This window comes from Manis pentadactyla, chromosome 17, assembly GCF_030020395.1.
Source record: "Manis pentadactyla isolate mManPen7 chromosome 17, mManPen7.hap1, whole genome shotgun sequence".
In the NCBI taxonomy this organism is placed as follows: domain Eukaryota; kingdom Metazoa; phylum Chordata; class Mammalia; order Pholidota; family Manidae; genus Manis; species Manis pentadactyla.
In genome coordinates this window covers 44,508,314-44,652,492 of record NC_080035.1, presented here as the reverse complement: position 1 = coordinate 44,652,492, position 144,179 = coordinate 44,508,314, and the positions used below count along the sequence as shown (strand labels likewise).

General features: G+C 34.3%; 1 long non-coding RNA gene and 1 pseudogene across 1 annotated transcript; one reads left to right on the top strand and one right to left on the bottom strand.

The window, feature by feature from the left end:
• The first annotated feature begins 28,619 nt into the window (after positions 1 to 28,619).
• On the top strand, positions 28,620 to 100,735 carry LOC130681401 (uncharacterized). Its single transcript, XR_008994527.1, has 3 exons — positions 28,620 to 28,834; positions 94,677 to 94,805; positions 99,469 to 100,735. It is a non-coding gene; the product is annotated as an uncharacterized LOC130681401 (long non-coding RNA).
• Positions 100,736 to 118,821: 18,086 nt separating this feature from the next.
• LOC118916687 (la-related protein 4-like) lies at positions 118,822 to 119,929 on the bottom strand (annotated as a pseudogene).
• Between the last annotated feature and the right edge of the window lie 24,250 nt (positions 119,930 to 144,179).

The window sequence follows — 144,179 nt, the reverse complement described above, 5'->3', positions numbered from 1 at the left end:
TTTCAAATCCAGGTGGGATGGAATATTGTGTGAAGTGAATATAACTTCACATCATGTTAGAATAACCACAGACTGAGAGGTAATACACTGTTAAATGTGGGTTTCTTGCAAGAGGGCCAGTGGGTAACTAGTCAGAGGTATTTGACTGAATAATGAATTCAGGAAATCCGCAATAGGAAGAAATACAAAAAGACTGATTAAGAAGGGAGTGATATCAACTTAATAAAATACTGTTAAAACTTACTAAAATAACATAATGAGATCTGTGAATTGTCTCCAAAAAGGGAAATAATAATTATTTTGTTTATATTCCTTTTTTTGCTTTATCAATAGAAATTCCTTTCTCTCTTTCTCTACTTCTCCCTGTCTTTCTCTTTGTAAATATATAGCTCACTATACCTCTATATCTAGTGAACAGGATAATGGTATACAACCATCACAATTTTAAAGCTTATGAATCTAGGCATTTAAATATAAGTGTCTTTGTTAGATTATCTACTTGTATGGAATTGTTTAAATATATCACAAGTAGAAGTTATACTAGACTTCTGTGTCTGTATCAATTTTTTCTTATTAGAAAAAAACATTAGTTTTTATTATTATTTCTTATTAGACTCAAAACAGAAAAAATGTGTTAGTTTACTCTGACTGAAAATAGATTCTATAATAAAATGTGGCCCATTTATTTTCAATATTCGGATTTTAGGAAATATTAGAGCTTTTAACTAAATTATGCCTTTTCCATTTTCATATCTGTTATTGAATCCATCTCTGCAATTCATGTCAAACTTTCTCTTCTCAAAATTTTAATAGCTCTTATAATCTGTGCCCATTTAACCCAGCTGTGGATTCTACACTGCATTGTACTGTCCTTTCTTCAGAATCAGAATTACAGCATTAATTATATTTCAGAATAACTGATATCCTCAGTGTGATAATTGGGGAAATTGAGTCTCAGACATTTTAATTGCCTTGCACAGGATCACATGGCTAATTGGCAATAGAGTTGATATAAGTCACAATAAAAGAGTCAAATTTAGTTTCCTCCCGTTTACTCTGCTTCCCTTATTTTACATATGCCAATCTTCTTTTCCAAGGAAAGTCTAAGCCCTTGAGAAGTAGCAATGGTATTAACAAAGTGTTGATCCCACAGTAGCTATTGAATGTGTGTAGATTTGTTGGCTCTGGGTTGTAATTTAGCTCTTTTGAAAAATTAAGCAGAGGAAAGCTGGTTCAGTTCCATGGGAAAATAACATTAAGCTATTTAAAAATAAAACTCTTAGAGACTCCAATATATTTTATTACAATGTAGTGCTGGATCTAAGAAAACATTTCTTTTAATGTAATAGCATAAATTTAGTTATTGATTTTCCCAAGACAGAAAAGGACTTTGAATTTTATGTTGAACATTTTCTTGTAGACAAAAGCTATCATTGTATCCCCAAATGAAACACACACACACATACACACACACACACACACACACACACACAAAAAGTGAAATACATGTTCTGTAATACATAAATACAGAGCTATACATGTGTAAACGTACATATGATTAGCTATCCAAGAATGGAGATGGACAGTTGGATGATGGGTGAGATGGTAAGATAGAGACTTTATCAGTAGTTAATTATATTCTCTAGTTTTCAAAGACATCAGGTTAGGCAATTTGGGGTGAAGGTAGTCACATTTTACTAACACCAAAAATCAGCACACTCCTGGACAACCCAGAACTACAGAATTGAGGATGCACATTTGTTTGGAAGCTTGCTTAATTGTAGAAGAGTCATTTTCCAAATGAAATTTCAAAACTTTCCCCTTTCACATATTAAAATGAATTACTGTTCATTTAATACTATCTTTGTTTCAAACATAATTTATCAGATTAAATTATTACTAACATTTCCAAAGAGAAAGAAGTGATATTTTATTTTTAGCTATTTAGTCATTACACACATTATTTTTTGTAACTCCTAGTTTCTATTAGGTTTATGATTTTATCTAGCTTGAATCATATGTCATATTATTTCTAGCCACGCATATCATCATAAAATGAAAGTTCAGTAAATCTACTGTGCCTGTTTCATATGGCAGGTCCTTAAAATCATATTATTATTATTGTTATTGTTATTGTCATCATCATCTGTGGATGATCTATAGGATGATTCTAAGGTATTGGCATGAGGAGGAAGAGGGAGACCCACAGATTCATCTGTCACTGACTGAGTACATGAGATGAGTGATGGGCATAGTGACACCTGGCAAGAGCAGTGAGTGAGAAATAACATGCAGATGGAGATGAACCCCACAGTACATGTTTCCAAGCTTCTCTAACTCAGAATGGAAGGTGGAAGTGAAGTGGCTCTGAGGCTAGACAGAATTTAGGAATGAATCTGTAGGACCTTTAGAGCCTTGACAACTCAGAGGGGAAAGGAAAACCAGGGTGGCTAAACCTAGGGCATGGAGAGCAAATAGGCTGAGGATCCCGAAATTTTGTTACTGTAAATGCTAAACAGGTCTCCTTTTGCTTGCCAAAAACAATCACTGATCTTCAGCTTTCATTGTGGGATATTGTAACTGAGTTTAGTAAGAGTTATAAGCTTACAAGTGTCTCCTGGAAAGTTAAATATGAAACTACTTTCCAGTAGTTGTATCTTCCCTGGAAAAAGCTGTGTGTCATTCAGAGAAATTATTTTTGTAATAGCACTACCAAAAGCTCAGGGGAAAATACTACAGATGATGGAGTTTAGAACCATTTCTACTCCCACAGCCTTTATATCAGATTGATATCTAAAAACATGTCACTTTGTCATTGTTAATTTTTTCATTATTCTTTCTAGTCTTGTGTTTTATATGTTTTATTTCAGCACTAAACTCTCTCCCTAAAATATTATGAGAATATGTGATGTAAATAAGTGGTTTCTTAAAGCGATTTAAACTTTCTACTCTTAATCAAGTAACTTTATGAAAGCTAAAATGACCTATAACAAATATAAATCCTACTCTGATATTGAAAAATAGCCTAGAAAAGACTGATAGTCACTGGTCTATTAGTGAGAAAAAAAAATGTCCAGGAGTAAATTTGGGACCAACTCTGTTTTGATTAAAAAATGTGTTTATCAAATAGTTAATAAGAGAACTTGCATATTTATTGAAATTGCAAACATAGTAACTCCAAGGCTTGGATAATTGAGTTAAATTTTATTTTTTTCACAAACTGCCTAGTGGGTTGGCAAAAAACTCTTTCATGGATCTCAAAGTTCAATAAAAAATATTTTGACTCCAGAGCCAAAAAATGAAAAAACAATTGAAAAATATGTGGTTCTCTTCCATTACATTTCTAAAAACTCAAATTTACAACTGTAACTTATTTTCTTGTAGAGATTGGACTGGAAATGGGACAACTCATAATTTCCATTTTCTGATATCTGAAATGACCTAAAAAAACAAGGTCTCAATGCTTGTCATTGTGAAGACACAGCAGCAATGGACCAAACTATAATAAATTTTTAAACTCCCTTTAAAAAAAATACTCAGCAATAAATGTATCTGTTTTGAATCTTATACAATAAAAAAGGAGTAACTTCATAAAGTAACATAAAATATAATTTCTTTTGTGTTTTTTTTTTCCTTTTTCTAGATTCTACTTCATTTGAAAAATTCAGAAACTAATAAGCAATTCACATACCCCTACCTCAACTCTGAAGAAGGCAGTTCCCCAGAGACAAAACGTCTCTGGCTTAGGGATCATACACCACCTCTAAGTTTTATACTCAGGCAGTTATAATATATGGTTTAACTGATTATCTGAAAAAAAATGTTTATTATAACAGAAATTCATAAGTAAACAGTACTTCTATTTGAGTATCTATTTTATGTTACTCATCTCCAACTTAATAATGAACAGTAAGATTATGATTCAGTACACACTTGTTCTTCTCTTTCGAGTTGCTAGAGTGTTTCATAAATTTCTTTAAACCATATCGAAAAGACAAGCTTTTGCCTTTCATGCACATTCTTTAGTAAATCATAACATGTGGGTGTCTTCAGCTGTCAGTCTGTCTCATGGCCCTTTATTTCCCACTTTCTTTTGTCAAGTTTTTCAGCAAGAAATTTTTGAAAAACTGTTACTGTGCCTTTCAATTGGCAGTTTAAGGAGTGGCATTTAAAAATTTATCTCTGACTCAAGGAATCAAAAGTTTTGTATAGCAAGTTGAATCCTTGGGCTATGAGGTAATACCAGGGTATATGGAAATCCAGATCATTGTAAAAAAATTTAATTTTTAATAAATTTATCAACTGCTGACTGGGTGATATAGTCACTGTATTGTACACCAGAGAGACTGTATACATACCAGATAGATGAGATCCCTGTCTTCAACAGATCTTATAATTTATATGAAAAAGGTTTAAAAATATTATAATAATGATTTAATAAATTATACTAAATTAACTAGAGTGATATTAGAAAACATGCATTATTTTAAGTGATTTTCTTTGTGTTAAACTTAGTGCTATTGATTGAACAACTTTTTCAAGTTAAATGAACTACTACAGCGTATAAATCTTTCTCAGACCTAGAAGTAAGGATATCTCAGCAATTAATGTGAAGTGATGATTAGGAATTTAAAAATTCCTAAATAATGCAAAAGAATAGAGAGCTTGAGCAAATGAAAGTATATGCTATACATAAAAAAGGAGGTTTTACCTGTCTGTTTGGAAGTGGGATGTGTCCCTGACTAAATATTAAAGTTGGTAATTGTGAGGATGAGCAAAATTTAGCTACTTTAATACAGAAATAAAAGTATTCAGAACAACAGAACCACAAATCAGAAGGCTAAATGTGGGAGAAATTGTAGCTGAAATTAAGCCAACACAAATGAAGTGATTCTATACAGAGAAAACCAGTTGTTTTGTTTTGTTTTACTTTTTTCTGAGTAAGTGCTACTGTCATTGTGTTTGGCATTTTTGTTTGTTTTTTTCTTTATGAAAGCATAAAAGTATATTAGGCATTCTGGCTCCCTCTTATTTATTTCCCTATCCAGTTTATATTTCATGGTCCACAATTTTTGCTTGATTTCTTGCAAATATTTTCAATTCCTTGTACCATTATTCTTCTGTTGTACACTCATGGAAAAACTCATCTAGAATCAGTTTGAATATTTGCCTCTTTAACTCATTCACCTAATTACTAAGAATTATATGATAAAACACTATAGTTCTGTCTTTCAGTGACACCATCAATTCTTGTTTTGAAGCCTTCTGTCAGTCTTCAATATGCCAATAGTCAGCCCATTCTGCTTCCTACACAGTGGCTATTTAAAGCCTTCCCAGTTTATTTTTAAACTTCCTAGAGGATTATCCACTTTTAATCATAATGTCCTTTTGTACTTCACAGAGAACACGAAAATGAATAGAACTTAATTGCCTGACATTTTGACCTCTAAAACCACCACATCTTTTTCAGTATATGTAAATCATTTTCTTATTTATACCCTCTACACAATAGGAGTGTGTTCTTGGATGGTAAAACCAATTGCTGACATGATTAGTATCCATTTCTCAAAAATATTCAATTTCTTCCCCCAAAATCAACGATTTATAACTCATATCCTATAACTAATGTCCTTCTACTGCCTTCTTTCGTGCAGCATTTTAACTGTGCTCAAGTCTCCCCACAGTGGAACAAAACAAGGAAGAATCTCTCTGGAACCACGTATCCGTCCAGATCCATGCCACTTACATCTTTCCAGTTCAGAAGTGGCTCTTAAGCAAAATTTACTGTAATTCCTCCACCCAAAGCACTCCTCAACATACAAAATCACCTTAATTGCTCTAAGAAACATTAGAAAACTTTACTAAAATTTCTCCAACAACCATGAAGAAAAATAACACAGCAGTATTATTTTGCTACTTTGTAATGCACTTTAATTCACTACATTTTTGTGTCTCATCTGACAGTACTGACTACTGTCCCTTCCTCAAAGACCATCCTCAGGAGGCTTCCACTCCCTTGAGCTCCTCTGCAACTTCTTGTTTTTCTGTCCTCATAAAAAAAAATTTTTTTCTCATTTTATCTCATTTATTTTACAATTGATGCTCACCCTGGGCCCTTTTTTCATACCTTAATTAAGTAATCTCATCTGTTCCACTGATTCATTTTCCATTTATAAAATATTTTGACAATCTTCTCTTTTAGTTATTTGTGAATAAATTTAATTATCTTTTTATATTTATAAATGCCCCTGGAACCCACTGATATGTACTTAGAAATAAAGGGGAAATAAATATTAATGGAAGGGAAGATGGAGAATTTGCTTAGAATCCATAAACAAATTAATATGCACATAGAATCAGCATTATTCTAGTTTTCCAATGTCTGTGTTGTGGGAAAAAAGAAAAACATAAAATTTACATAATGTCCTTAACCATTCCTACAGTATAGCTACATCTTGGTTCCTGGTAAATATGATATATTTTTTCATATTGGTAAATATGATATGGTAAATATGTACACAATCTCTATTAGCATCATAGTAAACACCCTTTTTTCACTCATGCTTAGCCACCGATTAGATGTGTGACTTCGATTGAGCCATTTATCTTTGCTGAATGCTGCTCTGAAAGGACTTAGGGACAGATGCTCCCTGAGGTAGTTTCAAGATTGTAAATATTTTAACACACTGATCCTTACCAATTGTACATGTGTTTTTTAAGCAGAAGAGCTATTGTTTACTTTATGGCTCTTCATATTTATATCATCGCTGCAGGGGTGCCGAAGAGCTTCTAAGGTCTGGCAGAGAAACATGTGGATTCAGCTCCCAGAGTCCATTAACCTCAGCTGAGCAGGTTTATTCTTAGCTGTAAGCTGTGACAGGACATTTCATTATCTCGTCCTTTACTATAGGCTGCCAGGATGCTTCGGTGGTCATTTACATAATGTAAACTGCTGTCACTGACAGTCTAAATGTTGCTTTACTATATCTTTTGACTCTAATGTATAAATAGGTATAACTTGGAAGATTAGACCCAAATTAACTATAGTCTAATTATATCATAGTCAACAAATTGTTGGCATTGCCTCTAATTCATTAGTTCTGAGAAAAATAAAAGAATGAAGAAAACTGAACTGCTTGAAAACAAATGCCCCAGCCTGTCTTGAAATATATAGGCAATATTGCTTTAATGATTACATTTCTTTCTCACAAACTTCTCCACCTCAGATATAACAATAATTCCAGTGGTGTGTTCCTGGTTTGTTTGGTCATCTTTAAAGTATACTTTAAAATAACCTTTAAGATGCAAAGGTATTAAGAAGGAGCACGTATCAAAGGAACATTTGTGCTATGTGCTGGAGTAATTTACCTGTATCCAGGCCACCGTGCCCCAAAAGGCAGGATGAATAACCCGCTCACCTACATTAATTCTTGTTCTTCTCAGTCCCACTTATTTCTTTTCCTTCTATAGCCTGACTCCATTTCTGGAATCCATTAAGCATTTTATATCCCATTTGCTAGTACCTGCTTCTTCTCATATAATCTAAATTAACCCAACTGCACTTGAAAATTGAGCTTCTAAGAAAAAGCTCATTTCATCATTATAAAGTTGCCCCAAAGGAATGGGTAAAAAGGTTTTTATATAATAAAATGCTGAGCCCTGGCAATCACAACTTTTATTAACTGGCATACCCTAAAGAGCCTAAGCAAATACATTTGAGGAATTGATTTCCTTGGGTAATATTTCTAGACGTCCTAAGTAAAATCCTTTGCTGAATTCTTAAGTTGGATAAGACAGAAATAAAATCAACTTTTGATGTTACTACCATCTTCTTTTTTTGCTTTAAAAATTATGTAGGAGCCAAGAAGATAACTTTGCATGAAAATATAGAATGGTTTGCACATAAATTTCAGTTTGGCTATGTCTAGATTTTAAAAAGTTTGTGAGGTTTGTATAGTTTGTTTACCCCATTTTAATTTTTCCAATCAAAGTTGAGACTGCAGAGCCTTGTTATGTGTTTTTATTTTACTTGGGCTTAACTGTATGGAAGGAATCATTGTATGGTATGATGATAATACTGTTCATTTGTAATTCTTGGGGGAACGAATTCAGTTGTGATAGTTTTTAAGTTCTTAACATCCTGTTTGACACTTAGTTTATTTTGGGACTGAGAAAGAAAAAAGGAAAAGAGATTTGTAATTTTTTCTTAGAATGTAACTATTTGCTTACATTTTACAATTTACTAAACAGTTTTGGGTACATTATTCTAACTATGTGGTCAGGAAATCATGACACTTTGGAATTTGAAAAAAAAAAGATGGAAGAAACAAGGAAATACAGGAAATCTGAAGCCCAAGTAGTACAAGGTATAAGTGCCTATGTAGTCATACAAGAATTTTGCAGGAAATTTCAATAGGTAAGCGAATATTAATTTTTCATTTACCAAGAGATTCCTCAAGCATTTGAAGAAAAGAAAGAAGTAAACACCAAGTTAAGTTAGTCAGGCATTGAATGTATTCAATTTCTAGATTCTTCATACATTTGCTACTGAGGAAATAATGAAATTATTTTTAATCAAAGAAAGTAGCATTCATAAAAAAGTCATAAATTAAAAAGAGGAATAAGAATCCATCTGTGAGTTTTGTTTCCTTTGTTCTCTAAACTTTTTTTGTTAGAGAGTTTAAGATAAGCTTGATGAGGGCCTTACAGATGATAATTAAGCAAATTTGTCCTAATCTTATTGCTTGTGTAGTTTAAAAGGTCTTGTCACTTCCAGTTGTCTTTGGAAGATAGATTGTAAGTAGTTTAATTTACACAAATGTCTAAATTTGTATTTTTTAGTAATAGAGCAAATTAAAATTAATTGCTCTAAATATAGTTAAAAAGTCTCTTGGCCCGTTAGAGACCCCTTTTTTTCCTTTGTTCTGCTGGTCAGAACAGAGGGGTCCCTCTCAGGTTTAGCCATAAATCTGCTTGGACTGTTGAGTTTGCATCCCCTCTTTTCTTTTCATCAATCCCCTCTTTTTTCTTTCAGTAACTCTTCAAGTTTTGGGGGTGGTAGTAACTGTAGCCACTGAAAACAACTGGAGTTTGATGAGATGGCTACTAGGTCCATAGCTTCATTATGAACTATAATAAAAGCTATTCTCAGAGCAAATTCTAGTACAACATGGACATTTATTCAATGAATATTTATTAGCATACAAATAAAAACATTTACTATCTTGTCTGCAGACTTGAGTCTTTCCATGTCTCTTGTCACTCTACCTTTCATGGAAAGTTTTATCAAGGCCACAGTATCCAAGAGACCAGAGGTTAGACTCCGTAACCATACAGCCAGCATGAGACAACCAAAAGCTTTAAGTATGTGATGGTCAAGGAACACTCAGGGATTCTAGCCTGGGTTGGTCATCCCTAAGGGGTGGCCTGGGTAGAATCTTCAAAATATATTAGACAGTCCACACCTTTGGATGCTTTAATGTTCTCAATAATATCCATACATTATATTCATCATACCAGATAAAGGCTAATTTCCACTATAATAACATTTATTCACATTACATGACTTAATAAACAAATGTTGACAGAGATGCTAGAATCAGAGCCTCTTGTAGTGCTGCCTCTGGAGTGTGAGCAAGCTAACACAATGCCAGCAGTCCACTGACTGCCTCCTATTTTAGACTATCATCTGCATCTAGTTTATAGTTTAACCTGAAAAGCACAAACATAATTAAACATTATACGTGCTGGAATATTTTAAAACTAAATAATAGTATAAGAACTAGGAGAAGATATATTAAAGATAGGATTGAATAAATTATGATCCTATGGAAAATAGGATAGCTCAAGAGTGAGGACTGTTTTTCTCTCATACATTCCTCTGTAAGTATAAAACACATCTTCCTGACCCGTTCAGTCTGTTTATTGACTAAGGTAATAGGTCAACACACAGCCAAGAATAAGGAGCAATTACAAATAGGAACTTTCAGGACCTGTCAGACCCAGGCTCTAATTCTCTGTTCTGCCACTCACTTGCTTATCCTTAGGAGAATTAACCTCATTCTACAGCACAATTTCCTCATCTGTACAATGGTTGCTACAATTGTGATCATCTCAAAAAAATGTTCATTTATTCAGTCAGTATTATTTAGGAATGTCTGGTATGTTCTTAAGTTTTTTTCTTTGTTAGGGATTAGAAAAGAATGTCTCATCTTTCTTGGTGCTTCCATTCAAGTGAGTGAAATTATGAGACAGATAATGAATTTAAAAGCATATATACCATATTAAATGCATTTCAATACTAGGCTGAAACAGAAAGTGAGATAACAGGGGAGGAAGCACATACAGTTGTAGGGGGCACCATTTTATACAGTGATATCTGGATGGAAATCTGATATAAGAACATTAGGATAGAGAGAATAGAAGTGCCAAGGCCATAAGGAGGCCGTATATTCTAAGACTCACAAGTCCCATGTGCGGACTAGAAATAAATGAGGTGATAAGCTGAAGGAGATGGAGCCAAAGAAGTAAAGAAATGATGGGTCAGTTAGGTTGTTGTGAAAATTAAATGAGGTGGCAGCATAGTACTTAGCAGATGGCATAGCTCTTAGCATATAGCTAAGTATTAGACGTTTATTCTTAGTTAATTCCATTGAGGGAGAGATTGTTACCTCAGATATGCAGGCATGGGAAAGCAAAAGGAGTTGATTATTAGCAGTTTATGGAAAAAGAAGTACCTTAAAAATTGAATGGCCCGGGCAAACATTGTCTAATCCAGGTGTTTGCCAAGGACAGATTCCTTTGTGGATGTTTAACTATTTATTTCTAAGAATTTCAATGATAAGTGCAGTCAGTCAAAGACATCAGGAAAGGTCTTGCTCACTAATGCCAATCACTGCTATTAAATATTAAACACCACATAGACTGAGTTGGTTCCATGTGCTATAATTGGTATAACACTAGAGGCTGACCATTTTTCTGTCTCCTTTCCATATGTTTCCATTGGATAAATAAAAAGTTACAGCTGATTAACAAGAGCAAAATAATCAGCAGACTACTAAAAAGGGAGAGAAAAATTTAAGTAAAAGAAACATCAGTGTGTTCTTGATCATAGCTTTTTTTATGAAGACATATGTATAATTTTTGAGTGAGCTAACAGATGTCAATAGAAATATACGAACATTCAATACCTTATTAGCACCTCTTGTGCAACAGCTGTCTCTTTATAGGATTTATTCCTTATTGACTCATTAGAAATAATTTCTGAACAATGAATCAGATTATTTAAATGCTAATAAAAGTAATATATGCATTAAAATTTATGAGGAAAATGTGCAGTAAAAATTGTTTTCGATTGTAAAAATAAATAGCAGCTGCAGGTACAAAAGAATACACTGTTAAGGCATTCCATCTCAATATCTCTGAATCTCCCTGTGGCATATAAATAAAAGATAAGAGTGTGATCACTGGATAGACTATATTTCAAAGATATATACAGGTGGTCCCATTCTCATGTAAGACTGAGAGAAGTAAAGTAATTTTCCATTAATACTGGGCATGGTAGGTTTTCCTAATTCATTAAGTTTGCAAAGTTTGTTACTTCATTTAATAGTACTACTGGTTCATACATAATCCTCAAATGGTTACCTGCCAAGTAAGCTCTTCACTCATTTTCAAACTGATTGACATGATTTATGATAAAAGACTCTCTGCCAAAGTAATGCCTAGATGATATTATGATACTGACTGATTTTCAGTCTTTCGGTTTATTTGCTCACAACAGGCTCAGGAGTTTAATTTAATAATGTCATAATTAAAATAACATTTCTTCAAAGAAAAATTAAAAAGAAGCACATTGAAGAATTTAGTGAATTGAAAGCTTTAGTTATAAAGAAGGAAAATGTTCTTAAACATTTTATGCAAGAGAGGTTAAAACTTACAACTTAAAACATAAATTGATAAAATTAGTATATAGCTTGCTGTGTTTATTAGAAGTCACAATTGAGGGGGGAGGCAGACTAACAAAAAACAAATAAATTAAACTTGATCTTTTAATCCCAGAATGAAAAGGACTCTATGATTGATATACTTATACTCTGTATATACTGCATAAAAATAAAAACATAATTGTTGTATGTTAGTGTTATTAAATATTTAACTTCTTCTCTGGCCCAGATATAACCAATCTTCCTTCTTCCCTCCCTTCCCATCTCCTTTGCTCTCCCTCCCCTCTAGTTCCCTCCGTCCTTCCATTCTTCTCTCTCCCTCCCTTCCTTCCTTCCTTCCTTCCTTCCTTCTTTCCTTCCTTCCTTCCTTCCTTCCTTCCTTCCTTCCTTCCTTCCTTCCTTCCTTCCTTCCTTCCTTCCTTCCTTCCTTCCTTCCTTCTTTCCTTCCTTCCTTCCTTCCTTCCTTCCTTCCTTCCTTCCTTCCTTCCTTCCTTCCTTCCTTCTTTACTTTCTTAACTTGATTAATATCAAAACAAACCATTTGTGACCAAACCCACTTCCAGGTTTCTGTTTTCTTTATTAGATTCTTTAAGAAGAAAACAGGGCTCTATCTCGCTTAGACAGAAGGCTAGAGAATAATGGGTAGAAGAACTCTTAATTTCTTTAAACATGCATCAAAGGAAATCTTCTGTTTCTTTCAATGACATGGTTCCTTTCAAGGAATAAAAGATGGACTACTTCAATTCTAATTGTTAGTCTGCTACTACATTACTTGGGGTTCTTTGTAAAGATGTTGGATAACTCAAAGAATAAAGTTGCACATAGCCAAGAAACTCTAGAAAAACTAAAATCAGAATATTTCATGTCCTTAAAAATAGCTAGATCCTCTCTCCTTCTCATTTCACTCTGTCTAACTTGATTCATTTTACATTTTCTCTCCAAGAAGAAAATATAGTCACTGTCAACAATCAAATTTTATATGTTAAAGCTTTAAATAAGAGAAAGATTCTTATTCAGTCATTGAGATTCCAAACCATAAATGTAGAAGAGGCTTAAATGGTCTAGTTTTGGCCTGATGTTTACATCTAAACTAATTAATTGTAGCTTGACAGTCAAATTCATGCCATAGTGATGGCTTCTACTGTGTTATATGTTTGGGTAGAGTGTCTCCAAACTCAGGTTAGTGGGGGTGTGTTAAGCATATACCACGAATATCTTCTACAAAGTATTTTGATACCTCTAACAGCCAATAACCTCTTGAAGTTGCATGTATAAAGTAATTTATCTTACTTATTTAATTACAGAATTTTTGGAAAATAACCTCTCTCTGTCACTTTAAGTTCATGAAGACCTGGGAGACTTAGGAACTACTGTTTTTGTGAGGCTAAGTTAAGATCCTGCCATGTTAATTTTATGAGTATAGCTAAGAATAGACACTAGAAAATAGAATTATAGATACGTTTTTAAAATTTTGGTACCATTAACGTACAAATACATGAACAACATTATGGTTGCTAGAGTCCCCGTATCATCATGTCCCCACCACATACATTACAGTCACTGTCCATCAGCATAGTAAGATGCTATAGAATCACTACTAGTCTTCTCTGTGCTATACTCCCTTTCCCGTGACCGCCCCCCTCCACATTATACATACTAATTGTAATGCCCCTTCTTCCCCCTTATACCTCCCTTCCCTCCCATCCTCCCCTATCCCTTTCCCTTTGGTAACTGTTAGTCCATTCTTGGGTTCTGTGAGTCTGCTTCTGATTTGTTCCTTCAGTGTTTTCTTTGTTCTTACACTCCACAGATGAGTGAAATAGGCATTTGGTACTTGTCTTTCTCCGCCTGGCTTATTTCACTGAGCATAATATCCTCTAGCTCCATCCATGTTGTTGCGAATGGTAGGATCTGTTTTTTTCTTATGGCTGAGTAATATTCCATTGTGTATATGTACCACATCTTCTTTATCCATTCATCTACTGATGAACATTTAGGTTGCTTCCATATCTTGGCTATTGTAAATAGTGCAGCGATAAACATAGGGGTGCATATGTCTTTCTGAAACTGGGCTCTTGTATTCTTAGGGTAAATTCCTAGGAGTGAAATTCCTGGGTCAAATGGTATTTCTATTTTTTGTTTTTTTGAGGAACCTCCATAATCATCAGAGAATTTACAGATACTTTTAAGAGCAGTTTCAGGTTCTAGTCTGATAAAAGAGAGAGAAAGAGTGATTCAAGAGAAATTTTCTCTTTTAGGGAAAACTTATGGAGAGTATCTAAGAACTTACATTCTGGGGTGAAACATCTTTAATTGTTGTGAGTCTGGGCAAGTAATAGAATCATTCTAAGCCTCAGTTACCATATCTGAAAAATAGGCATAATAACAAAATGTATATAGCAGGATTACTGTTAATTATAAATGGGCTGTTTCATGAGAAAAATTTAGAATGGTGCCAGGTATATAGTATGGACCTTATACATGCTAGTTATTATTATTTTTTTTTTGCTGTGAAAGGAAAGTTGACTGAAACCAATGCAAATGTTTCTGAAACTATATTTTAGTATAGATATTGACAAATACAAATGATTAAAAAACATGATAGCAAGTATCCCTTTCATTGAATGGAGTTTAAAGTAAGTACTGATGGATTAACTCAATTTTACATTCTGTAATCTTATTTATAATTATTTCTAATATAATTGATAATTTATAAGTTAAAAACTTTTAATATTTATAATTAGTCATGATTCATAATTTTATTTATAATTTATAATTGTATGATGTTTTTAAATATCCTTTTCTGGAATTTGAATATTTTTACTTTACCTGCCTTTTCCCTGTAAGTGTATGTTTTTTTGTGTAATTAAAAAAAAGACGTAATTTTATAAAGTCTGTGGCTGAAACTTTGAGTTATGTATAAAATTTGCTATTGTGCTTTTTTGCATTTACAGATATAATTTCCATTTACATGTGCAACCATTGTTCCTCATACAATAAAATTTAGATATAGAGAATAAAAGCTAGCGTTAAATAATAAAGTTTTTATGTCATATGAATGAGATAAGTAAACACGGATTGTAACACATTTTTCTAGAATGCTTTTAAAAAGTCATAGGGACAGGAACAGTTCCTTAAATGGGGGTCAATGGGTAAATATTCTGAAATGTGATCTATGTCATAGATCAAATTCAGCATTCATTGTGAATTCATTCACCACTCATTTGTGAATTCATCCATTCATATCTGTTACTTCCTACTCATCATTCAACAGCAACTTAGTGTTTGCAAAACACTGTGATAAGTAACTTGGCATGCAAAATAAAAAGAAAGGGCCAAACTAATTTTATTATAATAATTACTTAGAAGGATCTTTCCTAGATGTACAGATTCTTGGGTCTTGCTCTAGACTAGGCATCAGCAAACATTTTTTGTAAAGTGCCAGATAATACATATTTTTACATTGTGGGCCATATGATCTCTTTCATAAATATACTGCCATTATAACAGGAAAACAGCTATAGACAATAGAGAATTTAGATGTGGATGTGTTTCAGTAAAACTTTTCCTGTAAAATCAGGTTGTGGTCTGGATTTATCTGGAGAGCTGTGATTTGCCAAACCTGTTCTAGACCGTTTGAATCAGTCGAGAGAACCTTTGAGTAAAGATTTTTAATAAGCAATACAGGTGCTTCTCATAATTAGACATACTGGGGTACAGCAGGCTAAAATATATACACTGCATATGCCATTCATTTTTAAATAGGCCTCAGTTTAGGGACAGGAATTACTCAAATATACTTCTAAATATTAACAGTAAGAAGATACTACATTTGTGAGATTGGCAGTTAGAAATTCTCCACAAATCTAAGTGAAATAGGTGAGAGAGTTCTGTACTATACTAGAACATGCAAATCTTTATTTATTTATTTAAATAGAATATAAAGCATTTAAGCTCACCAAAAAGACCATAATGGAGAGAAAGGAGTACCCAAAACACCACATATCTTATTTCATGTGAGTGAGTTCCTTTGACAGTATTGAGTATATAATCATGCTTGAAGGTCACTCTAGATTTATGGTTTCCCTTGAAAAACACGAACTATTTGGCATCCCCTATGTTCCATTCTCAAAATGCAAAACTCACCTGGAGCTGAATATACATCTCCCTTTAAGCAAAGACATGATTTTTCTGATTCAATCCCCATCTGCATACTTAATTCACTTAGATCACCTGAATGCCGTAGTAGGTATTTAATTTTAGACACTTCTTTTATAGTTACTGTACATACATTTCATTCATAAGGAAGAGAACAGAACATCCAAGAGGGAATTTCTTTTAGAGAAATGTAAATTGCCTGCTAATAGTAGAAAGATTTAAAGGTTACCAAATCTATAATCCATTTCCAGAAAGTACCTATTTATCTATTCAGACTGATTATATATCAGCATGATTTGAGCCCTTTAATATATGCATTCTTAGTATTAAATTTTCCTATTTCACATATTTAGAGTAATTTTATAAAAACTAAAATAAAACAAAACTGAGCCAAAGACTTTCTCAGGGCAGGTAAAACAAATCCTGCATTAAACTTATGTAAACTTAAAAATTTGTATGTCCTTTAGACATGTAATGTTTCTTACTAAAGCTAATAAATAATATTAACTTTGAAGGTATTTTCAAATGTTATATTTCTAAGGTAAAAGGAGGATGTAGAAGCTTTAAGGATCCAAGGCCATGACACACAAACCTCAACAATATGAAAAAAATGGATTTTATGGGTAATAAATGATTTTAAAATGTCAACACTTGAAAATAACCTTCCTATATTTCATTTGATGGGCTTAAATTTTTTCCTGCCAATTTTGAATTGTGATGTTTTAAGTTCTGTGCTTCAGGATTATTGGAAATGTCTTTCATCTCTTCATATCTACTTAGGTTATTAGTAATGCCCTTTTTAAATGGAAGAAATTTTTAAGACAATGTTAATATATTTATTTATTAATATGATCTCTCAACATCAGGCAAATGTATTTTTAGGCAGAATTTTTTCTAAGGTATAATTACGGACACTGTGAAAGAGGAGGTGAAAAATATGATGGAGTAGGAGGCAAGGCAGAAATCACCTCCCACCCACACAGCAAGGGAGCAACTACATGAAAAACAACTAAGCCTGAAAATGACCTGAAGACTGCAGAAGAGACAACCTATACCTGGTGAAAAAGAGAAGACCACACAGAGAAGGGTAAAGTGCAGAGACATGATCAAGTGGGACCCAAGTCCTTCCTTCATCTTGGGAGGGATGAGGAACAAAGCAGGAAGGGTATAAGCACTCAGGAACTCTGCCCACCTGGCCCTAGAGGACTGCTCTGGGAACCTGAGTCCATATGGCAGTGGCCTTCGGTGATTAATGGGGCTGGACACCAGGGAGAGTTGGAGCACTCTGGGAGGTTGAGATTCCTGCCCCTTGTTGAGGGCAATCATGTCCCATTGGTCCCACTGAGACTCAACACAGGGGCAGCAGTGTGAAATATTTACCAGAAGCAGGAAGGGCTCCAGAAGGGCAAAAGTTGGACTGAGCTCTCTCCAGAGGAGAAAAGGCAGGTGGATGACACTTCCTCAACCCTCCCTCAGCCCAAATGGTTGGGCACATGAAAGATAAACCCCAATACACTCTATTCCCTGGTTGGCAGCTCAGCCCCCAGGTGCTTTCCTGTGCACCCACCTGCCTGACTAGCCTGCTCAGTCCAGGAGCAGTCAAAGAAGTCAGACTTTGTTGCCTGGCAGGTGGAGGGAGGTTTTCACACCTTTCTTGGCCATATCCCAGTCCACATGGGGAGGCATCTGGGGGAGCCAGCTTCAAATGTTCCCTCCTCACTGGTATCCAAGTTCCAACCCCCATCTCCCTCTCACATACACCCACCCAGCCCACCCCTTGGGCCCAGCATCACTGCCATTGCTGCAGGACAGGCAGAGTGGCCCCATGCAGAACAATCCAGCAGAAGCACCAGGTGCACTGCTTAAAAAGGGCCTCTACTGATGGAAGCTAGCACTGCTGGCAGACAGGCAGAAAGGCAGCCCATCAACAGCAACTGGGGATCCAACCCAAAGGAGAACCAGGCACTGATAAGTAAAGAATTTTGAGCTTCTGGGCACCATAGGATGCCTTCTTCATTAAGCCTTTACTCTCTAGACCAGGAATCATAGAAGATCTATCTAATACAAGGGACAGAACACAAAAAAACATACAAAATGAGGAGGCAGAGGAATATGTTCCAAACAAACCTACAGGATAAGATACCAGAAAGAGGTCTAAATGAAATGGAGATCACCAATCTTCTTGATAAAAATTTTAATGCAGCAGTCATAAATATGTTCACCGATCTGTGGAAAAGTATTGATAATGTCAGGGGGAACTTTGACAAAGAGAAGACTTGAAAAAGAGCCACTCTGAGCATAAGAATAGAGTAACTAAAATAAAACTACAATGGAGGGAATGAATAATAGACTGTTATAAGTAGAGTAAGATTGTCTTGATCAATTACATTCAAATTAGAACAGGAATACAAGAAGCTGAGGAACAGAGAGAAAAAAGAATCTCTAGAAATGAGAGGACGCTAAGAGAGCTGCGTGACAACTCCAAATGAAACAATACTTGAATAATAGGGATACCCAAAGAAGAAGAGAGAGACAAAGGAGTAGAAAGTACCTTTGAAGAAATAATGGCAGAAAACTTCCCCAAACTGGGGCAGGAAATAGACACTCATGTCCTGGGAGCACAGAGAGACCCTAATGAAAAGAACCCCAGGAAAATGACATCAAAACATATAATTACTAAAATGACAAAGATTAAAGATAAAGAGAGGGTACTGAAAGTGGCTAGAGAGAGGCAGAAAATTACTTATAAGGGAAAGTCCGTCAGGTTGTCAGCAGATTTCTCAGTAGAAACTTTATAGGCCAGAGGAAATGACATGAAATATTTAATGAATTGAAACAGAAGGACCTTGAACCAAGAATCCTCTACCCATCAGCTTACCATTCAGATTTGATGAAGAGATAAAAGTTTCCCAGATAAATGAAAGCAAAAGGAATTCACATTACTAAAACAGCGTTACAGGTTAGGTTAAAAGGACTTTTGTAGATGGAGATGTTTCTAAGCCTAAATAGTTTTCATCAGTGAAAATAAACCCACAGAAATGGTAGTAGATGAATTACTTATCAACTATGTAGTTAAAAACAAAAGTAATAAAACCAACTGTACATGAAGTTAGTAAAACCAGCTGCACACAAAAAATGAAGATTATGACATGTAATATGTAAAGTATGGAGGAAGAAGAAGAATAAAAAGATGTATTTTAAAATTGTGTTTGAAATAGAGTGACTACCAAATTAATATAGACTTATATATATTTAGGAAACCATCCTTGAACTTTATGGTAACCACAAACCTAAAGCCTATAATAGAAACACGAAAACTTATTTTAAAAAATGAAATCCAATCACAACACTAAATAAAACCATCAAATAACAAGAGAAAAGTAAGAAAGGAAGAAGGAACAAATGGCAACTACAAAAACAACCAGAAAACAACTAACAAATGGCAGTAAATACAACCCTATCAATAATTACCTTAACTGAAAATGGGGCTGAATCTACAAATCAAAAAATATAGGGTGAAAAAATGGATAAAGAAACAGACACATCGATATGCTGCCTACAAAAGACTCATTGTAGATCTAAAGACATACACAAACTGAAAGTGAAGGGGTAGAAAAAGATACTTCATGCAAATAATAGGGAGAGGAGGGCAGGACTAGCAGTACTTGTATCAGACAAAACATTTCAAAAAAAAAGTAATGAGATATAGAAGAACATTGATGAAGAGATTAAAGTTTCTCAGATAAATGAAAGCAAAAGGAATTCACATTACTAAAACAGCGTTACAGGTTAGGTTAAAAGGACTTTTGTAGATGGAGATGTTTCTAAGCCTAAATAGTTTTCATGATAAAAAGATCAGTCTAGCAAGAGGATATAACAATATAAATACCTATGCACCCAACATAGGAGCACCCAAATATGTAAAACAAATATTAAAAAAACTAAAGAGAGAAATATACCACATCTCAATCATATTAGGGGACTTTATCACACCACTTACATCAACGGACATATCAGCCAGAAAACAAATAAATAAGGAAAGAGAAGTACTAAATAACACTAGATAAAATAGATTTAACAGATCTATACAGAACATTACACCCAAAAGCAGCAAGATACACATTTTTCTCAAGTATACGTGGAACATTCTCCAGAATAAACCACATGCAAGGCCACAAAAAGAGCCTCAATAAATTTAAAAAAGATGGAAATTGTACCAAGCAACTTTTCAGACCACAATTATAAAACAGAAAATAAATTACATGAAGAAAACAAAAACCCCACAAATACATGGAGGTTAAACAACATGCTCCTAAATAATCAATGAACAAGTTTTAAAAAAATCAAGCAATACATGGAGACAAATGAAAACAAAAATGCAACAGTCCAAAATTGGTGGTATACCCCAAAAGCATTCCTAAGAGGGAAGTACATAGTAATACAGGACTACCTCAAGAAACAACAACGCCAAATAAACAGTGTAAACTTACAATTAAAGAAACTAGAAAAAGGAGAACAAATCAAATCCAAAGTTAGTAGAAGGAGAATCATAATAAAAATCAGAGCAGAAAAAACAAAATAGATAGGAATGAAACAATAGAAAAAAAATCAATGAAACCAGGATCTGGTTCTTTGAGAAGATAAAATAAATAAACCCCTAGCCAGACTTGTGAAGAAAAACAGAGGACACAAATAAAATCAGAAACAAAAAAGGTAGAGTTACAACAGACACCACAGAGATCCAATGAATTATTACAGAATTCTATGAAAAAATATGTGCTAATAAACTGGACAACCTGGAAGAAATGAACAAATCCTAGAAATGTACAACCTTCCAACATTGACCTAGGAAGAAGCAGAAAATCTGTACAGACAAATTACCAGTAACAAAATGAATTGGTAGTCAAAAAACTCTCAACAAATGGTAACCATGTCCAGATGGCTTCACAGCTGAATTCTACCAAACATTTAAAGAAGAGCTAATACCCATCCTTCTTAAAGTATTCCAAAATTTGAAGATGAGAGAATACTTTCAAACTCATTCTATGAGGCTAGCATCATTCTAAAACCAAAACTAAAGATACTACAAATATATATATATATATATATATATATCCCAATATCTTTGATGAACATAGATATAAATATCCTCAACAAAATATTAGCAAACAAAATTTAAAAATACATCAAAATAATCATCACCTTAATTGGCCAAGTGGGATTTACAGGGAGGCAAAGTTGGTAAAATATTCAAAAATCAATCAATATGATATATAACAGTAAGAAAAAGAAGGACAGAAACCATATGATCATCCCAATAGATGCTGAAAAAGCAACAAACATAATTCAACATCCAGTCATGATAAAAACTCTCAACAAAATGGTATGCAGGGTATGTACCTCAACATAATAAAGGCCATATACAACAAACTGACAGTTAACACCATACTCATTGTTACACTGAAAGCTTTTCCTCCAAGATAAGGAAAAAGACAAGGATATCTGATATTACCACTTTTATTCAACATAGTACTAGAGGTCCTAACCAAGGCAATCAAACAAGATGCAGAGATGAAAAGCATCTAAATTGGTAATAAGAAGTTAAACTGTCACTATTTGCAGATGACATGATAGTATATATAGAAAACCCTAAAGATTCCACCAAAAAACTATTATAAGTAATAAGTAATAATTGAGAAAAGTGGCAGGATACAAAATTAATACACAGAAATCTGTTTCATTCCTATATACTAACAATGAACTAGCAGAAAGAGAAATCAGGAAAACAATTCCATTTACAATTGCAGCAAAGAGAATAAAATACCTAGGAATAAACCTAACCAAGCACATGAAACACTTGTACTCTGAAAACTGTAAGACACTCATGAGATAAATTAAAGAATACAAATAAATGGAAATCTATCCCATGCTCATGGATAGGAAGAATTAATATTGTCAAAGTGGCTATCCTGCCTAAAGCAATCTACAGATTCAATGCAATCCCTATCAAAATACCAAGAGCAGTTTTCAACAAAGTAGAGCAAATAAACCTAAAATTCATATGGAACCACAAAAGACCCTGAACAGCCAAAGCTACCCTGAGAAAGAAGAACAAAGCTGGGGGTTTTAAGCTCCCTAACTTCCAACTATACTATAAAGCTACAATAACCAAAACAGTAAGGTACTGGCACAAGAACCATCCCATAGATCAATGGAACAGAACAGAGAGCTCAGATATAAAACCATGTATGCATGATTAATTAATATGTGATAAAGGAACCATTAATATATAATGGGGAAAAGACTGTCTCTTTAATAATTGGTGTTGTGAAAACTGGACAGCTACATGCAAAAGAATGAAACTGGATTACTGTATAACTCCATATACAAAAGTAAGGTTGAAATGAATTAAAGATCTCAATGTCTGACGTGAAACCATAAAACTCTTAGAAGAAAACATAGGCAAAAATTTTGTACATGGACATGAGTAATTTCTTTCTGGACATATCTCTCTAGGCAAGGGAAACAAAATCAAAAGTGAACAAGTAGAACTATCTCAAACTGAAAAGCTTCTGTACAGCAAAGGACCAACAACAGAACTAAAAGGCAACCTACTATGTGGGAAAAAACACTCATAAATGATTTATCTGATAAGGGGTTAACTTCCAAAATATCAACAAATCATATGAATCAAAGCCTAAAAATCCGAAATGACCTAATTAAAAAGTAGGTGGAGGACTCACTAGATATTTTTCCAAAGATGAAATATAGATGGCCAACAGACACATGAAAATATGTTCCACATTGCTATTCATCAGGGAAATGCAAATCAAAACCACAATGAGATACCTCCTAATAATAGTGTGAATGGTCACTATCTAAAAGACAAGAAATAACATGAAAAAAAAAGGGAATTCTTCTACACTGTTGGTGGGAATGCCAATTCATGTAGCCACTGTGGAAAGGTGTATGGAGGTTCCTCAAAAACTAAAAATAGAAATACCATTTAACCCAGTAATTCTATTCTAGGAATTAACCCAAAGAAAACAAAAATCCCTGATTCTTAAAGATATATACACCTCTATGTTTATTGCTGAACTATTTACAGTAGCCAAGATAGGGGAGCAACCAAAGTGCCCATCAGTAGATGAATGGAATAAGGAGAGGTGGTACATATACAGAATGGAATACTATTCAGCCATAAAAAGAAAGAAATCTTTCCTTTATGACAATATGGGTGGATCTAGAGGTTTTATGCTAAGTGAAATAAGCCAGGCAGAGAAAGACAAATACTATATGATTTCACTTATGTGTGAAATCTAAGAACAAAATTAAACAAAATGAACAAAATAGCAGTAGACTCATAGACACTGAGATGTGACTTATGGTTAACATGGGGGAGGTGTTGGAGTATGTGGGTGGGGAGGATGATGGGGATAAAGAGGCACAAAAATTCTCAATCATAGTATAAATTGGTCATAAATATGGTAGCATAGCATGAAGAATATAGCCCATGATTCTGTAACATCTTCCTGTGTTGACAGATTGTAACTGCACTTGTCGGGGTGAGGATTTAATAATGTGGGTAACTGTTGAATCACAGTTATGTACTTGGATATCAACTATAAATGAATAATCAATAATAAAAATCAATAATCAATAATAAATAAAGATACTCTAGTCTGTATTTGATAGAGGTCAGTGCTTTGGAATTTTTTATATTTAACAATCTTATTCAACATAAGTTCACAGGAACACATATTAGTCAATATTTATTAAAAAATTTAGTTTCTGCCCAGAATGAGGTCCTCTTCAGTACAGATAGACCAAATCCACCTCCATAATTTGGCTTTATGTGGAACTACATTAGGAAGCTGCTTCTGCGGTTTAGTTTGCCTTATGTTATTCATGATGTTTCCCTGTCCAAATTAAGATTCTATTACACATTCATTCATTTGAGGTTAAAACTACTGCTATGTTTTAAAGTTTTCTTATTTCCATGCAACTATACTTGAAAGGGTAATTATCATAATCTTTCTCAACTTGTAATAATTTAGTAGAGCCTGGAAACTTCTTGCAAATTGCTACAATTAGCCAAACTCAATGTCTTTAGTACATTTCAGTGGGGGAAAGATGGGGTAGACCCAGAAAGTTTACCCTTTCTTTGGAGACACAAATGGATGAGACAGAGCAATGAAGAGTGAAAGGAAACCTGGGACAAAGATGACTAAATTGGATGATAAGAAACTAGGATGTGAAATGATGTTTGCAGTAATTAGAGCTGTATCTAGTTACCCCAGAGTTGAAGCAAAGGCTCTCTTGTTTCCTTTTTCCCCTTTCCCTCCTTATATCTGGCTCTTTTTTCTCTCACCTTCCCTCCCCACATGGCTTACAAGGAAAACATATATATATATACATATATATATGTCTAACATATATTTATTTATTTATTTTACATACATATTCTCTAAGCCTTTGCTTTTCTCTTAATTCTTCTAGCTCTTAGAGCTTGCATTAGATAATCCTTCACTTGTGTTTTACTTTGTAGTTACTGTAGTTCCCTGAGTATCAGTTGTGTTTTTCTGACATTTTAATCTTCCTAGAGACAAAGTGAAGTTTTAACTTTGTTTGTATTTCCTTCTAAGATTCACCACATTAATTTTTTTCAATAAAAGAAAAATATAGGTAAATAAATATTCAGAAAATGAAACAACTACAAAAGTTAGATCCCGTTAACCATAACCTTTTGGCAGCCTCCAGGGGAGCACTGTCATGGGCCACGCAGACACACCCAAGACTCTTGTTTGAATCGCAGAGTGTTGCTGTACAAATAGTTTGGAAAAATTACAAACTGACAATGTCCAATGAAACTAGAGTACCAGTTAAAGTGGTATTAATTAAAATCTGATGACTAAAGACTTTGGCAGGAACCTACTATAGAAAGGATTCCTTAAAAAAAAATGGCAAAAGGGGAAAACAGAATAGTAGTACCTGGGATAAAAATAGAAAGAAAAAAGGAGGACATCCAGAAAGATGTGGAAGGAAATATGGAAAGACCCAGAAATGAGCTATTTACCACTCATCTTAATCTTATCTCTAGGGTAACTGAAAACAAACCATATTTTAACAATGTGAATAACCTTAGAGAAACAAAGGAAACAGGCGGTTAATTTGTTTGGCCTGGGAATTCTCACAGTGTAGCCCTGAAAGAGGAGTTTTATTGAGTGAGACTGCATGGATTTTCTGCTGGGTTCCTATCACTGCTGTGTGCTGAAAATAAGGTCAAGCTTTGGAATGAAAAACTAACTCTGAAAACGATGCTTTTATATAAGCTCTGGACATTATGGAAGTGGGTGAAATTCCAAGATATATAGAGGATAGGCTTATCTAGAATGACTTATATTAAAACTTTATTTTATTAAACAAACTAACAAAATACAAGCAATCAATTAATAAAATTTTATTTAAATCTTATTTTTTATTTTACTAAAAGGAAAACTGGCTATTGTAAGTCTGTCCTACTTTGTATAGTATATAACTGATTTAATACTCTGATAACTCTGTAAAGTAGGTATTTATTTATTTTGTTCCTTTTTCAGACAAAGGGACTGAACTGTAGAAATACTCATTTTTTTTAAGTCACCTATTAGAAATTGCAAGGATCCCATGATCCCATGATAATCTTTTGTGATACATTGCTTCCAAAGACAGGAATATAAGGGCAGTGAATGAGGTAGTTACGCTTTACAGATCAAAGTCCAACATAGGAGGATTTGCTGCTATTGGACCCTGCATGACCCTCATAACCTCTGATTTTTGAAGTGTGAGGAAGTGGTATCTAGAGTCTCTGGCTCATGAGAAGAGCTAGCTAACTATGACAACAGATAATAGAAGATAGGAAGAGCTTGTAAAAAACTGAGGTCCCTGAATGTGTCTTCAAGTTGCTGGATTAACCTGTTGGCCTATTTCAAATCTTGTTATATGAGACTACAAATACTCATAGAACTTAAGTCACTAACAATTGTGTTCTGTGTTATTCACTACACAAACACACTAAATATAAGGGAAATATGAAATTCAGTGCTATCCTATGCAAAAACTGAAACTGAACACAGGTATACTATCAAATAATTAAGAACAATAAAATCTTAGACTTGTAAGTTACTTTAAAAACCAAATGGTTTAACACTGTTCTAAATTCAGTTATCATTTCTTCAGTAGATGAGGGAGTTTAGAGCCAAACCTGAATTTCAAAATAGTTCCAAGTTTTCATGATTTTTGAGTAACCTTACTATTTAAGATATACAAATATGAGGCATAGACTTTTTATTTATTGTCTATCTATTTGAAAAAAAAACAGTGAAAATATGATTCCAAACAAATGAAGTTTTAGAACTACTCTTTTATATAATATTCACCGGCCTTTGTGGGGTCCAAATTCCACAAGAGCCTACATTAGAATGATTAATTTATTAATATTTATTAGACCAATCACACATGTCTAACCTGTAAGATATTTTTAACACTGTTGTAGTGTCAGTTCAACCATATCCATTAGTCAATAAGAGAGTAAGCTTAAGAGCTTCTTGTTCATGACTCTCTGGAGGTATGAGACAAAAGAGTAAGACTGTCAGGAAGGGGAAGAATAGCTGAATTCTCTATTTCTATCAGCATGAATGAAAACTGAACATCTTCAATATTCTGAACAAGTGATTAATTCATTAATTCCAAAGTATTTTACTGTTTAATTATTGTTTAAAGATAAATATGCTTTTAAGACTATCTTGCCAAAGATGTTTCTGCTATTTGATAGAAGACTATAAGCAAACAAATATTAACAGAGAATTAAATATTCTGTCATTTGCAATAGCCCAATTTTGGTATTTAGATCAATGTGTGTGCACAAGTTTTTAATGTGCATATACAAGTATTTTAGAATGTGTGACTTTTTTCCTCTTTTGTATGTGTGTTTGCATGTGGTGTGAATTGAAGGGCTTATTTCATTTTTTTAAATGCCCTATAATTGGCTGACAGAGATGTTTTCTCTGGTAATTCTCTGCTGCATAGATTCACTCTGAAGCCAATCCAAACATTTTTTCAGTTTCTTAGAGATTTTAATTGGGTCTGTTTTATAATTAACATATAGTACCCTTGATATTTTACTTCTCATCTCTACTGGCTTCTACACAAAGCAGAATTTAAAGTCCTTTAAAAAGAAACCTAAAAACACATCTCCTTATCTTCCATCAGTACCAGGTTCCTCCCAAATAAATCCTAAAGCCTTCATTTTAAAAAAGTAAACCCAGCCAGTCAATTTTCAGTTTTTGACCATAGTGGGGAGAATTATTTCCTCCTTCCCACTGGATGTGGGGTCCCAGACTGACATGATTCTTATTGGAGATTCTTGACTATGTGGGTAATTGAACTGGGGATATTCCCAGACAAACTCTCTTCTATGAAACAGGATAGAATTACAGTCTGGGGAAATGTAAATGCAGATCATCATTCCAGAGAGATTTCCCTTGGCTGAAAGTGTAGATGTGATTAGACATTCAACAGTTTCTTTTCTTAAAACTAATACTGTTTACCTCCATGTGGGTGGGCTTACAACCAAATCTAAAACTTGAAATTGTTTTGTCATTAAATGTTGACTGTCAGAGGCTCTGTCTACATGAAGCCAAAACAGCCAGATGGAAAATGAAAAGGAACATCCATCATTTAAACATTTCTTTCCCAGTGCCAAGCATGTAGATACTTGGAAACAACGTCATGGTTGACCGAATGTTTTACTTTTAATCTAGATATTTTGGCATTGTGTACCTCAGCATGCAATTTCCCTTCTTATATAAAATTTCCATGACTGAACAATGGTAAATACAGTTTAAAAAAATAATTCACTAAATGTAATATATGTATGTGTGTGTATTAAATTATTCACAAATATAAATCATTATGTTTAGTACTACAGAGGATATCATGTTGAATGACCATACTTGAAAACAAAAAGTAATCACACACATGCACAAGTAACTACAATTATTGGCCTACTGTGACTTTGAATGTATATACATATTTACATAGGGCAACTGTAGAGGAGAACAGCTGATATGTTAGAGCAGAGACAGAGCAGAGCCCTGGAGAGACCTCATAGAGAAGTAAATTATTTTTAGAAATTAAAAGCTACCAGGACATCTAAATAAGAATATATAAAGATGAATGGCATTGAAGGTATGAAATGTATGAACAGGGGTTAGCAAATACTGCCATTGACCAAACCTGGACTGCTGTATATTCTGTAAACACAGTATTTGGGAACACAGCCACACTCATTTGCTTACTTATTGTTCACTTATTGCCTATGGTTACCTTAGCACTACCTCACGGACCTTAAAGTCACAAGTGTTTACTATATGGTCCTTTAAAAACAAGAGCTTGCCACCCCTCACCCCCACTGGTACATAATCTATTTAGAGAAGTAGGGCAGAACACAGTGTGATGATCGCATAACATGCATGCTGCTGCTGGTGCTTTTAAGTACAAAGCATTTATTGAATAAATACGACTGGAAAGGCATTTCCAATCAGATTGTTCAGGACGAAGACGTCAGAATAAAGAGTAAATATTACCTACTACAAAGAGAATAGTAGCAAGATTAGGCATCCACTTTGGACACAAAATCAGTTTCAAAATATGGAATTGTTAGAAGACTAAAAGACAGTGGAGGTATTTTGGTAAGTGTTTCAGTATCTCATTAGCTTAACTTTAACCCTATTTAATCAAAATTTGATACCAATGACTTTAAAATTCAAAGTAATTATGATATAAATGACTCCTTAATTTATTCATTTTGCAAAACCAAATGCTAATGCTTTAGATGTTAATATAACTTATTGTCTAAGAATGATGGTCCTAGGGTCTGACTGCCTGAGATTTAAATTACTATTTAACTGAGACATAAATGTGTTTTACTTCAAAATAGATTTCAAGTAAATATTTTCCCATTTACCAATTCAGTTCAACAATGCTTTGGGGGCTAAAGAACTGCTTGTTCTGCAGAGAGTATATGGAGTTCTATATCTCTAAGGCCTATATATTTTATCCAGCACGAAATTTAAAGGAAAACCAAGGGAACAAAGTGGTGCCTGAAAATAGACATGGTACATTTTCTTCTGCCTGTTCACACCATCCTCTTAGCACAAGCTATGTCTTTCTCATATGTGACCTTCACAAAATATGAAACAGGATAAACTTAAAGTGGTAGGGAAAGATATATAAGATATAAATAAAATTTTGTTATTCATACTAAGGCATAGTACAGCTTAAGACCTGATGTTTTATTATGTAATGTTGTTCTTTTTACCTACTTTAAAAATGTATACATACACACACAAAAAACACAGATTTAGACTATAATGGTAAGTAAGCCAAAACATAAACTCCAGAATTTTAGCTATTGTGGGAAATACTTTTGTATTCCATGCTGAAAAAAACACAATATAACACATTCATAATACTAGTTAGTTATATCACATGGTATCTACTCACTAACCAAAGTTGCATTTAAGAAGAACGGACATACTTATAGAAAATTATGTTGCAATCCTAAAATTTACCTCAAAACATGTATTCAGATTACTCTGATGCTCTTTTAATAGAACAACTTGCAATAGTGAGATTATCACAATTCTGTAATATTGGAATATAAGGATAAATGCACTTATAAGTATAATATATTGATATAAGTGCTTGCATAATATTTTCAGAATAACAATTGTAAGCTTGTACACTAATTTGGTATTTGTTCTTATTGTATTGCTTTGTTGTTGTCTGGCTGCTAAAACAATGAGTTAAACAAGTTCTTTTCTGTCTCTCATAATGTTCTGAGTCTTCACAGTGCAATTCTGTTATGGTAGAATATAGATGGGTGAGAACAGAACTCCTTTGTCTTGCTGCTGATTTCCTAGGCTCCACACACTACTCATCAATTTTCAGTTGCATTCTATGGTAATTGATTAGGGTCTGAGGTTTTTAGAATATAGGTTTGTTTCCTGGAAAGATAGCAAATACAAACATAGGACTTGAAGTGTATGGTGGAAGTTAGTCTTTTCCCCAAATAGCTGGTCTACCTCATTTAGTCCACAAAGTGGGAAGAAAACTGGCTCCAGAGAGGAAGAAAGGAAAGAGAACTGAGATGCTATTATCCAAGGCTGGGCCTCAAAATGAGGATGTCCACCCCTTTGATAAACAGTACATTTTTAAGAGATGATTGAGAATATGAGGATTGGTGTCCCATGTGTTTCTCATGGGAGTACATTTGTAAATAAGTCCATTTGAATGAATTACATAGATCCTACAATTTTTGTCTGTTTTGTTCATAACTCTATCACCTCTACTTGGAACAGTCCCTGACATATAGTAGATACTGAATATGAATACCTTTAAGACTGATTTCTACCTTTTAATTTAACATGGATTCCCCCATGACATCTGTGTTCTAATTAAAGGAAAATAGAAGGTCTATTTGCTTCCAAGATAAGAATCTCCAGTCTCTACACTTCTGGTCATTTTTCTTGGTCATAACTTAGTCACATAGTTATTTTCCTAGAAAAGTGTACAATGCATTATTTATTCTGTATACCATGAGATAAACTAAAACTTGAAGGTTGTAATATTAATGAAAAAAAGGAAAATCCACATGGGGGAGCAATTAATCTCTGCCGCAACGATTTTGTATTGAAAAATTCAGCTGTAAAACCAGTACTAATCCTATTTTTCTTATGGAGTGGTCACTATGAGATTATGGACATGGTTCTTTCATGTGTTATGTGTTTGATGAAACAATGTTATTTCTATTTAATGATAAAATATTCAAATAAGTAAATGTAATTTTTTGTGAGTGCTATTTTTCATTCTTTTGTACATCATTCAGAGATACAATACTCTTCTAAGAAAGATTTTATATTACTTAAACACAAAACAATAATCGTGTCTTTTTTGATTATTGTACTGTGTCATCATAACATTTATATTTGTGGAAATGAGTGTCTTTGACATAATATATTTTAAACAGTAGAATCTTAAATTACCCTAGTTTTTCCTTAAATAAACCTCTCATATAATTCACATTTTGAAGGAAATTGATCAAATTCCATATAATATAAATGATTAAAAGGGAGAGAATAGTGAATATAAAATGTTTCATTTAAGAATTAAGGAATACCTGATTATATATAAAAGTGTAAAGAAGATAGTCTGAAAGGAAGGTAAGGGCTGTTTGTCAGAGCTTTTCTGCAGTGTAGAAAAACATGCTTTTGTAGAAACTTTTAATTATGTACACATATAAAAATCATTTTCTTTTCTTATAAAGATTCATTTTTCCTGTAATTAAAAGAACTAAAAAGAAGTATTTCTATGTAATCAATTTAACCACTGAGTCTAGTAACTTTAAATGGAGTCAACTCAAATACTCATACAAAATACCTAATAACTAACTAATTCTGCGGCTGTGAGAAGATCAAATAGCAATTAGAATTTAATGCAACCAATTTCATGAACAACACTTTAAAGTCTCACAATTTGAGTTTTACTATGCTAAACTTTAATATATTCCATTAACAAAAGGTGATAAAATATAATGCTGATTTGTGGGATTCTGGCAGTTTTATAGAATTTAGAGCAAAATACACTGGGGATACAAATGGGAACAGAAAAGGGAATTTGAAGAACACAGCTGAGCAGGCAGTGAAAAATATGTAAGAAAGGAAACCACCTAGTTAAATAATAGTGAATAATGGGACTGTCAATACTGTCTAGTTTTTTTTACAAATTCCTCTCTACATTAGGTTTTTTACTCCAGAATTTTAATTGATCTATATTTTTACAATAATTGAAGACATTTTTAAAAGATCGCACTACTCATATTTTAAAATCACATTCAAATCGGTCTCCTGCCTGAGTCCAGTTTACCGAAAAATGGAATTTTCTAAGTTATTGTTTTTTACACATGTGTGAAAAAATACCTTTGCAAAGAAAAAAAGAAAAAGTATTACTATATTAAGAAGGGACTGTGTTCTCAACATCACCAAGACAGTTCACATGAGGAAAGTGGACACTATTAAAATTTTTCTGAAATAGCCAGTGCCAACTGTGTTTAATACAAAAGTAACTTATGAGTCTTGAAACTTGGTTTTCTGCTTAGCAAACACCTTAGCTTAATCTTGGGGAAACACATAACTGCATTTTCATTATAATGAAATAACTTGTCCCTCAAGAAGAGTTAAATTAACTTCAATTGTTCCTTTTAATGGAAGGCTGAGCACTAATATAGATCATTGTAGTCTGTAGATTTATAGAGAAAAATAATTTCCTTCTTAAGAAATTTAGAATAGAGATTGAAATCAAACAGACTTGGGAAGAGATGAGGATGAGGAAACAACCACTCACCACCATCATGACAGGACATAGCTTTTGTACAGTGCCAAAGAGCTGCGAAATATATTCACCTTCACTCTCTCATTTGGGAAGTTAATAGGAGTTTTTGTTTGTTTTGCTTTGTTTTTCCTATTTTGATTCATTCAAGGCCTCATAGTGTGTAAGAGGCAAACAGGGACTACAACACAGGTCTCTGGGCTGCACTATTCTTCCTCCTTTTCTTTCCCCACAAATAATATATCTCTTTCACAAAAATTATTGATTTCCTATTATACACACTGGCATATATAATGAGACTTCAGTAAGCCCCCAACCTGATATGGGAGACTGCTATGTAAATGGACGGTTGGAGTACCCAGTGATAAGCACTCTGGTGGAAAACATGCTGAGCCAAGTGCTGTGGGAGCACTGAGGAGGGGGTCCTGAAATTGGCCGGGAAAGTCAGGACAGGCTTTATGGTGTGGGTAGATCTGACCTATGTCCTGAAAGAGACTTTAAATATTTTTTTTAATTTTTATTACTGAGCATCAATGGATTGCTCAGAAAGCACCCATATAGTTGACATTATGAGAAATAACTGTTTCTGTAAAGTGCAATAAGGAGATGGCAACATTCTTCCACTTCTTTCCATTGATATTTTATTGCTGCTTCCTTCCCCATTTGTGTTTCAGATTTCCCAGATTTCTTTCCTTGATTATGTTCTATGAGTTCATGAAGACCATGGCTGTCTTTTATACTAGGTTACTAGTTTCTTAATTTACTTTTTTCAAAAATGTTGCTGGTTTCTATGATCATGGAATACAGGGGTGAATATGACCAGGTCACTGTTCTAAGGGAGTGAATTGCTCCTGAAATGTAGACTGTGCTCCGCTGAACACTTCCTCTCTGCTCCAGGAGATGTGTACTGGCACGCTCGTTTACATACTCTTGAATTTGCGGTCACCCCAGTGAGATGAAATGTCTAAAATGGTAGCACTTACCTTAACAACCAGTGTCTCCACTGGGATGTCTGAAAACAGTGGAGCTAGACTGTGCTTCTCTCTCTAGATAATTATTTCTTCTTTCAGAGCCTCTAAATCTGCTTCATCTTTCATCCTTGAAGAGGCTTCCTTTCACTGCCTGCCATAGTAGCAAGAAAAGACAGATATCCTTTTGAACTAAACAAATTCAGTAATTCAATTCCAAGCTCTTTATCCTGAAGAAAAATTAAAGTTTAAACTACAGTATATCTTTACTATGAAAAACAAAATGTGTGCTAATAACATAAGATATGGTAAAAAATGAACCAAGTCAAGAAAGAATTGGGATATAAAAGTCGGCTCTATATCAATTCAATTTTGCACATTTGCAAATACAGGATTCAGCTTGCTGAACTCAATGGAAAGAAGAGAGTAAAAGATGATTAAAAGACTGAGCAGTTCTCAAAATAATTTTAAATAGAATTAATTATGAGTAAAAAAAGCATTTATCATATCTTCTGAACTCAAATACACTCAATAAATTGAAGACTTGAAGATTATTCTAAATCTTTACCATGATTGAATGAGGCTGCAGAGAAGGAATGAGTGGCGGTAGGATTGGAAACAAAATCCAGTGGGGAGGGCAGTGCGATAGTAACACACCATTTTCTAAACTGTTAAGGTGGAGGACATTGTTAATGACTATTAATATATAAATATTAATTCTATAATTAAGAACTCTGTATTCAAACATACACACTCTTATTAGAGAACCTTACTTTAAATTTTATCAGCTAACAGTTTAGTGGTATTTTTAACTAAGTACTTCCTAGAATAGAACAAAGGAAGAGGGTGTAAGAATTGGAAATAAAGCATATCTGGGTATCAGTGTTCTCCAGAAAAGACCACCAAGAATACACTTGTAGTTGAACAACTTGTGTTGATTACCAATTGCAAGGAGGGAGGACACACACCATGTGTAAGTAACCAGGGATGTCTTAGCAAGAGGGTGTAAGGAGAGACTTATTATTGGATATGAGCTGAGTACAGTGCTTTGGGGGAGGGTCTAGGAAAGGGGAGGCTTTTTCCTTGATTAGATATTGTTTTAGTCTATTTGGGCTGCTATAACAAATTTCTATAAACTGTGTGGCTTATAAACAATAGGAATTTATTTCTCACAGTTCTGGAAACTAGAAGTCTGAGATTAGGGTGCCAGCAGGTCAGGGTCTGGTGTGGACCCTCTCCCTGGTAACTGACAGCCGTTTTCTCAATGTGTTCTCACATTGCAGAAAAAGTCATAGAACTTTCTGTGGTCCCTTTTGTAAGGGTACCAATCCAGTCATGAAGGATCCACCTTCATGTTTTAATCACCTCCCAAACGCTCCTCCTTCTATAACCATCACATTGAGAGTTAATGGTTCAATTTATGAATTCTGGAGGATGCAAACATTCAGTCCATTCCATGCTATTCCCTTGATACACAGAGCTATTTTTTCTTTCCTCAAGGTTATATTAAACTATGTCTTGGAGCAAACTCTCATATAGAGGCATTTATTAATCAGATGTTCTTTAGCTAGAAACACAAAAACAGTGAAGCAATCTATTCCAGAGTTGCTGTGAAGTACCAACTCTTTGTTCTTTAGAGGTTCTCATCACATTTTATGAAAAACCCACATCTGACTGACATAACAATGACCCAGAGCCTCTCCCCCATATATTCAGCATCAGAAATCAGAAATGCTACTAAATAACTAGTTCATTAAAGGCCTATTTGAAAACCATGACTTCAGAGTCACCCCTTACAAGAATGGGTGCAGGCCTTTCTGGGCTTTAAAGCCATATGCATAAATCATGGACAGTATCTCTATGTATTTTATCTACATTATTTTCTTGATACCTTTACTTTCTCTGAAGAGCATATTCATTCTACTAAATAGCAAAGTTGCTAATTTTATCAATAAAACCATTTTTTTCATTGCATGCTAAATAATAAAACCTTATTTGTTTATTGAGATATAAATAAATGAAGGGCTTGTAGTATTGTTTCTAGGGTGCTCTGCCTTTATGATCTATTACCAGCTGTTGACCTGAAGTGCTGATTCTCAATTAGGGCAATTGATTGCTTCTTGTCTAAATACTGCATACATAGTTCCTAAAGAATGAGCTTTTAGATTGATAATAAAATGAATTTAAAAAAAAAGAATGAACTTTAGCTCACAAGCCTAAAGTATTTTAAAGTAAATTATAGGCATTTAACAACACCAACATCTCCTCATTATTCTGTTACATGCCAACCAACTATTAATATTCTTTGTGGGAATATTTTCCTCTGTCTACTATTGACCAAGTAGTGTTGACTCACTGGCTAAGATCTGCTTGGAAAGAACAGGAAGAATGTAGCTTCAGAACAAAATCTGAGATGGATGCTGATGACACTAACCAATGGGTGATGACAGCTACACTTCTTACAGCTGATTGGCTAATTATTTTTTGAAAAGTGATCAGAGCAGTGCCTCTCCACTGCTCTTCTAACCAACTAGAGTGAAAGTATTCAATAACATAAATTTATCTTCACTCTTAATTACTCCTTGAAGAACATATAATTGAAGGTTAATAGGATTACATTTCTAGTTGATTAATTTTCTTCAAGTATTAATATATTTGGTATTATATCATGAATATATCAATGAGCAAGCTACAGTTTTATTAAACTTATTATCACTTAAAAATTCTATGGTTAAAATGTGTATTCACACATAATATGCATATGAATCTCTAAAACTCCATATATCTGCTGTAATCCCTGGTAATTCAATGTTGCATATTCAGCCTCACAGGAATAGCAATGTTTTGAAATATGCAGATTAAAAAAAAATTCTCTGAGAATTTCACAATGTTTCTTTTCTGATCCAGATAGATATTTTGCAAATGGATATTCTCTCATTACCAGATTGCAATTTCCAAAATGACTTATAGATCATTAACTCTAAAAAGGATGATCATAATCATGGTCTTACAATTTTCAGCTATATTGTAAAGCATGCATCCTGAAGTCTTTTGAAATGCTGGTTATTCTATAAGAAATAAAGAGAAGGCCAAGGCCAGAATTATGCACAGAATTCCCATTCTGATGGCCCTAGTCTTTTAAAATTCTCTTTACATTGTTCCAGAGAAAAGAGGAAAATGTCAATTATTGCTGGCATTCTAAATTTCTGAGGTCTGAACACTTCCTTATAGTTTTTCATGGAAGTGTATGTGTTGTTGGAGATAACATGCTAATAATAAAACACAGACGTTTGTAATGATTTGCTTTGAGAACAGTAGAGTAGTGGCTCTGTAATACTATCCTTCTGACATTGTTAATTCAGTTATTCCTTTAGGAGCTGGAGAATATAAAATAGAGGAGTTAAGGAAGCTCCTCTAGATATTATTGCTTTGTTTTTGGGTTGTTCTATGCAAGATGTGGGTAAGAGTCCCTGTGTTGTTTACTTGTTTTAGTGTCACTATCTGGATTCTCTGAGTGGGAGGTTTTAGTGATTTTTCTCAAATATTTCTAACAGCCTAAGCTGACTAGTGAATAATTGTGTTCAAGAAGACAAAAAGTATGATAACTTTTTGAAAACTCAGAGATTACTAAGCATCAGTGAAAGGGGAGTGTATATATCACTATCTCCTTTCCTATAGAAAACATAATCATGTAATGCCATGTGTTATTTATGATCTAGGGAATGAGATATAAGAAGACAGTAGTCACCCTCATGACACTAAGGCTATATTGTACAGTAGTTGTTATTTTAACCTTTTCATTATTGATTTGATTGACTTTTCAATGCCTGGTGTTCCTTTTTATATGTAAGTAATCCAGAGAAAAGTAAATTTAGAATGTGAAAAGGTCAATATCATACTGCACTTATTTTTGCTATATTGCCCATTTAAAGGTACAATTTTAACCTGAAAACTGAAATGTTATTAAACTATTTCTATAACAAAGAAAGCAAAAAAAAGGAAAAATGTTATACAATGATTCCACTTCTTTGACTATGCAGAAATAGAATTTTGTAACTCCCTCAAAAAGATTTAAGTAAAAAACACAAATAGCATCAATGGACACTCCTAAAGACTACCTATGCATCATAATCAAAAAAGGAAAGAAAAAAAATTATATATAGTCAAATTAAGTTTTGAATTCTTTGGGTACTTTTTGATGAAATGAGTTCATTTTAATCCATCATATTAATATGCATTAAATACTAATTTTAATATTTTTCCATAAGTGAAAAGTTATTTTTCATTTTGATTTATATTTAATAAATTAAATTCAGTCTTAGCTGAGATATATATAATTAACATCACCAAGAATAAATTATTTATTTCTATTCACTTCGTTTTTTTAACATATGCAGGAATGGAAGAAATCAAACAATGGAATTTGATAATATGCTCATTACTTAATTTCTGCTCAGATCAGTCCATTTTCCCAATCGTCACCTCAGTCCCAGAGCTTTTACTTTACATCAACCAAGAGTTTTGCATAGTGCACTAAACTGTAATTATTTGTGGATTCTGCAATTGTGAATTCTATTTGCTAAATTCCCCTATTTGGTTATTTGTAAACCAGTCAATGCTTGTGGTACTTTCATGTCATTCATAGACATGCATAGAATGGTGAAAACTTCCAGTTACCCTGCCACACGTCCCCAGCTGAGGTCAAACATGACAAGGCTATGCCTTCTTGTTTCATATCTCAAAAATGTCTCCTTCAAGATCTATTCAGCACCATATTTTTTGGCATTTTTGTGTGCTTTGTGTGTGTGTTTGCGGTTTTGCTAATACCAATGGCTTTCAAGTGTAGTAGTAAAGTGCCGCTCATTGTTCCTAAGCCCAAGAAGGCTGTGCAGTGCCTTATGAAAATACGTGTGTTGGATAAGCTTCTATCAGGCATGAGTTACAGTGCTGGTGGCCATAGGACCAGTGTTTGAATCAACTGTATATATTAAATAAATTCTATATTTAAACAGAAACTAATATAAAATAAGGTTATGTACTGATCAGTTGATGAAAATATTATAAGGGTATGTACTGATAAATTGATGAAAATATTGTGACCAGAGCTCTCAGTAACCTAACCCTGTATTTCCCCTAGGAGAAATGATTCAGCATTAGCTAATTTATTACTTATGTGAATTAATAGAACTACAATGAACAACATGAATTAGCTATACTTACTGACTTTCAACGAATCCTTACTTAAGTTTTTCTGTAGATGACATTCAGTGGATATTTCTACCATTAGTTTCATGAAAAAAAGTGGCAATTAAGGAAGCAGATCTTTGAGAGTTTTAATTATATTTCTAAGGTTGAATCAATGGTAAAGTTGTAAGTTAAACCTGCCATATTCTCAATTAGTTGATTTTAACCTTTGAGTCATTTCTAATTTCTTCCTCTATTTCATCTTACACATTCTGGTAGTCATAAAGTCCTGGTGTTTTATGGCTTTACTACATTCAATTTCACCCTTTAATTTCAATCTTTTCAATCATTTCTCACTTGAATTATTACAACTATATACTAACAAGTTTCCAAATGTATAGCCTGTTGAAATCATTAAGTCAGGAAGCCATTGGACTGAAGTGGCTCTGACGCCTTGACAGACCACAGCAAACCAAATTCTAAGCCAGAGTCAATGCACTCAAATCTAAGAAAATGAAATTTAGGAACAACTAATGACAAATAGCCAACTAAGCTTTCCCAAATATGGAAACTGCTTAAGCTACAGACAATTGAATATTTTTCTTGTTTTGTTTCCATGTCTTCTTTATACAAACCTCTTCCCTGGCTCCTGTCTTTGGAGGGCTACTAACCACCTTTAGTTTGGTGCTGTCTGATTCAAATCGATCTATGCTCAATAAACTCTGAAATTTTTTATTTTCTTCAGCTTAGCTTTCAACAACTCCTTTCCATTTAAATCCTTTCCTTACAGAGCCTGCAGAAGAATCTATCTTGAATACACATCTGACAATTTCACTCTTGCTAGAATTCCAACTTCCTCTAGGTAAATTCAAGGGCTATAACAGTTGTTTTCTTCTTGATCTTGTTTGCTTGCTTCTCTCTTTATCACTTACATCAAATTTATGATTCAATAATATAATATTGTTTTAAATTTCCCACACACACCTTTTTGACTCTTATGTTAATACTTTGCTTTGTCCTGTTCACCTTCTTTCATGATTTTCCTATTCTGCCTCCACTTTATACGGTCATCAGTTCTTCCAGGAAGTTTTCCTTAGATGTATTTCTTGGTGCCTCCAGATACAATACAAATTGTGTTAGAAACATTTCATTCATATTTTTGTTTTCAAATTTCTATCACTGCATCTGTTTATATAAGACAATGTGAGTTTGCTTCTTCACTGGGTGTCTTACTTATTTTTTTGTCCTCAGAACCTCCTGTGTGCAACATGTATATTCTCAGTATTATGTCAGTGATTCTTAAACGATTACTAAACTTAACAAGGGTCAAATACAGCTGAAGAATTTATTTTGAGAAATCTATATTCATTAAGATCTACCTCCAAAGTTGCTAATTAGTCTTGCCTGTGTAGGCCTTTTCTCAATTATTCCAAGTCATTTTGATGAAGATAGCTCATGGACCCCACCATCCTTCTAATAAGTAACCTGATCTGAAGATAAATTCATATAGTAATAACTGTATCAAATTATATTCTGGATATTTAGTATCATATATAAATGTTGTAATAATAATAATGAGGTCACATACTTTTGTACAGCATTGAGAAAGTTAAAGGTTTAGGTTGAGTATGCAATGGCACTATAGTTTTTTGTTATTGTTCTAGATTATTACTCTAGGTAGAAAGTAGTACTACAGTGGCCTACTTTGTATATCTTTATTTGGCCCCAAACAATAGCAAAGATGGGAAGAGCTTGTAAAAATGTACCTTTGTTAATAGACTTGAAGCATTTATTTTAAAGAAAGAAAAAATTTTATGAAACACATGTGTGAAATCACATGCAGCAGAAATCTTAACTTAGAATATCTTTAAAGACAGTTTAACAGTTTAACAGTTTTCCTGGAGACTACATTATTTTAACAGGTGTCAGGAAATTAAACCTCATTTTTAACATACACTTATCACATTGAAACTGCCTTTTTTTATTTCCATGGTTTTATGACCAGAGAAGATAGAAACCTGCTGTTACTGTGAGTATATGCTAAACCCCCACTTCAGAAAAGGACTATTATACTGTTACTCATATTATTAATCTCCAAACGAAATTAAATAAACTTTATAATCAAAATCATTTTGACATTCTCCTGGTAATCTATCCACAAAATAATTTATACTGCCTTGTTAGTTTGCAAATATGGATGCTTTTTACTTTACAGATTATTTCTCTCTAGAAAAGAAGAACCTGTAACCTGGGAACTGGTAAATTTTGCTAGTTATTTGCAAGGCTGAGTCGAGGCTATTATCATTCTCTGAGATTAATTTGTCTAAACAACAGCTTGCCTTTAGTTCCAGTTATGCATGATCGTCATAGCAGTTGCTGACCTCTAAAAAGTGGAAAATAAATAACAGAGTGGAAGACAAAAGATATATTTTAGGCTACCATTATCTCATCTTAGCAAAGCAGATAGGCTGTCAAATGGATAATTCACGGTGCTTTCATAGATTAGAAGCAAAGCACGCAGATTGCCAAAACAAAGGTAACAGCTGAACAATGGATCTCGTTAGCCCGTTGCATTTTCACCGAGAAATAACCTTACTGAGAATGTATATTTCTTAGTTCAGAAACAACAGCTATCATTTTGGTTTAATAAATTAACTGAGAACCCAAAGGACTCGAACTAATCCTCTGGAGCTATATGAAAGAACAGTATATATACAAAAACATGTTTTCTTCTATAGCTGATTGAAATGATATTTTCTTAATAGTGTTAAATGAAATGCTCCATTTAGTACCAGTAAGGTACTAAAGAAAGATCCACTGATGTGTATTAGGAACATATACAAACATTGCTGTTTAAAGACTATAAATAATTCAAACTGGGCCAACTTCAGGATGTTTAAAGAGACAGTTTATGATATTAAGATTTTAGACATAGACGAAAATACCAAATTCTACTGTTCAATAAGTATTATACTTACCTGAATAATTAATTATCTTTTGGAAATGTTCAACAATTCCTAATAAATCGCACCGAAGAACTGTGTGTCTGAGTGTGTGTGTGTGTGTGTGTGTGTGTGTGTGTGTGTGTGTGTGTGTGTTTGCAGGTTTAAAGAAAACTCAGTAGAGAAAAAGAATGAGTTAAAATTGTGTTAATACCTAGCAGATTTCTATTGGGTTGACTGAAAGTCTCCGGCAGCTGCTGCAGAGGTGACTTCCTAAGCTTTTGTCAGGTTCCCTCAACTTGTCCTGGGTGTGTATGATTTTAGAAACAATAGTCTCCATAATTTAAAGTAAAATACAGAAAATAGGGAAAATATATTATTTTCCTAGTATTCTTCTTTTTAGATATGTTTATTTCACAATTTCAATACCATTATGATTTTACTTCTGAACATTTCACAACATTTATTATTTCCATTTCTATTCAGAGTAAAATATTTTAAAGGTTTTCTTGGGTCAAAATATTGATGGCTGTTGTACTAGAAGAGTAACAATAATTGTCACGAGAAGCTGACTTGTCATACAGGGTGTCAAAATCCCCAGATGCTCTGTTTCAAATTGCACATATGGATCACTCTTCTTCTCCCTTCTTTTTGGAGGGAGGAAAAATAATGCCATCTCTCATTTCTAATAGAAGTGTAATGAGAAATGTTACTGATGGAAGTGGGCTGTGTATAAAAAGGGTGCAGAGAACGCATTGAGAACCATGGATTTTGGCAATGACGGAGAGAACATTCTCCCAGTTACATACCTCAGTGCAGGGCAATAGCAGGCTACAAACCTGTAGCAGATGGCCCCTGTGACTGGCAAGCACAGTAGACAAGGCCTGGTGAGGAACTGATAGCTCTATAGGAGGATCTCATCTATCTGCGCCTGAAGTTACAGGAGTAATCTCCATCTCAACAACACTGCTTTAATTTAGCTGTGTGTAACCGTAAAACTTGGTGTGGTTTCTTAGATACAGCATTAGTTAATAAACTCATTTCCAGGAAATACATAGTTTATTCAGTAACTCACAATCTCTTACTACCATATAGCAGCAAGCAAGCTTGTATAGGGAAAATAGATCCCAGAAGAATGGATTGTATATGATATTAGTGTGTAACGGATAAAAGTGAGTCCAAGGAAAGATCCCTAAACTACTAACTTAGTGATCACTAAGAGAAATAAAGGTTTCTGTGTGAGGGATAGAGGAAACTTCATACTAACACACTTTTCTCTGATGTTGTTATTACAGAGTATCTGCCTTTATTTCTGTAACAGTTGCTGAAGAACAGAAACTTTTGGATTTTGTCCAATCAAGGACAATTTAAATTTTAGCTACATTTTAACTGGAAAATATAGTTTAAATTATACCACAGAAAAACTATACTCTGAATTTATGCATGATCATGGACTAAAGTAATTCAGTTGTTCTTTTCATGTAGTTTATTCTTCCAGTGCTTCTGAAATCAGTTTACAAGCCACATGAGCAACATAGAACATATGATGCTGAAACACCAAGAAATGTATAAGTTTAAAAAGAAAACTGTTTCATAAGGAATTTTCACACTGTGAGTTCACTGCTGAGTTCCAGCCCAATTTTTTAGCAGAGTTTTCAGTACTCTAAGTGATATGATTGTGTACTGACTGTGACATCATTTTATCTTAGCTCTTTTTCCCCAGGCTTTAAGATGGCACCTTTGCATCCAAGTCAGAATTTTCCAGCTCTAGTCACCTCCTGCTCCCACCTTACTCATTCTTCTTTCCCTAACAGAGGAAAACAATTATAAATATAAATTTAAAATAATTGAGTAAATCTCATCTACAGTGTAAACTTATATTACTAGTTGCTATAATACTAAATAGATTTACTTTTACTATAATTGATAAAATAATACCATGTGTCTAACACTGTAGTAAGTCCTTAATACACCGTGTTCCCTTTAATGATTAAAAACAACATTTTAAGGCAGGTACAGAAAAAAAATCCACTTATTTATTAGGTGCTTCCAGAAGCTAAGGGTAATTGCTCAGATTCACACAGGGCAAAGAAGTCTGAATTAAATATCCATACCTGGACATACACTCAGGATGCCCTATAGTCATCATCATCACCATTTAGTATAATTTCCGCTTGTACAATTGTATTTTTCCCATTGAATTTAATTGTATTCTGATATTTTAAAAATGTGAACTGCAATGAATAAAGCTGAATTTAGCATGTGTGTTACCATGCTGTGTTGCTTTAACATCTTTAGACACAGTTTCAGGGACCCTTGAGGCAGAATTTAATGAACTGTATTTGCTGCCTGAAGTCTAAGGTAATATCCAGGGTTCCATCCGTTCATCTAGTAGGATCCTCAACCTATGCATGATTTCTTTCTTGGGGAGCTTAATGTGGTCTGAAATATATTTAAGTAGATGTGGAAAACATGCCATTTTCTGACATGTCAGGAAACCACCCAGTGCTTTCAGGATGAAATTCAAATATTCTTATCCAAGCACACAAGAACCTTCACCGCTGAGTTCCAGTCCAATTTTTTAGCCTTATTAACACAGCACCACCATCCCCATTCTATCATAAATTCATGTGTGTCTACTTGTTATTTCTCAATATACAGTTTTCATCTGTACCTTTCCATGTTTTCCTCAGTGTGAAATGTTCTTTAATGGCTTTGTGCAGTCCTCATTTACGATCTGCTATCTAAAGGCACTTATTCTGTAGAATGTTTTGAGACCTATTAGCGAGAATTTATTTTACCTTTTCCTTCTTTTCTGCTACACATTATTAGAAGCAATAGTGTTGTCATTATTACATTGCAATTTGTTTGTTTGCTTCTTTTCCCATATGCATTTCTTCTCATTAGGTTGTGGTTTTCTTTGAGTAAAAATAAATCCAGATATTTGATATTCAATAATGCTTACTTAGTTGAATGTGAAACCAGTCATTTCCTTATAATCTCTCACCTACCAATTTTAAAATCAATGTGCAAAAATTGTTTCCCATTCATTTGTAAATGACACCTTTAAACATCTTCATCTTAAGGTTTGACTTACTTGTGGTAATTAATTTCATGAATTGTAATGTCTTTATTTAATAGTTATAATAGCCATGATTTAGTGATTAAAAAGGGATTATTAAGGGCTCAGAATTTGTCATTTATTGTCTATGTGTCTCAGTTTTTTAATCTTTAAAATAGGGATAATAATTATTAATTGTTACATCTCTTTCATAGGTTTATCTGGGAGGTTAAATAATATATGTAAAGAACTTGTCATAGTATCTGTTATGTCTTAAGCACTACAAAATAGCAGGCAATGTAAACCCTGGGAGTACAGGAATTTTTCACGGTTGCAACCTCAATGCCCTATTATGGTTCCAGTCATAGAGTTATGGTCCAATATATATACTTTATTGAAAGAATGGATTAATTTCAAATATATTATTCCTCCCTAATGTTGTTATGAAAAAAAATCACATTGAACTTCATTTTTTCAAATTGAAGTATTGTTGATATACAATCTTATATTGATTTCAAGTATACAACACAGTAGTTACTCATATTATTAAATCCTCACCCCCAGTGGTTCAGTCAGTATCTGACATTGAAATTCATTTTAAATGTTAAGTAGGAATTACCCACTTAGGAAAAGGAGAAGGAGCAAAGTGAATTCCAATAAAAGAAATATGATTTCAAATAGAACTTATGAAAGGTTCATATTATACAAAGGTCAGATTCACAATTGTGAATGCTTATAATCATCAGTAGCAGTTATAATCAGTAATATCAGGTATCAAATTAATGGGATGAAGAAGCAAGGATATAATATTTAAAGTTGTAAAAAGTATGTGTATATATATATGTGTGTGTGTGTGTATATTATATATATATATATATATATATATATATAAAACGTTATTTAGGAGCCATAGTGTAGAGCTCTATATATGATACAATCATCATTTTTAGTGATCCATTGATTATTAATGGATGTGAAAGTCCAACAAGAGGCAGATTTAGGAGTGAACTCTGTGCATATATTTACCAAAGTAGGTAATACTGGGGAAGAGTCAATTTGTATGATAAATAATGATCACAGATTTATACAGTGAGTTAGAGACCTCTGTATAAGGCAATCAAGTAAATATCTCCAACAATCAATTGTAGATATCATTCTTGAGATCGGGAAGAGGTTCAGTCTGAAGAAGTGGATTAGAAATTCATCACATATAGATGCAAAATTAAGTCATGAAAGTTAATTCCAAGAAAATGAACAGAATGAGAAGAAAGGAAATAATAAAAAAAATAACAAAAATGTATACTTTAAAGTGTGAGATCAAAAGGTAGAGTGTGTTGTCTCAAGAGCAATGGGAAGTAAGAGATTGATCAATATAAGCCAAAGTCACAAGGGAATAAAAATGACTGTGTTTTTTGACAATATTGTAAATATATTTTTAAAATACATTGGAGTAGGAAATGTAAAATCTCAGTTACATTGGGTTAAGTGAATTGGAGGTAGTAAAATAGAAATAATAATAAGATAGAAATTTCCTGAGGGAAATTACCTCATATAGCTTGTTTCTTTGTGATGTAGGATATGTTAATCTGCTTATTCTCCATTACATAAAAGAGAAAAAACTGAGCATCAAGACTATTTGATAATGGAAAGTGTTCATACTACACTTTTTGAACTGATAGTAGAAATTAAAAGCTGTATTCTCATGTTATATACCATAAACAAAGTGCCTGGTTAATGATTCTGAAGTATAGACATTTCATCAACATGTCATTAGAAACAGAGATAAAATGGATATTTGGGTACTACCTTCATTCTTTATTTACTACCTTTATTTAGAGTTACCAGAAAGAGAACATGTATTTCTAATTTTCACCAAAAAAAAAAACCCCACACACTGTAATGAAGAAGATGGCTGTTGTTGTTTTTCACAGGTTTAACTGAATCAGAAAAAGAATTTATATTTTCTATTAAAAGCCCTTTTTACTAACTTTTCTTAATCTCATTAAAAAACAATTTTTTTGTTCAATAATGATATTAAGTTACCTTTGCTAGTACAGCAGGACAACAGACTGATTTAATCATAACACAGTTCAAGTAAAAAAATTCTCTTCAAATTCTATCATAGATCTAAATTATCAGGTGGGAAGGCAGAACACTATGAATCAACACTCATTTTAGATTTTTTTTTGATTAGCAATTTATTTTCAAATGAATCAGTTTTTCTTGAATTAATGGTCAGTTTTTCAGATGTCCTTCACTGTCATCTTGTCCACCATGTTACAGATTGTCTAATGAGACCTGGAGGAAATGGGGAAGACTCACTTGGATAATGCGTGTTACAGGTTCTTATGCTATTCTTGAGTTCTTCTGCTAGGTGACCTGGTCTGATCTGGGCTTTTGCACAGGTGCATAGCTGATCCGACTGAGCTACTGAATGTATTGTGCTGGATAAGTAGGTGGATCCTAGTATTTTATTTTCTTCTTAAAATTCTTGAATTACGGAAAGGGGCAGAAGATGGCGGCGTGAGTAGAGCAGCTGAAATCTCCTCCCAAAACAACATATATCTATGAAAATATAACAAAGACAACCCTTCCTAGAATAAAGACCAGAGGACACAGGACAATATCCAGACCACATCCGCACCTGAGAGAACCCAGCGCCTCGCGAAGGGGGTAAGATACAAGCCCCGGACCCGCGGGAGCCGAGCGCCCCTCCCCCCAGCTCCCGGCGGGAGAAGAGCAGGCAAAGCGGGAGGGAGACGGAGCCCAGGACTGCCGAACACCCAGGCCCCGCCATCCGGGCCAGAGTGCAGGGCGCTCGATACTAGGGAAACAGGGCAGCAAGAACAGTGAGCAGGCACTGGAGGCTGGGCGACAGAGGGCATAAGAAAAGCGCGCGACCATTTTTTTTTGCTTTTTTGCTGTTTTGTTTTGGCGAGCGCATTTTGGAAGTCTTAAAGGGATAGGGACCCCAATACTAGGGAAACAGGGCAGAAAGACCGGTGAGCAGAGGCCTGAGGCTGGCATCGCAGAATAAAGAAAAACGAACGACCACCTTTTTTTTTTTTTTTTTTAATTAAAAAAATTTTTTTTTCTTTTTTTTTTTTTTTGGTGGGTGTTGTTTTGTTTTGGCGGGTGCTTTTTGGAAGTCTTAAAGGGGCAGGGCGGGTCACTTAATCCAGAGGTACGGAATCCGGGATCTCTGGGCACCCTAACCCCTGGGCTGCAGGGAGCAGGGAGGCCCCTTACGGAGATAATTAGCCTCCCAGCCGCTCCTGCTCCAACGCGACTCCACCATTTTGGAGTAGATGCCCGAGCCAGGCCACGCCCACAGCAACAGCGGAGATTAACTCCATAGCAACCGGGCAGGAAGCAGAAACCGTGTCTGCGCGCAGCTGCGCAGCACAAGCCACTAGAGGCCGCTGTTCTCCCAGGAGAGGAGGGCCACAAACCAACAAGAAAGGAAGTCCTTCCAGCCGTCACTCATTCCAGTTCTGCAGACTATTCCTATCACCATGAAAAGGCAAAGCTACAGGCAGACAAAGATCACAGAGACAACACCAGAGAAAGAGACAGACCTAAACAGTCTCCCTGAAAAAGAATTCAAAATAAGAATCATAAACATGCTGACAGAGATGCAGAGAAATATGCAAGAGAAATGGGATGAAGTCTGGAAGGAGATCACAGATGCCAGAAAGGAGATCGCAGAAATGAAACAAACTCTGGAAGGGTTTATAAGCAGAATGAATAGAATGCAAGAGGCCATTGATGGAATTGAAATCAGAGAACAGGAACGCATAGAAGCTGACATAGAGAGAGACAAAAGGATCTCCAGGAATGAAACAATATTAAGAGAACTGTGTGACCAATCCAAAAGGAACAATATCCATATTATAGGGGTCCCAGAAGAAGAAGAGAGAGGAAAAGAGATGGAAAGTATCTTTGAAGAAATAATTGCTGAAAACTTCCCCACAATGGGGGAGGAAGTAATCAAACAGACCACGGAAATACACAGAACCCCCAACAGAAAGGATCCAAGAAGGGCAACACCAAGACACATAATAATTAAAATGGCAAAGATCAAGGACAAGGAAAGAGTGTTAAAGGCAGCTAGAGAGAAAAAGGTCACCTATAAAGGGAAACCCATCAGGCTAACGTCAGATTTCTCAACAGAAACCCTACAGGCCAGAAGAGAATGGCATGATATATTTAATACAATGAAACAGAAGGGCCTTGAACGAAGGATACTGTATCCAGCACGACTATCATTCAAATATGACGGTGGGATTAAACAATTCCCAGACAAACAAAAGCTGAGGGAATTTGCTTTCCATAAACAACCTCTACAGAACATCTTACTGGGACTGCTCTAGATGGGAGCACTCCTAGAAAGAGCACAGCACAAAACACCCAACATATGAAGAATCAAGGAGGAGGAACAAGAAGGGAGAGAAGAAAAGAATCTCCAGATAGTGTATATAACAGTTCAATAAGCGAGCTAAGTTAGGCAGTAAGATACTAAAGAGGCTAACCTTGAACCTTTGGTGACCACGAATTTAAAGCCTGCAATGGCAATAAGTACATATCTTTCAATAGTCACCCTAAATGTTAATGGGTTGAATGCACCAATCAAAAGACACAGAGTAACAGAATGGATAAAAAAGCAAGACCCATCTATATGCTGCTTACAAGAAACTCACCTCAAACCCAAAGACATGTACAGACTAAAAGTCAAGGGATGGAAAAACATATTTCAAGCAAACAACAGTGAGAAGAAAGCAGGGGTTGCAGTACTAATATCAGACAAAATAGACTTCAAAACAAAGAAAGTAACAAGAGATAAAGAAGGACACTACATAATGATAAAGGGCTCAGTCAAACGAGAGGATATAACCATTCTAAATATATATGCACCCAACACAGGAGCACCAGCATATGTGAAACAAATACTAACAGAACTAAAGGGGGATATAGACTGCAATGCATTCATTCTAGGAGACTTCAACACACCACTCACCCCAAAGGATAGATCCACTGGGCAGAAAATAGGTAAGGACACGGAAGCACTGAAAACACAGTAGAGCAGATGGACCTAATAGACATCTATAGAACTCTACATCCAAAAGCAGCGGGATATACATTCTTCTCAAGTGCACATGGAACATTCTCCAGAATAGACCACATACTAGGCCACAAAAAGAGCCTCAGAAAATTCCAAAAGATTGAAATCCTACCAACCAACTTTTCAGACCACAAAGGCATAAAACTAGAAATAAACTGTACAAAGAAAGCAAAGAGGCTCACAAACACATGGAGGCTTAACAACACGCTCCTAAATAATCAATGGATCAATGACCAAATCAAAATGGAGATCCAGCAATATATGGAAACAAATGACAACAACAACACTAAGCCCCAACTTCTGTGGGACACAGAAAAAGCAGTCTTAAGAGGAAAGTATATAGCAATCCAAGCATATTTAAAAAAGGAAGAGCAATCCCAAATGAATGGTCTAATGTCACAATTATCGAAATTGGAAAAAGAAGAACAGATGAGGCCTAAGGTCAGCAGAAGGAGGGACATAATAAAGATCAGAGAAGAAATAAATAAAATTGAGAAGAATAAAACAATAGCAAAAATCAATGAAACCAAGAGCTGGTTCTTCGAGAAAATAAACAAAATAGATAAGCCTCTAGCCAGAATTATTAAGAAGAAAAGAGAGTCAACACAAATCAACAGTATCAGAAACGAGAAAGGAAAAATCACGACGGACCCCACGGAAATGCAAAGAATTATTGGAGAATACTATGAAAACCTATATGCTAACAAGCTGGGAAACCTAGGAGAAATGGACAACTTCCTAGAAAAATATAACCTTCCAAGATTGACCCAGGAAGAAACAGAAAATCTAAACAGACCAATTACCAGCAACGAAATTGAAACGGTAATCAAAAAACTACCAAAGAACAAAACCCCCGGGCCAGATGGATTTACCTCGGAATTTTATCAGACATACAGAGAAGACATAATACCCATTCTCCTTAAAGTTTTCCAAAAAATAGAGGAGGAGGGGATACTCCCAAACTCATTCTATGAAGCTAACATCACCCTAATACCAAAACCAGGCAAAGACCCCACCAAAAAAGAAAACTACAGACCAATATCCCTGATGAATGTAGATGCAAAAATACTCAACAAAATATTAGCAAACCGAATTCAAAAATACATCAAAAGGATCATACACCATGAACAAGTGGGATTCATCCCAGGGATGCAAGGATGGTACAACATTCGAAAGTCCATCAACATCATCCACCACATCAACAAAAAGAAAGACAAAAACCACATGATCATCTCCATAGATGCTGAAAAAGCATTTGACAAAGTTCAACATCCATTCATGTTAAAAACTCTCAGCAAAATGGGAATAGAGGGCAAGTACCTCAACATAATAAAGGCCATCTATGATAAACCCACAGCCAACATTATATTGAACAGCGAGAAGCTGAAAGCATTTCCTCTGAGATCGGGAACTAGACAGGGATGCCCACTCTCTCCACTGTTATTTAACATAGTACTGGAGGTCCTAGCCACGGCAATCAGACAAAATAAAGAAATACAAGGAATCCAGATTGGTAAAGAAGAAGTAAAACTGTCACTATTTGCAGATGACATGATACTGTACATAAAAAACCCTAAAGACTCCACCCCAAAACTACTAGAACTGATATCGGAATACAGCAAAGTTGCAGGATCCAAAATCAACACACAGAAATCTGTGGCTTTCCTATATACTAACAATGAACCAACAGAAAGAGAAATCAGGAAAACAACTCCATTCACAATTGCATCAAAAAAAAATAAAATACCTAGGAATAAACCTAACCAAAGAAGTGAAAGACTTATACTCTGAAAACTACAAGTCACTCTTAAGAGAAATCAAAGGGGACACTAACAGATGGAAACTCATCCCATGCTCGTGGCTAGGAAGAATTAATATTGTTAAAATGGCCATCCTGCCCAAAGCAATATACAGATTTGATGCAATCCCTATGAAACTACCAGCAACATTCTTCAATGAACTGGAACAAATAATTCAAAAATTCATATGGAAACACCCAAAGACCCCGAATAGCCAAAGCAATCCTGAGAAAGAAGAATAAAGTAGGGGGGATCTCACTCCCCAACTTCAAGCTCTACTATAAAGCCATAGTAATCAAGACAATTTGGTACTGGCATAAGAGCAGAGCCACAGACCAATGGAACAGACTAGAGAATCCAGACATTAACCCAGACATATATGGTCAATTAATATTTGATAAAGGAGCCATGGACATAAAATGGCGAAATGACAGTCTCTTCAACAGGTGGTGCTGGCAAAACTGGACAGCTACATGTAGGAGAATGAAACTGGACCATTGTCTAACCCCATATACAAAAGTAAACTCAAAATGAATCAAAGACCTGAATGTAAGGCATGAAACCATTAAACTCTTGGAAGAAAACATAGGCGAAAACCTCTTAGACATAAATATGAGTGACCTCTTCTTGAACATATCTCCCCGGGCAAGGAAAACAACAGCAAAAATGAGTAAGTGGGACTATATTAAGCTGAAAAGCTTCTGTACAGCAAAAGACACCATCAATAGAACAAGAAGGATCCCTACAGTATGGGAGAATATATTTGAAAATGACACATCCGATAAAGGCTTGACATCCAGAATATATAAGGAGCTCACACGCCTCAACAAACAAAAAACAAATAACCCAATTAAAAAATGGGCAGAGGAACTGAACAGACAGTTCTCCAAAAAAGAAATACAGATGGCCAACAGACACATGAAAAGATGCTCCACATCGCTAATTATCAGAGAAATGCAAATTAAAACTACAATGAGGTATCACCTCACACCAGTAAGGATGGCTGCCATCCAAAAGACAAACAACAACAAATGTTGGCGAGGCTGTGGAGAAAGGGGAACCCTCCTACACTGCTGGTGGGAATGTAAACTAGTTCAACCATTGTGGAAAGCAGTATGGAGGTATATCAAAATGCTCAAAACAGACTTACCATTTGTCCCAGGAATTGCACTCCTACGAATTTACCCTAAGAACGCAGCAATCAAGTTTGAGAAAGACAGATGCACCCCTATGTTTATTGCAGCACTATTTACAATAGCCAAGAATTGGAAGCAACCTAAATGTCCATCAATAGATGAATGGATAAAGAAGATGTGGTACATATACACAATGGAATACTACTCAGCCATAAGAAAAGGGCGAATCCAATCATTTGCAGCAACATGGATGGAGCTGGAGGGTATTATGCTCAGTGAAACAAGCCAAGCGGAGAAAGAGAAATACCAAATGATTTCACTTATCTGTGGAGTATAAGAACAAAGGAAAAACTGAAGGAACAAAACAGCAGCAGAATCACAGAACTCAAGAATGGACTAACAGGTACCAAAGGGAAAGGGACTGGGGAGGATGGGTGGGTAGGGAGGTATAAGGGGGGGAGAAGTAGGGGGGTATTAAGATTAACATACATGGGGGAGTAGGAGAAAAGGGAGGGCTGTACAACACAGAGAAGGCAAGTAGTGATTCTACAACATTTTGCTATGCTGATGGACAGTGACTGTAAAGGGGTTTATAGGGGAGACCTGGTTTAGGGGAGAGCCTAGTAAACATAATATTCGTCATGTAAGTGTAGATTAGTGATACCAAAAACAAAGCAAAAAAAAAAAAAAAGGGCAGTTCCTGTGTGGTAACCTCCAACGAGTTCTACACAAGGGTATAAAGGGCATATAAAAGTGTAGGCAAAGGGTCTGTTTGTGTTTATACAGAGGATCAAAGCCTAATTGGGCTACCCCGAAAATGAACTAAGATACGATATGAAAAAGAACTTCCAACATCTGCACTCTCTGGAAGACTCATGCCAGAAGATGATCATCAAAAAACCCCAACAAAGATCCACGCACTGCTGTAGATGCACTCATCCCACCAGTTCCTGGACTTGCCATGGGAATGAGGAAGGAGATATCTAAGCTGACCTGTGCATACAGTAAAACAACAAATTGGACTGGATCTATACTGTTGGAACTCAACCAAGAATTTGGACAAGTGCAAATTGTAGCGCTCCAAACTCTTACAACTACAGACTATTTACTGTTAAAAGAACATATGGCATGTGAACAGTCCCCAGGAATGGGTTGTTTTAATTTGTCTGATTTCTCTCAGACTGTTCAAGTTCAGTTGGACAATAACCACCATATCATAGATAAGTTTTCACAAATGCCTAAGGTACCTTAATGGTTTACTTGGTTTCACTGGAGATGGCTGGTAATTACAGATATGCTTTGGTTATGTAACTATACTCCTATTATGTTAATGTGTGTGCGCAATTTAAGTAGTAGCTTAAAACCTATATATGCTGAAGTTACTCTACAAGAAGATATGTCAAAGAAATAATCAATCTTCCCATGTTTTCTTCCATCTGCTACTTCTATAGCTTTTCTTCTTCCTTCCTAATTACAACCCTTAAATAGAATTCGTGCCTCATATCAAATTTACCGAGTATCATAACTCCTCCAAGGGGTAAAGATACCTCAAGACAAATGCTGGGCATAGAAGCCACAGGGCATAAATATGCAAAGAAGTAAAAAGCTAACCTTTTCAAACAATAAGGCTTCCTTCTCACTTACCAACTTCACATTTCCCTGTATGGCCCCGGAAGATGACTGGTTAGCCAGAGACGGGTAAGATTCCTCAAGGGAGGAACAACCTAAGACAGGCACAGTCGCAGGTGGGCCATCAGGTGAGAAATTGGGGATCAACAGAGGTGAGGCTTAGAACCTCACCCCCCCTGTTCTGAGAGAAATCTTCTGCATACGTGGATGTTTTATTGCCCTGGTCTAGCTTGGATTAACACATAGTCTACAGGCACACACCTGATCATCTACATTTGCTCTCTTACAACACTAAACTATGTTTTCTACCTTTATCTTGTATCTACCTACCACTTCAGCATTTTATTAAAAATAATAATAATAAAGAGAGAAATGTGGTATCCACATATAAATCAAGCATAAAAACCAAATGAGTATTCATATTTGAACTGACTGTTTAGAGTTCATAATGCATGAGCAAAACCGAAAGTTTCTGCGATGACTGCCCTTGTACTGTTCACTATGTAACTTATTCATTATGTAAGAATTTGTTCTCCATGTAAGAACTTGTTTGTTATGCCTCAGAAGATTGGAGACTGACGAAAATTAGGCTTGGGGTGGATTAGTGATTGTGCATTGAGCATTGACTCCCCTATACAGAATTTTATTGTCGTTAACAACCATTTGATCAATAAATATGAGAGATGCCCTCACAAAAAAAAAAAAAAAAAAAAAAGGACAGACTTCCAATGGTAAAATAAATAAGTAACCGGGATGTAATGTATAGCATAAGGAATATAGTCAAGATATTGTAACAGCTTGGTAGGGTGATAGCTGGAACCTAGAATTATGTATATAAATGTTCTACCACTGTGTTGTACACTTGAAACTAATTTAATGTAATACTGTGCGTCAACTACCCTTCAATAAAAAATAATTATTTAAAAAAAAAAAATTCTTGAATTACTTAATGTTTGTGTTCCACCCTCTGACCTCTGTTCATCAACCACTTTGCAGGAGCCATTGTCTTAACTTTGGGGCCTGAGTAAATTTCTGAACCACTCTCTAGTATGGCTGGACTATGGGGACTCAGGAGAGTACCTCAGAGGATTTGGTATTGACAACGCCATGCATTTTCTGCTATGACAGATTGTAGAATGCAGCACAGAAATATATGCAGAGCTTTGCCTAGAGCCTTGCAGCATCGCCTTGCTCTGTGTCTAGCATCGATGCTTGCTATGTTCTGGGACAGGGAGATGTTAAAAAATTTAACAAAGATTATAATCTCACGAAAATTACCATTTTAAAAAGTAGAAAAAAATTCCATCGGTATAAACAATTAGGGAAAAAATAGAAATGGACATGTCCCTCAGGAAGAATGCAAATACAGTGCTATGGATATTCTAGGAGAAGAGATTAGTACAAATGTCATGAAACAACTAGCTCTTGAGCTGGGCCTCAATGTCTAAAGTAAGTATTGACTATGAAAATAATTTGGTAGGCAGCTGAGGGACTTAGGTTATTCTGGGAAAAATAAACAATTTAGGCAAGGCACAGTGAGAAAAGGGTCGTGCTTGTATGAAAGAAGAGTTTAACTGGCTGAAGGGAGTGATTGTGAAGGGGACAAGTGGAGTATAGCACAGTGTATGTGGAAGAAAACCAGGTTAGGAAAGGTCTTCCTTGCCAGAAAGGAGTTTGGTCATTTCTCCACATGCATATTAGTAACAGGGAAGTTATTGATTGGAGCTGGGACCTGATCAAAATATGGTCTCAAGTGGTTCTGTCCACTTGAGAGATGTAGGAACTATTTAAAAGAACAGAAATGATGGGAACCCATTGTCTTTTACGTAGTTTACTTTTCAAAAACTAATTATTAAGTCTGCCTTTGTAAAGCATTAATCTGTCTCACACAGCTAATCACAGACATATAAACACTGAGAACCAAGTATTAGGACTTAGAATACTTTTGACTATTGCTTTCCGTTTAATATTCTCACTGCTCAATCTTGCCCAGTGGTTTCAAATATCAAGATTACTGTTCTATTATTTTCAGCTACTGAAAATTTCCTGTTACATTTTTTTTCTATGATCAATTTCATAACAGACATGCATACTAACTTATCTCTGTCGTTTTTATAAGGATGGTTTTAATGATAACAATTTTATGATCAGCAGGAGCAAAATATCTGGGAAAAGAAGTCAACAGCTGATAGAACATAGTTAGACATTTGATCTGCCTTCATGCTCAGCCTATGTGCTTTATTTACTTAGAAATTAACTTAGAGGACTAATTCCAAATTTTAATTCCTGCTGATTAATCTGACATATATATCATATAATGGATACATATATTTTATTTGATCAGATTTTCTTAATTCATGAATTAATCTTTGTAAGACATACACACACATTGATTTAAAGGTTTGTTGTCCACAATAAATATCTGACTTCAAATTACTGTTGGAGATAAAAGGATTTATGAGACTGTGTCTACTCTTAAGAATGGCATTTACAATACTAGGCATTGTAATTACATATCTCATTTGAAATTATTGCAAAGAAAAAAGTATATTGATTGATAAAAGTGACAGAATGCTTTACTTTCAAATATAATTCTCAGCAATGAATCACTATATATTTTTTCCTTTTAGAATCAGAGGAACCATCATTAAAGTTTTATTAAGTTCAATAACACTTTATCAGATTCTGTTAGTTACTTTTTTGACTCCTGCTTTCTTCCTTCCTTTCCATTTTCCTGCTCCACACTAATCAATCACTTAAACTGTCTAAGAGTGAAGAAAACAAGGAGGTGCTTTTAGCAGCAACTTCATTAGGCATGAACAGTACTATTCAATTTTACATATTGAAAAATTATGTTCATCAGTTTAATAGTATTGCTTAATTAATTCAATTAATGCTCTTTATTAAACTACTCTTTGAAACATGAGTACTAGGCTTAAAATTACAAGAAAATTATTAGAATATAGTATGATGGTCATATTTCTAGAATGGCTACATGTATGAAATGTGAGCAAATTTTCTTGTAATTTCTAGTATATAAAATAATATATATATATAGAAATAAACTAGATGTATATAATTAAAAACAAACTATTATAAAATATGAAGTAAAGAGTAGAACACAGTGATAAAAAGTGGAATCAATATATCTGTAAATGTGTCAATACAGCACTCAGGATTTCCATAAAAATATGAGAAAAGCAACAAAAGAGCAAAAGAAATTTAATACCAAACATCAGACCCTACATATGTTTGCTTACCTATATCTCAGTTGATGTAGATTTTCTTAGATAAATTTTTGAGAATCAGGGAGAATGGATCATTTTCCCTGAACATAATGGTAAGTAATCAATTTTAAAGGTTATTTTATTATGATATATCTTTTATATAAAAGGTAATATATAGCCTATGTACACACAATTTTTTTTAAAGTGTGATGAATTCTTCTATATCCACAACACAATTTAAGAAGAAGGAAAAAAAAATAAGATCAAGATCCATACATTATTCTTTTTGAATAAAATTCTCTCTTCAGTGTGGGAAAACACTCTTCTGATTCTTGTGTTAAACAATAGTTAGTTTTCAGTGGAATTATACATATATATATAATTATATATTTAATATATAATTATAATTTGTATGTCATATATGAATGTATGAATAAATGACAATGTGATTTTTAGTTTGGGCTTTAATACTTACATAAAAAGTACCTATGATGAGCAATGTTCTAGAATCTAGCTCTTTTTGTGTTTGTGAAATCATCCATGCTAATTTCTTTAGCAATAATTCATTCATTCGACTGTTGTGTAGAAATGTATTCTATAATATATACTTATCCCTTTTCACTTTATGTACATTTGAATTGTATTAGACGTTCACTTTTATATATGCTGTTATATATGGGTGTTTTGGTATACTTCTCCTTTTGTGTATGTGAAAGAAATTACTGATATATATGTATATTAAGGAGTGGAATTGCTGGGCCATGGGGTATGTGAATCTTGTTTTTTATCAGAAGTTGCCAAGTTGTTTCCTAACTTTCTGAACCAATTTACAATGTAATTTACAGTCCAACCAACAGCATATCCTTTGTTGGCATTTGTATTCCATTTAAACTTCTGACCACAATATATAAAATATTTTCTTGCTTTAAGTTGGTTTTGTGGATCCTTAAATATCGATGGTGTTGAACTTTTTCCATGAATTTATTCAAAGGTCTACTGCATTTCTTTGAAATGTGTGTATGGACTTCTTTTTATTGAAGTATACTTGATGTATAATCTTAGATTGGTTTCAGGTATACAACACAGTGGTTCAACGGTTACCCATTTTATTAAATCCTTATCCCCACTAAGATGGTTATAGTCTGTCAGCACAGGAAGATGTTACAGAATCACTGGCTATATTCTCCATGCTATACTACCATCTCTGTGACCAACTTATATTATGATTGAGAAATTTTGTGCCCGTTTATTCCTAACACTCTCCCCACCCACACATCCTTAATTCCTCTCCATGTTAACCACCAATTACTTCTCAGTGTCTGAGTCTACTGCTATTTTATTCATTTTGGGTTCAGATTCCACAAATAACATAAATCATATATTATTTGTCTTTCTCTGCCTCCTTATTTCACTTAACATAATACCCTCTAGGTCCATCCATGTTGTCATAAATGAAAGGATTTCTTTCTTTTTTTCACAACTATTACTCCATTGTGTATATGTACCACCTCTTCTTTATCAATTCATCTATTGATGGGCACTTTGGTTACTTCCATATCTTGACTACTGTAGATAATGCAGCAATAAACATAGAGGGGCCTGTATCTTTTCAAACCAAGGATTTTGTTTTTTTGGGTAAATTCTGATAAGTGGTATTACCTGGTCAATTTTTTTATTAAGGTATTATTGATATACACTATTATTCTGGTGCACATTTTGTATGGATTTTCCAACCAGTTTTTTTATTTTTTATTTAACTTTTTATTTTTTTATGGAAGTATCTATTAGCTGTTTATTTATTAATTTTTATTAAGGTATTATTGATATACACTATTATGAAGTTTTCACATGAAAAAACAATGTGGTTACTACATTAACCTACATTATCAAGTCCCCACCCATACCCCAATGCAGTCACTGTCCATCAGTGTAGTAAGATGCCACAGATTCACTGTTTGCCTTCTCTGTGCTACACTGTTTACCCCATGACTCCCCACACCATGTATACTAAACATAATACCCTTCAATTCCCATCTTCCTCTATTCCGACCCACCCTCCCACACCCCTCCCCTTTGGTAGCCACTAGTCCCTTCTTGGAGTCTGTGAGTCTGCTGCTATTTTGTTTCTTCAGTTCTGTTTCGTTGTTATACTGCACAGATGAGGAAATCATTTGGCACTTGTCTTTCTCCACCTGGCTTATTTCACTGAGCATAATATCCACCATATCCATCCATGTTGTTGCAAATGGTAGGATTTGTTTTTTCTATGGCTGAATAGTATTCCATTGTGTATATGTACCACCACTTTTTTATCCATTCATCTACTGATGGACACTTAGGTTGCTTTCATATCTTGGCTATTGTAAATAGTGTGCTGCAATAAACATAGGTGTGCATATGTCTTTTTGAGTCTGAGAAGTTGCATTCTTTGGGTAAATTCCAAAGAGTGGAATTCCCAGGTCAAATGGTGTTTCTATTTTTAGTTTTCTGAAGAACCTCCAGATTGCTTTCCACAATGGTTAAACTAACTTACTAGCTTACATTCCCACCAGAAGTGTAGGAGTGTTCCCCTTTCTCTGCATCCTCATCAGCATTTGTTGTTCTTAGTCCTTTCGATGCTGGCCATCCTTACTGGTGTGAGGTGATATCTCATTGTGGTTTTAATTTGCATTTCCCTGATGATGTGGAGCATTTTTTCATGTGTCTGTTGGCCATCTGAATTTCTTCTTTGGAAAATTGTCTCTTCATATGGTCTGCCCATTTCTCAATTGAGTTCTTTGATTTTTGGGTGTTGAGGTGTTTGAGTACCTTATTTATTTTCGATGTTAACCCCTTGTTGGATATGTCATTTACAAATATATTCTCCCATAGTGTAGGATGCCTTTTTCTTCTGTTGATGGTATCCTTTGCCATATAGAAACTTTTTAGTTTGATGGAGTCCCATGTGTTCATTTTTGCTTTTGTTTCCCTTGCTTGAGGAGATGGGTTCAGGAAGAAGTTACTCATGCATATATTCAGGAGATTTTTGCCTATGTTGTCTTCTAAGGGTTTTATGGTTTCAAGACTTACATTAAGGTCTTTGGTCAATTTACAGTTTACTTTTGTGTATGGAGTTAAACAACAATTCAGTTTCATTCTCTTGCATGTAGCTGTCGTTTTGCAAACACCAGTTGTTGAAGAGGCTTTCATTTCCTTAGTGAATATCCATGGCTCCAAAGGTATCATATATTAATTGGCCATATATGGTTGGGTTTATATCTGAGCTCTCTAGTCTGTTCCATTGGTCTATGGGTCTGTTCCTGTGTCAGTACCAAATTATCTTGTTTACTGTGGCTTTGTAGTAGAGCTTGAAGATGGGAGCATAATCCCCTCAGGTTTATTCTTCCTTCTTAGGATTGCTTTGGCTATTCAGGGTCTTTTGTGGTTCCATATGAATTTTAGAACAATTTTCTCTAGTTTACTGAAGAATGCTGTTGGTATTTTGATAGGGATTGCATTGAATCTATAGATTGCTTTAGGCAGGATGGCCATTTTGACAAGATTAATTCTTCCTATCCATGAGCACAGGATGTGTTTCCATTTATTAGTATCTTCTTCAATTTCTCACATGAGTGTCTTTTAGTTTTGAGTGTATAGGTCTTTCACTTCCTTAGTTAGGTTTATTCCTAGCTATTTTATTCTTTTTAATGTAACTGTGATTGGAATTATTTTCCTGATTTCTCTTTCTACTAGTTCATCATTAGTGTATAGAAAGGCAACAGATTTCTGTGTATTAATTTTGTATCCCACAACTTTGCTGAATTCAGATATTAGATCTAATAGTTTTGGAGTGGATTCTTTAAGGTTTTTTATGTACAATATCATCCCACCTGCAAACAGGGGTAGTTTAACTTCTTCCTCACCAACCTGGATGCCTTTTATTTTTTTGTGTTGTCTGATTGCTGTGGCTAGGACCTCCAATACTATGTTGAATAACAGTGGGGAGAGTGGGCATCCTTGTCTTGTTCCCATTCTTAAAGGAAAAGCTTTCAGCTTCTTGCTGTTAAGTATAATGTTGGTTGTGGGTTTGTCATATATGGCCTTTATTATGTTGAGGTACTTGCCCTCTATATCCATTTTGTTGAGAGCTTTTATGACGAATGTATTTTGAATTTTGTCCATCTATGGACATGCTTTTTGTTCATCTATGGAGATGATTGTGTGGTTTTTGTGCTTCTTTTGTTGATGTGATGGATTATGTTCATGGATTTTCTAATGTTGTACCATCCTTGCATCCCTGGAGTAAATCCTACTTGATAATGATGGATGATCTTTTTAATGTATTTTTGAATTTGGTTTGCTAATATTTTGTTGAGTACTTTTGCATCTATGTTCATCAGGGATATTGGTCTATAATTTTCTGTGTTTTTATGCTATCTTTGCCTGGTTTTGGTATTAGAGTGATGCTGGCCTCATAGAATGAGTTTGGGAGTATTCCCTCCTCCTCTTCTACTCTTTGGAAAACTTTAAGGCAGATGGGTATTAGATCTTCACTAAATATTTGATAAAGTTCAGTGGGGAAGCCATCTGGTCTAGGGGTTTTGTTCTTAGGTAGTTTTTTTGATGACCAATTCAATTTTGTTGTTGGTAATTCATCTGTTCAGATTTTCTGTTTCTTTCTGGGTCAGCCTTGGAAGGTTGTATATGTCTATAAAGTTGTCCATTTCTTCTATGTTATCCAGTTTGTTGGCATATAATTTTTCATGGTATTCTCTAATAATTCTCTGTATTTCTGTGGTGTCCATAGTGATTTTTCCTTTCTCCTTTCTTATTCTGTTTATGTGTGTAGATATATCTTTTTTTCTTGATAAGTCGGGCTAGGGGTTTATCTATTTTGTTTATTTTCTCAAAGAACCAGCTCTTGCTTTCATTGATTCTTTCTATTGCTTAATTCTTCTTGATTTTACCTCTTTCTTCTCTAATCTTTATTATGTCCCTCCTTCTGCTGACTTTGGGCCTCATTTGTTCTTTTTCTAGTTTCATTAGTTGTGAGTTTAGAGTGTTCATATGGGATTGTTCTTCTTTCCTGAGGTAGGCCTGTATTGCAATATACTTTCCTCTTAGCACAGCCTTGGCTGTGTCCCACAGATTTTGCAGTGTTGAATTATTGTTGTCATTTGTCTCCATATATTGCTAGATCTCTGTTTTTATTTGGTCACTGAACAATTGGTTATTTAGGAGCATGTTGTGAAACCTCCATGTGTTTGTGGGATTTTTCATTATTCTTGTGTAATTTATTTCTAGTTTCATACCTTTGTGGTCTGAGAATCTGGTTGGTACAATTTCAATCCTTTTGAGTTTACTGAGGCTCTTTTTGCGGCCTAGTATATGATCTATTCTTGAAAATGTTCCATGTGCACTTGAGAAGAATGTGTATTCTGCTGCTTTTGGATATAGAGTTCTGTACATGTCTGTTAGTTCCATTTGTTCTAATGTGTTGTTCAGTGCCTCTGTCTCTACTTATTTTCTGTCTGGTTGATCTGTCCTTCACGGTGAGTGAAGTGTTCAAGTCTCCTAGAATGAATGCATTGCATTCTATTTCCCCTTTTTATTTTGTTAGTATTTGTTTCACATATGTAGGTTGCCTGTGTTGGGCACATAGACATTTATAATGGTTATATCTTCTTATTGGATTGACCCCTTAATCATTATGAAATATCCTACTTTGTCACTTATGACTTTCTTTGTTTTGAAGTCTATTTTGTCTGATACAAGCACTGCAACTCCTGCTTTTTTCTCCTTAATAGTTGCATGAAATGTCTCTTTCCTTCCCTTCACTTTTAGTCTGTGTATGTCTTTCAGTTTCAAGTGAGTCTCTTGTAGGCAGCATATAGATGGGTCTTATTTTTTATCCATTCAGTGACTCTATGTCTTTTGATTCATGCATTCATACCATTTACATTTAGCGTGATTATCGATAGGTATGTACTTATTGCCATTGCAGGCTTTAGATTCATGGTTACCAAAGGTTCAAGGTTAACTTCCTTACTATCTAAGAGTCTAACTTAACTCACTTAATGTGCTATTACAAACACAATCTAAATGTTCTTTTTTAATCCTCCTTTTTCTTCTTCCTCCATTCTTTATATATTAGGTATCATGTTCTGTACTCTTTGTATCCCTTGATTGATTTTGGAGATAGTTGATTTAATTTTGCATTTGCTTAGTAATTAACTGTTCTACTTTCTTTACTGTGGTTTTATTACCTCTGGTGACAGCTATTCAACCTTAGGAACTCTTCCATCTATAGTAGTCCCTCCAAAATACACTTTGGAGACTGTATGTGGGAAGTAAGTTCTCTCAGATTTTGCTTATCTGGAAATTGTTTAATCCTTCCTTCAAATTTAAATGATAATCTTGCTGGATAAAGTATTCTTGGTTCAAGGACCTTCTGCTTCATTGCATTAACTACATCGTGCCACTCCCTTCTGGCCTGTAAGTTTCTGCTGAGAAGTCTGATGATAGCCTGATGGGCTTTTCTTTGTATGTAATCTTATTTCTCTCTCTGGCTGCTTTTAATATTCTGTCCTTATCTTTGATCTTTGCCATTTTAATTACTATATGTCTTGGTGTTGTCTGCCTTGGGTCCCTTGTGTTGGGAGATCTGTGCACCTTCATGGCCTGAGAAACTATCTCCTTCTCCAGATTGGGGAAGTTTTCAGCAGTTACTTCCTCAAAGACACTTTTTGTCCCTTTTCCTCTTCTTCTTCTGGTACTCCTATAATGCAAATAGTGTTCCATTTGGATTGGTCAAATAGTTCTCTCAAAATTCTTTCATTCTTTGAGATCCTTTTTTCTCTCTGTGACTCAGCTTCTTTATATTCCTCTTCTCTAAATTCTGTTTCATTTATTATCCCCTCCACAGTATCTAATCTGCTTTAAATACCCTCCATTGTGCTCTTCAATGATCATATCTCCGACCAGAATTCATTCCTGAGTTCTTGAATATTTTTCTGTACCCCCATGAGCATGTTAATGATTTTTATTTTCAAATCCCTCTTCAGGAAAATTCAAGAGGTCAATTTCATTTGAATCTTTCTCAGCTGTTGTATCATAATTTTACTTTGAACCAGGTTTCTTTGGTGTTTCATATTTGTATATGGTGCCCTGTAGTCTACTCTCTGGAGCTGCTCAGCCCCTGAAGCAATGTTGGGGGTTGCAGCGGAGCAGTGTTCATGCCTTGGGGGATGAAAGAACTGTTTCCTGCTTCCCAGCTGTTATGCCTGCTTCCACTGCCAGAAGCAGTGGTCCAAGCACACAGATATAAGCCTCTATGCTTTGCATTTGTAGTTACTGTAGAAGGGGCTTCCCTCTGGTTGGCCTAATTCCAGGGTATGGTTTGCCAGTTTGTGAGACAGGTGGGGCTGGCTGGGAGAAAGGTGCAGTAGGCTGCGTATCATGGAGGTGCTCCTTTGAGCTGTGTAGCCAGCCAGGGAGATGGAGCACCTGAAGATCGAGAAGTTCCCAACCTGATGGGCTGAATGTACCCAGACAATTTTATCCACCTGTCCTTTCACCTGAGCAGTAAGCTCTGTGCAATCCTTGCTCCTTTAGCAGCCCTGTTAGAAAGTCTCTCAGACTGCCCACCTTTCTTTTGTCCCAGAGCAGCCAGTTATGGATCCCTGCTTTCCACAAGCAGCTGGAATCTCAGTCTCTCTAGGTATTCTGCCTGTTTTAGCTTTCCAACCCCATACTCATGACAGTACCATGAAATCACCATGAAATGTAGGTTTGTGCTCCCAGAGCTGATCTCTAGAGTTAGGTATTCAGGAGTTCCAGTCCTCCACTCCCTCCCTGCTCCATTTTTCTTCCTCCCACTGGTGAGCTGGGGTGGGGGAAAAGCTTGGGTCCAGCCAGGCCATGGCTTTGGTATGTTACCCTCTTCCGTGGGGCTTATTCTACTCTCCAGGTACATGTGGTTTGTCACAGCCTTCTTTCCTGTTGCTCTTTCAGGATTAGTCATATTAATTATATTTTTGTATTATATTTGGTTTTAGGAGGAAGCCTCTGTCTCTCCTCTCACACTGTCATCTTTCTGTATTTGTTTTTTCTTTCTGGTCATTCTAGGTTTTGCTTCTCAGACTCTCTTGCAAGTAATGATATCAGCTTGATGAGTTCTAGTTAAAGAAATATGAATGGAAATGGTGTGTGCCACTTCCAGGACAGATGCATAAAACCTTTCAGTATTCACTCACCGAAGAGCTTTCCCTTGCAGAAACCTGGAGATGACCTGAGTACATCCCTAGTAAAAATGGTTTAAAGATTCTTCCCTGAATCATCGTGTGAAACAAAGTCTCTCCTGACATTCACCTATTCTTAGCATCCCTAGCATTGTTTACTAGAGCATGCATTAGTGTGTTTGCACACACACAGACACTGCTACCACATACAAAGACCATTCTACTTGCATAGGAACAGATGTAAATTACAACTTTCAGTGCATTAAGTTTCTGAATGTTACAGTGATCTGTCTTCACTTTGTGGTCTCACTTTCACAATTTGTATGTAGTAGAATACAATAATTTGTTCACAATGTTCATTTCATATATGTTTTTCCAGATGTTGGTGTCTTTGGTTAAAATAAAACTTATTTTTAGTATAATTGAATTAATCATGCTTTTCCTTTAAGGCATAGCTCGTTGTTTGTTTGGTTTTTGTTTTTGTTTTTGGCTTAAAACAGTGTATTTAACAAGGTAATAAATTTATTGACTTATATTTCCTTCCAAAAATGTTAGTGATTTGTTTACTATGTGAGACTCTTAAATATGATGTAAAAATGAGAAGCACATGTTTTCATATAGATAAATTGTCAGAACGTAAATTTTCAACTAAGCTATCTGTTCCTCAGTGATATTCTCTTGTAATATATCAAGCTTTAATATACATGCAGGTCAGTTTCTAGGTTTCTCTCTAGCACTGCTATCACATTATCTTAATTCCTTTGCTTCAGAGTGTTTATGTATCTAATAAGGACATTTTTTACAGAGCTTTTCTTTGTCGGTTATCTTGCCTTGTTTCCATATACATTTAAAAATATTAGTCAAATTTCTATACTAGAAATGGAATTGCTTTTTGTAAGATATGAATGAATTTAGCTTCAATAAATGATAACATACAGAAACAGATCTCTAAAGTGTTTTCATCAGGAAAAAAAAGCCACAGTGAAATAAGTGAGGAAATATTAACAAAAGATATAAGGTTAGAGATGGTGGAATGAAACTATATTTTTCGCAAATGGCATATCAGAATTTTTTTAGGATTTGTAGACAATCCACAAGTATTCAGTTACAGAACATTAGAATGAACAAATGCTTTTAATAATTTCACTTGATGAGAGATAAACAAAATGTATTTTACTTTTATAAACACCAAAGATAAATAAAGTGCCATTTATTATAAGGCATTATAAATACTACTCAATGTTTGTCAAATATTACTTGACACTTCAAAGTCTAGGAATATGGTGGATGAGATATTCTTAAAGATCCTCTTGGTGTATCAATGATATGTTTTATAAATCACAAATATAATTTATATGCACAGTTAAATATTTATGAGGAAAAATATCTTTAAGAGTACTCTCTAACTGCAAATAAAGAAGGGAAACAAGAAATTGAAGCCATAATAAAATGGTGAGGAAAGAGAGAATTCACAGCAGCATTATATTTTGGGGCAAAATGAGGAAAGGAGGTTTACTTAGCTTTGAAATCCAGGTAGATGTTCTATTTGGTTCTTTTTAAAAATGTCTCTTCTAGCTATTTTTAGTTCTTTCTTCTCTATTGCTAATTTTAGTCCACTTTTAAAATTTCTTAGTTTATTTTTTATCCTATATTTTATAATTTCAATCTACAAAATCCCTGAGAACTAAAGCTTTTTTTTCATTTTTATTTCTGTAGTCTCTTGTTCATTTATTCTACATATATATATATTTTAAATTTATACCTAATAATTGGTTGAATGTTAGCTGTGGAAATCTTTAACAGCCTGAATAGAACATGGTGTCTCTAGATAAATTTTATATTCTCTTTCCCTGGATATCAGGGACACTCTCAAACTATGACCACTTTAAATCATTTCCCACATTGAGATTTTCCTAACCATCCATGTAGTAGAAATTCAAACCTCAAGATCACTTAAAAACAAAGCATACTTTTGCTACTAGTATTATTAGTTTGTTATAATTAATAATTCTTTATTGAGGTTATGGTAGAAGCAGACACTTTTCTTTATAGGCTCCTTTCCTTGGCAAGTTGGATTTTGTTCTAGTTTACTTTTTCACTCATTGAGAATGCAGGCTTGCAGTGGGCTCAAATTTGTTGTTACTCCACCTACACGGACCCAAACCAAGCTATTTTTCCTTTGTGACCAGAGTGCTACACTCCTCTAGATCCTATGTTGCTTAGTATTCTCCTCTGGCATCAGTTTCCTCTTATTCACCTTCATTCAGGGCTGTAGGGGCATTTGGACTTTGCTCATACTCTTACAAGATGTAATAATTATAAACATAATTATGTTTATTGTGATTTATCCTTCATGTATGAGAGACAGCAGAGGGATTTTTCAAAGTGTCTTAACTACCAGCTTCCTGGATGTGGAAATCTCTAGTAATGTTTTGTCAAATATTGAATAATTATTACTTTAAGACTGATCATAGTCAATGCCTGGAAAGCAATTATTTTATATTGAAAGTTGAATAAAAAAAACATATGGATTAGTGATCCAGCTAAGAACAGAGTTAACATCATTTTTATTAGTGGGGAGCCTAAGTAGAAAATCGACCGAGCATATGTCTTTTCCACTTAGGTCTCAGTTGAACTATATATACTGAATATATCAGAATATATTCCTTAGAGAATTATTATGCATGAAATTCAGATCACAGAAAGAATATCAAGCAATACCCTGCAATTTTAATTTTTCAATTTTACTCCCATCCCCCAAATGATTATGACATGAGGATTCAAATATATGTGGTCTGTTCAAGATAGTCTCAATAAGCATGAAACAAAATGATTCAGTATAGGTAATGCTGCTGTCTGGTGAACCCCAAAGATAAATAGTCTGAAAAAGATTACAAAGTATATACTAACATTTGAAAATATGGTTAACAGTATTACTGTTTCCAGAAGTGCAAATTCATACCACAATAATGTATTATTTTACACCGACTAAAATACTTATTTAAAAAATGACAGATATCAGCAAATGTTGATGAGGATATGGAAAAATGGTAGCCCTCATTGTTTTATGGTGAGAATATACAATGATGAAACCAATGAAGGAAAACATTTTAAAAATCTTAAACATAAATCTACCATATGACACAAAAATTCCATTCCTAGGTATATACACCCAAAATTGAAACATATATTTACACAAAGATAGTACACTGATGTTTTTAGCAGCATTATTTATAAGAGCTATGAATTAACCCCCAAACATTATGAAAATCAAAGAAGTCAAGTACAAGAGACCATTATTATATGATACCTATAAGATATTGTGAAAATTCAAATCTATACAAACAGAAAGGTTAGTGGTTGGGGAAGCTGGGAAAGTTTATATAAACCATAAAAAAGTATGAAGGATCTTATTAGGGTTATAGAAATGTTCTAAAACTGATTTATCATCATGCTTGCACAACTTGATAAATTTACTATAAAAAATCATTGACATAAACTTAAGCTGGGTTAATTGTATATTAGCTATATAAAACAATGGGATATTTTATATGAATATCATTTAGAAATTATTTTCAAGTTGCAACATGTCTATCCAAAATAATTTTATTTCTAGAATAATTAATTTTAGATAATTTCTTTACAGCGATTATAGCAGCAGCATTACCCTGTTCTCATTTAAAATGCACAAAAATCTATTTTTTTTTAATGGTGGCTATTTCTATGCCAATGATCTAACTATGGTGTCAGCTAATAAATAAGTGAAAAAGAATGTGTGACTAAAGGAAATCCTATATTGACCCAAAGAAGCCTTTTGAAGCATCTTTGATTATTCTTACCAGCTTTGTTTTGCATATGAGTATTAAGGCACAGACATTGAATGGCTATAGATAATTGGGTCTTTTTTTTTCTTATCTCATAAAGCTTGACTTTTAACTGATTCTTGCCCCTGAAAATTCCAAGAGAGTAAATAAAAATGTAAAACAATCTAATAAAATTACTTTTATTATATGACATGTGTGTCTAAAGTCTACCCTTTCCCAATTAAAACCATTAGTTGGATAGTATAGGCTTGCAATTTGTGAAACACATATGCATTATAAAATATGGATGAAATATCTCTCAAATAGGAGCCTTCAATGTTTGTAATGATGATCATTTTATTAAAAACTGCTGAATACAATAACTTTGATAAGAAGTAAATATTCAAGATACAATCATCTAGATCTATTGTACATATAAAACCTTATATACTTTAAAAAAAATTGCACACAGTTTGATCCTTAACAATTCAGGAGGCATTTTAGTTACAGAGTGAAATGCTCTAGGGAATCTACCAAATGTTTAAATATACATCAATTAATATTTCTGAATGTCCTCACCCCAAATACAGAATGTGGTTTCTGGTGTTAAGATATGCCATGTACTTCAGTGGTTAAGCTCATTAAGGGCCATATTAGAGCACAGGTAACTAGATAGATAATTCTCTTTCAAAGATAGGCTAGCTCATGAATTATTCAAAAAAGGATTCTCAGTAACTATTGACAAAGATTCTATGTTTGACTGAACTTAGTCAAACTCTAGAAACTTCTTCTATGCCCATGTGTGTACTTTCTTGTAAAAGCTACTTTTAGCAAGAACCCTGCTAATTCAATTTAGCTAGAATTCCCATCCTCCACATCTGATCAGATTCCTAACCTCCATCATCTCCCAAGAGATGTCTGATTACCCTGACCTATCTTCAGCAAGAATCTTGTTTTGTTGGTTTAGCCAGAACCCTCTTTACCCCTGATGTTTCCTTTTTACCCATTGATCTCCAGCCTGTTCTTCAGCTATAAATTTTCATAACCATCAGGACTTAGAGCCATCATTTTGGGAGCAAGTAATTAATGTTAAAATCTAGATTGAATGATCTTGAGGAAATTTGGAATGCAATGATTTTGTATGATTAATTGTTAAAGAACAATAAATATTGAAATACACTCACTCTGTTGAAATCTAAATAAGCTTTCCCAAATAGAGATTTTCCTGTACTTCATAATAAGTCTATAGGAAGAGTCATCAATTTTTTCAGAGAACGTGGCTTTGCACATTTTAAATTCCCTTAGCAAATGATTCATCGATGTCCCAGTGCTTTCTGTTATACAGTAGACAGAGAGCTGGAAATAATCAGTTAGCTGTCTTAACTGTGAAACAGATTTACTGTGGCTACTGAAAAATGTTTAATAGCAACTCCATATATCCAGCAAGATAAGTTAATGACAACATGAAGAGATCGATGAATAAACTTTTCAGATGAGTTTACATTTTATTTCTCACTGGAGTGTTGGTAAATGCCATCCAAATATAACCATTTAAATTTTGTTGGATTGCTCTTCTTTCTAATATCAAATAACTTTTTAAAAGATCAGATATTTTTAATTGTCCTTTGATTTGGTAGCCACCATGGTAGTTAGTCTATAAGATGATCCTTCAAACCCAATGAACCACTTTTCCTGGTATTCATGTCCTTGTAAAGTCCCTTCACTCTAAATCTGGGCTGGCCTTGTGCAAACAATGTAGTACAGCAAAAGTGGCTTTAATCTTTCTGGTTATAAGAAACCTTTGCTGTTTTTGTCTTAGTTTCTTGGAACCTTTAATTTGGGGAAAGCAGGCCACAGTGTAAAAAGTCTAACTGCCTTGAGATTGCTCTTAAAAGGAAGCCCATGTGAGTGTCAGCAAGAAGAAAGCAATGTTTCATCAGCACCTTAGAAGACATACAAGCTGTCCTTTCATGAAGTTGAATATATTCCTACTTGATGTGTAGGAAAATTCACAGGTATATCAGAAATTTACTAATATTTTAATTGACTTAAATGTTTTATATAAGAAAGGTACTATGTATGTGCATATATATAAATATATAGTATTCATAAATATATACATTCTTGTGTATATGAATTATGTACAAGAAGATGAATTAGATCTTTCAGAATTAAATAAGAATGATAAAAAAACAAAAGTAAATGTAAAAAATTTTGTTTAAATATACACATTCCAAAAAATGACATATACATGTCAATGGATACATTATACATTTATAAAATATATTGGAAATAATCATAAAATGCTGTAACTTTGTGAAAGAAATGCATACATAGAAAATAAAATTTAGCCTGTTGGGCATTCTCATTTTTCTGTTTATTTCCAGCTTAGATATGAGCTTTCTGGCACGCAACAGAAACAACAGGAGACTGGGTAAAGATTAGGTCATTCCTAGCCATCATGTTCTGAATCCCTTTTTTGTTTCAGTGCCATCACTGCCTTCTTTTTGATTTCTGCTATTATTCTAAATTGCCTCAGCATTTCTACTGAGTGGATTTTCCATTCTGCATTACCAATTTAATAAGCAAAAAAGAATTACAGACCCAGTTCATATAAATATATCCTGAAAATCCTCTCAAATAAATTATTTTGAAAATCTTTTACTTGGATTTAAAAAAAAATAAGCATCTCATAAAACTGTATACTATAATGACCCATTTTTTGTGTGTGTTCATGTAAATACTAGGAAACAAAACAAAAATAGCAATTTAGTACAATAACAATAAATTCATAAAAATGAAGTTGACAGAACTGAAAGTTCTGGTCATTGCTAAACTTTTGCATCAGCCTCTCTGAAGCATTATCAATAGATGATTTTAAAGGGAAATTTTGGATATTTACAGTGTCTCACCATTATCCAACATTTTTGTTACATAATTTTATGTAATAATTTTAATAATAATTGTCACATAATTTTTACATGAATAATGCATTGCAGTGAAGGTGGTATGGTTTATTCCTATACTAAATAAAAATCATTTCATGAAAAACAAATTTAGTATCCTTTCTTTTCATAAAGAGAAAGTGATGTTTTTTCAAAATTCACATTACTTAAAAAGAGAAAAGGTTCCTTAGACATCTTTTTGATTACATAAAAGTGTTTTAATATACAGTAAGAATTCTGAGTGATGTTATTTAGCCAAAGAAAGGCAAAGAACAGCAAAGTTATCCAATAGCATTTTTCTCATGATTCAGATTTGTTGGGTATATTGATTTTTATTGTTGCTAAAAGTGGTTTATAAGAAGGTTTTAATGAAGCAGTCACACACCCTGCTCTACTTCCAGTCAGAAATATGTGGTCTCATTTAGAACATCTTTCTTTTCCCCCTTAGTTAATTTGGCAGACCTCAAGTATTTGATTGCTTTTAAGCAAAAAATTGAGGCACATTTTCTAAGTCTTCTGATTAATCAGATTTTGACAAATATCCATAAGCAGTTAAGATTTTTAATTTTTCAGCCTATGTTAGCTGAACTTGGGATATCAAAAGAAAAAAAAAGTTTTATAAAATCCAGCTTATTTTATGGAAGAAAACAAGGATGACATAAAATCATCAGAAAAACAATTCAGAAAGGCAAGAGGAAGTAAGATAACAATGACTCTAACAAATTTATTATATGAAACTCTTCTGGATTGGGATAAAAATAATACTCTTAAAAGTATGCATTTGTGTATACATATGTTTTTCTATTCAGCGAGGTTACATAACACAATACAATTTTGACAAAACTAAATGACAAAGTTATAAAATAAATTGCTTATTTCTTTTAAGGAGCATAATCTAAAATATTTGGAAGAGAAAGAATGAACATTTTAAAAGTAATAGAAATAATCACCTTATAGATTTGCTTTCAAATTAGGGAAAATAAGATTATACATATATTATGATAAACATAATCATAATATCATAATATATATAATATGTATATGTGTATATTATATATACATAAATATATACACTAGGAAACTAATTTTCATATAATTTCAATATTGTGGGGATATAGATTCTTTAATATTCAAAGGCACAATCAAACATTTCTTAGGTTTTTAGGAAGGCTTGTTTGATATTTCATAATTAAACATATTTGCAGAAAATATATACAAACAGATTTGAATAAATGGAAGACCTATGTAAAACTGTTTTCTGAAATTATGGTAACTTATTTAAATATACATCACACAGTATATGTATGTATGTATATGCATATGCTGTGGTTATATATATGTATATATTGTATGTACTATAAATACGTATGACATACCACACACAGTATATAATATAAAACTAAACATAGGACAAGATTGATAGAAAACAGCCAAAAGGCTACAAGGTACCTGGATACATATTTTCATATTTAGACCTAAGCATTTAAAAAAGCAAAGACTAATCCATTCCCCATTTTGTATTCACTGTCATAAAGTTTATTGAGTGGACCAGCACAGTGCTACAACAAATGACGTCATCATGAGAACTTCGGTTACTACTAAGGAACTTAATTTTCTTGTATTCAAAGAACTTAAAATCCAGTAGGAGAAAACAGTTATATAAGTGAGGAAGTACAAAAAATTTGGTGGCTTTTATGACAGAATAATAAATAAAAAGATGGTGAAGTGGAAGGTGCATGGTCCATACTGTCACATATACTGTAATTGATTTTGAGCCACAGACCCTGTAATGTCTGATTTTAACCTCTCTGAACTACATTTTCAAAGGTGTAATAATACAATTGATTCAAAAGTTGTTGGGAGGACTGGAATTAACATACTTAAAGTATTCAGCACAATATATATGAAACACATAAAAGTTTAATAAGTTAATCTGTATGTATTGCTATTATTATCATTATCATTATTATCATTGCCTTTCCTCTTTGTTGATTCTAACTCAATTAAAACTTCCAATAAGCCATGGTATTTATGTGCAAGGAGGGTGGGAGTTGTGAACTGTACATTAAACTGGGGTAGTATATCCCTTTGAAGTTTCCATTTAGCAATAAAAAAATTAGCTAAGAGTTAGTTGAGTGGTTATCTGTTGGTAAAGTGCAAAGCCTCAAAATTTGGTCTTTCCTGCAACTTTTCAAGAATAACAAGAATACCTTTGTAGTTGAAGTTTATAAGCATGGGTACAAATAGTAAGGGATGAGGTTAGGGAAAGAAGAGGAGGCCAGATTATTGCAGGATTTTCAAGACTATACATCCTCTGGCTTTAATTATGAGTAAAAGAGGAAAAATTTTTACTGTTTTGAGCTGACAAATTAAAATGATTGCTCTATCTACTCTATTAAAAATACACTGCATGTATTAAGGTGGAAGCAAGGGAGTGCTGGTAGTAAGAGTTTAGAATTATAAAACCATTAATTGGAGTTGTTGAGAAGAGGTTATGTGCTTGATATATTTTGAGGGTAGAGAAAGCATGACTAGCTGACTTGATATTAGTGAATTAGTAAACAACACTGTTGACAACAAATTGACAAGAACAACTGGAAGGATAGAATTGCCATTAATTTAGGAATGCAGATTAAGTAGGTCTGGAATAAATCAGAATTCAATTTTATCCATGTTAAGTTTGCGTTATCTATTAAAAATATATGTGGCCATGGGAATAGACAGTTGATAAATTTGAAGTTGTCATCACATAAGTAGTATTTACATGATGACATGCAAGTGGATGAATATCCTGAGTTCCTGTCCCTAAAGGCGTTCAGATAGAGGGGAGGTGAACGACAGTTTTGTAGGTAATATTGTTACCTGGATTGTGATCCTGAATTGGTTTGGAACAGATTAACTCTGTGATTCCTGAGACTGATTCTACACAATATAATACAGGAATGTGAAAACATTTATAGATCAAGTCACCACAAGCATTACAATACAAGTTTATGGATAAACAGAGCCCAAAGGACTTAAGAGTCTATCAGTTAACTTGTTAGTGGTTTTTACGGAGGTTAAACCTAGGCATTTGTATTCTAGTGTGTGCCTTTTCCATCGCACCATGCAGCATTACATTATACCACATTATCTCCCATTACAACCTATAACAATCTATCCCCCATGGGACATTTTGGGCTGATTTCAAATTTCCATTACAGTAATGAAATTTAACCTGTTTTCTTCATAGTACATAGATGTTAATTAAGCTGTTAGTTAAGATGTTAGAAATTTCTACTCTATTTTTGTGCATTGATATGCTGTTTATTAACTTGCATTTAGAAAGCTAAACTATTCAGTTCCAATAGAACAGGAATTGGGCAGGGAGAAGGAAACATCTGATAAGTAATATCTTGACTATAAGAGATAATTATACATAATTCACATATCTCTACACTGTTATGTATGATTCAGTTACATTATCTTTGATTCCCCAAATTACCAATCTGAATGTGACTAGTATTTGTCTTTTAAATTTAAGCTTGGGAGAAAATAGTATTTTTTCTATAACAGAAAAAATTATATAAAATTTTTGAAAAATTAAGTACTTAGCTATAAAACCACTTGGACATAATATTAAAACTTTTAAGAACCATCACAGCAGTGATAAGTACTATACATTCTTGATATAATGTGTGGAAAACTGTACTTCACCTCTGTGGTTTTCCTCCCCAAAACATGTAACACCATCTATTTGTGAGAAAAATATCATACAAATCTCAGCTAAAGGATATTATGCAACATAATTGCCAAGTACTCTTTGAAGCTGTGAAGATCATCAAAAACAAGGAAAGTCTAAGATACCTTCACAGCCAAGAGCTGTCTGAGTCATGACAATTAAATGCAATGTGTTATCCTATTAAGCTTGATACTAAAAAAGGACATCAGGTAAAAACTGAAATGATCTGAGTAAAATGTAGGCTTTATTTACTGACAATGTATCAACATTTATTCATGTATCATGACAAATGTACCTTACTGATATAAACAGCTAATATTAGAGAAAAGTAGGTGTTCATATATGAGAAGTCTTTATACTGTCTGCTCAATTTTTCTGTAAATCTAAAAATGTTCAAAAGTAAAAGGTTATTTTAAAAACAGACAACATGTAAAAACATTGTTACTCAAAATCTATCATAATTTCTCTTTTTTTGTCTATTTTTACTATCTGAAAGCCACTGTGGCATGTACACCACCTTGGAGTGCATGAGGATAATAAAAATCAGCCCCTCCACAGCAGACATACAGAGAGGAAATAGGAACATGAAAAGAGGCTCGACAGCATTAGACATTAGGGAAAAATGCAAGTGAAAACCACAATGAGATATCACTACATCCCCACTAAAATGGCTAAGATCATAGTATTTTTATCTGTTAGGCCAATATTCTGGAAACAACATAAATGTCTACTGACAGATAAATATATAAATAAGTCATATTATAGCCATACAATGGAGTATTATTCAGTGACAAAATACATGGAACATGACTGATATAAAATTCTAGAAAGTTTAAGCTAATCTGTAGTGACAGAGCATATCGAAGTTTGTCTAGAAATGAGGTTTGTATTTAGGAATGAGATGGAGGGATTACAAAAGTGCAGAAGCAAAATTTTATAGTGGTGAATGTGTTCATGATCTTGACTGTGGTGATGGTTTCATGTGTTGTGCATATCCAGGTATGTCAAACTGTACAATTATTATATGTCAATTATACCTCAATAGACCTGCTTTTTAAAAACTGCTTTTTGGCCTAATAACCTAAAGTAAAATATAAAGAAATAAATGTAAAAAACAAACTTGCCCTTAAAAATCTTATATCTATGGAAATCTGGTTGCTGCAATAATACCTTTTCTCTGTATTTGTATTTTACTTCAGATTTTTAAACTAGGATTCTGTTTCTCAATTTCAGTCACTTTAATCAAGGTCACATAGTTAGAATGTGACATAGGCAGTACTAAAACTCACACTGACTCTCAGAATAGTGTTCATTCAACTAAACCTGATGGTTCAAGTTGAAGGGTGATGGCATAGTTATTGTTCATCTCAAGGTTTGCAGACATGAACACAACCTTGAAAAGAATGAATAGAAAATAGCGAATGATGAATACCTACATGAGGCTGAACCATAATATATCATCATTTACATGACACTGATTTTGCATTCAAATAACTTTATCTTTCTATTTCATATGATCAAGAAAAACACAATTTTTATTCTGTTTATAAGAATAGTGATGTCTTTAAAATACAGCAACATTATTACCCTCCTCTCCAGTGTCTCAGACTAGAAGCCTGAGTTCACAGTTTTATGTTCCTTTATTACCAAATAAGTCTATGTAAATTAGTTAGAAAAATTAAAAGAAAATCAAGAAGAGCTTTATGTACTATTTCCTTATGCAAGTTCTAGTCTTTTTATCAGTTCCCTGGGCTCATCACAATAAGATACATTACATATTTTTCCTAAATTAAATCTTCAGAGAACAATTCTTTATCTTTGTGATGGATGGTTTCCTTCAAAACTGATAGTAGTTTGGAGGGAAATATAATTTAAAATTCTGACTTTATTATTCTTAGACTTTTAATCAGGTTAGCATATATCCCAATAGCATTGAACATTGTTTTCTATCACTAACACTCAGTAAATCATATTTTTTCCAGTAAATACAAGGATGTTCTTAAAGGAGGTATAGCTGACATAGTCATTCAGTCCATTATGTCTACTATTTCTTAGCTGATGCAACAAAAATGCTGGTGTTGATGTTAATTGAATTCATTTTTTTCTCAGATATAGCAGTTCTAAAACTTTTGACATAAAGTTTTCCCCTTTTCCACAGTTAAAATTTTCAGGAAAAAAAATCCATTTCTCCTGTAATTCAGTCCCTATTTGGAAAGGAGGAAGCTTAAAAAATAAGTCATAAAATCAAATTATATAAAAATTAATATACAAATATTTTATATTTTGTAAATTTGCCTATGGTGTTACAAAAATTTTCTGCTCAACAAATGTAAGCTTAAACCATAAATGTTTTCTAACAGGAGCAGAATTAATGAAACATTTTAAATGATTGTTTTGAAATCCAAGCCCACATTATGAATGCCATAATATGGTATATCTGCCTTGAGAACTAAAAAAATACTTTAATGAAAACTCATATTCTCTTGGAGAACTAGAGATAAGTTTAAAAACCTCTTGGCAATTTCAGTCACTTTCTCAGAATTATATAGGTAGAATGTGGCATAGGCAGTAGTAAAATGCACATATTCTTCACTGTTAGGATTTGCTAAGAATCCTGGAGAAATAAATGAATGTTTGGTGAAGTAGATTTTCATGTTCATTTTTATTTCATTAAAACAGTGTGTATCTTCAAATTATGGATGTGGAAACAAAATCTTCCAGAAAGAAAATTTAAATTTAAATTATAACTGAAATAAATCCCCCCCTAAAGAACTTTAATATATGTTGATGCTATAATGACTGCTATATCTAATATTTAGAGTAAATGATATATGTAAAGTAATATCATATCATATGAACAGAAAAAAACAAAACATTCCCTAAATTGGGCAATTTATGTAGCTTCATAAATTTATGTAGATTTGCTTCCCAAGTTTATAATTTAAGCATTTTTAACCTCTGCATACTGAATTCCTTGAACCTCAGAGTTTTAAAAAACTTACTCAACTACAGTATTTGTCCATATAATTGATTTATATATTTTAAACTAAATACCTGATTTTTTTTCTAGGAATCCTATGTGATTAAAGGTATAACCTTAACATCTTACATAAACAGGTCCCCCCTTTTTTTAAACCAATATTAATACTTTGCCCCTAACTAAGGAAAACATTAAATATGCATTTCTTTTACACCTTGATATGAGTAACTTTCTTTGATTCCTACTGTAGAGTACCTTTTAATAAGGAGCTTACAGTAGGATCTTTATATACCGATATCCAAGGAGGCAGAGGCAATGGCGAAAGAAATGGTAAAGAATGGGATACCTGCGGGTACAGAAATAATGTTCCACCACCTCTCCTAATTTATATCAGATTCAATGAGTACACACTCAGAGGATCATTTGAGTTTGCGGCTTTCTTTCACATTTTTTTCAAAAACAGCTCTTATTTAGGCATAGTAATCAAACATTCATAATGATAAATATTTCAGTTTTTCTTGTCAAGGGACGGGATTCAGAACATTATCGCACTGTAAAAGTAAATACAAGCAGAGCAGATAAATATTTTTCTTGGTAGTGAAACAAGACCTGTTCTGCATATATATGTGCAATTGTACAAGTGGTGTGTTGCACAAATCCAGGGGTAACAGTCATGTAATCATGTAATTTATAATCTATGAGGTCATATATAGTGGCTCTATTCACAGAGCCCTATTCCTATTTAATTTAAACCTGTTGGTTCTCTAGCTTCCAGAGGTGGCCCTCAGGTCCTTTCCACATGTCCTCCTCAAATTCAGCAGAACCTCTCTCAAATTTTCTGCAAACCTCTCTCAAATTCCAATTATCTCTGGTATTTCTCTCTTCCAACAGTAAGAGAAAACTCTCCTCTTTAGAGGACTCATGTGTTTAGATTTGGCCCACCTAAATAATTTACCTATGTAAAAGTCAACTGAGTCTTATCATGTTACATAACTGGGCAATTTGGCTAGGTAATCTTGGACCATTTTTAGTATATTAGAATTTTACCTATGACAGTATGGAGGATTGACATTAGATCAATACCCTTTCACTGTTTAAATTGTTTGTTATAAAACATAGGTTAGAGAAGCAGAGTGCTGAGAATATATTCTTGTAGACAGGATGTTACCTGGATAAATGGAATTCTTTAACATATGTAATCTGATGAAGGACTCTAAATTAATGGTAATGATAAGCTGGATTTAGGTGATTGGTAGGGATGTTGGTTAAATAAAACTTCCTATGGTATTAGGAATATATGAAAAATGACAAGTAAGCAGCAATTGATAAGACAATAAAACTAATCCATAGAAAATGGAATTGCTTAGCACAAGAATGGTGAGCTTACTGAGGGCAGGAGCGCTGGGGGCTTTGGTTAGTCTTTATCTCAGGCAACAGAAGGACATTGAAGAAGGGAATTTAAAAGGTTAGCTTTTCTGATCATGTCAGTTTCCTAGTACAAGCCAAAATTTACCAAGACATTTTCCAAATTCACAAAAATTTCCACTCATAAATGTTATATAAAAGACAAAATATTTTCCAGGAATAGAACAGAATAGAGTAATAGAATGAACTACTTTTTTAGTCATGAGTGTGATAATCTGATAGCATTTGCCCTCCATTTTCCCATTTCTTCCTTAGAAATAGTACATAACAATCCTATTAGAAGCTATAAAGTTATTTTATAGGTAGATAGTCAAATTAATCTTAAAATCAAAATTAATATAGATTGTTTTAGGTCAGATTAGAAAAAAATCTGAAAACAAAGTACTAGACATGAGAGGCTTTCAGACAATGTTTACACTTTTAAATAAATGTTTTCTTAAAGTATCTGTATTTTTCCATCAGCTATTATTATCATCACATCTTTAGTTCAAGATAGTTTTGTATCAAATAAAGAAAAGTTACATGTCATAGTTAAATACTTCAGTATCCCTCACCTAACTGGGCATAAAAAATATAAATTGTTTTGAAAGTTTGCATTTACTATGAACATAATTCATGTTATCAAGCACAGAAATCACAAACAATATGACTTCCACCTTGACAGAACATTAATCAAAAGACAAAACTATATTAAAACAAAGTTCCACTTGGGCAGGAATGTTAACAGTATAAGCCATTTTCCATCACACAATGATTTTATGATCCATTTTTACATCAAAACAAAGGGATTTAAGAGATTTACAATTCTCAGCTCACAAAGTAAAAAGCAGGTCTAAAAGCAAGATAAATTAATTGTGAAATATGCTAAGTCACCTTTGGCTTTTCTAAGAATCACACGGTAGAATTAAACCTAACAATTAGTAGCTTTTGTCACATAAATAAATTATTTTATGTCTTACCAAAAGTAAGGATTATTTTCTTCTTTAATTTAAATAAATAGTATTTTTAAAGTTTAACTTTATTAATAGTTTGTTCTGAATAACCATAAGGATCATTACTGCTACTAAGATCAATATCATGCTGTAACAATGCATTGTTATTTTGATGTAGTGTCTTACAATTCTTTGCAAAAGTAATACTCACATAAATAACAAACCTGCCATAAGACTGAATGTTGACATCCCCTCAAAATTAATATGTTAAAAGCCCAAGGTGATGGTATTAGGAGTGGGACCTTCGGGTGTTATTAGGTCATGAAGGAGAACCCAAATGAATAAACAACTACCCTTATAAAAGAGCCCCTGAAGAACTTTCTCACCCTTTCTGACATGTGAGGACACAGCAAGAAGAGGGCCGGCTGTCTCTGAACAGGGAAGTGAGACCTCACCAGACATTGGTTCTTCTGGTGCCTTGATCTTAGACTTGCCAGATTTCACAACTGTGAGAAATAAATTCCTATTGCTTGGAAGCCACCCAGTCTATGACATTCTTTTATGGAAGCCTGAATGGACTTAAGACAATAATATTTTTAATAAAATTAGAATAAGTATCAGTGAATAGTTTAAAGATCAAATCTTTGGCTAAATCAAGTTTCTTGGCTTGTGCCAAACCTATAATGAATAAAAGGAGTGAGGATGGATACAGCATGGTAGTTTTGAAAAGCCACTGATTTATTAGAGTTCTGCTGGAGATCATCTTGGCAAACAACTATTTTTGTAACTTTGCCGGAGAGGACTTCAGTGGTATGGTGGGTACTCCTTAGTGTCGGTTCCTTCTGGAAATAGTGCTCTCCCCTGTGCCCTCCACATAGCAGCATATCTACATGGTTTTAGTGGGGATCCCACTTTCTCACATGACCCCTCTTTTCTGGCCAGTGTTGGTATATGGGTAAGCCATAGATACTAACATAGTCACTCATAATAGCTCCTCTGAATTCTCAAATTGGAATTGAGAAAAAATCCTGAGATATGAAACTTCTGAGATGACAACAGAATGGACTCCCTGTGTTTTCAAAAATTAATGAAAACATCATGCTGAAACAAGGGAGAGCAAATCAAGGAAAGAGAGTGGGCACTAGCTTTACTCAAATCTTTATTTACAGTAGATCCTGATGCCCAACTTACATTTGTTAAGATTGTAACATTATTCCTTCAATATCCTAGTATTCTTCTAATAAGTTCCACTTTTGTTTTGACGTGTTTAAGTAGGAACCAAATTAATTGTAATTTGGTCAGGCTTTGTCTCGCAGCTTCAAGGACACTGTGTGTGTGAGTGTGCATGTGCGTGTATTATGTTTTAAATTTATTCACTCACATATTTTTCCTGTCATTACTGGCAGAACACAGCTATGGAATATTCATTCATCCATTCACTCAATAAATACTTTTTGAAAACCTACTGACTATAAACATGAGAAACAAGATATTTTCAGATAATGCTAAATGTTAAAAGGAACTCACGTAGAAATCTGATAGGAAGTTAGATAGTGACTGAAAATGAGGGAATTCTTGGGTTAGAAAGGATGTTAAATCCTCTCTGATGAGGTGACATTTGAGCTGGGACATGATTATCAGGAGGAACAATGCACGAAGAGAACAGAAATTCTATTATCAGACCAGACCTGGGGAGTTATTTGATGAATTGGAGATTTATCAAATCAAGACTCCAGTGGCCGAGTGTGGTGAATAAGGAAATAGAAGTGAAAAATGCAGTTAAGGAAAGGCTTTTATCATTGATAGTCACTGGAGGGGTTTTAGCCACATTGTGACATGATGTGGTTTATACTTTCCAAATTTTAGTTTCCACATTAACTGTATATAGTTTCCATATTAACTGTATCCACATGACATGTTTCTTTTATCCAGTCTCCCAAATTGAGTTCAATAGGATACATTCCATTTAATGTGCATAATTTAAAAAGAAATTCTGTTGCCAAATCATTTTTGGAATTGCTATATTTTTCTGATGTTGATTGTAATTTCTTAGCCTTACCACCTGTGTTGTGGGCTACTTTGATGAATCTATGTCCATCAGACTTGTAGAAGGATATGAGTAGAATGAGGAAAATTAGTGAGAAAGCTATTTGTATAGTCTCAAAGAGAAATAAGGGTGATTTGAAGCAGATTGGTATTAAGACAGAAGAACAGAACAGACATGGATAGATTTTGGATATATTATAAATAAGCAGGGACTTGTAATGAGTTAGGTAGAACATGCTACGAATTGAATACAGGGATATAAAATAAATAGATTATTCAAATGTAAGTTTAACATATATTTTGAGCCATTGGATGGAATATGTTGTAATTTCCTGGGATAGAAAAAAAATGGGTGATGACAAACTATGGTGATAATGGAAATCAGTAATACAATTTTAAACATGTTATATGTCTGATGTTTTTCAAGCATCTAAGTGAATGTATCAGTCTACTAAGGTTGCCATAATAGAACACTACAGACTGGGGAGCATAAACAGCAGACAGTGTTTTCTCACAGTTCTGAATTCTGGAAGTTTAAGATCACAGTGCTGATAGCATTGGTTACTGGGGAGATCTCTTTTCCTAGCTTGCAGATGACCACATTCTTGCTGTGTCTTCATGTGGCCTTGTTCTGTGTACCTGGGAAGAGTCGTCTCCAGTGTTTCTTCCTTTTCTAAGATCTTACTAGGTTAGGGCCCTAGCTACATGATCTTATTTAACCTTCATTGATTCCTTAAAGGTCCTATCTCTACATACAGTAACATTGGAGGTTGGAGCTTCAACATTCGAACTTCGGAGAATATAATTTAGTCTGTAACACTGGAGGTACCAAAAATAAAATGAATGAAGAGTCCTGAAAAATTTCTAAATCACTATGTTGGTCATTTTGTTCACCAGGTATATCAATATGAAATGCATAGGGAAAAAAAAAACCACAGGTGGTAAGGCTAAGAAATTACAATCAACATCAGAAAAATATAGCAATTCCAAAAATGATTTGGCAACATAATTTCTTTTTAAATCATGCACATTGAATGGAATGTGTCCTATAAAACTCAATTTGGGACACTGGATAAAAGAAACATGTGGATACAGTTAATATATATTCTGCATATATAATAAGTTACTTTACCTCTGTACTTCAGAAGTCTCATTTCCCTAGTTTCAGTCACAAACTATATTTACTCAAGAGTTCCTGGGCTTTATTGATGCAATAAAATATATTCCTCTGTTTTTAGTTGCATCTATTGTCACAATAATGTTGTGTAGAAAGCAACCCCCAAAAGTCAGGGGCTGATACTAAAAATTATTTTTGTAGTTCACTCTTCTTTTTTGTAGCATCAATTAGTTATTGTCACAATAATGTTATGTAGAAAGCAACCCCCAAATCTAAGTGGCGTATATTAAAAATTATTTTTGTATCCCACTCTTCTGAGAAGTTGGCCAAGGGGCTCTTTTTCAGGTTTATCCATTTTAAAGGATATTGGCAGAATTGGAGATTCATCAAATCAAGAATCAGCTGAGAAACTCACTACCTTTGACTAGGACTCTCAACTCTGTAATAGTGTGTACATCAGAGATCCCTTGTGTTTCTACTTTCTGAAGATTCCTAATGCACTGAATGGAGTTATAGTAATTAGTTGAATCCCTTAAGCATTATGCTTTTTGTTTCCTAAGAATATATTCCTTTTTGTGATTTTTTTCTAACCTCATTTGAATTGTATTTAAGGAAATTGCTTTCTAGCACCAAACATCTGCATCTACTATCTTGACTGCTTGTCTAGTATCATAAATACTGTCTGTGTATAAGGGAAAAAGTTTACATGAAAAAACTGGTTAGTCAGTCCTTGAACTGGTCCCAGGAAGAGCAGTTCAAGAGGTTTCTTCTTAGAACAGTACCATTCAGACAAATTTTTCCTAGGATTTTCATTTCAAAACTTTCTTGGGTCTTCTTCCTATGCCTTGTTTTAGCGTCCTTGGGGACTACAATTATTTTAGTTAAAAAAAAATTTTATTTCCCATAATCAGGAGGTTTTGTCCAGACCCTGATGGCTGACCAGTGGTCTTTGACTAAGCTCTGGAGAGGCGAAATGTAACACGTGTCATCCTTAAGACACAATGTAGTTCTCATGTGATCTTTTAAATGGAGGTGTGCTTCTCTGGGCCAACTGCCTGTTTTCTTTGTTTTTTCACTTTAACATTAACTTTTGTGTGTATATTTCTATAGGAAATTTTACCAAGGATTATTTAGAATTGCAGATTATATATAGTTGAAGAAGAAATTAGAGGTAAATCTGAGAAAATTGTGTAAAATTAAGAGGTATAATCAGAAAAAATATATAAAAGAGAAATCAAGACACAGGAATGAAATAATGAGAACATGCAGCATACAATTACTAGTTGAAGATACAGAAATAAATATTACTCATCAAGAACAAGATTCAAGAATTCCCACAGAGTGCATATTCTTCTTCTATGACTCCACACTTTCCCTATTGTACCACTGCCCAACAAGAATATCTCCTATTATCCCACAGAGCTATATGTCACCCCAGAGGTCTGTGCTCCCTGGTTATGACCTTTCCTTCTCTATCCAAAGCAGAATTTCAGGAGGAACACAGGCCTTTCCACATCACACAGGCATAATACCACTGAGGGCATATTTTAAGGAAGTCCTCTGAGTTCCATGTGCTCCCTGATTTTATCAATAACGGGAAGTGGGAAGAGTGAAATGGGTCAAAAGGTACAAACTTCCAGTTATAAAACAGATAAATTATGGGGATGTAGTGTACAGTGTGGTGACAATAGTTGATAATACTGTATTGTATATTTGAAAGTTAATGAGATGACTCTTAAAAGTTTTCATGATGAGAAAAAAACTAACTATGCATGGTTTACGACTAATTGTGGTAGTCATTTTGCAATATATACAAATATCTAATCATTATGTTGTATACCCAAACCCAGTATAGTGTTATATGCCAATTATATCTCACTTAAAAAGAAAAAGAATGTAATTTATTCTAGCAGAAGGTATGGATATAGATTCAGTTACATAAGAAGTTATCCTATGAAAAACACTATAACTGAAATGTTTCTCTATCCTTTCTTAAAGAGACATTATATGGATTACATTATCAATTATATATTAAAAGATGGATATTAAGAAAACAAAAAGTACTTAAAAAGAAGCCATAAATTGAGAAGTCTCAGTTTATATGTACTATTCATTTTCTTTTGGATCTTAGTATATGTGTGTAGGTCAAGGCACCAATTTCTGCTTCAGAATTTTATTTTTCAACATACAGTAGAGTAATGGACTAAAACTGCTGAAGCACCTTCATTATTCCAAGGAGACTCTGGACATGGTTCAAACTATTGACATTTTAAATCAAGAAGAACATAGAGTGAAGATGACAGTTTGCATATCAGTAATCCCAGAGATCAAGAACTTAAGTATCTCACTTTCAGCAGATATAAAATATAGTCCATAATTACTCAGTTACACTTTGTATTTCTGGTCTTCTGTCCTAGAATAAAGTTAGCATGTAAATGAAGCAAAAAATGATCTTTTGAAGAGGGAGAATATTCAAGATTTAAAATGTAAACATAAGTAGCATTTCAATATCCATTTTATTAACAAATGGTATCAATAATTTTATAATTTATAAAGTAATACTCCTGAAGCTGGTATAAAAGTCATTTGCCACATTTACAAACAGATGAAAATGATGCTTCATGTGAAGAATATAAATTAAAGAAAAAAGTTCTAAGAATAGAGGAAGATTGTCCAAGAGAATCTTGATGTAAAGAAGGATCCTAAGATCCCTGGGATGGAGTAGGAAAAAAAGATGCATAGGTTGAGAATGTAGAAGGAGGAAGTCCAGTATCATTTATAGAAATTGTTGGGAGTTTTTCCTTGTATCCATTATAAATTGCTTATGAAACCCTGAATAATTGCTCTCTGCTGGCTCTTTTAAAGTTTTTCTTAATTGAAAAAATTTCTTGCTGTGACAGTTAATTTTATGTGTTAACTTGACCAGCTAAGGGACGCCTGGAGGGCTGGTGAAACTTTACTTCTGGGTGCATCTGAGGGTGTTTCTGGAGGAAATTAACATTTGAATTAGAAAACTGAGTAAACAGATCTACCCTCACCAATGTGTCTTCATCCAATATACTGAGGGCTCCAGCGGAACAAAGTGGGAGAGGAAGGGCAAAGTGTCTCTCCCTCCTGGAGTTGGAATGTCCATTTCTGCCCCTGCACATCAGAGTTTCTAGTTTTTGGGCCTTTGGACTCATAATGAATTACATCACTGGCTTTCTTGGTTCTCCAGCTTATAGACTCATATCATTGGACTTTTTAACTCCCATAACCAGGTAAGCCAATTCCCACAATACATCTCCTTTTATCTCTCTCTCTCTCTATATGTCCTACTGGTTCTATTTCTCTGAAGAACCATGAGAAATACATTTGGCAAAAGAAAAAAAATCATGCTATTGAATTTATCAAAAATAAATAAATACATATATGCACACACACATATATATATATACACACACATACATATGTAAATATATTTATATATCAGCTATATATATATATATAATCACAGAGTCACAATGATCACACATATATATATACACACTTCCTAAAGCATCCATCTTCATAATATTACATATCAAATTTCCACATAAGTTAGAAAGATGAAAGTTTAATATTAGATCAATAAGATAACTGAAAATCACAATACTTAACATCAAATTATTACTTATATGTCAAATTAAGTATGATATATTTTCCTTTATTTTTATTTAACATGTATTTTTACTATGATTCAGGAACTACTTTACATACTGGATTACAACAGTTTCAAAAATATTGAAAAAATTTCTTTCTCTATGTATCTTACTTCCCAGTGAACAAAATTTTCTCAAATGTAATTTATTTTCATCTTATAATTATTTTACTGCAATGCAATTAGTGACAGAAAATGCCATGCTATTTTTGAAGTGGGAGAATAGAGGCTTGGTTATTTTAAGGAGTAGAAAAATCAGCATCTAAAAAGTTGCCTGGCTTACATCTCAACACCTATTATTTTTTTACATTAGTCATCAGTTTTCAAATACAATCTTATAGTAAACCTCTCCAGGGATAGAATGCTCAAGGAGAACCAAAATGATGAAAAGTAAGTATTATTTATTTAAGGTCCCACTAGCAGAATTTCTGAAACTCCAGTTTACTCCCCTTATTCCCAACCCCCTTCCCCCTTGCCCAGTATCTCATGAAGGAATATTGTAATTTATCCATTATACCACAGCCTGCTGTTGGAGAGAATATAGAGCTTTCCCCCACATAATGGAGAATCTGCTGGTTGTTACTTCAGAGAATAAGGAACTGAGAGACACAGGCAGAGTCTTAATCCACATGAATCCGTATGAATTCACATGATGAATTTCTCCCGAATATTCTCTAACTCTTGTACAAGTTTGCCCCTTGCTCTCCTCTGTGAACACAGAGTACATTTCCGTGTAGAAATATCATTTCACAATGCTCAAGTGAGTGAGCATAACCTATCAAAAATCTTGGGCATTGGAGATTGAATTCCTCTTCTCTATCTTCTATCCTGATCAAGCTGGGTAAGCATACTTGCTCTGCAGTTCTAACATTTCCTAAGGTGTCCTAGACCAAGGACAAGACTCAGAGTATAGGCTGTTAGGAGGCCAAATGGCACACACAAAAAAGTGTGCTTTCCCATCTAGCTTTATTTGTAGTAAAAGGTGCTACAAATCTGCTTTGGGGCTTTATTTCTCAATTGGTTTAAAACCAAGGCAGCGAAGAACAGTGCTTTAAATCAGTTATTTAAACTCACAATTTCTGGTACACACACCAGGAAAAAAATGCACAAATCAGTTTTTAGTGAAGCATAGTACAGGGATTTTTTTTGGCTCTGAGAATTTATTTTATTTATTTATTTATATTTTATTTTTTATTTTATTATTTTATTTATTTATTTTACTATTTGTTAATGTCTTATGTAAAACAGCCTCTGAGAATATCTAAGTATATCTTGGTAGATTCATTAGTTTTATACTTTATGTTCCATTCTTCAGCCTAATCTCTAAACCATTAGAAGATATTTTGGCGGGTCTAATGCATATAGTGCATAAGGAAGCCAAAGTAGGTCTTACAAATAAATCACTTGGTTCCTTTCCTTTCCATTCCCTCTGAGAATGTATTTCTCCAGCACATGCTAAATATGTTTATGATTCTGCAGGGAGCAGAGAACAAGTACTTTCAGAAATATGTGATGACCTTCATAAATTCAGAAAAAATATTAAAACTGGATGCCCCTACCATAGAAATAAAACTAACAGAGAAAGGAAAAAAAAACTATATTATATATGTCTATATAGATATATATATATAGTGGTAAAAAATATATATATATAGTAATAAAACATATATACTGATAAAAATATGACAAAAGATTTTAAGAAGAGCTTGGGCTTAAAATATCTTAATCTTCCATAAGTAGTGCATATATTTAAGGCACAAATTGGAATTTTCTTACACTTAGGATGGTACGTTAAGTAGTAGTTTTAGTTCACAAATGACAGAACATGAATGATAGGTGAATGGTTTCAGGAAGTACCTAATGATGAAGGAGAAGTAGATGCTATTTTAAAGAGCCTGAAGCTTTTAACAGCCAAACTAGATATTTATGGAAAGAGAGAGAGAGAGAGAGGGAGATGGGATTTTAAAATATTCCAATTTAATGCTGTTTTAGGAGTTACTAACTCAGGAAAAGTTCAAGTAGCAATAGAAATAGTGGGGAAAGAAATTGAAAGGTCTAAGGAAGAAGAACTCAACAAGTTTCTCAGAGGAAACTGGAATCAAGGAAACCATAGAAAAGGTTCCTCTCAAATTTAAATGTTTTTGTTAGCTAGAAAGATAGACATGAGCAGATGGGGAAGGGGAAGATAAAGTTCAAGAAAAAGCTACCCAAGTAGTAGGTCCCTCTAGAAGACAACAAAGAATTTGCAGGGATATAACTTCCGGACAAACTGGTCCCAACCAGGTCCCAAAGCAGGCACAATTGAATGGAAACTAAGAACCTCATCATAATCTCATTAAAATAAAATTGTGTTTTTCCTCCCACCCACCCCCATAGGCTTCTGTGTGCATTCTTGGAAAAGATAGGCACACCAAGAGGAATGGTTGTAGAACTAGAGCTGTCGATCAAATTACCTCAACCTGTCAATCAAAAGAACAGCCTCCCAGCCAGGTGGTGATAAATAGACCCTCCCATAAAAGTTCTGTGCCTTTGTCTACCTTGACCCTGGCCCACTCCTCTCTTGGAGTGTATTCAAAAGAAACTTTCATTCTGCTTCATTACTGTGTCTCTGCATTTCAATTCTTTGTTGTGGTGAGGACAAGAAGGAGAACAAAATCTGCTCAGAACAACTGTGGGGTAAATGGAATTTTCCACCCAGAATTTCCCACCTGGCCTTAGTCCATTTACATACCAATGGATGTTTACCATAGCAGAGCCTCCAGCTGATCCAGGGTAAGGGGTAGAGAAAAAAGGGTCATTCTTTCCTCCCCTCTGCTCCTGATACCTACTTGGTCTTGGGCTTGTCAGTCACTATGAATGCATCCATGGAGTTCCTGCCTGGAGGGGTGGGCAGGGCGAGAGCAGCTCATGCAGCAGGAGGGGACAGACAGAATGAGGACTGGCTAGTGAACCCAAGCAAGGTGTGAACAATAAAAACTCTTTCTCCCAATCTGTCCTTACCCTTGTCTTTCTTCAGTTTTATCAGATTCACAAGGAACTTGCCCCAGGTGAGGAACCCCCTTACTCCTGGAGCTACACAATTTTCACACTGAGAGTCATTGGGCAAGCTATCCTTGAAAAGTGGGATAACTAAATCAAATGGTTATATAAGATATGGGTAAATATGAAAGGAATTACTTATCAGACTTAAACACTCAAAACATTGCTGGATAATCTTCAAAGTAACATTGTAATTATGGACACAGATGTAGGTATCAATGAAACATTTTTATGAAATTTGTTAGCATTGGGAAACTAGAGGAATACATAAGCAAAATGACTCAATATATAGATGAAATAGGAAGGGTCACAGTCGGTATAATCCAAGACTACAAGCAACAGATTGAAGAAACAAAAACTCAGTAAAAGTAAACTGCTCAGAATGGGAAATTAGTTGGAAATTCTAAAAAATGGATATTCCTGAATGACCCAGAACCTAAAAAGTTCTATTTCTTTCTGTTGTTTAAACTGCATGTTTGTATTCAGAGGACTTGATAGACAAACATATTAATACATAAACAGAGGCAAAGAGAGAACTAGTTAATGCACAAGACTTGAATAACAGACAGACATAGACATAAAAAACAGAGGGATAATGAAGAAGAATAACAAGATAAAACCTTGACTGAATGCATAGACAAAATGAGACTGATAAAATTTTAGGGGCCTCAGGAAATTAAAAGCAACTACCTATGCCTTAATGAGTTCAAGGGTTTATTTACAGAATACATGACTGTTGTTGTCCAAGTTGTAAAGTTATAGTTTTGCCAATTTTTGCCTGATATCAATGCAATGTATACTACTCTAATTAGAAAGTAGAGATTGTAGAACTCAGAATAACCAAAAAAGGCATTTCTGGACTTCTGTGGCATTATCAGTTACCTACAATGTGAGTGAAGATCTAATCCAGCACATCTGATCAGGATTCACATCAACAGAAACACTGGTAAAAAAATTTGCAGTGCTTGATGAAGCAAATGAGTTTGGCCAGTATGTCTCAAAGAGTGTATCACTACAGAAACACATTTTATCATGTATCAAATTGGACAAAGTTTATCACGTGTCTAGGCTACTTTACAGCTTGAGTCTTCTTGAATGATACAATTTACTTTTTTCCTCCAAAATGTGGATATAAGCAGGATGTCATGCTGGGCTATCCCATCACTTGTTTATCCTTACTGAGCAAATAACCATTAACATAGCAGAAGTGAAACTTGTGGTCTTTTAAAAAAGGAGTTCTGGAACATCAGTACTAAGGGATCAGACAGATTGAAAGGTGAATTTTTACATTGCCTAAGATTTGGAGAAGACCAGGCAAAACTTGGAAACTATTCACATAAATAATAAGGCAGTCAAGGAGTAAAGAAAATTTTCTTGAATCAGTTTTACTTATCAGTTTTATGTATTTCAGACCCATTTCAGAGCTTTGGGTGAAAATCTTCCCTAGTAATTATTTACTAGCAATCTCAGGTCAATGCTCATAGGAGTTCTTTATGAATGTGGAAGCAGGGCTGCCTTCATGGACGGTTGCTCTTCTCCTGTGAGGCAGACAGCCACACTCATGGCTGACCATAGACTGAAGGCTTAGCTAAGGAAGGTAAGAGAAGAAAGCCTAAGGAAATATTTTCCCCAGTGCTGATTTACAAATAAAGGGATTTGCTTTAGCCTCCTGGCATCTTGTCTGTCCTTTTACTCCCCCTCAAATTATCTGATTAGTAAATGGATATAATTTGTCTATTTGATCAGCTGGATGGAGCTAATTTATCAAAAATCATGAAACGTGAAGACTTTCTCTTTCTACATTGAACCAGTGAAAGGCAGAGGAGTAGGTAAGGGCATCTACTATACAGAAATGTAATTTTCTTCAGTTAATATTCCAGGTCTAGACTGAGAGGGGAGTAGGAGTCAGTCTATCCTAACTTTCCTCTAATCTAATCTAGATTGATTAGTAATTGTGATGATGTTTTTTGTTCCATCTACTGGTTCTATTCTTTTAGTTCTCAAATGACTCAGAATCCAGATGGGGAAGAGGTATGCTATTTATTGACTCCTTAAGACCCTACAAGAGATTATTTATTTCATACTTTGTGCAAAGGCATGGCATCTCTATAGTGATATATATGTCATCTAAAACAAATACCTGTAAAACTGAATTATACTACCAATCCTTCCACATAGAAGTTATACACCAGCATCCCAAAGAAAAAATAGACAAAAGAAGAGAAAAAGAAAAGAAGAAAAATATACTGTCTTTATCAAATACTTAAGGAAACTTCAGGCATTTTAAAATCAAGAGACCATACCAAATTAGGGTTTGGTGTTTGGAAAATGAGTTTTGAATTCTGTTAAGTCAGAGATTGAATAAGGAAGAAGGTGAAATCGAATTTGTGGTTTACAAGTACAAAGCTAACGAATGAGGGAGCCAGGAATATGAGAGTGGGAAACAATGTGATAGAGGTTCAGAAGGAGACTAATCTTGTTGACATGGTTGAGACAAGGGCAGTAGTCAAAATTGCTTTGAAATGTAATATTTCTTTAAGGACCAGGAAAATAAGTGGGCATCAAATTCAGTTCCACTTGGACTTGCCACCCTCTTTTTTTAATGTACCCTACATATCCTTTCTGTGATCATACCTGGATAATTTTCAAGGACTTATCAATCGATTGAATAAATTGTGAAATTAATTTCATATTGATTTATACATAAATCTAGTCAAATCAGACATCTAAAGTTATGTAATATAATAAATTTTTCAGGAATATACAATTTAAAATTCCATCAGTTGTTACTTCAGAAATGCTTGAAAATTGAAGTAATCTTAGAAATAACATGCTTTTTTTCCTATTCTTTGATTTTGAAAAATGTTTAGAGTAACTATTTATATTTGTGAATATCCAAATTTATTTCATTAGCAAATACAAACTACTCTGGATTTTTACTATGTTCTTGGTGTTCAAATTATGTATTGCTAATTTAGCATTAGATATATGTAGAGCTAATTTTCTTTTTAATTATATAATTTCTGTTCTAATACATTATTTTTTAAGGCTGCATACTCACTTAGAAAGAAAATATTATGTGAAACACCTCTTCATAAGTTTGCACTAAGTGTAGATTGCTGTAAATATTCGATTTACCTTAGTGGAACAAATGTTTCTGCTTTTTTCCAGGAAGCCACTGGGATCTCTAAAGTGTGTCTGGCTAATCGGAGAAAAGTTGCAGGGAAGCAGGAGCAGCAGATGGAAAGACAGTTGGCTTAACCTACTGCCCATACTACACTGTTGCCAAAACCCTTGAAAGTAATAGTCCATTTTGGAAACATGTTCTGGAAAAACAAATGTTTGCTACTGAAACAAACATTGGGGCCATTAGGAAATAGCCAAATAAAACATTTTCTTAGCAGAAATAAATATTTTACTTGAGAAATCCTTGCCAGGGTAAATATGCCATGTCAAGTATAATCAGAAAAAACCTTATTGTAGACAGAACATAAAATATATTAAGAATGGAGAATTAGCACACATTATATAACTACCTTTGAATATTATTTATCTTATGATTGATATTTCAGGAACATATCTAAACTTCGGAGAAGGTTCATTTGAATAATAGAAGAATGAGTATGTTTGTTCTACACTATTCCAGCTTTTTCACCTTAGCTATATATGAGGTTGAAAACTGCATAAATAACATAAAAATAAGGCAAAAATCACAGCTTTCAAGGATATTGAAAAAAAGGCTATATTTTGATCCTGAGCACTTAAATAAGTTTATTCATTATCTGATTTGATTAGAATTTGTCTTAAATGTGTGTGTTTTAATTTCTCTGGGACATACCAGGGAGAGCTTTTAAGAAAAATCAATCCAACAATCATAAGAATATAAAAATGATTCAAATTCCTCTTTCTCTGGGTCCTTTGAATACATGAATAATGTTGCTTTTAATGGCTTTATTTTTTCATTTTCTGGGTTAAATCTTATACAGACCTCTTGTTATTCTTTTGTAGAAGTACAAATATGCAGAATTTTGAAGGAAGTAAAGGGATTTAAAATAAGTCTAGTTTAATCTCATCACTAATTGCAGAGAAGCAAACTGAGTTCTAGAAAGGTTAAGCTATTTGCTTAAATCATATAACAAATTAGTCACAAATTCGGACTAAGACTTCAATCCGTTAATTCTTACAGCTTAATTTTAAAATTAAAATTGTATTTTCTTATTTTACTATTCTTTATGTCATTTATTTAAATTGCTAGGAGGTCAGAGTAAAATTTTATGTGATAGAACATAGGAATCTGATGTGTACTAGTCCAAGAATTTTGTAATTATAATTACCTACTTTATTCAAAAACTGATGAGGAAGAAACAAAATAAATATTATATTGGTGAAATTATAAATTAAATTTTCCTAGCACTGCTAGAGAAAAATAGTAATGTTTTTGGCCTTAATAAAAACTTGTAAGTATATTTTTGTTCATATTGCTCTCTAAGCTATACATACACATATAAAACTCAATAAAGTTTAAGGTTTTGTACAGTAAAGAATTAAACTTGACCTAGAGCCTAGCCTTTTCCCTTAGCTCCTAGGAGGTGATCTCTAAGCAGTGGAATGTCCTGCCTGATGAGTGTCTGTTTACCTTAGAGCCCTGCAACAAACGAATCTTCCATGCTAACAATGTGATTTATTGTGGGGACTTTGGACTATGTGGTGGGGCTAGAAACTAAGGTCGGTCATGCATGTGGTCTACCGTATCTTTGTGACTAAACACCAGTAAAAACTCTGGACTCAAGACGCAGATGCTCCCAGCTGGTTGGCAGTATAACACACATCATTGCAGGGAGAGGCAAGCCCTGTCTGTATAACTGTACAGGGAGCTTCCATGAACTAGAAGCTCAAGCCTACGCTTGTAACTCTTCTGGACCTTCTATGCACCTTTCCCTTTGGCTGATTTCAATTAGTATCCCTTCACTGTAATAAACCATCACCACAAGTATAAAAGCTTTGAAAAGTTCTGTGAGTCCTTCCAGAAAACTATCAAACTTGAGGGTTATCTTGGGGACTGCATACTTGTATTTGTCTGAAGTGAGAGTGTTCTTGGGGAACCCCTGAACTATGCAGGTACTAGATATAGGAGTCCAACTACTTTCAAAAGAAAAATCTATAGGAATAAATGTTTAAATTACAATGAAAAAACCAAATGAAGTAAGTATTTTAAAATGTTAAGCTAGAAGAGTTTACACTGAATTCCATCAAGATTTGCTTCACTAAAAGACACAAATGCAGTTCAAGCAGGCTTGCTAACTACTTAGCAAGAACTCCATGATGAATAATTAAGGTAGCATATTGGGAGTTTGGACTATCTATTGATGTTCCTTTGTACTGATTTTAAGAAACATAATGAATATGGATGTGTTCATAGATGTAGAGTCAAGAATATTATTCATCAGCATTTTAAATATTTAATAGTATTTAAACATACTCCCATGAGTGGTAGCAATGTTTAAAAATGCTTAAAATTCACAAAGTTGCATTTAAGTGTTCCCAAAAGGTATATGAGTATATGACTAGCTCAAACAAATTTTCCCTTAGGTCAGCTCTAATCAGATTCAACTTCTTACCCATTTTTTAGAGTTTACTTCATATTACTTAAATTATTTGAACATGGAAAATAAACAACTTAGGAACATAAAATGCTATGTAAACTTAATACACATGCTAATAATTGAATATGATACGTCTGTACATGAGCATCAGTGCATACAATTATAGAACTATTGACAAACTCTTAAGAGTGGTTAGTAATTTGTGGTTAAATTTTATTTTAAATTTAAAATTATTTTTATTACCATGTAATAGTGCACACACTGTTTTTTTAATTACATACATAAATGCCTATTAACAATATTTACAATAAATTTCTCTTCTTGAATTAATTCACCAAGTTGTGCCCCAATTAATTTTGAACTGGTCAATCTGAAAATATTTTTTTTCCAAATTCTTATTAAGCATTTATGAAGACATCTACAAAAATAAGTGTTTGTTCGGCATGAAAAAAAGTTTATAGTCATATGCAAAATATGACTTTTTTCATCATATAAAACTCTGTGTATATGTGTGTCTGTGTGTATGTATACATATATGTATTTGTTAGTATTTCTTCCCCAGCTCTATGCTTTCTTTGTCCTCATTCTCATGTCTGCCTTTCTGAGATTTCCTACTTACTGCGATGGTGTGATGTTGGCATGCCTGAGTCATTAAGGCTTGAGGAAAATCTGCTTGAAAGATGGAAGTAGACATTTATAAGCGAATCATTTAAAAAACATACCCAACCCCCTCTATGTAATTGGTTTATCTTCCAGTTCATTAAATATGTAAAAACAAGGGATAGAAGTGGAAATTTGAAACTAATAAAATATTTTTGGAAACAATTACCTTGGGTACATATTACTGTAAAGTTATCTTTAGATATAGATTATACATTATCCTTTGATGAACTCTATTCTTTTATTAAATGATTGAGATACCACTGTTATCTTTTCTTATACTAAACTGGAGATGCACATTTTTCCATGAGATGGTGCCTAATAAATAAAGGTAAATGAAAAATATTTTTGTAAAAAGTCCCCTGAAACCATGCAAAAGAATATCCCTGCAGCAGTTGATATTCTAAATCTCTGCACAAAGGTAAGAATCACTTTTACAGTAATGTTTTTGAAGAATTTCCTGATTAAATGTACTTATATCTATTACTTCATGAAGCTGCACTTGATTTGTGGCTCTTTGCCTCTTTGTTGGTTCCTTGAAGTCAAATTTAGAAATTAGAATTTACATGGAAATACCAGGGAGGTAGTATTTTGTGAGTTGAATGCTCTACTTACAAAGCAAGCCGTATTTTACAAAGTGTAACTTAAATTGTCACAAAGAACTTTTGTTTTCCCTTAACCTTGCCATTAGCTATATATGTAACAATCTTTCCTTAATATGGTAATTTAATTATGAATTACTAAACATATCTCAGGTTCAGATATTGTGAAGATACAGACATTTTTAAGTAGATTAAACATGACATTTAAAGCATTTAGCACTAGAATACACTAAGTAGTGGGCTTTTCCCCAAAAAATACATTTTATAGGCAGATTTTATATTCTACATTCTAAAATGGAATATAATACTCTGGGTCCCTAATGCAAATCCCCATCCCCTGAAACAGAATCTTTGAGTGTGGGATGAAAGCATACATGTTTAAAGAGATTCTCTGGATGTTTTTTTATGAACATTCAACCATTGGAACCAGTGTGGACAATAAGGGTTATGTTGTGTGATGTCCTATAGGGGACTGATGGAAGTGTGAGCTGGTTTTATTTATCCCCATTCAAATAAGGAGCTCAGACATTTTTCTTTCATATCATCAGCCATTAAATGTTCTCCTCAGTGTCAGAGTCTTAGTGTCCTCAGCTAAGAGAGTATGGCCTACAGTCAGTTTTGCAAAGATATAGGGCTTTATGGGATATATGGACTCTGTGCTGGGTTACAAAAGGTGCTCAAATGGGCACTGTGGAATGAGGGTGACAGTGGAAAAAACAATTAAGTAGCTCCTCAGTGTACGTGCTATGTGATGATTCCTTACATGGAATGCCATACAATGTAATCTGTTTCTACAAGGCTCCAAGCAGTGGGTGGAGATGTTTTAACATAATTGGTTAGATTTAAATCTCAATCCAGAATAAAAAGTCACATACTGATAGCTCACAAAGGACCTTCTGAATATGATTTGGTTTACCAGATAGGCCTACCTCAGAAAGAAAATGCCTTCTTCCTGTTTTGAAACCTTTAATGACTCTAGATTGCACTCCTGAACTTTGGGATTTAATATTCTCCATGTTAGAATTGCACACAAATGAATTAATTCTAAATTTATCATTGACTATATTCTATAAGAAACTTCTGTTATTAATGTTGCAGGGATGCTGAGATCATCTACGACAAACAACTGCCTGATGAAAGAAGTCTCTCCTCAATTTCCCCTTTTTCCAGAGTTTCACGTTCTATATGTCCAGTGCCAAGAAAATCAGTTACCACCAACAGAAACACTCATGACATTGTCTAACAGTTTTATATTGTTTGGAAGTTCTGTATTTCAAATGAGTTTACAACTATATCTTTCCATCATTTTTTGCACCTGCAGTTAACAAACTTCTCTCCATTCATTTCCTTGAAATGCAACAAAGTAAGGAAGATGGCTCAGCAGAATATTGCTGAAGTCATCCAGTTTAGATGTTTTTGTCTCTTTTTCCTTCAGAATTTAGCTGCTATTATGTATTATCTTCATTACTAAAGGTACATGTATTCTTTTGAAGGCTGACTTGTTCAACTCAAAAACAGTAGTTAGCATATTTTCTTCCCTGGGCATGAATACTTAATTTTATAACTGTATTAGAAAAAAGAACTTTAAATTTAGCTATTACACTAAATGCACCTTGAACACTTGATTTAATGTTTACAGTAGTTATAAAAGAACACACGCATATGTAATTTGACTATGAACCATGAAGAAAATGTGTACTCACAAAATATGTATTTTTTCTTTTGTTCTTACAAATATTTAAATTTAGAATAAAATAATCTTTGTTTTGACAAAGTATCATACTTGTGATATTTAATAAAATAGAATAAATAATATGATTAATTGACAGATAAATTGTATTGAGGATTTTAAACTATAGTTTTATTCTTCAATAATAAGCCAATGAGTATTATTAAATAATTCAGAAAGCAATTTCTTACAACTAACAATGAAGTGTATATTATTCAAAATGAGCTCTCATCATGGGAAAGAATGGACAATTGACTCTGAACTGATGTGAACTTTCAGACTCAGTATTTTATGGCAAATTCAGTTATCCCCAAAAGAGTATATGATCTCATTTCACATACAGTGAGACTTCAGGATTAATGTCACATGTAATTTATCTAATTTTAGCACAATAATGTCTTGGAATTTAATTAATAAAAATTCTTGGGAATAGCTTGCAAAAAAATTGGCTTCAATGAATGAACCCCATAAAACCAAATTGGGTTGGAAGATGGTTAGACAAATTGTAACTGTAAAGCTCATTATTTCAATAGTTCCATATGTCTCTGTAACATGAATGCTTTAAAATTTTACAAAACTATTAAATCTGATTACATATATCAAGAGTTATCATTTTTAAACTGACTTTTCAACAGGGTAAATTATATTTACCTATGTGCTTTAAAAATGTTTTAAAATTAATATATATGGACATATTCTCATAATTTTTAATCAACATAAACAAAGAAAATTAACCATTCAAATGATTTTTCAAAGCATACTTTCATTACAGGAGTAATCTAATTATTAAGGCCAATAACTGATACCAAACTATTTCATGAGTGATAATATTCAAATAAATGCATATATAGAAACTTAAAAGATGTTTTATAATGTATGTTCTATATATTCTATATTATTATATCTATTTTCTGCAAACTTGCTTTTCAAGAATAAAAAAATCTTTGCATTCACTTGTAAATTGAATTGGTATATAGATAATAGAATAGACACATTGCAAAAATAGAAGTATAAGAAGAGAAAAGACAAAAAGTATGAAATATCATTTTTATGTCCTTTGATGAAATGGTGACATTGCTACTCTAAATTTTATATATATATATATATGTATATATATATACATATATATATATATTTCATTTTAAGTGGTAAAATTTTGCAAGTAATTAAAATTTGATTAGACTGAAGAAGTTTTTTAAAATTAATATCCCATTAGCAATTAATTACTAAATATTTGAAAAATTGTCTCCATTTTTTTGAACAGTACAAAGTATCATACTTGTGATATTTAATAAAATAGAATAAATAATATGATTAATTGACAGATAAATTGTATTGAGGATTTTAAACTATAGTTTTATTCTTCAATAATAAGCCAATGAGTATTATTAAATAATTCAGAAAGCAATTTCTTACAACTAACAATGAAGTGTATACACTTCATTTTTTGGTAATACAAAGATAGTTTTGGTGGATGCTTGGTCTGTGATGGTAGTGAAATCTGGTTATTTTAAAGTTGCACCTAATTTAGGTTTGTATTTTGGGGTTTAGAGATAAAAAGGGAACACTCATTCATGTGTCAGTTCAAACCACTATTCAGTGTAATTGAGAATTTGTGGTGGTAACTTGTAATGATGATTTGAGAAGATCCATTTCCCCCATAATGTGATTGTCAATTCCCAATGATAAATTATAATTTCTTCCAAAAAAAGTATGGTAAAATGGAAATAAATGAGGAAAAGTAGTACTGTACTTTGAAAGATAGGAAATGCTGGTTTACCACAGACTGGGAAATGAGGTCATGGAAGACTGTTCAAAAACCCAAATAAGTTAGATATTTTATAAAGCGTCTCCGAGCTGACATTGAATTCTACCTGGACAAATATTTTCAATTCATTTTATCTCTTCCAAGCTTCAGATAAATATACAGCAGAAAACACTGACTTAAAACAATTTTGTTTAGGGCACTCTTGTGGCCAAGAGAAGTCAAATATTTCAAGTTTGTGCTCTTCAAAATAGGTATTTTTTGGATTGAAAGGTAATTCATTCTAGCAACAACTACTGACATTTTTGTTTTCTTTATGTAATATTATGATTATAACCTGATTACGATACTCTGCTTGAATTGTAGACAAAACCAGTTCCGGATGTCAAGCGCAGGAGGATGGTTATTGTAATGAATTTTAAATGATATACATATGAAGGGCCAGGCACAGCATGTTGTCTTCTGTACCATGCTTCCAACAGGGTCTTAAACTCATGGAAATGTGTTACATAAGCCTATGAAGCAATTCATATTATTTACGGAATCCTACATTCAGTTACTAATAGCCATTTTATGGAAGGGTATATTTTTCTGCATGCTTGAGAATGGCTGGTGGATCGAATTTAATTAGAAGAGCTTTACATACATTTAAATTTTTATCGTGGTTATATTCTATTTGTATTTGTTTGCCATTGTTGATATGTTAGTTTAAAAAATGCAAATTTATGATTTAAAATCAATAACCCTAGCTATTAGCTATTCATGCTTCTAGAGAAGCTAGATCCTTGTAATAGAGGATATTTTTCAGACATATGGAAGTTAGTGAGAAATTTTACATCACAAGGCTTTACATTGTAAAAATACAGTGGGACAATTTTCTCCAAAAAAATGGATCTAGGCAGGATATAAGTGATACTGTCTCATTTATATTTCTGAAAGGATTTTTTTCTTCCTGATGACTGAGATAATATAACACTATTATAGCCTCAACATTTGATCACCACTTTTTATCAAAAACAAGTCTGTGTTGTATCAGAAAAAGAAAATTAGGGAAGCAGGCTTTGATGTGGATATTAATACCACAATAACTTCCTGAAAAAACACTGTTTTATTTCTATAAGATGATGCCATGTGAAATTTAAGTAGAAAGAATGCAGGTTAAAAACATCTCTTCTAGTATATAATAACTATATTCCTAAATGAATATAAATTTAAGATCATTTTTTTCAAAGACTAAAAGCTTGCCACTTATCGGAACACTCTTGGAAATTTTATGTAAAGAATAATTTGTTTTTATGGCAAATGTAGCACTTATATGTCTTATAAATATCAAAATTATAATACATACAATGTATTTAAACTGAATACTTTATGCAATGACATTTTCAAAAAGTAAGAGAACGATGTTCTTTTCCATTTTTTCCTTGAATGAGCATATCTTTTTCATTTCACCTTTTTTTAAAAATTAGAATAATCACATCCAAATTCTAAAAAGTGTGTATCTTCCTTCAGGAGACACATACAGGTTGGATTGTTTTTGTGAAAAAATGAAAATAGAACAAATTTCTTCTGAATACACATTTTTCAAATAATTGTTAGTAACTTAGAGAATTTGAACTAAGTGCATTATCTTAAGGTTTAATGGAGCAATTATCCATTACTCTTTAAACATTATGCAAATGATATATTAGAGAGTAATAACTAATTTTTTGTTCTTAAGCACCAATTCTGATTTCTTGGTTTGGATTAAATCTACTATTCAATTGGAAATTAAAAGTGAAACATTTCACTATTTTGAACTTTTTATTCATTTCCCCAAATCTGCCCTCCTGGAATAATATCAGGATGCAAGTTTTGCACACTAATTCTTATATTCATATGTACTTTTTCAGGCTTTTCTCAATTAAGTGGATATTTAAAATAAAAAGCCTTTCCTTTTTCTCTTCTTAATTTCTTTGCCAACAATTTAACATCTTTTACATAGTAAAATAATATTAGAGAAAATACTTGGACAAATTCATCAACATTAGTTTATTCTCACAGATTTTTCAGTCTTAGATAACTAGCTTTCTGAGTTCTAAAAAAGACATATAAGTTTGGTGCTGTTAGGTAGAGAGACAAGATATGCGTGGGTGGAGGCAGAGAAAGGCTAGTGGAGCCCACTAAATGGGACTTAGAGGGTTAACCAGATAAAACCAGAGAGCTAGAAAGGACTCACTGAGTTAATGAGTTAATTAGTTGAAGTTTCAAAGGCCAAAGGCATCCTGGAATGTCAGGATATTCCCCAGATAAAGAAAAGTACCAGAGTGCAGCCCACATCTTCATTGTACCAATTAGATCATGCCATTGTAAAGTCTACGCAGCCTGAGAAAAAGCCCAGCTTTTTCTTTAATCTATATGCTCTTCTTCCTCTTCTTCCAACCCTTTAATTAAGTAACTTTGTAATCAGGACAGGAGATAGACCTCTGGGGTGTAAATAAATCTATGTGATAAAGAATTCTGAAATCGGGATCAACACAATCACCTAAATAACCCTATTTTTAAGACAAAACTTCAAAAGAACAGTAAATCACCTGTATACATCATGCCTTATGCTGACCCCTACACAGAAACCCTATAAACCCCAAACCCTAAAACCCTTAACAGGTGCCTTCTCTCTAAGGTTAACCACACTCCCCTTTCTCAAGTGTGTACATTTTTGCCTTAAATAAACTTATCTCTGCTCAACTTTCTACATTTTGTCTCTGTGCTCTTCCAGTGGTAAACGTATTTGTTACTTTGCTATTTCATTCTATTCTCCAGACTTAAGCATAAGTCTTCACTCTGTCTCTGTCCTACTTCAGAGAAGTAGGGGAGAGGCTGCTGAGAGCTCTTATTTGAGCTTGAAATTTCCTGCCACCTGGTGATCTAGACGGGATTGCAGCTATATGATCATGCTCCTTAGTAGCCTGCCTGAAAATCTCCTTTATTTGCTTTGGGAAGTTCTCAGAATGTAATCTCACTCCATCCAGTGCTCTATGGCTCCTCCAAATCCTGGGGTGGTAGGGACTTAGTTCCCACATTGGGCAGACTCAAGCAGACACTGGATGCCAGGTGACTCAGGCTTCAGGAATTGGCAAGGGATCTGCCCAGTGCTGAGCAGGAGTTCAATGAACTTTCCTTTCCCCCCTGTTCTTCCTTGCTCTCTGCTGCCTGAAAGGCAACAGCCATTCCCTACTAATCTTGTTTAATGAATTCCTTCCTCACCTTGTATTCTGACTTCCCTGTGTCTCTGAACTGAATTAGTTCCAACTGTATGGTTAAAATGTTTTTGAAAAATTAATTGATCAGTGGAAGACAATAACATGATGACTGAAAATGACAATGAAGCTAAAAGCAAAGTCCTAGTTATGCAAAGTCCTAGACTGTGGTGACAGGATGACTGTATTTCAGTAAGGCCATATTACCTATGGCATGTCCTATATCAGGCATAGCAGGATCTCTATTCAGAAAACGTCAGGCTGTCATCGCTGCTAGAAATCCATTCATTTATATTGTGTTTCCACACAAAAAGAAGAGATCCAATAGATAGATAATTTTATGAAATATTTTGAATTTTAATGCAAACATTTTGAGGACTGAATTTGCTAATTATTGCAATGTTTGTCATTTTTACTGAGAATAAGTACATCTAAAATTTTGCTTCTTGATAACACTGAATCAGCTGGGATGGTTCTATCTGCAGTTGAGAGATTTGACAAGACTAGCCACGTCAACAGCCATCCAGTTAAAATGAAGTACATACATGTTTTTTTCTGAACACACACATTTTGCTGTCCAAACCAGGGTACACATTACCTTGATAGTAAGAAGGTGAACTGAACACTTCAATATAGTTACTTATGGATGGGAAAATTTAGACTTCCAACAAGCATGCAACCTAAAGAAGTTAAAGGCCACTATTATATTTAGAATTTTTAATTTGTCATATATGCTGGCTGGCTGTATACATAGAGCTAGAATATTCTCAAGAAAATGTCACTGGGAATACTTTATACACAATTATAATTAGTCTTCACTAATAATATATACAGCTATTCACTCTAATTATCTTTCCATTGGCTCTACATTACCAATCTTTTGATCCACTTGGAGGTATTTAAGGTGACTAATTTGAAATAATGATGATTTTCTTGGTTCAAGTTTAACATATTAACATTTTTTCATTCTGCTGAAGAAATAAGCTCAAGACAAAGACAAAACAAAATGTAACACCCCCTTCTCAAAAATAAACAATAAATAAAGAAATCTCACTTTGTAATTTGTTTTTAGAGATTTAGTAAGAAATATTAATTCCAATAACCAGAAATACAAATTCAAGTTAACCGTGTTCTTTGATTGAAATGTTAGGATAATCATGGCTATCTCTTTTTCACATACACATATTTCATATTGATCTGAAAATGCAGCAAACTAAAACAAAGGTTATCATTGATCTGCCAGTTTAGAAATTGGTCGACTTTGTAAAGCACAGAACAGTAAATATTTTAGATTCTGAGGGTTGCACATTATCTGTATGAAGTAGTCAACTTGTCCCATGCATCATGAAGACAGACAGAGGCAATGCATAATAAATGACCACAGCTTTGATTCAACAAAACCTTATTTGCAAAAATATAGGAGGCAGATTTGACCTGTGACCATATTTCTAACTGCTATATTAATCTATTGATTAGGATATAATACCTTAGGGATTTAGTTACTAAACTGGATATATTTCAGTTGACCACTATTTGTCTTCCTACCAATTTTTTCCATGAACTTTTCTAAAACCTGCATGAAAGTGCAGAAAGTCAAGGGAAATCCACTTTTTAATAAAACTCAATTACTAGGCTCTCTGACTGCTCTTTCTCTACCCTAACTAGCTACCCAATATTTAACATAATCAATGACCTTATCCTTTGCAGAATAACACCCCCAAAATATCTTTTAAATAGGTATGTCATCCCCACTGTATTTAAGATGCACTATTTAAGAAGAAAGCAGCTTATGTTTTTAGGAGTCATGAAAGACAATTGTCAGACAATGGTTTTAAGACTACATATTTTTTCCTTAATCTTATTTCTATCAAAACTGTATCAAGCCATCTATCTAAAATTTTTTTAATTACAATGAAATATACCAATGTCCTATATTTCTACAATTTAAATTCATTTGCATTCAACTCTTTTAGCCATTTCTGCTATTTTGCTTCTACATATCTAAATAATTTGTTTATGGACATGATTTGACTAAATTTTTACCTTATCTGTTTACCATCTTTGTGGAAATTTAATATTTTGCTATTTGAAATTCTTTATAACTTTGGTAAAATAAATATTTGATGGTTATTTTATTATATACAGTCTATTCATACATTTTTAGTTTTGGTTTTTTTCCTGAGTCAGCAAATATAGTTCTAAATCTTCAATATCTGTTTCCCTTTTCTTTTTTCCCAATATTTTTGCTGATTTTTCTGTTGTTATTGTTTTTAATCCTGGAGTCTTGTCTTCTTCAGCATACTTGTCTCTGGCTCCAAGCTGGATTTGTTTACCCTGTATGTAGAATCTCACAGTGAGACTTCCTATCTACCTTACAGGATTTTCTTTTCTTCCATGATCATATATCTCCCTCTTTACAAAAATTAATTCCCTACTTTGTTGAATTTCAAGTTCCAGTAGCATCCTAGAAAAAGAGATAGGTGGCCAATTTTTACTTTTTTGTCATCATTCTATAAATGTTTTTATTACACTTTCAGTGGACAATAATAGTTTAATAATTTCAAAATAATTTTTTTCAGAAATTTAAAGAAATTAGTCATTTTTCTTCTATAATCCAAAGTTGCACTTGAGAATTCTAATGACGTTTTGTCCTCATTTGATTTATTTTGAAAATGGTTTTCTTTCCTCATTGAAAATAGCTGTTCTAACATTTTACAATGAAGTGTCTTGGAGTATGTTTTTCCAGGCATCATTCACTAATGAGAATGAGGCTGTTCTAGTCAAAGACGATATTTCCATGTATTATTTCTTTGATAATTCTGTTTATTCTGTTTATTCTTTTTTGTGTTTATTCTTTTTGCTGTTCTTTCTGAAATTTCTAATTTCCTATTGTGGGTAAAATTGAAACATTTCCAGAATATCTCGCCTGGCTTTAGTATATCTGCATATCAATAGGCGTTCAGAGGTGGAAAGAAGTATGGCTTTAGTGCATTTGCATCTTTCCTCAGGGGTGGAGAAGTTCATCTCCCTATCAGTGGGTGATTACCTGGGTAACAGAGGGCTTATCTGTACCTGAGGGGTGAGGGGGAGGGCCAGTGTGGTTGCTGCTGGAGCAGAGGAGAAAGACGGCCTGGGACTGCAGTTTGTGAGAAATGAATGGGTTTTAAACTTTATTTCTCCCTTTGACTAATTTTGGTTTTTAGAGGTATTTTGCCCTGGGATTTCCTCTCCCCAGACTTACAATTGGTGTAGTATTGGCAGGATTCCTGTGAACCCAAAACCTTTCATAGTGGGTACGACTGTTGGGAGGACCTTCCACAAAAAATGATGGGGAGAAGCGGCGCTCACACCGAGGGACATGTGTCTACACTCGTGTGGTTGTGGAGGCGCCACCACCACTGCTAGCCATGCCGACCACAGCCCACAGCCCAAGCCTAAGGCTACTGCTTCTGCCACTGCTGCTGCTCTGCCTGCGGGCTGGAACCTGAACAAAACCATTGAAAGGAGCAGAGGTACGGGTAACCTTGGTAGAGAAGCAACTGGCTGCTGTGTACCACACCTTGCTGGCCACAGAGCTCAGTACCGGAACAGCTCTGACCAAGGTAATAACCTCCTATCCCAGCATGGGGTGGGTGCGAGACTGGACCCAAAGGCCACTGAGTGGTGCGCCACAGACACCTCAAAAGACAATATGGTCTACAGAGCCAAGATGGCAGCATGAGTAGAGCAGCGGAAATCTCCTCCAAAAACCATATATACTTTTGAAAATACAACAAATACAACTCTCACTTAAAGAGAGACCAGAAGTCACAGGACAACAGCCAGACTACATCCACACCTCTGAGAAACCAGTGCCTCTCCAAGGGGGTAAGATAGAAGCCGCAGCATGGCGGGATACAAGCGCCCCTCACCCCAACTCCTGGCAGGAGGAGAGGAGTCAGAGCAGGGAGGGAGAGGGAGCTCAAGACTGCTAAATAGCCAGCCCTAACCAACCACACCAGAGCACAGACACACAGTGCATGATGTGCTTGAAACTAGGGAAACAGGACAGTAAGACCTGTGAGTGTGTCCCCACAGCCGGCGCCACTGGGACAAAGAAAAGCGAGTGCTTTTTAAAAGTCTTAAAGGAACAGTGACCCCACAGTTGGACGGAAGCATCTCGGGACACAGCCCAGCAGCTGGGAATCCCGGGGAACTCCGGGTGCCCTAACCTCCTTGGTGGCAACACAGCTCAGAGGCCCCTCATGGCAATAAACAGCCTCCCACCTGTTTCCCCTCTGACACAGCTCGACCATACTATAGCAGCAGCCCGAGAAAGGCCATGCACACAGCAACCACGGAGCTAAACTCCACAGCCACCGGGCAAGAATGAGAGGCCCCGTCTGCATGCAGCTGCCCAGCAAAAGCCGCTAGACGTCATTGTTCTCCCAGGAGAGGAAGGCCACAAACCAGCAAGAAGGGACGATCTCCCAGCTCACACACGTGCCAGCTTCACACAACTATCTCTATTGCCAAGAAAAGGCAGAGGAATTTGATACAGACCAAAATCACAGAGTTAACCCCTGAGAAGGAGATAGACCTAACCAATCTTCCTGAAAAAGAATTCAAAATAAAGGTCATAACCATGTTGACGGAACTGCAGAGAAATATGCAAGAGCTAAGGGATGACATCCAGGGGGAGATTACAGAAATGAAAAAATCTCTGGAAGGATTTATAAGCAGAAAGGATAAGATGCAAGACGCCATTGAAGAAATAGAAACCAGAGAACAGGAATGCACAGAACCTGATGCAGAGAGAGATAAAAGAATCTCCAGGAATGAAACAATATTAAGAGAATTGTGTGACCAATCCAAAAGGAACAATATCTGCATTATAGGGATACCAGAGGAAGAAGAGAGAAAAAAATGGATAAAAGGTGTCTTTGAAGAAATAATGGCTGAAAACTTCCCCAAACTGGGGGAGGAAATAATCAATTGGACCATAGAAGTACACAGAACTTCCAACAGAAAGGACCCAAGGAGGAAAAGACCAAGACACATAATAATTAAAATGGCAAAGATCAAGGAAAAGGACAGAGTTTTAAAGGAAGCTAGAGAGAGGAAAAAGGTCACCTACAAAGAAAAACCCACCAGGCTGTCATCGGACTTCTCAACAGAAACCTTACAGGCCAGAAGAGAATAGCATAATACATTTAATGCAATGAAACAGAAGGGCGTTGAACCAAGAATACTGTATCTAGCATGATTATCATTTAAATATGAAGGAGGGATTAAACAATTCCCAGACAAGCAAAAGTTGAGGGAATTTGGCTCCCACAAACCACCTCTACAGGGTATTTTAGAGGGACTATTCTAGATGGGAGCACTCCTAAGACTAAATAGATGTCACCAGAGAAAATAAAATCATAGCAAAGAAAGAAGACCAACCAAATACTAACTAAAGGCAAAAAATAAAATCAAGTACACACAAGAGCAGTTAAAGGAAACACAAAAGAGCACAGAATAAAACAACCAACATATAAAGAATGGAGGAGGAGGAATAAGAAGGGAGAGAAAAAAAGAATCACCAGACAGTGTTTATAACAGCTCAAAAAGCAAGTTAAGTTAGACAGTAGGATAGTAAAGAGGCTATCCCTGAACCTTAAGTAACCACGAATCCAAAACCTGAAATGGCAATAAGTACATATCTTTCACCCTAAATGTAAATGGACTGAATGCACCAATCAAAAGACACAGAGTAATAGAATGGATAAAAAAGTAAGACCCATCTATATGCTGCTTACAAGAAACTCACCTCAAGCCCAAAGACATGCACAGACTAAAAGTCAAGGGATGGAAAAAGATACTTCATGCAAACAACAGGGAGAAAAAAGCAGGTGTTGCAATACTACTATCAGACAAAATAGACTTCAAAACAAAGAAAGCAACAAGAGATAAGGAAGGACATTACATAATGATAAAGGGCTCAATCCAACAAGAGGATATAACCATTATAAATATATATGCACCCAACACAGGAGCACCAGCATATGTGAAACAAATACTAACAGAACTAAGGGAGGAAATAGAATGCAATGCATTCATTTAAGAGACTTCAACACACCACTCACACCAAAGGATAGATCCACTGGACAGGAAATAAGTAAGGACACGGAGGCACTGAACAACACACTAGAACAGATGGAACTAATAGAAATCTATAGGACGCTACACCCAAAAGCAACAGGATGCACATTCTTCTCAAGTGCACATGGAACATTCTCCGGAATAGACCACATACTAGGCCACAAAAAGAGCCTCAGTAAATTCAAAAAGATTGAAATTCTACCAACCAACTTTTCAGACCACAAAGGTATAAAACTAGAAATAAATTGTACAAAGAAAACAAAAAGGCTCACAAACACATGGAGGCTTAACAACATGCTCCTAAATAATCAATGGATCAATAAACAAATTAAAATAGAGATCAAGGACTATATGGAAACAAATGACAACCACAACACAAAGTCTCAACTTCTGTGGGACACAGCAAAAGCAGTCTTAAGGGGAAAGTATATAGCAATGCAGGCATACTTAAAGAAGGAAGAACAATATCAAATGAATAGTCTAACATCACAATTATCGAAACTGGAAAAAGAACAAATGAGGCCTAAAGTCAGCAGAAGGAGGGACATAATTAAGATCAGAGAAGAAATACACAAAATTGAGAAGAATAAAACAATAGAAAAAATCAATGAAACCGAGAGCTGGTTCTTTGAGAAAATAAACAAAATAGATAAGCTTCTAGCCAAATTTATTAAGAGAAAAAGAGAATCAACACATATCAAGAGAATCAGAAATGAGAATGGAAAAATCACAACAGACTCCACAGAAATACAAAGAACTATTAACAACTACTATGAAAATCTATATGCTAACAAGCTGGAAAACCTAGAAGAAATGGACAACATCCTAGAAAAATACAAACTTCTAAGACTGACCAAGGAAGAATTGCAAAAGTTAAACAAACCAATTATGAGCAAAGAAATTGAAGCGGTAATCAAAAAACTACCAAAGAACAAAACCCCCAGGCCAGACGGATTTACCTCAGAATTTTATCAGACATACAGAGAAGACATACTACCCATTCTCCTTAAAGTTTTCCAAAAAATAGAAGAGGAGGGAATACTCCCAAACTCATTCTATGAAGGCAACATCACCCTAATACCAAAACCAGGCAAAGACCCCACCAAAAAAGAAAATTACAGACCAATATCCCTGATGAATGTAGATGCAAAAGTACTCACCAAAATATTAGCAAAACGAATTCAAAAATACATCAAAAGGATCATACACCACGACCAAGTGGGATTCATCCCAGGGATGCAAGGATGGTACAACATTCGAAAATCCAACATCATCCACCACATAAACAAAAAGAAAGACAAAAACCACATGATCATCTCCATAGATGCTGAAAAAGCATTCGACAAAATTCAACATCCATTCATAATAAAAACTCTCAGCAAAATGGGTATAGAGGGCAAATACCTCAACATAATAAGGGCCATATATGGTAAACCCACAGCTAACATCATACTGAACAGTGAAAAGCTGAAAGCTTTTCCTCTGAGATTGGGAACAAGACAGGGATGCCCACTCTCCCCACTGTTATTTAACATAGTACTGGAAGTCCTAGCCACTACAATTAGACAAAACAAAGAAATACAAGGAATCCAAATTGGTAAAGAGGAAGTTAAACTGTCACTATTTGCAGATGACATGATATTGTACATAAAAAACCCTAAAGACTCCACTCAAAACTACGAGAACTGATATCGGAATACAGCAAAGTTGCAGGATGCAAAATTAACACACAGAAATCTGTGGCTTTCCTATACACTAACAAAGAACCAATGGAAAGAGAAATCAGGAAAATAATTCCATTCACAATTGCATCAAAAAGAAAAAAATACCTAGGAATAAACCTAACCAAAGAAGTGAAAGACCTATACCCTGAAAACTATAAGACACTCTTAAAAGAAATTAAAGAGGACACTAACAAATGGAAACTCATCCCATGCTCTTGGTGGGGAAGAATTAATATCGTCAAAATGACCATCCTGCCCAAAACAATATAGAGATTTGATGAAATTCCCATTAAATTGCCAATAACATTCTTCAACAAACTGGAACAAATAGTTCAAAAATTCATATGTAAGCACCAAAGACCCCGAATAGCCAAAGCAATCCTGAGAAAGAAGAATAAAGTGGGGGGATCTCACTCTCCAGCTTCAAGCTCTACTACAAAGCCACAGTAATCAAGACAATTTGGTACTGGCACAAGAACAGAGCCACAGACCAGTGGAACAGACTAGAGACTCCAGACATTAACCCAAACATATATGGTCAATTAATATACGATAAAGGAGCCATGGACATACAATGGGGAAATGACAGTCTCTTCCACAGATGGTGCTGGCAAAACTGGACAGCTACATCTAAGAGAATGAAACTGGATCACTGTCTAACCCCATACACAAAAGTAAATTCAAAATGGATCAAAAACCTGAATGTAAGTCATGAAACCATAAAACTCTTAGAAAAAATTATAGGCAAAAATCTCTTGGACATAAACATGAGTGACTTCTTCATGAACATATCTCCCGGGGCAAGGAAAAGAAAAGCAAAATTGAACAAGTGGGACTACATCCTGCTGAAAAGCTTCTGTACAGCAAAGGATGCCATCAATAGAACAAAAAGGTGCCCTACAGTATGGGAGAATATATTTGTAAATGACAGATTCGAAAAAGACTTGACATCCAAAATATATAAAAAGCTCACATGCCTCAACAAACAAAAAGCAAATAATCCAATTAAAAAATGGGCAGAGGAGCTGAACAAACAGTTCTCCAAAGAAGAAATTCAAATGTCCAACAGACACATGAAAAGTTGCTCCACATTGCTAGCTATCAGAGAAATGCAAATTAAAACCACATGAGATATCACCTCACACCAGTAAGGATGGCCAACATCCAAAAGACAAACAACAACAAATGTTCGCGAGGTTGCAGAGAAAGGGGAACCCTCCTACACTGCTGGTGGGAATGTAAGTTAGTTCAACCATTGTGGAAAGCATATGGAGGTTCCTCAAAAAGCTCAAAATAGAAATACCACTTGACCCAGGAAGTCCACTTCTAGGAATTTACCCTAAGAATGTTGTAGCCTAGTTTGAAAAAGACAGATGCACCACTATGTTTATGGCAACACTATTTACAATAGCCAAGAAATGGAAGCAACCTAAGTGTCCATCAGTAGATGAATATATAAAGAAGTGGTACATATACACAATGGAATATTATTCAGCCATAAGAAAAAAACAAATCCTACCATTTGCAACAACTTGGATGGAGCTAGAGGGTATTATGCTCAGTGAAATAAGCCAAGTGGAGAAAGACAAATACCAAATGATTTCACTCATATGTGGAGTATAAGAACAAAGAAAAACTGAAGGAACAAAATAGCAGCAGAATCACTGAACCCAATTATGGACTAAATGTTACCAAAGGGAAAGTGACTGGGGAGAATGGGAGGGTAGGGAGAGATAAGGGAGGAAAGAAGAAAGCGGGTATTATGATTAGCATGTATAATGTGGGGGGTGGGGGAAAGGGGAGGGCTGTGCAACACAGAGAAGACCAGTAGTGATTTTACAACATCTTGCTATGCTGATGTACAGTGACTGCAGTGGGTTTGTTGGGGGAACTTGGTGAAGGGGAGAGCCTAGTAAACATAATGTTCTTCATGTAATTGTAGATTAATGATAACTAAATTAAAAAAATTAAATTAAGAACAAACAAACAAACAAATACATAAAGACAATGTGGGCTCATTTGTGGGGCTTGCCTTTCACCTTTGAAGAAGTCAGCTGAGCCTGGAATGAGTGCCCTGCACGTTGTGCAGATCTGCAAACCACCAAGAGGGGCCTAGAGCATGTCTTTGCAGCCTACGGTGGTCGCCAATTACTAAGAGCGATTGAGGTACCCACTTTATTGGACATGTGTTGCAAGGATGGGTGCAGCAATTTGGAGTGAAATAGACGTGGCCCTGGACATTTCAACACATGGATCAGTGGTGGCTGGCTCTTCTGGAACCTTGGGGAAAAGGCCTAGAAGTTGGCCTTCTGTGTATTCCTGTAATAACAAAAAATTGGCCCCTGACAATCACAGTTATTTGCTTCTATGGTCTTTGTGCCCTGGATGCACCTCCTGGCTGCAGCTGCCACGTGATGGCTGGAATTGACGAGCTTTGGACTTAATCTGCATGGGATTTTGAACCTAGCTGAATCCTCTGGTTTGAGAATTATGATTGTGTTGCTGTTCTCAAGAAAATAATGTTTAAAGAGAGGCTTAACATTGTCTAATATTTGCTAAAAGTTTTGTGAGCAATCTAGCATGATTGTTAGGAATGAGTAAACAAGTGTAGAAACGTATTTTTGTGCTTAGTGAGAGATTGTGCTATAAAGTAAATTTACTTGATCTGCATAGGCTGAATCCTCTGGCTTGAGGATTATCAAGATTTTATTGCTGTTGCTATTGCATGTTACTTGATTGGTAGGAAGAGGGGGATCGAGTAAATTGTAAGGCAAGATTTCTGGAAGGGTGGATTGTGGGTAAAATTGAAACATTTCCAGAATATCTCGCCTGGCTTTAGTATATCTGCATATCAATAGGCGTTCAGAGGTGGAAAGAAGTATGACTTAAGTGCATTTGCATCTTTCCTCAGAGGTAGAGAAGCTCATCTCCATATCAATGGGTGATTACCTGGGTAACAGAGGGCTTATCTGTACCTGAGAGGTGAGGGGAAGGGCTGGTGTGGTTGCTGCTGGAGCAGAGAAGAAAGATGGCCTGGGACTGCAGTTTGTGAGCAATAAACGGGTCTTAAACTTTATTTCTCCCTTTGAATGATTTTGGTTTTTAGAGGTATTTTGCCCCGGGATTTCCTCTCCCTGGACTTCCACTATATATATTTTATTATTATAACCTCTTCAGTATTTTTCTACAATCTGGAAAATCTCCACATTTTTACATCCCCTTCTCACAAGTGAAATTGCTTTCTTCTGTCAAAATTAAAACATACAGGGACTATATCTTGTTTTGTGATATCTTAGTGGTTAACATCATATTTACATTTAAGATTCTACTGTAAACCTTTAAATGCTTACTTTCCAAGTCAATGGAAGGATTCTATTTCTTATTCCCTTTGAAGATGTGATTAATTTTTTCCAAATAGTTTGTCAAGCACTGAAGAGTTTTCCTTTTGCTCCTGAGGATGTAAGAAGATGCCTTTCCACCAGTAATTAAGGGACAATGAAGGATGTAAGTTTTACTAATGTAAAACTTTTCAGTAACATCATTCTCCACTCAGCTGATGAAAAATCATGTGTATAGTGGTGGTGCACTGTAGGATGCTATGACTTCTATCAACTTCCCTAGAGTCACCTGTACCCAGAGGAAACTTTTAAGCAATACTACTATTAACACTACCAACACCATAGCAATACTAAAGACAATAATAATAAGTAAATACATGTATCTTCATTTTCTTAAGCCACTGAGGTTTTGGTTGATTTGCCTACCACAGTGTGATCCAACATCTCCTAAATAAGTTAAATTCATAATTTTTATTATCTTGTAGAGGATTTATTTCAAGTTTAGTTGTACTCTACATTATCTGTTACCTTTAAACATTTTTATTCTTTGTTTATTTTTAGTATCTCTCTTCACTTTGGTAGTATTTCCTGAATGTTAACAATCTTTGGTTTTGTTTATATATATATATATTTTTTATCATAGATATAGCCAATGGTTATTAATACTTTTTTTAAAAAGGACCTAAACTTCCCACAAATTTCAGCACAGGTTGTTTTATTGTATGTTTCATCCAGCAGATGATTTTAAAAAATAGTGTGTAGAAAATGAACAGTTTCAAACTGCTTAAATATACTATATCATGCTATCAATCCAGCAAATCAAAAACAATTGCCAAGCTGAATAGTAAGTTACAAAGAAATGATAATTCTGGCTTGTACAGAAATGTGCAGTGTTTTCAAAACTCTGAGCAGTTACCTACTAATGCAAATCTCCAAAGTTTAACTTAGAGTTGGAAGATGAGTTTCACAGTAATATAATTTCAATCTCCATTTACATTCATTTTAATATATTATTAAGATGTTTACTCTATGTCACAATGGTGCTTTCCAGTGTTCACAATTTACAGTTTTAATTTTACATATGTAATTCAAAAACATAAGGGACACTTATTACTATTACAAACTATCCCTAAAAAAAGAAAACACAGCCCTATCTTACATAGAACTCTGAAAATGGTAGGAATTAAAACAGATCAATGCAACATGTTTTTTAATATTTCAGGCATTTTCTAAGCAACAGCATGTAAACTTATCTAATACGAGAGCTACAACTTTATTCACTGAGAAATTATGTATTAATTTTCCTCAACTGTCTTTCTCACCTTAACTCAAACATCTTGGGAATTGCTGGTTCTGTTTCTGTCAATTCTAAACTATATTTTTCTTTTTGAAAAAGGGAAGGATAAGGATGATTAATACATTGTAAACAGAATAAAAGTTGCCCCCAAATTATGCCTTAAAAAACATTTTAAAAATTCTATACTATTTAATAGTTTAGAGTCAGTTACAATGTTTCATCTTTAATACTAACACAAATAAATTACTGGAGGGTCAGTCTGCCTTACCATTTTGGTTTCTAAGGTTTTAAATAAGTGAACAGAAGAGTAAAATGCTTCAGTGTTCAATTCAGAAATTTAGAACAGTTCTATGATTGGAATAGACTCTTCAAAGCAGGCAGAAATATACAATTCTGTAGGCCGTTGGTTATTTTGCTCTTGGGGGTGGGGTGGGTAGTCAAAGAGCAGAGAGTAAAAAATGAAGTAACAACAGAAAAACTGCTTCCTGTTTTAGTGGGGCAAAGTCACAGGGCAGTTTAAACCTCTGAAGTCCATCTGACCCACCTACTAAGAACTAAGCCAAATTTTCAATTTTTTGAATAACCCCCATTCTTTCCTTGAGTATCAAATTGATTGGTAGTCACACCTCTTAAGTACAATTGGAGTTTAACAGCTTGTTGAATGAAATACTAGTAACATCAAAAGGACTAAATTTTAAACTGGAAACAAAAATCTACTCAAGTATTACATTCAGTTTTCAAATAATTTACTAACATGACAAGAGATTTGGCTTCAATCACTCTTGCACCCATTCACACCATAACAGGCATCCCAGCCACTGATCTGCTTTGCAACACAAGGCCACAGAGGCAGAGATGGCATTCTCCAAGCCAAACTTTAAACACATTTAAAAAAGTAATTTCTAATTTTACAGATATGCTTGTTCAAAAAATATTTTCTCTCACTCCCTCATCTGCTATACTGAAGGATGTGTAATATGTTTTTTTCCCCAAGCTGAATCTGAACCTTCAAAATTGATTCCAGGCAGTAGATCTCTGCAAATTAAAATCAAAAACAAAAATAGAAAAAGTATATTTTTATAGATGTATATATACTGATTGGAATTCCCCAGCATTTTAAAATCACTTTAGAGATGAATTTTGGGGTTCTGCTCACAGCTCCAAAATCCATAATGATTTAAGGACATACTTTCTCCTGTTTCCTTTCTGGCTACACCCTCCCCTCGAAAACAGCTCAATATAGCCACAGCTCAAGTTTAATGGGAAGAGAGAGAGGTTTTTGAATAGTTTCTGTTTGTTTACTTTGGTGATCTGGGTAGCACATATTGCTCTTGGCCATTACACGAGTCACTCCTTGAGGTACAGCCCTATGGCCAAACTGGCATTTCTGTTCCCTGATTTTTCCAGCTGCTCCCCTGGGAATGGTACTGCCCCAGATGCCTGAATAATCCTTACTAGCCCTTGCTTCTGGCTTCTCCTGTAGTTTGTCAAGAGTCTTCTCAGGAGTTCCATTTTCTTCATTTTTGGTGGGAGACACTACATTGGAGCGAAGTTCTCATAGTGGCTGCACAAGAACTGAAGATGGCTCCTTAGGGGGCTTCTGGCACACTTCAGTGTAACTTAGCTTTTGGGGTTCCTGCAGGGCCATGCACTATTACTCAGTGAAGAAGTATTTGTCCTTGATGGCTTTGCAGCACTTGGGGAAGAAACTGGTATACTTCTCTGGGTGAGAACATCCTTTGGAACAGTTTAATCCTCTAATAGATCCTTTTCTTGCTGAGTTGTGCTTAATGCAGGAAGCTCAGCTGTACATGGAGGACTGGTACTCATACTGAGTTGCTGGATAGAGGGGCAGTGTGTCTGTTCTTCTGTAGGCACTGGGCAACTAACTCTGAACTCTTCATTATCCTTTTCTTTACAGACACCTTCAAGAACATCAGACATCCTACTCTCCAACACAAGTTCACTCAGCCCTCTTGATGAACTCCCAGGTAAAGGAGGAAAATTTAAGGCTAGTAAGTCAAGTGTTGGACTTGGTGTTTGGTGTTGGAGCCTTTACTTCAGCTGTTGAAGGATAGGGTCTTGCGATCTGTCACCTTCTCATCGTCTTTGACCTCTGGAAAGAGTTCTCCTGCCCCTACCAACTCCCCATTCTGTTCCATCTGCAAAGTGGGAGTCTCTTTTGGAAGGCAGCTTTGCTCCTGATGCCCTGTTACTGTAGGGTTATGTCGCTCAGTTGGGAAGTTCCTTCAGCCAGATCTGTTTGATGGTCCATCCCCAATGACACAGAGCCCTCTGCTGAGTGTTCTGAACCACCTAATGACCTAAAATGAGGCTTCATACTGTTATTATATTTTAAAAGAAATTCTTATATATTATTATATTTTAAAAGAAATTCTTAACTTTAGATTTCCAAGGACTTCCCTCTTTACCCTGCCTAAACCCCCAGAGTCACCTTCGTCCTTCCTGGCTCCTGCCTTCAAAGCTCTAAAAGAAGTGAGAGGGAGGTCGAGCCGAGGGAGAACGAGGCGCGATGCTTTTCCCATTGTTATTTTAGCCATTGTAGGGATGTGCAGGCGCTAAGCAGTAGCTGGTTTTTTTTTATATTTTAAAAAGAATTCAATAGCCTATTCTTAGCTATCTGTTTGATGTCTGTGATCTAGACTGATTCCCCATTTTAAGATCTCCAAGCATCCAGATTATTTATTTCTCTGGGAAATGGATTTTTTTGGAAAAAGATAATTTATTTGACTGTATACACTTTCCTGCCAAACTTCTGGGACTAGAGTTTAGGAAACTGCAATTTCTTGCTGCTGTGGAGCAGATTTCAGTTTAGCACATCAATGACACCATTTTTGTCACTTGAACATAGATCTAGACTCTCTAAGGTTTACATGCTCCTGAATTTAAGTATCAGGTCTTCTGTGTATTTGGGAAGAGTGGATTAGCTGCATTGATTAGGAAGGAAATACAGAAGGCTAACTTCTCCATGTACATAATTTCATTCTATTGTTCAAATTAATCTCAATCTTACAACTTCTGGTATTTCAGTTTTTCAAGTTTTTTGGGGACTTTGCAAAATTGTCCTGCTTCTGGTTATTATTATTCTCTGCAAACACTTGGCCTTCATTTTTATCTTCTTTAGCAAAACACTTACTGTGTCTGCTGTTTTTTCTTTTTCATTTTTTATCCTCCTTCCCCTATGAGTATGCACTTTACATTATTATTCTTACTATTATATTATCATATTCCTACCATCTTGGTAATGTTTGAGGTAAGAACATGGTAAATGATCACATTCAAACAAATGTTTTAATTCTGAATTTCTAAAACATTCTCTTTATATATCTTTACATTCTCATTGTATTATCCTGGATAATCTCATTGTATTAACCTATTTTTTAGGTTCGAAGATGATACTAATAGGAAAAATAATAACTATGATTTATTCAATGCTTAATGTAAGTTTCTGCATTTTGAAATATTTTCTTAGCAATACATCAAGTAATCTTTCTCAGTCAGATAGATCTTTTGCTACTTTAGGTATCAGAGTTAGGTAACTTACCCAAGGTTAGAGAGTTAGTTAAGTACAGGGTTCAAGATATGAACAGGTCTGTCTGATTCTATGATTCTCAATCTTTGCAATTCATTGGAGCTACTTAAAACAATGTCAATGGCAATGATTACATAACAGAAGGATGCATTCTGTAACAATGGCTCAGTTAGTCAAATTGTCAAAATTTTCACTAAAAAGCTACACAGACATTGACCATTGACGTATTTTTATTCATCAGGAGTTGAAAAATAATGTTATTTGCTGTCAAAAGAAAACAAATTGCTGGGTAAATATGTAATAGTTTTTAAGACTGAAAAACTGGAATCAAAATGAGAGAGTGTGAGTTGAAATAAAAGACAAATTAAAAAATTACTGAAGTGATCATAGGTTTTCAGTTATTATTTTTCTGAAATAATTTGGACTTTAGTCTTCCATCATATTTAACAGGTGATTTATCAATAAATCACAGAAATAGAGAAATTGTTATTCTATAAAAATAAAAACCTATGAACACACACATATAAACCTTCCTATACACATGAAAATAAGTGTCTCATTCTCATAGAATTCAGATATTATGACATTATAATGTATTGCAGTCTTATTCTGTATTTATTTTAAATCTTCACTTATTCTCCAAAGTCACAGAGACATAAACTTTTATAACACCAGATAACTTTGTATTGAAAATGTTTACACATATTTCTTATAGAGATCATTCTGTTCCTTCTTAAAATTCACTTGAATAGCAAAACAAACTTTATTACTGATACCATTTTATTTAACCAATTATTTTTTTCCTGTTTGGACAATGATTAAAAATAGTGCTTACAATCAAAGGCTTTGTTCTTTGTTTTGTTGAAAGTGAAGAGATAATGTCATGAAATTTAAGAAAAAAAGGGCAATTATACTGCAAGGGAATGAAATGAGTTTATTGTTTAACAAAATGACATCCTAATCATCCAACCATCTCTTCCTTTGACATCTAGACGTCTTCATTGTATGCCCAGTGATGAATGCTTTGTTCCCCCTGCACACTTTAAGCTGCTGAAAGTAAGCACATCTGCCATTTTTATGCTTATGTAGCCTTACACAAAACCCCTTCTGTTGATTGCCTGATAGAGGAACATACATCTCCTCTTTCAGCAGAAAGGCTCTGTTGAGAGTTTAAACTTCAAGCCTCTTTGCCAAACAGTGCCCTATCCATGATCAAAGTAAAGCAGGGATTTGGCATTCTAGTTCATGTTCAACATCCATAGCAGATATTGCAAAGGAAAAAACAATTATGTTAATTCCAAAGAAATAATTTGATTAGTATCTGAAGTTGGCATTTCATCAAAAATTATGATGTCCATCAATGCAAAAAAGCAGGCTTTTTTTTTATTGTGTTCCCACTTTAATTAGTTTTTGTTATCCCTACTCTCTCATTACTTTACCAGACATGTTGGTCTTATGGTCCTTCATTTTCTTTGAAGTGGTTCTTCCAATTACCCCCCAGACTTATTTAAAATCACTCTCTATATTTACCTTCTTTATAAATTTCTCAAATCCATTATTTCACTAAAACCCAATTTGATCACATGGCTCCACAGAGATTACCCCTGTGAAGGTTCACAGCCTCTCCAGTTAGTCAAAGCTGAAAGACCTGAGTGTGCTTTTCTTATGCCTTATCTCACTAGCATGTGAAACACTGCATGTACTTATCCTATTATAGAACTTACCACATTTAATTATATTATCTATTAATCTCCATTTTCATGGAGCCTGGCCAAGTACTGCCACTTTCAGTCTCTTATCAAAAATATCCAGAAAAATTCCTGTTATATACTGAAACTCCAGAAAACATCTAACAAATCACTGCCCAAAGAGGTGTCTTGAGGTCTCGTTAGTATTCTTATCTGCTTCCTGTTGCTGCCTGGCATTGGGAGCATTACATTTTCAGCGACTTTTAAGTTAGGTCATAAGATTAATTCTAGCCAATGGATAATTAGTAGGAATGATGTGTCAGTTCTCAGCCAAGACCTTTAATTGCCATTGTTTCCTGTACTCTTTTCATTGCCCCAGAATCTTAGGAGTATGTGTCAATAGGAGATACCATATGACCAAAGCAGCCAAAATAGGTGCCAAGTAGAGAATAACTACCCTGGAGTTTCACTCATAGCACAGGAGACTTGGATTAAGCAGGAAATACACTTCTGTTTTATTATGCCGAGATGGTCTAAGAAATGAAAAGACACTTCAGGGACAAAAGCTACTCAATATTCAAATATTGTAAGTCTGTAGAACAAGAAACAAAGCCATGTTCCATATATATCGTTATTCTTAATATGTGTTCTGCAAATTCCTGATTGTCAATACTTGAGGGTAATGTGAGGTAAAGCTTTTTTTCTTATAACAATAAAAAAATATTTTTGTTTCCACTGATGACATTTCTTCTGACAATGCATAGACAGTGGATGATAAAACTGCCGGCAGCATAGCAGGTATTAAGGCAGTGAAACAAAACAGTTATATTAACCAATGTATTTTTCACTCCTATGCAATCCCATGGGGAAAATGCTAGTTTCACTTAAGACTGGTCTTGGTGAAAATTTATTAAGCAGAAAATTTATTAACTATTATCATTTATTTGACTAATTCCTTATCCCTGAGTAAACATTATTTTAATACTCTTTGTGTAAAAATGACCACTCTGCAAAAGACTCTTTGGCCACAGGACAAAAACTTGTATGGTTGTTTGAACTGTGGGGCTGAACAGCAGAACTTTCATGAAATAACTGTATTTACTTGAATGGACAACTGACGTTAAGGTGGAACTTATCTAACTTAGGTATTTGCAAGTTTCTCAACAATGAATAAAGTGAGCCTATCCCTTCAAGAAAACAGCTTATAGTACCAGGAATTTAAAAGCGTGCATGCAAATGCATATTTTTAAATAAAGGAACAATAATTCGGTTATATAAATATGAAGACATGAGCATTGTCTCCACCCAATTTATGCTTCACATGGAAAGGATCAATGGCAAATCTTTCAGAGTACCTTTATAGAGTATAGAATAATAAAGAAATGAACTGGACTAGCTTATTACTTTAAGAATGGAAGAACGAAAATGCATTAAAGGAAAGCAGAAAAATAAATCTAAAGCTGCTAATTACTAGAAGAAAAGAGTGCTTTATATTTAAGTCTATATTCTTTATATAGAAAATACTGAGTTGTTGAAAGTTTCCTTAATGAATGGAACATATCTGTCAGTTTGAAACCCCAGTGTGTGTGTGTGTGTGTGTGTGTGTGTGTGTGTGTGTGTGTGTGTGCACAGAGAGATCAACACGATTTTGTTCACGCTCTGTGTTCTTCCAGAAATATCTATTTCTAATATTTTCCTAAAGAATATAGATAATATTACAATAATTCTACTGAAGAATATAATGAAGTCTGCAAACAAAATCTAAGGATGATACTAAGAAGCTGATGAATGTTTTCAGTTATTAGTTAAATTGTGGAAGGATGTTAGATAAAAGTCATGCATATTACATAGTCTTTAATAGTCTGTGGGAAGATCTGACATTGAGTCAGTGAAGAGAACTTCATTTAAACAGTCCAGTGACCACAAAACCATTTCAAAAGGCCTTTAGAAACTATGTCAAGAGATCTCATTTCCCCAAGCTAACTAAGAACAAGCAGACAGCATTAAATACTTGTCTATGAGACTGTTTCTTATTTTACATGGTTTCAATGGCATGGGTATATTTCTATTTATCTCTAAGACAATATTCCATAAGCATGGAACGAGAGGAAAGGTAATGTTTTTCCCCCCAATTTTGGACAGTCGCTCCCACCTCTTGGTGTGTTTATTACACTAGGAACTATGAGCTAAAAGTTGTCAGTCATATTGGTTTAAAAGATTTGAAAATGACTTTTTAAAATTGAGTGTCCTTAACATTTAATTGCTTAGATTAACCCTCTTGTCTCTCCATGGCATCTAGGAATGGGCTTCTACCAATAAAAACTTCATCACAGAGAACCCGAATATGATCAGTAATAGGAAGACTGAGAGTGAGAACAGTTGAAAGAAAGTCCACCTGTCTTCATATTCACATTCAGAGCAGAGCCCAGAGTACTTGGAACTGGGTAATGATTCAAACTAAGTTTGTTCTTAAAAACTGGCAAAACAAAACTATGCAAACTGACAACATCAGCAACAATGGCCTCCTATTCTTTACCCAAATGGGTAAAATACTTTCCATTTTTGAGTTAGGTTGTTAGACAATGAAAGTAATTTTAAGGTCCTTGATCCTGATCTAAGCCAGTACAATCCAGCAATCCAGAAGAATTTCCCCATCTTTTAACAACAGTTCCCTGATTCCAATGATGTAGGTACAATGGGGGATATCAAACTCACTGTCCTGCCCTTTGGTCACAGGTATGAAGACACAGAGGTGTTTGCAATAACTAATACATTTGGATCAGAGGATTGATCCATTAATCCACTGATGAAACACCCTTTTTGTGTATGTTAATTTGAGATGAATTTTTGTCCCTTTCAATCTAAACTAATTAACACAAAATATTAGACGAGTTACAATCTTTTTTTCATTTTGAAAGGAAAATTCAAAAAAATTCTTGTCAAACGAAATTTAGGGGGAAACAATTTAATTATTACACCAATTCTTTAAAAATGTTGGCCCTTTGAGGGTCCACTCTGCAATGTCCAGTAAGCATGGATTGGTATGCCAAGCAAGTATATTTCACTGAGAACACAGGCAGCTAAGCCTTCCATACAGAGGCTACCAAGGAGAGTATAGTCAGGTAACTTGACATTTTTGGTTAAATCTGAATGTTAAGTGAAAAAGTAAGGGATATATTACTTTTTGAACTTTCCACTATGCATATATATCAGGATGATGTTGATTTTTTCCACTGTCCAACTTCAGGGAGTAGAAGAGAACTCAGGATATTCATCCTCAGGTGCAGCCTTCTACCTTGGATTTCAGTGCAGAGAAAATGTCATTTCCTCACTCTCAATTACAAGGTGAAAGGGAAATTTGCTCCCATTCAAACAGAAATGTGTGGAAAGTTAGCACTGAGAAATGTCAATATAATATAGGCATATGAAATAGGGGTATGTTTCACTTCCATATTTAATATACACATATGTAAGATGTACAGACCTGGTAACATTTCCTTCAGAAGCAAAAAGAGAGAAAGGTATGTGCACCATGATTTCTTTTATGCAGTATTTAAAAACACACAGAATTAAACAATGTATATTTTATGGATAAAAATCTATTTGGAAAAATCAAAGGAAAGCCTGATAAAATCTGTGGAAAGAAGGAATAGGATAGAGTAAGAAAGTAGGTAAAAAATATACAGATATTCAAAATAATGAAAATATTTTTTAGACTGTTGAGTATAAGGTATTTGTTGTATTATGATTTTTATGCCTTTCATATTTGCATAAATAATGATTTGCATTGGCCCAATATTAAAAACAATTTTAAATAGCATTATTTTCTGAAATTATTTTTTTCTGATTAATAAACTTAAATTTTTAGACCAATTTTGGGTCCACAGTTAAAGTTAATGAAAAGTGCAGAGTTTCTCCTTATATACCCTGCCCTAACTCATGAACAGTCTCTCATATTACCAACATTACTCACTAGAGTAGTACATTTTTTTTTCCTAAGGATGAAACTACATTGATGCATTGTAATTATTCAAAGTCCAGAGTTTACCTTAGGGCTCACTCTTGGAGTTGTACATTCTGTGGGCTTGGACAAATGCATAATGGCATGTATCCCTCATCAGAGAATCATACAGAGCATTCTCACTGCCCTAAAAATCCTCTATTTCTCTGCCAATTCATAGTGCCTCACCCAGTGTCCCCAGTCACCCCTGGCAACAATTGATTTTATTGTTTCCACAGTTTTGCCTTTTCCATAAGGTCACATATTTGGAATAATACACTATGTACCCTTTTCAGATTGGTTGGTCTCACTTAGTTATATGCTTTTATGCATTTCTTTCACATCTTTCCATGGTTTAATAGTTCATTTTTTTTAGTCCTGAATAATCCATTGACTGGATATACCACAGTCTATATTTATTTATCTATTGAAGGAGACCTTGGTTACTTCCATGAATAAGGATTCTGTAAACACACATGGGCAGGTTTTTGTTTGGACATTAGTTTCCAACTTATTTGGGTTGATTATCAAGGACCACAATTGCTGGATTATATGGTAAGGCTATTTTTAGTTTTGTGAAAAGATACCAAAATGGTTGTAACCATTTGCCTTTCCACCAACAATGAAGGCAGGTTCCTGTTGCAAGTCAATGTAGTGCTAAATCACATATAATGCATATCATTATGCCTGTCTTCAAGGACATTACACTTTATTGGCAATCATATGATAGAAAAAATAAACATAGAACATAGTAACAAAAATAACAGAATATAAAGATATGATTACATTTACAAGTGAAAAGATTTTCTCATGTACACTTGTCAAAAAGATGAAGTAGTGTGAAATATGAGGTTTGGGGACAAGTCATCAGTAGATGCATGTATGAGGATTAGATCATCTGTGGGTGATAGGAATCAGGGTAGAAGAGATAGGGATGCAAATGAGATATATCTGATTTTGTCATCTGTAATACTGGACTTTGGAACCATGCAAAAAATATTTTGTATATTTAAAATATAAATTTAAATAAGAAAGAAAAGAAATCGTAAAAATTTAAAATAACATGAAATGAATGAACTGGTGTTCCAAGTTGGTAATAAAATCACATAGAGAAAATATTCCAAGTAGTTAAAAGTGGACTATTTTAATTGTGCATCTATAGTGAGATATTTTCAAAGAAAAAATTAGCTTAAACTAAAATCTCTTTTTCCAATAATTGTAAAAGTGGTATTGTTTTAAAATTCTGATATGCTATTATATATATATATGTATGTAATTGTATATATCATTATAAAAAACAAGTATTTTAAAAGGTATTAAATTAATTAAACTAGAAGGCTGTTTCAGTAAAATAATACACTGATTTTTTTCATATTTAAAAGTATAAATGATTTTTTTAAAGTTTTGGTGTACATCCTATACCCTTACCTGCTAATAAACTGCTTATATCTGAAAAAGTTTCATTTTTTTATACGTAAAAGTTATATGTCTGTATCTATTTCATATACTTTCGGGAATACATATTGATGTGGATAGATGAAGATGCAGAAGTAGATATTATTCCTAAGTTTTCAAGGGCACTGAAATCTGTAATAAACCAACTTATATTTTGAAAACTGGAATATGATAAATCCAACTCAGTGAAGAGTTACAGAATAACTGTCAAAAAAAGCTGAAATTAGGGCATCCTTATGTTTGCTTTTGGCTCACCTTATTCTCTTTATCCTTGTAGCTCTCTCTATTGCTTTCTAACACTCATCATCACATATTAAAAGTAGAAATAAAAAAATGGCAAGGCTCTAGCTCAAATGAGGAGTAGAGTAAAATTGCATTTCTTTTGTAATTAAAAATACATTTTTAAAAATATCCATTATGTTTAGCCCAACTTTTTTGACATATGCTAAATGTTTTCATTACTTTCTTATTAATTTCTGCGTGTTGGTTTGGTATGTGGATCTGCTGACTCTCACTCAATAAATGACTAAAAGTTTCCTTCTCCCTTTCAGTTACATAGTTTCTGAGTTAAATATCTGTTTTAGCTAAAACCAAGACCCCATTGCAGTCACTGTCCATCAGATAATGTAAGCAGCACCCAAGTTAGTTCTTTGTGAAACATCCTATGAATGCCTACGCTAAAACCATCACACTAAAGTTCCATTTAACCTCAAAGTTAAGACCAATAACTTTGTTCCCTCAAGATCCTTAGTTATCACCTGAATATATTTTATATGTGATTTTATTTTCATTAAATTTGCTCTATTTAATGTTATTCAGTTTATGGATGTGAAACTACAAATCTGTATTATACAAAACCACTTAATTAACTGATATTTGGGAAGTAGAATCAGAAAAATATTACTTGTAAAATCTACTATTCTATCCGAAGTAAAGTACTGGTGGTTCTGAATGGGCATATGATAATGTGTACATCCAGCCTAAAATTTGCTTTTCTTTCAAATATCCAGAATGTAAATGGTTGTCTTATACTTTTATATTATTAATATGCCTGAAACTGAAACAAATGCTTAAAGGTCTGAAAATGCTAATTGGCAATAGAATTTTTTTTTATTTTGCTATCATTAATGTACATGAACAACATTATGATTACTAGACTCCCCCTATTATCAAGTCCCCCCCACATACCCCATTACAGTCACTGTCCATCAGAGTAGTAAGATGCTATAGAATCACTAGTTTTCTTCTCTGTGATATACTTGGCAATAGAATTTAAAAGAGGAATTTTTATGTTAATTTTGAATGTTGGTTCACAAAAATTGGCTATCTAATATATATATATATATATATATATATATATATACACACACACACACACACACACACATATATATATATTACATGCCTATATTATCTACAAAGATTATTTTCATTTTCAAATTACTTTGATCCTCAGTTTTGTGAATGGATTTCTGGACTCATATGCATAATTTTAGTTTGAGAAAAAAATGGTAAAGAGCAAATCCTCTCTAACATAATTATTAATCTTGTAAAATAGAAATAATCTCTAAACTTTGCTTGAGATGAGAAGGGAGAGAGTATTTATCTCTTCTATCAAATAGCATGCTAGCAAAGAAACAACTTCTGACTTTATAATCACAGCAATCAGTGCCTACTTTCTCAACATTATTTTGTATTCAGAGATACCTAAAAAGGCTGAACTAAGTTATATGGTATTACTGAGATAAGATTTTATATTAAATCTTATATGAAGAGATCCAATAATCCATAAATATACATATATTTCCAGACTTCTACTATATATCCCAACTTACGATTGGACTCAACTGTGACATCTATATTATTTGCATATTATTTACCAAAACTATTCTGCTACTGGAATTATAAAATATAAAACACAACCTAGTAACTAATATGAACACATGTTAAATGTTAAGGAAGGCCCATATTTTTATGATTAAGAAGGTAACATCTGCTCTTAAAATGTTTTACAAGTAAAATTTTGCTGCATTTTGTGCTTTGTGTTCTGGAAGTTGACTGTCTCAGAAAAAATTAAAAAATGACTAATGCTTAATGAAATTGTTTTAAATCTGAAGAAAACAAATTAATCCTAACCACAACCACCATATGGTCTGTTTTCTTCATCAAATAATTATAAATACATAATCAACTTTGACTTTTAATTGGTAAATCTGTAAGCTGATTATTTGCATTATTTTTTATTATTTGATTTTGAATGCTTCTTTAATACATTTGTCTTAATTTTTCATTTTGTTTTTGTACAACATTTAGTATCATCCTTAAAACTTCATAGCCTATCTATAAAGCAATGGATGATAGTATGGAATAGCTTGTATCTCACTCCAGCTGAAGCCAGAATTGATTTGGGAGTATTAATCATTTGGAAATGAGTAATCCTAGATATGTTGATTAAATGGTTCAGGTCACAGAAATACTGAGGCTGAGAGATTAACAAATTCATCTCCAGAAATTCAACAATTGAAAGAATCATCTAGCAAAGTTGTCTATAAAATAATTACCCATAAAACTGGAAGCTGTATCTGAAGCTCATTTGCTTATACCTCTAAATGTCCTAGCAGTGTGTAGTTTGAGTTGCATAGTATACTTTCATGGGAACATACACACATTTTGATTTGAAGAGATAACTACAATAAACCAATACACACACACACACACCCCTTCTTAAATATTTCATCTGGTTTTCAAGGACATAAGTAAAATAAATTCATAACAGTATGAAATGTAGTACCAAAAGTTGGAAGGAACTGAAATGCTGCCAAGTGGTAAAATGTATAAATACATTTTGGTTTGTGAAATACTATAGATTAAAGAATCAGAACAACATAAACCATCATGATTCTCCTAAAACTTAATACAATTTTACTTATTTTCCAATAAAAACTTTGAGTGACAATTATATGCCATGTACTCTTCTAGATTTTTAGGATGTATCACTGAACAAACCAGGCAACAACTCCTGTTCTTTGAGAAGCAGAGACAAAAAATATAGTTTATAGTTACAGAAGAATATAAAGAGTTTGATAAAGAATACAAATCCAAATTTATTTTTAGATGCTTTCATTAATGCTCATAATCAATTATGCAAATAGTGTATATTTATTGCAAATATACTTTATTTAATAATAAATATGTTATTGTGTAATAAAATATACAAAAATAAAAAAGTTTTGAGATAAAGTTTTGAGATTAATTTTAAGTACTTATTTTTAATAATGGATGGAACCAGTAATTATGTAGTTATGGTGCTATTATATAGTTATTAATATAGTGACAGTGATATGATTATGTTGTTAAAAGTTTTATAACTAGTTTTCACGCTTTTTATCATAATGATTCAAAGTTCTGTTTCTAAATGAAATTTTTCTCACTTCTTGAATTTAATAGCTAAGTTTTGCTGAAATTGTACCTCAGAAAGCTAGGTTACCTGATTATGAAAATATGTATACATTATAATAAAAAACAGTTTCTGCTACAATTATGTCTTATTATAATGTATAATAATTGAGTAGAAAAATAGATCATTTATTTTTTTCTAGCAACAAGTATTATATTGTTCTTTCATTGATAAATGTAATTTGTTTCTAAGACTCTTTTGTCCATTGTCTAAAATCAGATATCTGGTTACCAATTATAATCTTATCCACATATGGAGGCATATTAAGTATTAATATACACCCACTCATTAGTGTTAACTGTGCAAATTTTTATTGTGCATTGGAAAAGTACACATTTTATTTCTTTAAGAGTGTTCATCTCAGTTAGTATGAATTATCTTGCTATTATATTTTCCCAAATTTCTTAAACTCATATTAAAATGACATGTGAAAAGGTTTATATTAAAATATGTAAGAAAAATATTAGAAATTAAATGCATGCATATATAGAGATCTGGAATGGTTGTATAAATAGAACAATTGCAAAGTATATATAATTTGCAATATTATCTTATTTTTTCAAGAACTTATTTATAAGACATTATTTAAATTATAACAATTTTGGTATAAAAATATATTTAACTTTCTTCCAAATACAAGTTTGGCTAACACCTTACCTGGCCTACAAAGATAATATATGATCTTTTAAAAAGCTTTACTTATTTTAGCATTGTGCAAATCCAAATATATGCATTAATTAAATGCTATGCTTATTACCCATTTTGCTCTCTGTTAACTGCACTGTTGCAATAGGAATAAAATACAAATAGGTTAAACTAAAACCCATTAAAATTCAATTTTATGAGGAGTTTTAATTTACCTAGAAGCATTTAGTGAGTTTTAGATCAAAATCCAATTATCTTGATATTATAGTCTTATGCAATATTATAACTCTAATTCTTAGTTTTAAAGCTTCTGAATAAAATTTACTTTTAATAGAAAGCATTTGCAATATAAAATTATAAAACTTTAAAATTCCATTTTATTTACAGAGTTCTGTGACCCTTATCTCTACACTGAAAATTCAGGATCTAAGAAAGGAGAAAGAAGAGAAAAAAGTGTTGTTTATTCATCTCTGGTTAAAGTCACAACTCAGTAGAGACATGAAAAATATTGAGATAAAGACTGGATTTCTTTTTTGCTCTTTTATCTATTGGTAGAGGAAAGTTTTCATGTTGGAAAAAAGATCATTAGTTTAAAATGATGTTTATAAACTTAGTTTTGTTAAACAGGATTTACCTTAAATTTAAAAGGTGAAAATTGTTAGCTTCTCATATCACATTCAAATTGTGTATGAGGAAATTTCTGGATTAGAGACACAGGCCCATTCTGTCTTTCCTCACTCCCTAACCTCAAGATTGGGCATAATCATTCAAATGGAAATAACTACTGACTCTATCTCAGGAGATGATGAGAAAAATAAAATTAGTTGCAGTATGCAAGTCCCAGAACAGCATTAGTTATTATCTTACATGAAGATAACTCAATATATACTCTAACTAAATGTTACTACTTGAATTTTCTTTTCTGCAAATATTAATTTTGCTGATAATTTCTTAATAAATTTGCTCAAACTACAGATTTAAAAAATTTGGCTGCCTCTGAAGTGATGACCTGACCATGAGGAAAAAAAAAGTTTATCACAATTGTTACAAAAGAAAACATGACAAGAGAGGGCAAGAATAACTGATTACTTTTTTTTTTAATTTGCAGGAAAAAGTATCCCTGGGTAATTATATTTCATTTCTTAAACCAAACTTCACATGTGTTTCATGATTTAAAATTACATGCAGAAATGAGATGTAATGTGATGTATAAATACTGAGAGATAGAGAAAAAAAATATTTTCCTCATCCCTCAATTACCTTGAGCCTTTCACAATAAATAAAAGCATCTGTATTTAAAAAAATGAAAACTATGGTGGGTAAAACTGAAATATTTCCAGAATCTCTCACCTGGCCTTACTGCATCTCCATATCAAAAGGTGTTTCCAAGGAGTGAAGAGAAGTAGTCCATTTTCATATCAACAGGTGATCACAAGAGGGGTTAGAGTGGGAGGGAAGATTTTTTGGGGGAAGTTTCTTGCCAGCCAGCATGGGGAATGACACAGCCGAATGGGAATAGATGGCTTCTTGTAAGCAATAAACAGGTTTCTCCCACTTTACTTTTCCCTTTGACTGATTTTCGCTTCAGTAGTTTATTTGCTCCAGGCTAGGAACACATTTTTCCCCTGGAGTAACACCTGGTAGTAGTCAGCAAGACATCTGAATACAAAATCTGTCTGCATGGGTGGGATGCTTGGGAGGGCTGCCCCTAGAGTTAGTGGGGAGGTACACAGAAATCCCACGGTTCAACTGAGTGGGGGGTCAAAGTCCCCACATTGAGGAATGTGGTGGGATCTCGAGGTCACATGTAGAATTAGCAAGTCATTGATTCCCCATGAATGCAAAACATGTCCTGTCACTGGTGGACAAAGGAGCTAAATGTTCTCTGATATATGGCAACCCTGAGCATTTTCCTGAGATGCCTGCTGGGATAGATGGCTATGGGGGTAAGGCAATTAGAGTGAAGAAAGTCAAAACCCATTGGGAATAGGATGTTTACTCCCAAACAAGTATACTGTGTACATTTGTCCCATCCCTGAATATTTTTGGGGGGTTGATATCCTGCAGGACCTGTGGTTACAGACCACTGCAGGTGAATTCAGACTGAGGGTATGTGTGGTAAAGGTAGTTCTGAGGGGACATGCTAAGCACCCACCTGTACCTCTGCCTGTACTTCAGCAGGTGACAAATACTAAGCAGCATAAATTGCCTGGATAACACAAGGAAATTGGAGAAACTCAACAGGTGTGCATCATAAAGCCCACTTGTAGTCCTTTTCATTTCCCAGAGCAGCCAGTGAAAAAACCAAGATGGTTCCTGGCATATGACTGTGGACTACAGGGAATTGAATAAAGTCACATCCCCTTTGCATGCTGCTGCCCCCTCTACAGCAGCCATTATGGACACACTCACTCATGAACTAGGGATGTATCACTATGTTGTGGACCTTGCCGATGCTTTCTTCTCTACTGACATAGAACAGGAAAGTCAGGAGCAGTTTGCCTTCACATGGGAAGGGTGGCAGTGAATATTCACTGTCTTTTCACAGGGATACCTCCACAGTCCCACCATTTGTTACTGACTTGTAGCCCAGGACTTGGCCACATGGAAGAAACTGCAAACAGTGTGGCTGTATCACTACACTTATGATATCATGCTCACGTATGATTCTCCTGCAGATTTAGAAGGGGCAGTTCCTAGACTGCTGCAACATCTACAGGAGAAGGGATGGGGGCTGTGAACAGCACCAAGGTTCAGGGACCTGGTTTGTCTGTAAAATTCTTGGGAGTTGTCTGGTCGTGTAAAACTAAAGTGATTCCTGAAGCAGCCATAGACAAAGACCAGGCTTTCCCCACCTCTACCACTGTGGCAGTCTTACAAGAGTTTTGGGGTCTTTTGGGCTACTGAAGAGTCTTTATTCCACACTTGGCACAAATTCTGAAGCCCTTATACTAGTTGGTATGAAAGGGCATCAGGTGGGACTGGATGAGACATGTGCAGCTGCTTTTACTGCTGCTAAGCAGGCAGTCAAGGCCATACAGGCCTTGAATGTAAGGGACTCATCAAGGCCCTGTGAGCTAGATGTTCATGTAACCGAATGTGGTTAGGGATGGGGCCTTTGTCAGCGGCTTGACAGATGTGCCAACCTATTGGATTCTGGTCACAACTATGGAAAGGGGCAGAAGGATAGAAAAGAGATTAGCATCTACAAGGGCTATCAAGGAGTTGAGAACAAAGGGACAGGGTGATAAAATGATTCTCTCTCTTGATCATTGTGGTGGTTACATGACTGCACATTTGCCCAAATTCTTAAAACTGTATAATCAAACTCTGATGTATATAAATTAAAATCCTAATAAAATAACAATGTAAACAATGTAAACAACCTAAAGTTCCATTAAAATCAATTGTAAAATTGAATTTCTAGGAATGGCAGTAGAAAGATTAAAAGACAAGAGGGTTCTCAATCCCTGTAGATGATGCTGGATTTCTGATATATTCAGATATTGAAACTGAGAGCAAGTAAGAGAAAATTCTGGTATAAAAACCTGCAGTATATTTTTAACGTTTACATTTAATGAAGTAATCTAGTAACAACACCAATTTAAAAAAAGATAAGCAAATATTAATGCAAATTCTATGACAACCAACTCTAAGGTTGTCAAAGAGAGTAGCATTACTTTTTTTTCTTGTATTTTCAGCATGATTTGCTAAGATAATGCAAACTTTCAAGACATTTTCATTCTTAAGCATACTTCATATGCATAACAGTAATATATGCAGCCAGAGAAGTGTAACTGAATACTTTCTGTGTATTGTATCTCCTATTTTTACCATAGTTTAAAGAACAGTAGTATCACTATTGATTTGTGCCATTTTGTGTTTTCTTCCATAAGTGAGAAAAATAAACAATTTTTTAGAAACATTTGTCATATGTTCAGTGAAATGTTATCCAACAAATTGTAAATTTTAAGATTTTTTTAACTGTTGAAAAATACATGTTTTTCTTGTGAGAAAAATAAACAATTTTTTAGAAACATTTGTCATATGTTCAGTGAAATGTTATCCAACAAATTGTAAATTTTAAGATTTTTTTAACTGTTGAAAAATACATGTTTTTCTTGATGTTTTGGATGATGCTGTTACACATGATCATAATAGCTTAATTTTGTCTATATTCAGTATAACAAGGTAAGATATACAATGCAGCAAGGTTTATAGTTAGTGGTATTTATTTTAGATCTTTATCTTATGTTTTTTTCATGAAAGTTATATGTAAATAGCTGACTTTACTTGGAATATGGCTGACAAAAAGCTCATACTAGGGATAGGTAAAAATACAAGTTTTGCCATTTTCTTGTTGGAATTGCATGTTTTTTTTCATATGTGATTACTTGGCGGTATATTTTTGACAATTGCCATTTTAGGGAAGATTTGATAAGTAAAAGACATGATAATAGTGCAATGATTTAATGACACACATTTCAATTGTAATATATCCAAAGTGGCTACAAATGAAGAAGTTGATGGCAACACTGCTAGTACTGCTGAATTATGAAATTATTTTTCTCACCTTGAGATATAGGCATCCATTGAAATGCATTTTTCTTATAATCCTATAGCCCTTATAGGACACAGACTTCTCTCAGATGCAAAAGTAACATTTCTCTGATGTTTTTTACCTATTGGTGTGCATATTCTTTAGAAGAGTGATTTATATGGGGTTTTCTACAGTGAAACTACATTTTTTTTTCTGATGAAGCTCAAATTTATTTTTCTAATGATGATATTTACTTTTTAAAAAATTTTTGATATCATTAATGTACAATTACATGAACAGCATTATGGTTACTAGACTCCCCCGAATATCAAGGCCCACCACATACCCATTACAATCACTGTCCATCAGCGTAGTCAGATGCTATAGAATCATCACTTGTCTTCTCTGTGTTATACTGCCTTCCCCATGTCCCACCCCCACTACATTACCTGTGCTAATCATAATGCCCCATTTTCCCCCTTATCCCTCCCTTCCACCCATCCTTCCCATTCCCTTTCCCTTTGGTAACTGTTAGTCCATTATTGGGTTCTGTGAGTCTGCTGCTATTTTGTACCTTCAGTTTTTTCATTGTTCTTATACTCCAAAGATGAGTGAAATCATTTGATACTTGTCTTTCTCCTCCTGGCTTATTTCACTGAGCATAATACCCTCTAGCTGCATCCATGTTGTTGCAAATGGTAGTATTTGTTTTCTTCTTATGGCTGAATAATATTCCATTGTGTATATGTACCACATCTTCTTTATCCATACATCTACTGATAGAGACTTAGGTTGCTCCCATTTATTGGCTATTGTAAACAGTGCTGCAATAAACATAGGGGTGCATATGTCCTTTTGAAACTGGGATCCTGCATACTTAGGGTAAATTCCTAGAAGTAGAATTCCTGGGTTAAATGGTATTTCTATTTTTAGTTTTTTGAGAAACCTCCATACTGCTTTCCACTATGGTTGAACTAGTTTATATTCCCACCAGCAGTGTCAGAGGGTTTCCCTTTCTCCGCATCCTTGCCAGCATTTGTTGTTCCTATTCTTTTCTATGTTGGCCATCCTAACAGGTGTGAGGTGATATCTCACTGTAGTTTTAATTTGCATTTCTTTGAAGATTAGTGATGTGGAGCATCTTTTCTTGTGCCTGTTGGCCATCTGAATTTGTTCTTTGGAGTATTGTCTGTTCAGCTACTTGGCCCATTATTTAATTGGCTTATTTGCTTTCTGTTTCTTGAGGTGCATGAGATCTTTATATAATTTGCATTTCAACCCTTATCAGATATGTCATTTATGAATATATTCTCCCATACTGTAGGATGCCTTTTTGTTCTACTGATGATGTCCTTTGCTGTACAGAAGCTTTTAAGTTCGATATAGTCCCACTTGTTCATTTTTGCTTTTGTTTCCCTTCCCTGGGAAGATATGTTCATGAAGAAGTTGCTCATGTTTATGTCCAAGAGATTTTTGCCTATGTTTTTTCAAAGATTTGTATGGTTTCATGACTGACATTCAGGTCTTTGATCCATTTAGAGTTTACTTTTGTGAATGGGGTTAGACAATAATCCAGTTTCATTCTCTTGCATGTAGCTGTCCAGTTTTGCCAACACCAGCTGTTGAAGAGACTGTCATTTTACCTCTGTATATCCATGGCTCCTATATCATATATCAATTGACCATATATGCTTGAGTTTCTATCTGGGCTCTCTAGTCTGTCCCATTGGTCTATGGGTCTGTTCTTGTACCAGTACCAAATTTTCTTGATTATTGTGGCTTTGTAGTAGAGCTTGAAGTCAGGGAGCATAATTCCCCAGCTTTATTCTTCCTTCTCAGGATTGCTTTGGCTATTCTGGGTCTTTTGTGGTTCCATACAAATTTGAGAACTATTTGCTCTAGTTCATTGAAGAATGCTGTTGGTATTTTGATAGGGATTTCATTGACTCTGTAGATTGCTTTAGGCAGAATGGCCATTTTGACAGTATTAATTCTTCTTTTCCATGAGCATGGAATGTGTTTCCATTTATTAGTATCTTCTTTAATTTCTGTCATGAGTGTCTTGTAGTTTTTAAAGTATAGGTCTTTCACTTCCCTGGTTAGGTTTATTTCTAGGTATTTTATTCTTTTTGATGAAATTGTGAATGGAATTGTTTTCCTGATTTCTCTTTCTGCTAGTTCATCATTAGTGTATAGGAATGCAACAGATTTATGTGTATTAATTTTGTATCCCACAACTTTGCTGAATTCAGATATTAGATCTAGTAGTTTTGGAGTGGATTATGTAGGGTTTTTTATGTACAATATCATGTCATCTGCAAAGAGGGACAGTTTGACTTCTTTGCTGACAATCTGGATGCCTTTCATTTATTTGTTTTGTCTGATCACGGTGGCTAGGACCTCCAAATCTATGTTGAATAAAAGTGGGGAGAGTGGCATCCTTGTTTTGTTCCTGATCTTAAAGGAAAAGCTTTCCTGTTGTTAAGTATACTTCTTGCTGTTAAGTATAATGTTGGCTGTGTGTTTGTAATATATGGCCTTTAATATATGTTGAAGTACTTGCCCTCTATACCCATTTTGTTGAGTGTTTTTATCATGAATGGATGTTGAATTTTGTTGAATACTTTTTCAGCATCTATGGAGATGATCATGGGGTTTTTGTCCTTTTTGTTCCTGTGGTGGATGATGTTGATGGATTTTTGAATTTTGTACCATCCTTGCATCCCTAGAATGAATCCCACTTGATCATGATGGATGATCTTTTTGATGTATTTTTTAATTCGTTTTGCTAATATTTTGTTGAGTATTTTTGCATCCATGTTCATCAGGGATATTGGTCTGTAATTTTCTTTTTTTGCTGTGTCCTTGCCTGGTATTGGTATTAGAGTGATATTGGCCTCATAGAATGAGTTTGGGAGTATTCCTTCCTCTTCTACTTTTTGGAAAACCTTAAGGAGGGTGGGTATTAGGTCTTCATTAAATGTTTGATAAAATTCAGCGCTGAAACTGTCTGGTCCAGTTGTTTTGTTCTTAGGTAATTTTTTGATTACCAGTTCAATTTCATTGCTGGTAATTGGTCTGTTCGAATTTTCTGTTTGTTTCTCGGTCAGCCTTGGATGGTTGTATTTTTCAAGAAAGTTGTCCATTTCTTCTAGGTTATCCAGTTTGTTAGCATATAATTTTTCATGGTATTCTCTAATAATTCTCTGTATTTCTGTGGTGTCCATAGGAATTTTTCCTTTCTCTTTTCTTATTCTGTTTATGTGTGTAGACTCTCTTTTTTTCTTTATAAGTCTGGCTAGGGGGTTATCTATTTTGTTTATTTTCTCAAAGAACCAGCTCTTGCTTTCATTGATTCTTTCTACTGTTTTATTCTTCTCAATTTTATTTATTTCTGCTTTAATCTTTATTATGTCACTTCTTCTACTGACTTTGGGTCTCACTTGTTCTTCCTTTATAGTTTCATTACTTGTGAGTTTGGACTATTCATTTGGCATTGTTCTTCTTTCCTGAGGTAGGCCTGTATTGCAATATACTTCCCTCTTTGCATGGCCTTCACTGTGCCCCACAGATTTTGCTGTGTTGAATTATTGTTGGCATTTGTTTCCATATATTGCTTGATCTCTGTTTTTATTTGGTCAGTTATCCATTGATTGTTTAGGAGCATGTTTTTAAGCCTCCATGTGTTTGTGGGTTTTCTCATTTTCTTTGTGTAATTTATTTCTAGTTTCATACCTTTGTGATCTGAGAAGCTGGTTGGTATGATTTAAATCTTTTTGAATTTATTGAGGATCTTTTTGTAGCCTAGTATATGATCTTTTCTTAAATATGTTCCATGTGCACTTGAAAATAATGTGCATCCTGCTGCTTTGGGATGGAGAGTTCTGTAGATGTCCATTATGTCCATCAGTTCTAATACATATTTTAGTGCCTCTGTCTCTACTTATTTTCTGTCTGGTTGATCTGTCCTTTGGAGTTAATGGTGTGTTGAAGTCTCCTAAAATGAATGCATTGCATTCTATTTCCCCCTTTAATTCTGTTAGTATTTATTTCACATATTTAGATGAACCTGTGTTGGTTGCATATTTATTTATAATAGTTATATCCTCTCGTTGGACTGACCCCTTTATCATTATGTAATATCCTCTTTTGTCTCCTGTTACTTTCTTTGTTTTGAGGTCTGTTTTGTCTCGTACAAATACTGAAACTCCTGCTTTTTTCTCCTTATTAGTTGCATGAAATATCTTTTGCCATCCCTTTACTTTCAGTCTGTATACATCTTTGGGTTTGAAGTGAGTCTCTTGTAGGCAGCATATAGCTGGATTTTGTTTTTTGTTAATTCAGTGACTCTATGTCTTTTGTGCATTCAGACCATTTACATTTAGGGTGATTATTGATAGGTATGTACTTATTGCCATTGCTGGCTTCAGATTCATGGTTACCAAAGGTTCAAGGGTAATTCCCTTACTATGTAACAGTCTAATTTAATGCACTTGGTATGCTTTTATAAACACAATCTAAAGATTATTTTTTTCCCCTCCTTTTTCTTCCTCTATTTTTTGTATGTTATGAATCGTGTTCTGTACTCTTTGTCTATCCCTTGGGTGACATCTATTTAGCCTTAGGAATACTTCCATCTATAGCATTCCTTCCAAAATGCACTGTAGAGGTGGTTTTTGGGAGCTAAATTCTCTCAGCTTTTGCTTATAAGAAAATCATGTAATCTCTCCTTCAAATTTAAATGATAACCTTGCTGGGTAGAGTATTCTTGGTTTGAGGCTCTTATGCTTCATTGCATTAAATATATCATGCTGCTCCCTTCTGGTCTGTAATGTTTCTGTTGAGAAATCTGATGATAGCCTGATGGGTCTTCCTTTTTTATGTGATCTTTTTTCTCTCTTTGGCTGCTTTTAAAAGTCTGTCTTTATCCTTGATCTTTGCCATTTTAATTATTATATGTCTTGATGTTGTCTTCTTTGGGTCCCTTGTTTTGGGAGATCTGTGCATCTCCATGGTGTGAGAGACTAACTTCTTCCCCAGATTGGGAAAGTTTTCAGCAATTACTTCCTCAATGACACTTTCTATCCCTTTCTTTCTCTCTTCTTCTTCTGGTATCCCTATAATTCAAATATTGTTCTATTTGGATTGGTCACATAGTTCTCTCAATATTCTTTCATTCTTAGAGACTCTTTTCTCTCTATGAGCATCTCTTTGTATTCCTCTTCTCTAATTTCTATTCCATTTACCGTCTCTTCTCCTATGTCTAATCTGCTTTTAAATCCCTCCATTGTATGTTTCATTTCAGATATGGAATTTTTTATTAATTGAATCTCTATCTTAAATTCATTCCTGAGTTTTTGAATATTTTTCTGTACCTCCATGAGCATGTTTGCAATTTTAATTTTGATCTCTCTTTCAGGAAGATTGGTGAGTTCAGTTTCATTTGGCCCCTTTTCTGGGCCTTGTGAGATTTTGGTCTGGACCAGGTTCCTTTGATGTTTCATATTTCTATGTGGTGCCCTCTAGTGTCCAGAATCTCTAGTCTCTGGAGCTGCTCAGCCCCTAGAGTGAGGTTGGGGCTCATAGGGGAATGGCACTGCTGCCTGGGGGGAGGAAAGAGCTGTTTCCTGATTCCTGTCTTCAGTGCCTGCCTCCAGTATGAGAGCCAGTGGGTCGAGTACACAGGTGTAAGCCTTTGTGCTTTGCATCTCTAGCTGTTGTAGGCGGGGTCTCCCTCTGCCTTACCTGTCACCAGTGCAATGACTGAGAGTTTGCAAATCCATGCCAGCAGGCCAGGAGGAAGGCTCAGCAGGCTGTGCGTAACAGGGCCTTTGAGCTGAGTAGCCTGCCAGGGGGAAGGAGAACCTGAAGCTCTTCGAAGTTCCCAACCTGCTGGGCAGAGTGCATCCAGACAACCTTGTCCACCTATCCCTTCTCACATGCTGCAAGCTCTGTGCAAATCCTGTCCCTTCAGCAGCCCTTTCACTGCTGGGAAGCCTCTCAGACTGCCTGCCTTTCCTTTATCTCAGTCTCTCAAGCACTCCGCCTATCCCAGCTCCCCAACTCCACCAATCTCCAGAGCACCACACAATGCATGTTTGTGCTCCAAAGTGGATCTCCAGGGCTGGAAGTTCAGCAGTTCAGGCTTCAACCCCCTCCTCGCTCTGTTTCTATTCCTCCCACCAGTGACCTGGGGTGGGGGTAGGGCTTGGGTCCTACCGGATCAAGGCTTTCGTATATTACCCTGCTTCATAAGGTCTACTCTGTTTGTGAGGTCTGTATGCAACCTGGTGCAGATTTTTTTCCTGTTGCTGTTTTAGGGTTTTGGCAGAAGTTCTCTGTCTCACCTCTCATGCCACCATCTTGAATCCCTTGAAACTACATTTTAACTAGGTCTCATTGCTCCATATTCTCTGATGCATAAGCATTTTTTAATGTATAAAAAATTTCAAATAATTTATGAACAATTTAGAAACTTGAATATTAACCACATTAAAAATATATTAATATTTTATATTATTCAAATTACTATTTAGTTTTGTACATATAAATTTCTACCTAATTTCTTATTTTGCTTCTATCTTTTTAAACTATATTTATGTAGCACATATTGCTCTTTCAAGGCTTGGTTAATGTGCAATCGAAGGCTTCATTTCAATTTGATCTAACTAACCAATGATCAAGTTTTATAGAGATCTAAGTTCTCACAGTGTTGTCTTTCTTTCCAAGGGGACCATGCTGTTTATTGCTATTAATTCTCTTTGCTTCATGAAATGAATATTAAGGAATTTCAGAGAAATCTTGTGAATTCAATCAAAATTTAAGTAAATTCCTTGAGGTTTATAGCTGCTTTACTTGAAACAGGAACTGGTGAATATCAGAACAAACTATGAACATAAGAAACTTCCCAATCTTTAAGTCTGTAAATCTGTAGAGTATACAATAATGCTTTCATTTGCAATTTAAGTTCATTTTTTTTCTTGTTGCTAAACCATGACATATTTCTTTACCTCTTCATAAAATACTTATACTTAGTGTAGAAAATGTCTTTTACTATTTTTCAAAAAATTGTATATTTAAACAGAGTAGTTTTATGAAGTGTGTTAGGGTAAGTTAGTAAACCAGTGTCTATTCATGTGTTTGGAGATCTTTTATTTTTGATGATGAAACTCTACCTTGACTATCATAGGATTTCAAACTTTCTTATTAATTTTTCAAAGAGTAGTTTACAGGCAATAGTTATTTGCTCAAAT